A 144,179-nucleotide genomic window follows, 5' to 3' on the forward strand; every position below is an offset into this window, starting at 1 on the left:
TCTCATAGTAGGGAATGGCAGTTACGGAAGCAGCGTAGAATGCAAGTTACGCTGTTTCGTAACTACTATTCAGTTCTATGGGACTTATGGCAGTAGCGTAGCTCAGCAAACTACGCTGTTTTCTTCTTCATGGTCGAAAATCACAAGCTTCAGCCACAACACAAAGAGGTAGAATAGGGTTTAGGGGCCCCCGTTTTAGAGATAGATCTGGGACCTGCATCTATCTGACATTTATTACATATCCTGTGGATATATCATAAAGGGAGTGGACCAGTCCAGTCACCTGACCTCAGGATAGGTGATAAATGTATGAGCCCTGGAGGCTCCACCACTGGGACCCCCACTGATGAATAGAACTGGCAGCGTTCGGCTGTTCCAGTCAGCCCGAGACATTGAAGGAGCGGCAGAGCATATGTGTGACTGCCCCTCTTTTCAAAATCCTCATCACTGCAATCGTGCAGGCTCGGGATACTAATTTCAGAGATTGGTTGGGGTCTCAGTGGTTCCCTCAGTAATCATACATTTATTACCTATCCTCTGGATAAGTGTTAAAACTTCTTTGTGGGAAAATTCTTTTAAAGGCTAAAGAAACCTTTGATGAAATTTTTTTAATGTAATGTATATATTTTGCAATATTAACTATTTTTCTAATATAGTCTTTTCAAATTAGTATTTTGTTTTAGCGCTGCAGCTTCTAAGTAGTCACTGGACTGACAGCTGCTCCTCTGTGCATCTGACACACAATCTAACCAGAAGTCCATGTTCATACATAGACCAAACACCAGAATTACAGACCCGATTATCTGTGCGGAAATCCCAGTGTATCACAGTAGCAGCACAAAAAATCTCATCCACGCGATGCATATAAAAGCCACAGAAAAAAAACGTTTGTAAATTTAAATTCTAAACGGAATTCTACTCTGCAGAACGTCAATTGTTGTTGCAAAAACACAGCGGAATTTCCGCAGAAAGAACATGCAGTGTTAACGCAGCGTGTGAACATGGCCCAATACCGTGCAAACGTAGGTTAATTAACTTAGATTTGATCGGTATAAGGGTATGTTCACACGCAGTGGTTTCAGTCGGTTTACGCCTTGAATTACGCCTGAAAAAACGCCCTAATACGCCTACAAACATCTGCCCATTGCTTTCAATGGGAATTACGATGTTCTGTTTCCACGAGCCTTTATTTTACGGTTCGCTATCAAAATACGGCGCGTAAAATGACGGCTCGTCAAAAGAAGTGCAGGACACTTCTTGGGACGTTTTTCATTGACTCCATTGAAAAACAGCTCCAAAAACGTCCGTAAAAAACGCCTGAAAATAAGGAGCTGTTTTTGCCTGAAAACAGCTCTGTATTTTCAGACGTTTTTGCTCACTGCGTGTGAACATACCCTTCGGGTTATATTGTGTCAGAGACACATAGGAGCCGGTAAACTGAGCCTTCAGTTCAGCTGACGGATTCGGCTTACAGTGGCATTATGCAGGTTCTATGTGTAGTGGATACATAAAAGCTGCAGCGTGTCTGGAATGGCAAACCACCTACATTACATTAAAAAAAGGGTATCAAAAGGTTTTCATAGCCTTTAATGATGTTACTATATAAGGCCTTGTTTTATGGCGCTGGTTAGGGTTAAATATAAATGACTACATAATTTTTTTATGGTGAGAATATAGAAAAAAAAAAAGGAATTTTTACATTGAATAACCTAGTAAATTAATTCTACATAAGTCCATTTTTATTTTAATGTAATGTATGTGAAAGAAAATTTATACTAATCATGTTTTTTGCAACTTTGTATGAATTTTTTTTTCCTACATGTTTATTTTAAACTTCTAATGTATTAGCATACTTCTGTATACATAATGACCTGTGACACAGGCTGCGTTAGGGCAACACTCAGTGTTCCCTAATAGCAGGCCTGGTAAACATACAGCCATGGTGACCTTTCTCGTTCTCCATGCTTGACTGCACAAGCCTGGTGAACCCATCGAAGGGGGGAGCCCACTTTGTTCATGCCACGGTCACACTTAAAAGCAGCGATCACAGGTTTAAATGGCCAGGATCGGCGGTTCCTCCGAGCTCGCCCATTAGAGAAGATCTCGGCTAGGATCGGCGGTTCCTCTGAGCTCGGCCATTAGAGCAGGAAATCGGCTGTCAGAGGGCTGAAAACCTACTCTAGGACGGTACGAGATGCCACTGCATGGCTCTTTCTACAGCGATGTAAACATATGGTGCTGCAGAATCGTTAAGGGGTTAATAACCCTGCAGTGCTATGGGGAAATACAATTCAGATTAGCAGGAAGGGCTCTATTTTATAATGTGTGCATAGATCTAAATTGACTAGCTGTGCTCCCCAACCCCCCACACGCTGCTGCGGAGCTCCCAGAGATCACCATTGGGTCTTGAAATTTGACATTGAGTATATTAGAAAACTGAAGCAGATTTAACGCTGATCTATTTAAACGCGGGCACGTGCTATAGAGGCCGAAAAGAAAGAGGCTTTACTTAAAGAACAAAGGAAGGTAAGCTAAGATGGAGAAACAAAATCTACAATATTTCTATTAGAATAAAATAAAACAAGATTTTGGCCTGTGCAGAAGTTTGGATAGTGGTATGCTCTGGGAAATACCTTCATGGTCAATTTTTCTATAATCAGTGTAACGGGCAAAATTGCTGTCAGTGAAGCCGAAGACTACTCTATATTCAAGCTCTAGAAGCCGGGAAAGTGGTGATGATGTGAGTCCAGGTGAGAAGCGATGCTAATGGAAATATGAAATCTGCTCAACTGCAAGCTGTACTGAATCATAAACTAATGCCCAGCAGAGGTCCAGTGTCCACAGAAAACTGATCAGCGGCAGCAACAAACGTCCCAAAACAGATCAGCGGCAGATAAACACCTATTTGTCAAGTATACGGACAAGAGTGTGGTAGTTTACCTTTGTATATCAATGTGCGAATCTGGGCTTACACAGATACATCATAGCAAAAGTTAGAATGGCCCAACAAACTCTAGTAATCATGGAGGTCGTGGTGGCCAGACGTAGTGACTCTAATCATAAGGCTGCCATACCAACTACAAGAACAAGGGTTAGATAGTCACACCACCCTAACACAACAGGCACTCTAGAAGACAGACTGGTGTTATGCTTGGTCGCCCACACATCCAGTGGCATGCCATGAGCTTCTATAAATGAGAAAGGAAGCCAGTGAGCAGACAAGATTACAATAAAAGCGTAAGTGAGCATAAGTGTTGGCATGGATTCATGGACACAGTATCACATGAGCATCTGCACAGTACTTAAAAGAATGCCAGATATGTGTGATTTATAAAGAAAATTTAAAAAAAATAGTACAAAGGAAAAGTTGATTAGTTGCCCATAGCCGCTATCAGGTTGCTGTTGCATTTTCTTAAACTGAAATCACACATGCAGTTTTCAATGCAATTTTTGTTGAGCCAAACACGGAAGTGCATACAAAAGATAGAAGACATATCAGTATTTACTTTATTCTTTTCCTTCCTTTTGGATCCACATCTGTCTTAAGCTCAAAAAACAGAGCCAAAAACTGCATTAAAACGGTGTGTGTGATCCTGGCCTTAAAGGGTAACTAAACGTTCAACAAACTTCTGACAGGTCATAAGTTTTGATAGGTGGGGGTCCAAGCACTGAGACCCCCACCAATCGTTAAAAGAGGCAGAAGTGCTCGTGTGAGCGCTCAGCCACTTCGTTCCGGTTCGGCTTTTTCCGGAAAGTCGACGTAGCGGTGTACAAGCTCATAGACTTTCTATTGAGCCCATACTCCGATACATTGATTTGGGGAAAAAGCCGAACCTAAACGAAGCGGCTGAGAGCTCACACAAGCACTACTGCCGCTTCGTTTTAGGAATTGGTGGGGGGTCTCAGTGCTCGGACCCCCAAAATTCCAAACTTCTGACATGTCACTATGACATGTCAGAAGTTTGTTGAACGTTTAGAGACCCGCTTCAAGGCATGGTGTCGCCCCAAAAACATGTTTTTTTTTTAAAATTTAAACATTTAGTGTGTGGGTGATTAAACATTGTTCAAATTTTTTTTATTTTTTTCGCGAGTCAGGAAATATTATAAATTTTTTCAAATTTATAATACTACCCATTTTTGGTCACTAGATGGAGCTGTTTGGAGCTAGTTCCCAAAATTGCAGCATTGCAACATTGGGTTAAAAGCTATCGCTCTAGTGAGCTCTCAGCAATCCCCCCTCCTTTATCCTGGCTAGTGCCGGGATAAACGAGGGGTTTGAAAGGTTTAACCTCCTACACTGTGTGTCGCCATTTTTTGAGGTAACCCACAGTGTAGTAGGTTTACATGCAGTAGTAAACACACACAAACACTAACATACATTGAAATCGCTTACCTGCTCCTGCCGCCGCGGCCCGTCCGCTCCCTTTGCTGCCGCTGTTCCATGTGCACTTGTCCGGAAGCCGCGACCGGAAGTAGTAATATTACTGTCCAGCCGCGACTTCCGGTCCACAGGAAAATGGCGCCGGACGGCGCCAATTTCGAATAGGACTGTGTGGGAGCGGCGCATGCGCAGTTCCCACACAGACGCCGTACACGGCAGTCAATGGGACGGGAGCCGTTCGCAGTCCCTATGGGACTGTGGCTGCCGTATTCCATGTCTGTGTGTGTCGTTAATCGACACACACAGAAATGGAACAAAAAATGGCAGCCCCCATAGGGAAGAAAAAGTGTGAAAATAAGAAACAGTAAAACACAAACACACAAATGAAAATAAACGTTTATATTAAGGCACTAACATCTTTAACATATAAACAAATTATTTGTGATGACACTGTTCCTTTCAGCTCTCCTTCAGGTCTAAATCCAGAAGATCTCTATCCTCCCCAGGACAAGCCCTTATATCCACTCAGGGGGAGGAACATCTTGGCAGTTTCTAGTCACCATCATTATAATGACTTTAGTTTGTAATCATACACTGTCTGTAAGTGAGTTGTGGTCCTTTGTGCTATGATGTGTATTGCCACAGTCAGGATGAGAACACAATGGGGAAGATAATTGGATCACCCTTGTTTGCTGGTCTGCACCTGAGCTGAATATAACTGTGGTGCCTCCTGATGACCCCCTGTGGAGAGTGGACAATGACAACACTTTGTCTTGTGGACTTCACCTCTGACTCGTCCAATTGTCCATAGGCTGAAGACATGACCTGTGGTACTTGATTAGAGAGTCATCCCTCTCTGCTGAGGACTCACAATAAACCACATATAATGCACCATCACAACCTATAAGGTTCCTAAACGGATATCACTTATGGCAATTAAAATGGGTTTAAATATTTAACAATTCTGAATTAACACAAAGCTGGAACATGCAAAGCAATAACTACCCATGTATTCTTTTACGAATACGTAAACCAAAGACGGACCTAACATGGAAATAAATAGAAAACAACTGGATATATCAATGCACATTCTCTATTATCAATCATTTACCACTCGTCTGTCAAAACTTGTAATCCACTATTGCTTATATTTATTGAAGCGCCAACAGCATGCAAAGATGAGTCATAGAGAGGAGTCTTCCAACGACATAATGTAGGGTGGGTGGTCACCAAGACTTCATTTCACCTTAAAATATTCCTTATACCGAATATGTCTATATTAAAGAAAGGAAGCTAGAATATGAGAATACAGAATATGAAAGAGAAAATATGGTTGTGCTTCAGATATTGGAGGAACGCAGTAAAAACATGGTAACTACAGCGTAAGCAGATTTACTAGCAGTGGGTTTCTATCACCCAATCATTACTATAATGTTATTTTTTGTCCTGTGGCTCCATCTGCTGTTTGGAATTGTAAAGATAATGTAAAGGATACCTCCAACGCTTTATTCAGAACAGGGCACAAACTTTTTAACGGAGGTTTAAATTGTCAGATTAAGGGCTTATTCAGACGAACGGGATATACGTCCGTGCAACGCGCGTGATTTTCACGCGCGTCGCACGGACCTATATTAGTCTATGGATCAGTGCAGACAGGTGCGTGATTTTTACTCAGCGTGAGTCCGCTGCGAAAAACTCACATGTCCGTTCTTTGTGCGTATTTCGCGCATCACGCACCCATTGAAGTCAATGGGTGCGTGAAAATCACGCGCACCACACGGAAGCACTTCCGTAGGACGCGCGTGATTCGCGCAACAGCAGTGAAAGGATGAATGAAAACAGAAAATCACCACGTGCTTTTCTGTTTTCAAACATCCTAACGGAGTGTCATAATGATAGCGGCTGCGCGAAAAGCCCGCAGCCGCGCATCACATGGTGATGACACACGGAGCTGTTAAGTGCCTTTTGCGCACGCAAAACGCAGCGTTTTTTGCGTGCGCAAAACGCACACGCTCATGTGAATCCGGCCTAATAGTTAAAGGAGCTGCAATAAAATTTTCTCAATATGAGCATTATTCATTAAAGGGAACCGGTCATCAGCTTTGAGTTGAAGAGTCGTGTGTGACACTCTATTATGAAGTGTTATCCTTGAAACCAACCACAGTATTTTCAATAGGGCTGTAAAGCAGAACTACATAGTTCTCGATCATCCTCTAACTATTTTTATTCAAGAAAATTAGGTTAAAAAGCTAAATTTTTGTTTTTCCAAAAGCAAATTTTTTGCGGGATGAGATGTAGTTTTTAATGCACCATAAAATGTACTGGAAAACTGCAAAAAAAAAAAATCTTTGTGGTGTGGAATAGGAAAAAATCCTCCATTATTTTCTGGGTTTCGTTTAAACGGTGTTCAATGCGCAAAAATGTTAACTTTATTCTGCGGTTTTTTCACTGTTGATTGAGCGGTGTGAAGGCTTGTTTTTTACAGTACGACCTGTAGTTTTGATTGGTACCACTTTGGGGTACATGTGACTTTTTATTCCATTGTTTGGGGGAGATAAATTGACCAAAAAAACAGAAATTCTGCATCTTATTTTTTTTACAGTGTTCATTGTGCGGGATAAAAAAACTTTATATTAGAATAGTTTGGACGTTTACAGACGTGGAAATAGCAATTATGTTATTTTTTTATATATATAACTTTAGGGGAAAGGGACTTTTTCAAACTTTTTAGTATTTTTTTGTACATAAAAAAAACCTAAACTTTTTTTTATTGGTCCCCCTAAGGATTTATGTATGGCAGTGTGTTGTGTTTTTAAACGGCTCCTAAGTTCAGAACTTAATAGGAGCACAAAGATGGCAGATGGGAGGGGGAAGTATGGAGTGGGCCCATAAGCTAACTCCCCTCCATACAAAGTGGATGTCAGCTATAGATTACAGCTGACAGCTCGCTCGATCAGATGGGATCAGAGATCACTCCAATCCCTGCCATTAAACCACTTTGCCGCAGATAATAGCGACTTGCGGCGTCTAAGCCGTTAAACAGAAGGGGGCTCTCTGTGTCATCCCATCGGCCCGATGGGTTATCATGGCAACTGAGAATCTGATGAAGGCCACCAGGTCTGCTATCTTGGTTTTCCTATTAAGCACTGGAACATTTTTGTTCACATTGTCTCCCCAAAAAAAAATTGTATAAAAAAAAACCAAATCAAAAAGTTGCATTTATGAACAAAATGGTACCAATAAAAACTACAGCTTGCCCCACAAAAATCAAGCCCTCACACTGCACCATAGATGTAAACATTTAAAACGTTATAGGTCTCAGAATATGGCGACACAAAACAAATTTTTTTAACAAATTTATTTTATGTTGTAAAAGTAGTAAAACATTAAAAACCTATATAAAATTGAAATTGCCGTAATCGTATTCACCCGTAGAATGAAGTTAACATGTCATTTTTACCACACAGTGAACGCTGTAAAAACAAAATCCTAAAAAACAATGGAGGAATTGCTGATTTTTCCCATATCACCCCACAAAATAGTTTTTAAAAGTTTTTCAGTACATTAAAAACTACAACTTGTCCCACAAGCCATTACACAGCTATGTTGACAGAAAAATAGATAAAGTCATAGCTCTTGGAAGGCGGGGGATGAAAAAAATGAAACCTGGCCTGGTCCTGAAAGGGTTAAAATACTTGCTGGCTCACTGCATTTTCTAACATCACACAAGGTACCTTCAGATTCATTCTGTACGGTAAGGGCTAGTTCACACGGCAGATTTTGCGTGGCAGTTTCCGCCGCGGAACTATTCCGGACGTCGACGGGAAGATTCCTCCATCCCTTTGACATCAATGAGAGGTTCGGGTGGAATCCGCTCGAAGATCGAGCAGGACGCTTCTTTTTCCAGCTAGCGGGAAAAAGAAACGTCCGACGCTCATTGAAAGGAATGGGAGGTGGAATTTTGTGGGAGATCCGCCGAAAAATTTCCTCTGTTTGAACATACCCTTCGTATAACACGACTAGTGTAAATAATACAAACATTTTTTTCTTTTGTTTTTTTAAAACGTACAAACACAGGAACGAAATTTACATTTCATTACATTTTCAGCGGGAATTGCGAATTGTTGAAGTAGTTTTGATATAATAAAAAAAAACTTCTGCACGGTAGAAGGGCATATTGATTTAAAAGGGTTTTCAGAATTTTGGGTGAATAGCTCTCCTTCCACCTCTGCGGCCTGCTGCTTCCCCTACCGCTGGTCCTGTTTACGCAGGACGTGACATGAGAGACCATTATAGCCAATCTATGCCATGATCATCTGATGCAATGCCTCTATGGACGACAAGTCAAACCCCGATGCTTTCAACTGGTTGCGGTTCAAGCAGCGTGCTGCAGTGGTGGAAGCAGACTTTTTTTTTTTTTTAAGACTGTCGGTATGTGAAATATTTTTAATTTTCTAAAACAGGAAAGTTAGGGTGGTTTCATATGCAGCAAAAATACACTGCGACTAGATGTTAGCTGGAAGTCAATGTTGAAATACTGAACACACTAGAAACATTTTATTACGTGGCATTTTTTTATTTTGTCTTCTGTTTTTTTCAGTTCAGTAGCGTGTTTTTCAAAATTGTAGCAAGTGTTGGTATAGCTTTTTTCTCCCATAGACATCCATAAGCTTATTTTTAGTCTTCAAAAAAATGCATGTGTCAATGTCTTTAGCGTGTTTTTTTTTTTTAACAAATAATTTTTGCAAAGAGGACTCTTTTAATCACATGATTTGCAATGTATAAAATGCAGGTAGTAAATTACGCTACTTGGAAAAAACGCAACACCCCCCCCCAAAAAAAAATAAAAAAAAGGCCACACAAAAAGTGTGTGTGAGGGAAGCCTAAAGGGGTTTTCTGAAATTAATTCGAATCTTGGAAAATCCCTGTAAGGCTTTATTCAGACGAACGGGAATTACGTCCGTGCAACACGCGTGATTTTCACGCGCGTCGCACGGACCTATATTAGTCTATGGGGACATGCGGACATGTGCGTGATTTTTACTCAGCGTGAGTCCGCTGAAAAAGTCACGACATGTCCGTTCTTTCGCCGTTTTGCGCGAATCACGCACCCATTGTAGTCAATGGGTGCGTGAAAACCACGCATGCCGCATTTCCGTGCGAACTGCGTGATTCGTGCAACAGCTGTCAAAAGGATGAATGTAAACAGAAAAGCACCACGTACTTTTCTGTTTACAAACATCCAAATGGAGTGTCATAATTATGGCGGCTGCGCATCATACGCTGATGACACACGGAGCTGTCAAGTGGTTTTTGCGTGCGCAAAAACGCCACGCTCGTGTGAATCCAGCCTAAGACTAGTCTTCTTTTAGTAAGTGGTGCTTTTATGTTGATTGGGTAATTCCATTGAAAATACAACTCACCTGCACTAACCATTTACTATGAGCGGACGCGTCAGAGACAGACAGGGTCAACATTTGGCCTATCTTACCAGAGAACAACTACATGTGTTTAGAGCGTAGCCGGTACAGGTTCTGAGGAGTAGCATTAGCTTTCTGTACTTTTAATATGTTTATTTCATATATTCGCATAATATCTTCCACGATTTCTGAACTCTTTGTATGCCATATTTGCTTCAGTTGTGTTATGTGGAATGCGACCAAATGGTTCTCGGTCATTGAAACATGAATCAAACACTTCATCCACAGCCTTCTCTGCTGTCTCTTGACTAAATTTCCTTGCAGCCATAATGGAGCGAACTGCTCGGTCTCGCACACAAGTCTGTTAAAGAAATAAATACAAACAAAGCTTATTTTACTCAACTGTAGATAAATTATTAAAACATTTACAAACGCACCAATGGTGTCCAAAATCTGCAAAAGTAAAAAAAACACAGTATAGTTTCCTTCAACTGGTATAGAAACAGTAGAACAATATGTCCTAAGGCAGGACACCAAAGCAGGTGGTATCTATTGAGTCACATCGGTACTCACCAATGGACTACATCCAGTAGTCCAAAAATTAGGAATCTCCACTAACTGCAGGTGTTTTGAAATGTAACTTTTTTTTTATTCACTATTAAAAGTTTAGATAAGCGAATTCTTCTATTATGTTGTTATTTAAATACACAAATTATAAATGGGCCGTGTTATAGTTATATTTGCCATTTCTGTTAGAGATGCTAATTGCAGTTATGTTCTATTGTACACGATGCCTGTGGAGCGGTTAACTATTAAAAATCTTTTGCCATATCATAGTGACCTGTCAGAAGTTTTGATTGGTGGGGCTCCAAGGACTAAGACCCCCACCGATCCTTAAAACGAAACGTTAGAAGTGCTCGGGTGAGCGATGTGCCACTGACGGTCTTTCCTTGAAAAGCCGAGCGAGCGGTATATGGACTCCAAGGAAAGCCAATCAGAAACTAAACAGCTCAGCGCTCACCCAAACGATTCTGTCGCTTCGTTTTAGCAATCAGTGGGGTCTCAGTGCTCGGACCTCTACCGATCAAAACTTCTGACACGTCAAATGTTTTTTTAAAAGTTTAGTTACTCTTTTAGTGCAAACCCTCCATATACATATTATATTTTTTAATAATTTGCTACAACTTTGGTATGTTAGTATATAACCTATACATGCGGGTGTTTAAAAAGAAACACAGACACCATGGACTAAACCAACACATTTCGCCGATACAACTGCGTCCTCAGGGGCCTCTGCTCACAACAGAGTCTAGGTAATTTCCTTGAACCCATAATGTAGCAAACTGCTTGTTCTCATACTCAAGTCTAACATAGTTACATAGTTAGTACGGCTGAAAAAAGACACGTCCATCAAGTTCAACCAAGGGACAGGAAAAGGGAAGTAAAAAATTACTACACATAGGAGCGAATACTTTTTTGTTCTAAAGAAATAAGATTTTACTCAACTATGCATGAATTATTAAAAATGCACCAATGGTATGTAAAATCAAGTACACAATAGTTTCCTTCAACTGGTATCAATATTTTGAAGTTGTAATAGTCACAGATAAGCGAAGAATAGCTGATGTAAGCCACAACAGCAGGGACTGCAGTCTCTTATGATGGACATGATAAACAACATTGGTCATTTGTACTAACTCTGCTGACTTTAACCATGCATACGGAGCCAGTACAACGACTAATTTCTCCCACTGTGGCCCTTCATATATTAAGGCCCTATGTGAAACTTAAAGGGGTTATCCGGGCATGGGCTACTGAGGACCTATCCACAGGATAGCTCATCAGTATATGATTGGTGGGGGTTCGCCACACAGACCCCACACCGATCAGCTGCTTCGGCTGCCTCCGTCCGGCACCGGACGTCCATGTGGAAGCAGATGGCTCCGGTCACAGAATAGTGGCCGAGCTGCAGTACTACAGCTATGCTCCTATTCAAGTGAACAGGAGCAGAGTTGCAGATCTGTGGCACGGCCGCTATGCAGTGTACAGAGTCATCTGCTTCCGGCTGCAAACACTGCATACAGTGCTTAACATCCGATGCCTGGAGACAGCTGATCGGTGCAGGGTCTGGGTGTCAGACCTCCACCGGTCATATACTGATGACCTATCCACAGGATAGGTCATCGGTAATCCGTGCCCGGACAACACCTTTTTAACTTTTTCCAAAGAAATTTTTCTTTTTTAATTTGCCATTTATTGGTAGGAGTGATTCTAGTCACCTAAGGCCTCATTCACACGTCCGTGTCCAATTTTGCATCCAGAAAAAAACTGATGCAACAGACAGTTTTTCATTTCAGTATATCATATTTGCATCCGTGTGTCCGTTTTTCTCGTACGAACGAAAGGTCCATTATGCAACTTTTGTCACCACCTTACCCTACCAACATGCTGAAAACACCTAAGAAAGATATCATGATCGCACAGACACCTATCTTGCACCACAGTAAGGCTGGGTTCCCACAACCTATTTTCAGGCGTAAACGAGGCGTATTATGCCTCGATTTACGCCCGAAAATACGGCTCCAATACGTTGGCAAACATCTGCCCATTCATTTGAATGGGTTTGCCGACGTACTGTTCCGACGACCTGTCTTTTTACACGTCGCTGTCAAAAGACGGCGCGTAAAATGACTGCCTCGTCAAAGAAGTGCAGGACACTTCTTGGGACGTAATTTGAGCCGTTTTTCATTGAATCCAATGAAGAACAGCTCCAAATTACAGCCATCAAAGACGCCTCGCAAAATGCAAGTACGAGCAATTACGTCTGAAATTACGGAGCTGTTTTCTCTTGAAAACAGCTCCGTAATTTCAGACGTAATGGTCGTTGTCGTGTGCACATACCCTTAGGCTCGGTTCACATCTGCGTTTGGGCTTTCTGTTGTTCTACTCCATCAAAGGAGCAGAACCACGAAAAACAAGAGCTGCCGGACCCGTCGCATGACTGAAACCAACAGCCCCCGACAGAACCCATTGACTTTAATGAGTTCCGTCATTTTGTGGGTCAAAAATAGCGTATTGCTGATGCAGATGTGAACAGGGCCTTATAAAACTCTCAGCATAAAAAAAAAATTATGGCCTTATGTGGCAAGTGACTCAAGTAGCGATGTCAGTTGCTCTAGCCGTGTCTCCTAAGGGTATGTGCACACACACTAATTACGTCCGTATTTGACGGATGTATTTCGGCCGCAAGTACCGGACCGAACACAGTGCAGGGAGCCGGGCTACTAGCATCATACTTATGTACGATGCCAGGAGTCCCTGCCTCTCTGTGGAACTGCTGTCCCGTACTGAAAACATGATTACAGTACGGGACAGTTGTCCTGCAGCGAGGCAGGGACTCCTAGCATCGTACATAACTATGATGCTAGGAGCCCGGCTCCCTGCACTGTGTTCGGTCCGGGACTTGCGGCCGAAATACGTCCGTCAATTACGGACGTAATTAGTGTGTGTGCACATACCCTAATGATGCAGTCTTCTATACCACATTAGTAGAGACTTCCGGGTTTCACTTTCAATCGCACACGGATGGCTTTGTATGCAATCTGTCTTTTTCTCACTCATAAACTTAATGGTCTAGTCCGGATATGAAAAACTGACCAGAATAGGACATGCGCAGAGTCTCTCAAAATCGGTCATACGGATAAGTAAAGAAAAACAAAAAAATGCACACTGAAGAGAAAAACTGTGGTGTGAATAAGGCCTAAAGAGGTATTCTATTTGCTCATTTCTAGAATATGAAACCTTACAATTTTCTAATATACATGCTGTGAGACTTAGTACCCAGTGAAGACAATCAGATTAAGATGAATATGAATGGGTTAAGTAAAGGAGGAACTGGCAGGAGAAGAGGTGCTTCTATGTTGGGCATTTTCTTTACATACCTGATGATGTTGCTTAATGCCAAATTTAAACTGTAACATTTCATTGGTAAGGGAGCAATCTCCACTGAGACTGGCAGCTCGGATCTAAAGTATAGTTCAAAATAACATTTAAAAACATTAGAAATATTATTTTTATTTTATTTAAACATTAAGACAAGTAAAAGTCGTCAGTAATGTTGAAGGGTACCTGCCCTCAAAGATACATTTATTCTATCAAGTAAAGATCAACTAATCTTAACCTAGAAAAAACCCTTGTTCCAACTTTGGTGACAACTACCGTATTTTCATGACGGAACGCACCACATAGAAGTCACCACGAAGTTCCATAACCACATATATACACACAAGACCACCTCAAATGCTGCAGAACCTCTTTATTAAGAGTAAGGGGTGCTTCCTGTCTACCATTGAGTGACTGATATGAAAGGCCTTTTCTTTTTCACAAAGAATGCCTGCAGATTATGAGTTGCAACACAGGAGAAGGAACTTCCTGCAAAATGAATCGGTGACAGACTAATTTTGCTGGAAGAGCTAAAAGTGTCTAAGTAGCACCAATCCTCTGTGTACAACAGTCAGGTACGAACATCAGAATGTGATATTTATACAAATATTATTTAGACATATTGACTTGTATTATGCTCTTATGGTCTCTAACTTGATTTATACAAAATCACCCAAATGTCTCTAGCGGTTACTTGGAATTTTAAGTACTTGATATTTAAGCAATATACTAGTAAATACTGCCAGCAAAAGTAGAGAAACACTTTAAATGGGGCTGTATGTCCACTGAATATTAATTAAAACAACTCGCAATAGTGTACAAGCATGAAAAAACTCCATACTCCCCTCACCGATCCTCTGCCGCTACCGTTCCACCCCTGGTGCCGTCAATCAGTGGCGGCAGAGGTGATTCACCCGTCCCTATGTCGAGACATTATCGCTGCACTAGGAGGTAAAGACCAGCGGGGGTCCAGGCAGCGGCAGAGGATAGGTGATGGCAGTGTTTTTTTTTTTTATGTTTGTACACCATTATCAGCCGTTTTAAAACTCACTTTTATTCGCTGGATAACCCCTTTATGTTTGCTTTTATTCTGCTCTGAATACTTAGGTCACAAGTCCTCAGCTTGAACATAATAAGAACCATCCTAAAAAGTAATTAAAATACTTGAATATGAAAATGAACACATACCTCAGTGCAGGCTAAATGTCGAATATTGCTTAAAAAATCAACTTGTGCGCGGCAGTGATCATAAGCATGAATCAACTCATGTGTAAGCATTCTGTTCATATTTGTTTGATCATTAATATTATTCTGACATATTACAATCTACAAAACAAGAGGATAAGAAAAAAAACAGAGACTGTAAGACAAATAAATTCTCATATATTTAAAAAAAACTAAACATATAAAACAAAAAAAACAACAATTAAGAAGCCTACCATACTGCTATGTACACCCAGGGTCGGCCTTAGGGGTGTGCAACCTGTGCCATTGCACAGGGTGCATCTCTCCAGCAGGTGGAAGGAGGCGCTGTGCTGGCTCCCTTCCCCTGCTTGTTTCAGAAGCGCCTGGGCCGAGCAACTCAGCAGCCGCCTTTCCGCCCAGGCGCTTCTTTACTCAGTGACGACGCTATCACTGTAGCAGCCATCGCGGCTGGTAGTGGCGACACCGGGCATGAGGGCGCTACAACAGTGGTAGTGACGCCACTATAGCAGAGAAGGGAGGTATCTTCCTGCTCTGCTATCTACTAGCGCCACTGTAGCTCCCTGAAGGAGCGGAATCCCCATGTGGCCAGTGATTCCGTTCCTGGACGGAGCGCTTGATGTCTCTGTCCATATATGGTCAGTGACATCAGGGGCAACTGAAGCGGAATCCCCGTCCACAGCGTTGCCGACTCTGTGACCGGGGATTCCACTCCAGGAGGAGCCAGTGACGTCACTGTCCATAAATGGACAGACGACAGGGGCTTCTCCTGGACTGGAATCCGGGGTCAAAGCGTCGGCAACGCTGTGCACGGGGATTCCGCTTCAGGAGTTGCCCCTAATGTCACTGTCCTTATATTGACAGAGACATCAAGTGGAGCACTCCAGGAGGGGAATCCTCGGCCACAGGGGGATTCCGCTCCTTCAGGGAGCTACAGTGGCGCTATCTACAGGAAGGGGGAGGGTGCTGCATACGAGGGGGCAGTGTGGCGCTGCGTACGAGGGGGCAGTGTGGCACTACCCACGAGGGGGCAGTGTGGCACTACCCACGAGGGGGCAGTGTGGCACTACCCACGAGGGGGCAGTGTGGCACTACCCACAAGGGGGCAGTGTGGCACTACCCACAAGGGGGCAGTGTGGCACTACCCACAAGGGGGCAATGTGGCACTACCCACAAGGGAGAATCTGAGTGGCGGACTGAGGGTCATTTTACTGTGAGTGGCGGACTGAGGGTAATTTTACTGTGAGTGGCGTGCTGATGGTCATTTTACTGTGAGTGGGGGCTGCTTTTTTGCCTGAGTATTCTGCATTAGGTTCAACGGATTAAAAACAAATAAAAAAAAAAACACGCAAAAAAAAAAAAAAAGCTCTGAAGGAATCTTGACAGATTTTTTTTGCCTTACAAAAAACGCTGTGTGAACATACCCTACGAGTGTAGTGTTGTTTTTAGCGGTTTTCTGTCTTTGTCTAAACAATTTTTGGTAGAGGTGCCCTGAGGATATTTTGTTTTTCCACTTGTGCTTTGAGTCTGAAAAGGTTGGGAAACTCTGTACTAGACTACAGGATCACGCCGGCCTACGCAAGGATCCCGTCGTGGAGCAGCTCAGTTCGGCGATGAAACGGGGCCTAGGTGAGAACAATTGTGTTTTTGCTTGGGGGCACGGTCTACAAAGGGGAGATGGGGGGGGCTGTATGGCACGATCTACAAGGAGGAGGTGGGGGATTATGGCACTGGCTACAGGCAGGCTGTATGACACAATCTACAGGGGGACACTATCTACAAGGGGGGGCTGTGTGTGGCTGCCAGGGGAGGAGGGCATTAAGTGTGGGGGCCACTAAGCGGATATTATGCTGAGTAGGGGTTCTACAGGGGGCAATATACTATGTGTGGCACTTAGGGGGCATAACACTGTGTGGGCACAATTAGAAGACAAAATACTGTGTCCTTGAAGGGGTTATAACATATTATATTATTATGTAAGGAGAAAGAGGCAGCACTCCAAGGTTCAAAAAATAGAAAGTTTATTCACCCATCAGTGAAAAAGGTGCTCAATGCAGCCTTTGTCAAGCTTAAATATTATCATACTGTATAAGGGGCATTAAAGTGTGTGTGTGTCTGTGTGTCACTAAGGGGCATTATACTGTGTGGGGCATTATATAGGGCATTATACATATATTTTTTTATGGGGCATTCTTTTTATGATGGGGGTGGTGCGCCGTTAGATAATTTCGCAATGAAAGGGACAGATAAACTGCTGTTCAGTGCAACAAGTGATAAACTTCCTGGACCCCTGTGAAAGTGACTTCTTCAGGAGGGTTGGGTGGAGAGGAAGTTAAAGGTGAAGCAGAACTACAAGGTAAGGAGTGGAGTCAGTAAGACGGCCATAAATAATCATTAAAGAGGTTGTCCAAACTGGACAGCATCATCTCTTAAACCCACCCCATCCCTCACGTGAAACCCCTGGCGATCAACTGTTTTAGCTGGGCAAAGCTTCAGACAGTAACTGCCACATTATCACCCCCTTTCCTAGTAGACTGTAAGCTTGCAAGTGCAGCCCTCTCTCCTTATATTTATTATGTTTCTAATTGTAATTATATGTCACTTTACTCTGAAATGCATTGTACAGTGCTTTATGTTAGCGATTTATTACTAAACTTACTATCAAATGGGGGAAGGAATGTTGTATTATACGGTGCTTGTTTATATGAATATAGACATCCCGTCCTGGCTGGAGGTAATGTATATTCATTGTCAGGACCCTTCAGTAACGTTAGTGTGTGTGTGTGTATGTGGCTGCACATAGTGATATAACTATATCGCTATCTGCAGTGTAAATGAATGGAGAGAAGTGTATGACGCTGATTGGTCACTGATTGGTCAGCGTCATACACTCCTCTGTACAACGCCCTTTTGGCCATATAGTAAAACCCGCCCAGTTGTTCATTAAGAAACTCATTAGAATAAAGCTAAAATAGGTCATAACTAGGTCAAAAATGATCGTTTTTCTAAATAAGAAACACTGTTGTAATCTACATTACAGCGCCGATCAGATTATGTAGGAGATAGGCCACTTATAATGTGGTGACAGAGCCTCTTTAACTGCTCACTGGGAGAGAAAATAATAGAAAGGGATACAAAAAAACGGGAATTAAAAGAGCAAACTATATTATACACTACATACTTATTATTTTGGGTGTGCGCAATTTTGTACATGTGCCTTTTCCTCTCTCCTAGTATGCATATTTTTTGCATGTTACTGTAGCACCCCATATAGATTTCTTTCTTACATAGTGGTGCCCATACGTCCCCATCTTTTTCAACTTAACTGCTCAAGCACCACACACATTTCATATTTAGCTTATTGTTAGTTTATGCCACCCCTTAAGTATTGATGTTAAGAAGAAATGTATAGTGAACGCATCTGTGGGAACAAACGTAAACTGTCCAAAAACAGAGATCTGCAGAATCTGCCAACAACCTGGCGTCTAGTAAGACAGCCGGACTGTCCTCAATCTTCTACCGGGGTTGTTGTTTCTTAGCTTTTAATCTTTGTTGAATCCAAGATAAGCGAATTTCAGCTGCTTATCCCTCGACCCCTATAATAATAACAACAGTGCAGTTCTTGGTGCATTTCCTTATAATATGTTATGAAAATGATGAATATTTAAGCCATTTTTGGAGCAGATCGATCAGAAATCTATGCCTGAATTACCTCAGAGGTCGAAGAATCAAACCCTCCTCCGACCTGTCCATCACATTCTTCACATGAAAAATGTCTATCTCTGTAAGCTGTGCTGAAGAAAAAAAAAATGCAAAATCTCCATTCATTTCACGATATACATATTGAAAAACAAACACAAGACACCAATCAGGAGATTGTGATCTATCATTAAAACCTGACAAGAACTTGACAACACTATAAAAAATGACAATCAGTAAGGCATAAATCAGTACAAAAGACCACAGTGTTGATATCCAAAAGCAACAAGTACCGAACAGGAAACTCTCCTTGTCTGCACTGTTTTTAACGTACAGAATTAATTTCATAAATGAAGAAACTTACCAACCAGCCTGGTTCATGGCATAGAGAAGTAATTTGACGTGTGGATCTGTAAGGAAGACAAGATAAATATATCAATAATACAATCACACTGGAATTAAAGGGAGTCTGTCACCAGAAATTGACCTATGAAAGAAGCAGCACAGTAAGCTAGCGTAGCCTCACAGGAGTATAAGGCTGTTTTCCTTTTTCTGATGCGTGGTTTCACGGGTCGAACCGGCTCTACTGGACACGGGTTAAGTGTGACATAATCGGCGCATGCACAGTACAGCCGATTCGACCGGTGAAACTTCAGTGCTATACTGCGTATGCACCGATTCAGAAGCCAAGGCGCGCTCAGGAAAGTACAGGGCCAGGCATGATCACGGCTTCTGCACTGCCAGGCACTTTCAATCAGAGAAGGGAGGGACGGACTGGGTAGAGATGTTTGGAGCAACGGTTCCGCCCTCGTTGCTATCCCTGCCACGGAGCCACGCATCTGCAAATGGAAAACAGAATTATACTCATGTGAGGCTGCACTATCTTACGGTGCTGCTGCTTTCATAGGTCAATTTCTGGTGACAGACTCCCTTTAATTCCACAACCGATCATCTATGCTTTGTCAAAATATCTCCTGGTTTTATGTAAATAAAGATTGTTACGCAAATGTCTAATATCGTTCATGTGAACTTTCATTTTAAACGCTATTACTGTTGAATTTATTACTAGACACACTATTTTTATATATGGGATGATGTAACCACTGCTGTCAATTATAAGCCGTGATCAAGGATCTCCAGGACCATAAAAAATTACGAGGCGGCAGGCGGAGTCCATTTATACAGGTTATGGGACTCCGAGGCGACATCTCATGTTCTTTATAATTCTTAGTAGGGGGTGAACCATTCCTTATAAGACACCCCTCAAGTGCTGCAGAATCTCTTTTTGAAAAAGGGGGATTCCTGATCAGTCTTCAAAAAGAGGTTCTGCAGCAGCTGAATAATGTATTATAAAGGAATACTGATCACTCTTAAGAAGTAATAAGCACTCCACCAGAATCCAAAATATAAAATAAAAGACACCTAACACCCAAAGGACTAGTAAGTTCCTCATCTATCACACCTACTCGTTTCCATTGCGAACTTCAGCCTCGTCTTGCACCTTATCTTTAACCCGTACAGCTTGGATAAAAACGGTTCTTGCTTAGGATTTCGGGGATCCCTCTGAGGAAACAGATGATACCCGTGGTCATCTTTTGCTGATTTATCTTCCTCCATAGGGACTTATTATCGTCACCTATACCCGTCTAACCCTAGGCAATAAACAGCCATATGCCGCTGTCACAGCATGCAGCGCTGACCTTCAGGCGCAAGCATATGACGTCAAGCGCTCGGGACAGCCGGCGGCCATCTTTGATTAGGTCAAAAACCAGTACTGGTGAACGGTAAACGTTCACGCGAAACGAGAATGTAGTAGAATGACTGCGACATGATTGTATATCACAGTGTGTGCATGGCCCTGTATGTTCAAAACTTGGAAGGAGACCGTTATAAGTTTACCATGGACGGAACGGAGCTGCATATGTTGGTGTGTCACAGGTTGCCATGACAATCAGTTTCACTATAATAATGGGATTTTTCTTTATATATAACCCTACCTCCAATTTAAATCTAGGACCCCAGCGCTGCAAGGCAACAATTCTGCAAAGCCACATGCTGTCTATAATGACAAGCAGCATGATCTGTACTCAAGCGCTGCACCATTTTGTGGTAAAAAGTAAAACTCTGGAAGGTAGCAGTCTCCTTTGGTGGCCTCTTCTAAACTGTTACTAAAACAATACAAAAATAAATACTAGCGCAGTTGTACAATGGCCAGAAGACATGCTGGGAAAGGCCCATCAGCGTGGCACGCATCACCAGGATCACTACACTCAGGCTGCTTTCCCACCAGCGTATTATTTTTTTTATCATTATTACATCCGTTTTTTCTTTCGGTAATTCCAAACTAATGTTAAATTTATGAGTTTATTCACATAGGCAAAAAAAACAAATATGCACATATTTTAAAAACACAGCATACACTACTTTAATCCGTTCTGCTGATGAAAACGGACATTGAAGTCTACGACAGATGATTAGAATACGGGTGCATTGTATTAGTATTTCATGTATATTGCATCAGTTTCTTTCAAAGTGGCTTTCTCATGTGGCTCATTTTCCTGCCCAGAAGACAACCCATTGTGTTACTGATCAGTAATGACATACTGATGCACTCTTATCTTTATTACGTCCCTATAACGGACGTTTACAAATACGCTCGTGTGAAACCGGCCTTCGTGTAGTCAATTCGTAAATTCAAATCCACTCACATGTCAACTCCACCTGGTGCTTTTTCTAAAGTTTCCAACAATACACCGGATCAATGCACCGCAACAATAAAAGGGGTTGTCCCATCTGGACAACCGCTGTCCATATGCCCTATTACAGCATGTGAAAGTCTTAGGCTGGGTTCACACGACCTATTTTCAGACGTAAACGAGGTGTATTATGCCTTGTTTTACGCCTGAAAATACGGCTACAATACGTCGGCAAACATCTGCCCATTCATTTGAATGGGTTTGCCGACGTACTGTGCAGACGACCTGTCGTTTGACAGCTGTCAAATGACGACGCGTAAATTGACTGCAGGACACTTCTTTGCAACATAATTTGAGCCGTTCTTCATTGAAGTCAATGAAGAGCAGCTCAAGATTACAAACGTCAAAGATGCCTCGCATATTACGAGGAGCTTTTACGTCTGAAACGAGGCAGCTGTTTTCTCCTGAAAACAGTCTGTCTTTTCAGACGTAAAAGCCTCTCATCATGTGCACATACCCTTAAGAGGGGGCTCCTCCATAAATGTTCACACGCAAAGTTAAAAACAGCTGAAAATTATGGAGCGGTTTTCAGGGAATAGAGCCTCAGATTTTCAGCCGTTTTTGAAGCTGAAAATTAAGCTTCTTTTCATTTGAGGCATTTTTTCATAGTGTCAATGGAAAATCAGCTCCAAAAAACGCCTCAAGAAGTGACATGCTACTACTTTTTACTAGGCGTTTTTTTAATTCAGCAGTGTAAAAATAAGCCTAATGTGAACAGCACAGTGTATGTACCATTGAAATCAAAGGGGAAACTGTTTGGAGGGTTATTTCAAGTGTATTTTGGAGCGTAAAACTAGGCTTTTCTGCTCCAAAATCAGCCTGACAAACACAGTTAGGTCCAGAATTATTTGAACGACAAGTTTTGGCATTTTATCTGTTTACCAAAACATATTGAATATACAGTTATATAATCAATATGGGCTCAAAGAGCAGACTCTCCGCTTTAATTTGATGGTATTCACATCCTAATTTGAGGAAGAGTTTACGAATTACAGCTCTTTAATATGTAGCTGCCTCTTTTTCAAGGGACCAAAGGTAATTGGACAATTATCTCAAAAGCTATATAATGGGCTGCATGGGCTATTCCCTCGTTAATCCATCATCAATTAAGCAGGTGAAAGGTCTGGAGTTGATTCCAGGTGTGGCATTTGCATTTGGAAGCTGTTGCTGTGAATCCACAACATGGGGCCAAAGGAGCTCTCAATGCAAGTGAAACAGACCATCATTAGGCTGAAAAAAAATGAAGAAATCCATCAGAGAGACAGCACAAATGTTAGGAGTGGCCAAATCAACAGTTTGGTAATTTTTTGGGGAAAAAAAGAACCCACTGGTGATCTCGTGAACGCCAAAAGGCCTGGACGTCCACGGAAGACAACAGTGGTGGAAGATTGCAGAATCCTTTCCATGGTGAAGAAAAACCCCTTCACAACATCTACCCAAGCGAAGAACACTCTCCTGGAAGTAGGTGTATCAGTATCTAAGTCTACCATAAGGTTTTATTCACACAAACGTGTATTACGTCTGTGCTACGCGCGTGGGAATCACTTGCGTCGCATCGACTTCTGTAAGTCAATGGGGCCGTACTCACGACATGTCCTATACTTGCCCGTGTTTCGCACAGCACACACCCATTGAAGTCAAATGGTGCGTGCAAATCGCACACGGCACACGGAAGCACTTCCTGGGTGACGCGCGTGATTCACGCTACAGTAGGTAAAGAAGTGAAGGGGAACATAAAAGCCCCTCCTTTACTGTGTCATAACATCAAAACAGAGTGTCATAATGATGCCGGCTGCTTGAAAATCACGCAGCCACGCACCATATACAGATGCCACACTGAATGTTATGGCAGGAAGGAGGTGAAGGGAACAAGTGAGCCCTAATCTACCCACCGCCCTGTCCCTGCCTACTTGCAATGACCCGCCCTAGGCGACGGGGTACAACTTGGCGGCGGTCCCTACGCTGACTAAGTGCAAGGGGATACAAACAGGGAACAAGCAAGGGAAGGGGCAGTAGCCCACGGAACACCGTGAGGAAACGGAGTGGTGAACGAGCCAGTCAGGATCAGGATTTAGTGGAGTATACAAATGCAGAGCACGGATCAGGAAGCAAGCCAGGGGCAGAGCGAAGCAGGATAAGCGGGAACTGAAGCAAGGCAGAAGCAGGCTGGAGCAAGGCAGCAATGGGGCCAGGAATCCAAGAAGAATAACAAGCAATGAGGAAGAGAAAACGGCAGGTATAAATGGACAGGGGGCGGAGCTAACTCCGACTGACCAGGCCGCGATAGGCTCTCCCACTCCTGAGTATACCTATAAACAAAGGTCAATTAACACTCAGATGATTTATAGAAAAATTACAAAGCTTTATTAGGACATAAATACACACATAGTAAATGATAAAAATAGAACCATGCTATGCAGAGAGTGTCCTGCAGTTGGAAGCAATACAGAAAAATTGGGATCCAAAAAGTATCGTACGGTGCAGAGATTCGGCGTTTAGTAATAAACATAAATTTATAACAAGAGTCAAGTGACACATGTATTAACGCCCAGTGTTCCCTGCATGTACTATTGTAAAGTCTAAACATGGGCCAGATGTAAGGTCAAAAGAAGACTTACCCATGAGTGATTGCTCCTGCAACTGCAGAGACACCAACCCGACGCGCGTTTCGGCAGAAATGCCTTCGTCCGGGGGTGGTATCTCTCCAGCGGAACAAGGTATTTAAACAGCCAATATCCAATAAAAATGGTAGGGGCACATACGGAGAGATAATCAATGTGATTAGCCACTATAGAGCGACACGCGTGAGGTACAGAGCGAACCCGTGACGTACTTCCGGTACTGCGTCATCAGGGAGGACGGAACAGGAGCGCACCTGGCGCACATGCCACGCCCCTCCAGATGAAGACACATAGACGAAAGACGTCCGAGACACTCCCCCCTGACGTGAGCGCTGGGCTAGTCATCTATCAAAATATATAGTAAGTATGTGAACTCCGCCCTACATGGGATACACAGCTGTTAATGGAAAAGAAATAAGACAGAATAAAAGATGAGGCTACAAATAAGATATCAACACATATAGATGGAGCAGGTATTAGAGAAATAATACTGATCATAATGAGACATAATACAGCATATTATATATAGATCGAAGGTTAACAATAACAATGTGGTCTCAAAACTGTAGATACATAAAATAATAAAAAATGAGAATAGGCATAGAATATGCCACAAATATTCTATATATATATATGTGCTGTTTAAAAATAATAATAAATAATAATAATAAATTCCAAAACAATATATATACACGTACATACGCAAAACATATATATACATTATATACACCCACAAAAATATGGGGAAATTATGCATAGATCCATTAATAAATAATACATCAAAAATAAATAAAAAATGATGAAAACCAATGAAAAACTAAAAGATATACGTATAAGATATATGAAATGTGAATATGATACTAAAATACATAAAAAGTGTATATTATAGTGTATAAATATGAAATAATTGTTGTGTGAATGTAATAAACCAAAATTACATGATGTGATGCATTGTGACGTGAAAACAAAAAATGAAATGTTGAATATAAATATGACAAAGTGATATAATGAAATAGAAAATGCAACATATATGTATATATGAATAAGAATACATAAACATGCATATGTGTATAAGTGTGCGAAAATATACAGAAATATAGTATAAACAAACATGTTAATAAAAACAATTATTGTTGTATATAGTGAAAGTGAAACTGAAATAAAAGTGCCTACGAGAAATTTTTCCATTGGTTTCAAATAAGTCAACTATTAAATGTACTATGTGACAGATAATAATTGCATGAATAATAATATTTACATACATATTCCAAAGAAAATACATAAATAAATAAATAGGTATATGAGCTGATCCATGTCGTTCATCATCAACGGGTTGTGTTCCAATATGTCATCTCCATCTTTCCAGAAGAAATACAAATCTATGGTGCCTCGAACATTCATCTGTCTATATATAGGAAATACAAAAAGTATAATTAAAAACAGATTAAAAACAATTAAAAATGGGACCGCTGGGGATACCATAGGTCAAAGAAACGGTGCAAAGCTGAGAACTTCATTTAATCCTTGTGGAGAAAGGGTTTTGAGAGTCCAAATCCATTTCACCTCGCATTGAGCCAACTTTTGGCCAATGTCTCCCATTCGAATGCCCATCCTGATGCAATCAATGCCCTTAACTCTTAAACCTTTTGGATTGCACGCATGATGTGTTTTAAAATGACGGGCTATGGGTTTAAGTTTAAGTTGGTCCATAGAATCCATATTCTCTGCCCCAGCAATATCACGCATATGTTCCCTGACTCTCACTTTCAATTCTCTAGACGTTAGACCGATGTATATTTTTGGGCAGGGACATGTGGCGTAATATACGACAGCTTTTGTAGAGCAATTAATATGTTGCGTGATTTTGTATGTTTTTTCCCCTTTTGCGTCAACAAATGTGGTGGCCCGGTCAATGTTTGGACATGCCACACAATGTCCACATGGAGTGCAGCCCCATTTTGGTCCCTTGGTCCCAAAGGGGGATTTTAAATTTTTCGGTTGATAGTGGCTTCTCACTAAATGGTCTCGCAAATTGCGAGAACGACGAGCCGATACACATGGGAATTGTGTGACATGTCTTTCAATGTTAGGGTCTGCCAAGAGAATAGGCCAAAATTGTCTCAAAATAGCGTTCATCTGAGGCCATCTGGAGTGATAGTTTGTGGTGAACCTAACTCTGGAGTCAATTTGTTGTATTTTTTTGGAGAATAACAAATTCTCCCTTGGGGTTGTTTTTGCGCGATGATATGCTGTTTTAATACACCTTTTGCTATACCCACGACTCAAAAAACGTTCTGTTAGTGCAAACGCCTGTTTCTCAAAAATTTCCTCTGATGAACAAATTCTTTTAATTCTAAGAAATTGCCCAATAGGTACAGCTCTTATAATATGTGTCGGGTGGGAAGACGACGCATGGAGTAATGCGTTGACAGAAGTCGATTTTCTGAAAACGTCTGTCTGTAGAAACCCTTGTTGGTCCTTGAACAATTTAACATCCAAAAAGTCCATCTGATCTTTATGATACTGATAGGTAAGTTTGATGTTCAGATTGTTAGTATTTAAACTGTCCATAAAGTGCTTCAAAGAGTCTGGGGTACCCCTCCAGATGATCAGGATGTCGTCTATGTACCTGGCCCAAAATATGACCTGGTCCATAGAGACATCCCGACCCCCATCCAACAGGTTCCTCTCCCACAGCCCCAGGAACAGGTTAGCATATGAGGGTGCGCATGCAGCCCCCATTGCTGTGCCCTGAAGCTGTAGGAAGAAGGACCCGTTGAAGGTAAAAAAATTGTGCGTGAGAATATATTCAAGAAGACTCAATAGAAATTCTCTAAAAGATGTTTCCATATTCTCCATCGATAGAAAATAGGACACTGCTCGCAAGCCATCAGTGTGCCGAATGCTTGTGTAAAGCGACTCGACATCACAGGTTACGAGCAGCATATCATCCTCCATATTAATGCCATTGATCTTTTGTAGTAGATCTGTTGTATCGCGAGTGTAAGATGGTAAATTTTTAACAATGTCTTTCAAATGATGATCAATAAACAGACATATTTTTTCCGTGAGACTACCTTTGCCGGAAATAATAGGGCGACCAGGTGGAATTGTGGCATTCTTATGGATTTTAGGTAGCAAATATAAGGTTGGAATAGTCGGTTCAGAAATGGTAAGTGCTAAATGCACATCCTTTGATATGATATTCTTCTGTACCGCTGTGTTCAAAAGTTTCTGAAGGTCAAGTCTGTAAGCAGAGAGAGGGTTATAGGTCATTTTTTTGTAGCATTCTGCGTTATGTAACTGGCGATAGGCCTCTGCCTCATACATTTTGCAGGGCCACACAACTATGTTGCCGCCTTTGTCCGCCGCTTTGAATACTATGTCGTCCATTTTGGCAATTTGCCGAAGACTTTGACGTTCTATATTTGTGAGATTGTCACATCTCACACTCCTAGATATTTTTTCAAATTCTCTGCTTACAGACTTGACAAACATATCAACAGCCGGGCAAACAGCCAAAGAAGGAAATCGTTTGGACTTAATTTTCAGATGTGCAGGTATTTTACCTGTTGTATCCGTATCTTGTTCATTAAGGAGCTCTTCCAGGGCACGTAAGGCTAGTTGTTCTTCCATAGTAGTGAAGGTTTCCTCAGAAACGGGCCTATAGAAAAATTTCTTATATATCAAAGACCTGCCAAATATATGCAAGTCCTTGATAGCAGAAAAAACATCAAAGTTAGCAGAGGGGGAAAACGTTAACCCCTTCTTAAGAATCTCCAAGTCAGATGTGGAAAAAACATGAGAGGACAGGTTAATTACCTTTAAGCTGTTGGATGGTTCCTCCCTTACTGATTTTCTTTTATTAAAACCTTGTTTCTGTGTAATTTTTCTTTTTGATCTGGTGCTATATGATTGAAATGGACGTTGTCGGGGTATATCTTCAGATTCACTTTGAGAAGAAAATGATGCTGCCGAAGAGGAATGATAAACAGTGGTTGGATTGGGTGTTCTTCTCCATTTATATACTCTTTTTTGTGCAAAATCGGCCATATCCCTATTAAATTTTTTGGATTTAATATCACGAATTTCTTTTTCCCAATCTGCAAAATTCTCATCCAGGGTACGATAGAACGACGCCATCCCCTCTGTCGTCATTTTGGAGGACAGGCATAATTGTATCTGTTCAATTTCTTTATCCAATTCCCCCAGAAGTTTAGTGTCGAATCCCACGAGTAATTCCATAAATTTAAATGCACTAGTATCACAGACCTCTTCCCACCGAGCAACAAACTCATCATCAGCAATTGGGAATGAGGGAAAAATTTGGACTCTCAAACCCCTGGGAATTAATTTCCTTTGTATGTAGTTCTCAAGAAACACTTTGTTCCACCATACTTTCATTCTACGGTGAAGTAGATTTCTGTATTTATTTTGAGAATCACTTGTGTTTCCTTGACCATTAAAACCATGCATAGCCGATTCGTTGTTAAAAACCTGATCCATTTGGGAACGCCAGGTACGTTCCCTGGCCTTGTAGTCCATGGATCCTGAAGCACTAGGATCTGTGAGGAACACAGTATAATTTATAACAAATGACTCATTTGTACATTCAGGAATAAACCTACAGTTGTTAGCTGAAATACAGACAACAAAGGTTTGATGTGAAACCAAGTAAAACTTGGTGTATTGACCTTAAAATATCATAAGTATACCTATAAACAAAGGTCAATTAACACTCAGATGATTTATAGAAAAATTACAAAGCTTTATTAGGACATAAATACACACATAGTAAATGATAAAAATAGAACCATGCTATGCAGAGAGTGTCCTGCAGTTGGAAGCAATACAGAAAAATTGGGATCCAAAAAGTATCGTACGGTGCAGAGATTCGGCGTTTAGTAATAAACATAAATTTATAACAAGAGTCAAGTGACACATGTATTAACGCCCAGTGTTCCCTGCATGTACTATTGTAAAGTCTAAACATGGGCCAGATGTAAGGTCAAAAGAAGACTTACCCATGAGTGATTGCTCCTGCAACTGCAGAGACACCAACCCGACGCGCGTTTCGGCAGAAATGCCTTCGTCCGGGGGTGGTATCTCTCCAGCGGAACAAGGTATTTAAACAGCCAATATCCAATAAAAATGGTAGGGGCACATACGGAGAGATAATCAATGTGATTAGCCACTATAGAGCGACACGCGTGAGGTACAGAGCGAACCCGTGACGTACTTCCGGTACTGCGTCATCAGGGAGGACGGAACAGGAGCGCACCTGGCGCACATGCCACGCCCCTCCAGATGAAGACACATAGACGAAAGACGTCCGAGACACTCCCCCCTGACGTGAGCGCTGGGCTAGTCATCTATCAAAATATATAGTAAGTATGTGAACTCCGCCCTACATGGGATACACAGCTGTTAATGGAAAAGAAATAAGACAGAATAAAAGATGAGGCTACAAATAAGATATCAACACATATAGATGGAGCAGGTATTAGAGAAACTCCCACTCCTGAGCCTGCCACCCTGATTGGTGGGAGCCGGTGTCAGTCTAAGAGGTCTGGCCTCAGGTGTCCACTGATTAATCCTGGGAGTATCCACAGACGTAGTGCCTGGCAGATCCTTTACACTGAACTTCTGCGCGCGCAAAACGCAGCGTTTTTTGCGCACGCAGAACGAACACGTTCGTGTGGATAAGGCCTAAAGAGAAGACTTCATGTGGGCAAATACAGAGGGTTCACCACAAGGTGCAAACCATTAATCAGCGACAAAAATAGAAAGGCCAGATTAGACTTTGCCAAACAACATGTAAAGAAGCCAGCCCAGTTCTAGAACAGCATTCTTTGGGCAGATGAAATTAAGATCCACCTGTACCAGAATGAAGGGAGGAAGAAAGTATAGAGGAGGCTTGGAACAGCTCATGATCTAAAGCACACCACATCCTCTGTAAATCATGGTGGAGGCAGTGTGATGGCATGGGTATGCCATAACAGTTGTGTATCAAACATATATACCTGCCAGATTGAGGCTAATTGTCCCATACAAGTTGAAGACCAGTAAATTTAATTCACTTTAGACATTAATTTGTCCACAGTGTCAAGTGAGGGGTCATTGTCACTGTCAATTCAACATCTAACTTTGCCATTTTTAACCATTTATTAATAAAGTATTTATTATTTTTCAATTCAACACAATCATACTACTTTCCCCTCTATCCCTTTTCCCCCCTTTTTTCATATATACTATTTAATCGGTGGTGTACATCTAGTGTGATCTCATTACATTAATAATTTGTAAAATTATAAGAGGGTAACACCTTTACGTATTCTTGCTTCCCCATAGCTGGAGTCCCGAAACAGAGCGCTAGTATAGGCCCTACGCCGGGACTCCGGCTCTGGGGAAGCCTCTGACAACACTGTCCATATATGGGTAGTGATGCCAGGGGCAAACCCCGGGCCGGAGACCCGGGCAGAGCGCCATTAGTGCTCTGCCTGGGACTCCTGCTCTCCTCCTGGCATCACTGTCCATATATGGACAGTGGCGTCAGAGGCTTCTCCATAGCCGGAGCCCCGAAACAGATGCGCTACAAGCGCTCTTCCTGGGACTCAGAGAAGAGGGAGCTCCTCCGCTCTCCGAGGACTCTCTGGGCACAGCGCTGTGCACGGGGAAGCCCTTAACGTTACTCCCTGGTCAGTGTCGGCAACGGGGATTCTGCTCAAGGAGGAACCCCTGATGTCACTGTCCATATATGGACAGTACCGTCAAGGGCTTCCCCGAGCACAGCACTTAAAGTAGCGCTGTGCCCGCAGAGTACTCGGCGAGCGGAGGAGCTCCCTCTGCTCCTCCATTATGAACTAATTCTAAAGGAGGGAGCGGATGGTTCCCTGCTTCAGAATTAGTGGCTACTCCTTGAGCAGAATCCCCGTTGCCGATGATCTGGCTGGAGATTTTGCTCCTAGAGGGAGTCCCAAAAGCGCTATCTACAGGGGGGGGGTGCTATGTTTATGGGGGTGTGGCACTATCTACATGGACACTGTGGCACTATATAGGGGCACTATCTACAGGGGACTCTGTGGTGCTATGCACATGGGCACTATCTACAAGGGCACTGGCACTAGGGGCAGCTAAAGGGGCATTATATTGTATGGGGCAGCTATGGGGGAATTTGTTTGCATGGGGCATCTGTGTTGGCTTTATACTGTATGGTGGCAGCTATGGGGGCATTATACTGTGTGGGAGACTATGGGAGCATGATACAGTGGGCTGAATCGGGTGAGATTAGAGGCGTGGCTTAAAAGAAAAAATTGACGCGACGCACTGCATCGGTTGTCCCTTTTTGTGATACTTGAAAGTTGGGAGGCATGCTTTAAAGAGGCTCTGTCACCAGATTTTGCAACCCCTATCTCCTATTGCAGCAGATCGGCGCTGCAATGTAGATAAGAGTAACGTTTTTTTTTTTTTTTTTAAAACGAGCATTTTTGGCCAAGTTATGACCATTTTTATATTTATGCAAATGAGGCTTTCTAAAGTACAACTGGGCGTGTATTGTGTATGTACATCTGGGCGTTTTTACTTCTTTTACTAGCTGGGCTTTGTGAATAGAAGTGTATGATGCTGACGAATCAGCATCATCCACTTCTCTTCGTTACCACCCAGCTTCTGGCAGCGCACAGACACACAGCGTGTTCTCGAGAGATCACGCTGTGACGTCACTGCCTGCCCCAGGTCCTGCATCGTGTCGGACGAGCGAGGACACATCGGCACCAGAGGCTACAGTTGATTCTGCAGCAGCATCAGCGTTTGCAGGTAAGTAGCTACATCGACTCACCTGCAAACGCCAATGCTGCTGCAGAATCAAATGTAGCCTCTGGTGCCGATGTGTCCTCGCTCGTCCGACACGATGCAGGACCTGGGGCAGGAAGTGACGTCACAGCGTGATCTCTCGAGAACACGCTGTGTGTCTGTGCACTGCCAGAAGCTGGGTGGTAACGAAGAGAAGTGGATGATGCTGATTCGTCAGCATCATACACTTCTATTCACAATGCCCAGCTAGTAAAAGAAGTAAAAACGCCCAGATGTACATACACAATACACGCCCAGTTGTACTTTAGAAAGCCTTACTCTTATCTACATTGCAGCACCGATCTGCTGCAATAGGACATAGGGGTTGCAAAATCTGGTGACAGAGCCTCTTTAAGACAAAACTTAGAGAACCTTTCACCAGCCTATACATGTACAGCTGGGTGCCGTTATATTTGGCGCCCCATATTTAAGTTACACGCCCCATTGACAGTTCAGGATGTTATGGCAAGGGGGCGTTACTGTGGCTGTGACACTATCCAATCAGCTACGAACAGTGCCACAGCAAGAGCTGGAGATAGGGGAGCATGTGTACGCGCAGCTCGGAGATGTGCACATGCTCCCAATCACTCTTCAGCTCTCGGCAGACAAGGACAAGACTGTGTGACCTCTCGCGAGTCGCGCACACACTCTCCTCTCTCCAGCTCTTGCTGTGGCACTGTCCGTAGCTGATCGGAGAGTGTCACAGCCATAGTAACACACCCACTTGCCATTACATGCCCCACTGACAGTTCAGGGTGTTATTTAAATATCGGGCGCCAAATATAACCGCACCGATATCTAAACAGAGGAGGGTAGGGAAAAAAAAGTAAAGTGCCCCAGGGTTTGTGCAGCCCTCCCCATTACATGCTGCACATGTATGGGGAGGTGAAAGGTTCTCTTTAAGGCAGAAAGACCCAGAAACAAGCAACAACTGAAGACAGCTGAGGTAAAGGCCTGGCAAAGCAACACAAAGGAGGAAACCCAGCGTTTGGTGATGTCCATGGGTTCCAGACTTCAGGCAGTCACTGCCCGCAAAGGATTCTCTACAAAAGTATTTAAAAAAATTTTTTTATTTCTGGTAATGTTAATTTGTCCAATTACTTTTGAGCCCCTGAAATGAGGAGGCTGTGTAGAAAAATGGTTGCAATTCCTAAACGTTTCACAGGATATTTTTATTCAACCCCTTGAATTAAACCTGGAAGTCTACACTTCAATCGCATCTCAGTTGTTTCATTTCAAATCCAATGTGGTGGCATGCAGAGCCCAAATCATGAAGATTGTGTCACTGTCCAAATAATTCTGGACCTAACCGTAAGCGATGTCAATATACCCTCAGGCCTCAATCACATGGCAGTAAAGTTCTGGCCTGACCGTGGGTCTATTGAATCAGACTAACCGCAGAAAAGATCTATAGCTGCAAAATCTATAGATTAGTATCAGGGATCTACGATGCGGTTAGTCCGGGGATCAGACACACAGTAGGGTCGAGACTTGTGGCCGTAGTACAGAAGCTCAAATGCAGCTGGCTGAGTGGTGCCTAAAGGGGTTGTCTGTGCTGAGACAACCTCTTTAATGTGAACTTCTGTACCAGAGCATTTTATAGCAGTGTTGCCTGCACGTGGAATGTCAGAGGGAATACGTCTCGACTGTGGGTAACATACCTGGAAACCCGCCTTTAAAAAAAATAATAAAAAAAAATACAAAAATAAGTAAAACCCTGCACATGTGAACATTTCTTAAAAGTAGGCAAGTATGCTTTATAGTCTGTTGTGTTCAGAGGCGTAGTTAAAATTTCCTTTCGGTAGGTCTCTGGTTATGCTTGTGACGGGAATCAATATAAACATTTCCCATGTTTGCAAGTGTAGCTCCAGGTACTTACAACACTAGCCCCTTTTAAACTAATGTTGGAAGGACAGAAGATCCACCCAGTTCAGTCTGAGGCCTCGTTCACACTTTCATATTAGATCAGTCTTTTGTATGTTTTTTCAAAACCAGGAGTGGATCTTTAACAAATAAAACCTATAATGGATCCCACTTCAGGTTTTACTAATCTGGGCTTAAACACAAAAATAAAATACTGATCAAATACACTAGTGCAAATGTGTATTCATGCTCTATTTATTGTGACACTGAAGAGTACCTACAGCAGGTGGAGCTGGAGGGCGTGACGTGGTGGTGAAATTCCCAAACCTTCCTCTCATGCACCCTGTCCTGTTTCACCATGAGGTCACCCCTCTGCAAGTGTCACAGAGAATGTGCTATAAGAGCAAGTAATGCACAAAATTTTTTTTTGTATAGTCTGAACTTGAGTGCCTCCTATAGTCCCAAATTACAGCAATTTATAAAGCAGATATACCTTTGTCTATGCTAGGTTTTAGCCCCAGAATCAAGCCACCTCAATAGGGTTGTCTCACGACAGACACTTATCCACAGGATAGGTCATGAATGTCTGATAGATGCACTTCCACGTCTGGGACCCGAACCGGAGTCAGTGCAGCGGTGGCTGGGAATTAAGGAAAAAGCGGAGCTCACCGAGCTACACTGGTTCAGTCACTCCAAGGTGTCGGGGATACGTGCGTGTGCCAGATATTTATGGCATATCCGCAGGATATGCCATGTTTGTCGTGAGACAATCTTTTTAATTCTCGTGGGCATTTCAGGTTAAAGTAATAATTAATCTGAAACGAGAAAATGTATTGTAATGTGTACTGTAATTATTAGGTGGCGAGTGCAGATCTTGGCACTAGTGGCTTTGGGCACCACTATATTACTTTTAAATGAATTAATCCACAGACTAGGACGGACATGAAACCCTGTTTAGTTATTTCTAATCCTTTTGCATGATCCAGGCTAACAGATTCAAAAGTGCTCTCAGAAATTATAAATTTTATAAATCACGGAATTAAATATCAAATTTAAAAAGACATACAATAAAACACACAACCATGGTATGAGACATAGCTTATCAGATTTCATTATAAGCATTGAGGCTTTGCTGTGCTGCAAAAAAAATAAAAATAAAATATATATATATATATATATATATATATATATCTGCTTGAGGCGTGCAACTCTGGTTTAGGATTACTACATCATAACATGAATCCATTTGAAACCTGATTTATGTGTCATTATTTTTGTAGTTCAAAGGTTTGAATAATCTCTTCCTCGGTTTTTAAAATCTCTGTATGCCATGTTGGCATCACTTTTACAATGAGGAATTCGGCCAAATGGCTCATGGTCACTAAAACACGATTCAAACACGTCATCTACGGCCTTTTCTGCTGCCTCACGACTGATCTGTCTGACGGCCAATATAGAGCGAAGAGCGCGGTCTCTTACACATGCCTAGTAGGGAAATTAGGAAAGATTAGATCAGAAATCAGGGTCATATTTCTTGTATAAACAACATGTTTTATTGTCATGGAGCATCGAAACGGATACAAATAAGGATAATTGAGAATGCAGAATTCAAGGGACGTAATATGGGGTTGGTGTTATTATGGACTCCAGGACAACGCATAGGCAGCAGTCCATTCCTAGTGTCTTGTTATTTACTAAATATTCATTATTCTCAACATTTTCTGTTCAATAAATTTAATTTAGGTTTTGAAATAAAAGAAATAAGTGCATGAGAACATTCTAAGAATAAAATCGACAGAAAGAAACGAGCATCATATGATATAACAAAGAACCTGAACATTTTTCTCAACATTTTACTACAAATCACATTTGTTTGTTTTTTTTGTATCTAGGGGGAGTTCACACTGAGTTTGTGACGCGGAAACCGCGTCGGAAAACGCGCCAAGAAAAGGCCAAAAATGCCTCCAATTGATTTCAATGGAAGGTAGAGGCGTTCTTTTCCCGCGAGCGGAAAAACCGGCTCGCGGGAAAAAGTAGTGACATGTCCCATCTTCGGGCATACAGGCAGAGGAAAATCTGCCTTAGGCTATGTTCACACGGAGTATTTTGGGGGAGGAATATCTGCCTCAAAATTCCGTTTGGAACTTTGAGGCAGATATTCCTCTCCTTTGCCATGACTAAGAGCACAGGAGTTGCTCGAAACGCGTAGGCCAGGGCATAACCGCCTACTCACATTTTTCTTGGGACTGAGTCTCCCTACAATTTTAACCTACATCACCCCAATAAAGGTGGGAACATCGCTTCCTTTTTAACCAACAACTAGACTCAGCGCTGGATCATTTCTTCTGTTTCTTCCAATGCTTTGGTATACTAAATATATCAAAGCATTATATATGCGATCAGTTAAATAAAGTTTGTGGAAAAAAAAAAAATTACTGTCAAAATCAAATAAAACTACTTTTTTTGCCCAAAAAGTGGTTTTATTTAGTAAAAGTGTCAAAACAAAAGTAACACATGCACATATATGGTATCCCTGCGATCGTAACAACTTGACCAATAAAATGAACACAATAATTAAACCGCCGGATGAACGGCATCCAAAAAAAACGCAAAATTCTCTCTTTTCTCCCATTCCCCCCATAAAAAAATTTATTTATTTATTTTTATTGTGCAAACGTAGGAAAACATATAAAACCTTTACATATTTGGTATCCCCGTAATCGTGCCGACCCATAGAATAAAGTTAACATGTCATTTACGCTGCATAGTAAACGGCGTAAATTTATAACGTGAAAATCAATTCTGGAATAGCTGCTTATTTTCAATTCTCTCCTAAAATAAAGTTAATAAAAGTTAATCAATATATTATAAGCATCTAAAAATGGTACAATTACGAAATACAACTCGTCCCGCAAAAAACAAGCCCTTATACGGCGATGTCGACGGAATAAAAAAAAAAAAGTTACGACTCTTGGAATGCAACCGTGAAAAAACAAAAAATAATCCTTGGTCATTAACGCGCAAAATGTCCCGGTCATTAAGGGGTTAAGAAAGTGCATTCCTGCTGGGATTGTCTGTGAACAATTACATGGTTTTGGATTTTTTTTTTAGCTAAAAGTTTAGTATTCCTTGTTATGGAGAATATAGCTAAATATTCACACTTTTTTATTATGAGAAATGAGTCTGCCACCTGCGACCGTCTGGGAACACAGTTTGTTTACTGCAGCTGTGTGGTCGTGATGACGTTGCATGTCATGGGAAATTGTAGCCTTACGCATAGGGTCTTCCATGCTCGTGGATTGGCTCAGCATGACCAAATCCCCATTTGAGTGTTTGAGGCAGAGCCAACATCACATTGTAAACGAGTGGCTGACCTCAAGACTACTCCCCTTCTGAAAGATATTATTGTAATTGCATTTCAATCAATCAAGCAGAGAAGCATTTCTTTAGGTATACAAAGCATTGCCTCTGTGTGTCTTACTTCTCTCCGATATAACTAATGGATTTGGATCTGGATAAGTGCACTGACGGGTGTCAGTTGACACACCTAATATATTTTGGCCAGGATTGCGTCAACATCTACCTCCCCTGAGATCTTTACTTTTTAAGGGCTTATTCAGATGAATGTTGAAATAGTCCGTGTGACTTTTTTTTAATAGCGGTCGCACGACTGAATGTATTTCTATGGGAATATTCAAACGGCCGTTGTTTTAACAGACCGTTTGAACAGCCTGTGAAAAAACAGGACATGTCCTATTTTTGTCAGTTTTCACGGATCCCTCAATAGATTTAAGCTATAAGAGATCCGTAAAACCTGGCTTTGCACATGTGAAAATCGGCTGTGAAAAACTGCAGTTTTTCACAGCCGTTTTGACATACGTTCGTCTGAATAAACCTCAAGAAAGGAGCGGCTTAATTTTGCTTTTCCATAACACTTAAGGCTCTGCATCTACTGTTCTGCCGAACTACCAAAAACTACTTGCAAAAAACCTAATTTGCCTACACCTGCCACCAAGTAGTCCAATCTAGCTATCAGCAACCTTTTACAAAGAAACAAACATCTGATTTAGGCTAGGGCTACACGGTGACATGCGTCGCAAAACACTAACTCACATAAGTGCGGCGAGACAAAAAAAAGGTATGTGATTTGATGTTGCACAACTTCTATTGGGTGCTATTTGTGCGCGAGTAGCATGTGATTGAGATTTACGATTTTTTCTGTCATGTCCTTATAAAGATCTGTTGCACACGGTTTACAGTGCCGTCCTTGGAAAGCCATGTCGTGTGCGACTTGCGAAACAAAATCCAGCAAGTTCGAATTTTTGCAACAGTTGCAATAGGTTGATGGCGAAATGCGATGCAGTCACAGTATAGCGGCCGTGCTGTGGTTGTGCAGCTCTGCTCCTGTTCAAGTGAATAGGAGCAGAGCTGCAGTGCAGCCGCTATGCAGTGTACAGAGCCGGCTGTTTCAGTCACTGGCCACTGCATAACATCCGGTGCCCGGAGTCAGCTGATCAGTGCAAGTTCCGTGTGTGGGACCCCCATCGATCATATACGGATAACCTATCCCGTTTTGACCAATATTTAGCTTCAATATTTGTAACCCAAAACTATGAGTGGATCCAAAATTGGAAGACATTCAAGTCTTTCCATAATACCTTTTTCTCTGCTCAAGTTCCATTTCTGGCTTTGGCTTCCCAATACTGTTGCAATTGCGGTGATAGTGGACAAGACTTACAAAAAAATCCCCTCCAAAAAACCTGAACAAATGAAAAAAAGAGAAGCTCCACCTTTGCCTGCATGTACAAAAATAATAAACTTTGGATTTCAGTGAGAAGGCAGCTAAAACACTAAGGGCGGATTTACACAAACGTGTAATACGTCCGTGCAACGCGTGTCGCACGGACCTATGTTAGTCTATTGGGCAGTGCAGACTGTCAGTGATTTTTGCGCAGCGTGAGTCCACTGCGTAAAACTCACGACCGGTCCTATATTTCTGCGTTTTTCGCGCATCACGCACCCATTGAAGTCAATGGGTGCCTGAAAATCACGCGCACCACACGGAAGCACTTCCGTGGGACGTGCGTGATTCGCGCAATAGCAGTCAAAAGTATGAATGAAAACAATGTTTACAAACATCCAAACAGAGTGTCTTAATGATGGCGACTGTGCGAAAAGCACGCAGCCGCGCATCCTATGTGATGACACACGGAGCTGTTAAGTGCCTTTTGCACACGCAAAACGCCGAGGTTTTTCGCGTGCGCAAAAACGCACACGCTCGTGTAAATCCGCCCTAAAGGTCAGATTCACACGAACAAGTGCAAACTCAGACGTGAAAAACTGCTGTTTTTCACATCCGAGTTGCACCCGTGTGGGACCCATTTTCACAGATCAGTCATAGACTGGAGTCTATTGAGGGATCCGTGAAAACGGACTAAAAAAAAAAAAAAAAAAAAAAAAAAAAAGGACATGCCCTATATATCCTAAGGACCCTTCACACGGTCCGTTAAAACGGTGGCCGCGTGAACGGCCCAATTGAAATACATGCATTCGTGTGACGGCCTTTTTTTAATGCCCATCACACGAACATGTTAAACGCTAGTCTGAATAAGGCCTAACGGTGAGTTCTCATGTAGCGTAAATACTGCGGCATAATACAATAGCAGCAGAATGGATGAGATTTGAACAAATCTCATCCACATGCTGCGTAAATGCGGAGCGGAAAAAACGCTCAGAAATGTAGCTGCGGTGCAGTTTTTTAATCTGCAGTATGTCAATTGTACTTGCATAATTGCTGATTATTTGTTAAGGTTTTCCCCATTGAATAGAATGGGAAGGTAAAACTCGCAACAATCAGATGTTGCGTTTTTTTGCTACGGAAACAAAGCGATTCTGCTGCAAAAAACGCAACTCAAAAAAAAAAAAAATCATATACTTACCCAGAATTCTGCGTTTCTTCGTCCAGGCCGGCCTTCGGGGATGACGTTGCCTCCTATGTGACCACTGCAGCCAATCACAGGCTGCAGTGGTCACATGAGTTGAAACGTCATCCCAGGAGGAGGGACGCGTCGCCATGGCTGCGTAAGTATGAAACTTTTTTTGTTTTATGTGCAGTTTTCTGCAAGCGGACGTACCGGCCGAAAAACTGCACCACCGCACCTAGCTCCTTCAGCTAGGCAGAGATAACAGCTTCTGTCATGTTAGCCCCCTGAGCAGCAAGGCTTCTCCGCAGTTATACTATGTCAGTTGGAATGCCTCGCCGCTCAGAGGGTTAACACACCAGAAGGGGTTATCTCTGCCTAGCTGAATACTCCATCACCGGTTACACCTATGCAGACAAAAGCAGCCATAGAGGACGCCGGTAAAACCATTATTGGTGGTCAGGTGTAGACTAATGGCAGAACAGCTCCTTAATATAAACATTGGTATTTCAGGGTTAATATTACATACAGCAGCACTGAGCTGATCAGCAGCGGTCAGTCATCACACCGGCGGGCTAAGGACATGTCCCTCAGCAGACCTCTGAATGGAAGTTTGCAGAAGTTTTGTGAGGTCAGACAGTTATCTCTCCGTCAAAAATTACTTACAGAGCTGTTACTATATACTAGCTAATAAGCTTTTACAAGCATGTGCCCAGAGCTTCTCTTTAACCCCTTAACGACCAGGCCTTTTTCGGCCTTAATGACGAGGGATTATTTTTTGTTTTTTTACTGTCGCATTCCAAGAGTCGTGACTGTTTTATTTCGTCGACATAGCCCTATAAGGGCTTGTTTCTTGCGGGACGAGTTGTATTTTTCAATTGCACCATTTTTAGATGCATATAATATATTGATTAACTTTTATTAACTTTATTTTAGGAAGGAATTAAAAATAAACCGCTATTTCAGCATAGTTTATTTGCGTTATAAATTTTTGCCGTTCACTATGCGGTGTAAACAATAGGTTACCTAGATTACGGGGATGCCAAATATGTAAAGGTTTTATATTTTTTCCTACGTTTGCACAACAAAACCCCTTTAAAAATAAAAAATTACTTGTTTTTGCATCGCCGCATTCCAAGAGCCGTGACTTATTTTTCTGTTGAGGTCGCCATGTTTTTTTTTGCGGGACAAGGTGTGGTTTTAAATTGGTTCTATTTTGGGGTACATGGAACTGATTAACTTTATTTTATGTGGTGGGAATGGAAAAAGTAAAGTAATTTTGCGGTGGTTTTTTGCATTTTATTTGGACGCTGTTCACCCAGCGGTTTAATTAACGTGTTAACTTCATTGTTAGAGTCGTTACGATACCATATGTGTATGTGTTTTGTTTTTTTTACACTTTTACTAAATATAACCAATTTACATGAAAAAAGTGTTTTTTTTAATTTTACAGTATTCTTTAATTTTTTTCATAAACGGACGTTTTCAATTTTTTCATTTTTAGTCTCACTTCTTTGCAATCTTCTAAATCGCAAATATAATGCTTTGGTATACTTCGTATGCCAAAGCATTTTTGTATGTCAGTGTAAAGCTGACAGGCAATCTATTAGGCCATGCCTCTGGCATGGCATATTAGGCAGTTGCTGAAGGCAGACCTGACACCTTTGTTAGGCTCCTGGCTTCCATGGAAAAACATAGGTGCCCCATGATTGCGTTGCGGGGGTGCCGATGGGGAAACATCCCTAGGGAGCTCTGGAATTAAACCCAGCAATTTCTCCACGATTTCTTGGGCTTTGCTTTTAGGGCGTTCCCTGTGCAGTAAAAAAATGACATAACTTTATTCTGCAAGTCGATACGATGACACATACCAAATTTGTATAGTTTTTTTTGTCTTACAAAATAAAAGTTGTCAAATAAAAAAATAAAAAAAAATAATGGTTGCGTCACCATATTCTGAGATCCATAACTTTTATTTTTCCGTCGATGGAGCGGTCGAAGGCCTTGTTTTTTACTGGCCAATCTGTAGTTTTTAATAGTACCATTTTTGGGTGCATATGACATTTTGATTACTTTTGTCTGTTTTTGTTGGAGGTGAGGTGATCAATAAAACAGAAATTCTGCCAATGAATTAAACAGCAATTCCCCAGAAGAAGCCGAGCCAAGCAAAACTCGAGTTGGCCTGTTGGAGTTTTTGTTTGCCACGTGGATTTTAATATTGCCACATGCGGTTTTTAAACATTTACCTTGTGAGCATAAATAAATCAGACTAAGAACTCTAACGTAATTTGGACGTTATTACGCTATTTTCGTATGTTTGTGTCATTTGCGGATATAGAGATTGCACAGGATATAGGATCTTAATGGTGTGCATTTGTATCTTAAAAGGTGATAACGGTCATCTAATGCTGGAACAAGTGAGAACGCGATCAGCTGTAATCCTTTCCCTACTAGATACCGCCAGAGCGCAACAGTTAGGCCCCATGCACACGACGGTGCCCGTAACCACGGTCTGTGATTATAGGCACGGCCGATGGCGAAGTCATCCGCATTTGCGGGCTGTGCTTCCATTATAAATTATGGGAACACGGTCCGTAAAATAAAAAAATAGGACATGTCCTATTTTTTACGGAAACTTTGTAAGGCCCGGACACCTTCCCGTAAATATACCGGAAGGTGTCCGTCAGCCATAGAAATGAATGGGTCCGTAATCACGGATAAAATCTACGGTCGTGTGCATGGGCCTTCGTTTTTGTTTTATTTGTGACTTTAAGAAATTGGACCCTTTCTTATAACTTTTGCTGTACCGGAGTATTATAGTGTATTAGTGTGCAGATATTATATATTTTTATATCTCCAAATTGTGACAAACCGGTGTCTGGCTGTAAGACAACTAGCTACAGAAGGAGCCCCCCCCGCCCTGTCTGCAATAAGAGATGATGAATGTTAAACCCTGCTCCCACAGCCATCTGCCAACCAAAAAAATGGAAGAGATCAACAGGAAATGAACCCACGTTCTGTGTAAGATTTCTACCAAACTGTTCGTTTCTGGAACATGCAGAAGATCCTACAAATACAGTGGACAAGTTTATCTTCTATTAACTTTTACCATTCATTTCTAGATTGTGTTCCTTTAACTACAATATCTAGATGAGTCCATTTATACATTAGCAAAAAACGATAAAACGCCCAAAAAAATTTCTTGACATACCTGATGATGTTGTTTCAAGCCAAAATGAAAGCGGCTAATTTCATTACTAAGTGAGCAGTCTCCGCTGAGATTGGCAGCTCTAATCTACAGAGGACAAAATGGAAATTGCAAGAATATTGAACAGCAGTGGTTTTAGTACAAACATACTATTTAAAGAGGATCTGTCACTAGTTTATTAATGCCCTATCTCCTAACTAATCTAATAGGTGCTATGATTTGGATAACTACAGCATATTTTTTCAAAAATGATTCAAAAAGTTATGAGCATTATTCTAAATATGCTAATTTGGCTATACTTGCCAAATGGGAGGTTACTTTCCTTTCACTCTGGGTGGTGTAATGTTTTTTGTATGATGCTGTCCAATCATACTACAACTTTTCCCCCTTCCCTGCCCAGCAACACAGGGTGATCATATAGTATACAGCTTCCATCCCCGACTTTGTTTTTAACTGGCGATATCTCCGGTCGTGTCACACCTACAACTGCAATCCTGGCGCCATATGAAGGATTAGAATCTCCTCTTTCATATGCCACAGCCGGAGATATAGCTATTTGAAGTGATCCCCCTTCCCTCCAGCCTCAGTCTCCCACAGCGTGTGAAGCAGCTTCATGCGTCGGAGGCTGTGAGGTAGCGCCACTTCAGGAGAATCGCTGGTGGTGACACCCACTTGTCTAATAAATGCTCATTTACATAGAAAAAAACCTCATAACTTTTAAAACAATAAATGTTTTGGGACACAATTTTCACTTTAATTATCAGTGTGACAGCGCAAATTAGATTAGCTAGTGAATAGGGCATTACTAAACTAGTGACAGATCCTCTAACAAGCCTTGAGAAGAATCTCTAAACTGTCCCCAACTGCCATCTTTACTGGTCACCTCACTGCTGAAGTCACGAAAGTCTCCTAAGGGTTAGTTCACACTGAGTTTTTGACACTTATTTTGATGCGTAAAACGCGCAAAAAAAACGTCCGAAAATGCCTCCCATTGATTTCAATGGGAGGCAGAGGAGTTTTTTGCTGCAAACGGAGAAACAGTCTCGCGGGAACACGAAGAGACATGCCATATCTTCGGGCGTTTACATCTCTGACCTCCCATTTGACATCAATGGGAGGCAGAGAAAGCGTATTTCTCAGAGTTTTTGCCCGTGGCGCTCAATGGCCGCGGGCGAAAAACGCGGCAAACAGCGTGCAGGCAGATCAAAATCTGCCTCAAAATTCCAAGCGGAATTGAGGCAGAATTTCTACCTGCAAAAAACTCTGTGTGAACATAGCCTTAAGGGTCACTGCTCTACCATCCGAGGAGTCTCGTGCACGGTTCTATTCTAATTAATAGGACCAATGCATAAGAGTCCTCCAGCATTTTACTATTACCTCTGCAACTGTACCACCCTGCATGCAAGATTAGGAGGGAAAGCAAAATACCTTATATTATTTGTATGTTTTGTGTGGAAATCCTTTATAATACAGCAGATAGAGAAGATTTCCATTAAATGGAAGAGAGTGTATAATGCCATGACAATTACTGTTAAAAGGGTTTTCCAGTCCCTAAAAATGTACGGCCTATCCTCAGGATAGGCCATCGATAGATGATGGGTCGGGGTCCAACTCCCGGGACCTCCGCCGATCAGCTGTTTTGAAGGAGCCGCAGTGCTCGTACGAACACTGCTTTCCCTTCATTTCTTCTTGCAAACCATGAATCGTCGACATGCGTTTAGCGGCGATTCACAGGTATTGCAGCCTTCTTCTCATATAGGTGAATGTGTCACCTATATTATTTTTATACTAATTAAAACCACATACGGATACTTTTTTTTTTTTAAATCTGTTTTTATTCTATTTTCTGTGGATGATTATGGGGCAGCCATCTCTCCTGAGCTACTGTTAACAGAATTTAAATATGCTTTACATCAGTCACATGGTCCATAGGAACCTACTGTATTAACAGGAAGGGACCCATTGACTTCTATGGGAGAGCTTTCCAGACATGCTCTGTGACCTGTGCAGAAAGGGATAGGAGTGGAGCTGTGTCCATCCTCTATTGTCAGTGGTGGATCCTGTGTTATCTATATATATCGGCGTTACGTTTTATTGAATTCCTGCCTGTGATAATGAAAATGAGATCTACAGAAAGTGTTAGTCTATTATGAACAGTGGATCCTGTGTTAGTTATATAAAGGTGTCACCTGTAAGTGTGAACCTTTCTGTGATGATAATGAGAGGACTGCTGAGAAGTGACCTCTATGGGACAGTAAGTGACCAGAATGAAAACTGCAAGATTTTAGAATTGCTTTTATTTTTTTAATAGACTATAACATAGAAAATATTAAAAACATCACCAAAAAATCTTAAAAAAATAGGTTTAACATAAAAACTTTGCTTAACAATAGGCCATTTTCCCTTTAATAAACGACTTGCTCACTTAGAGACTGATCTGTTGACAATGGGCAGTGACCGGGATCAGTTCTGTCTGACCTCAATCATGCTTCCTGTAACTGCCTGATAACAAATGACAATCTATGCAACAGGACCCAATAAGTCCAGTAGACATTGCTAGACCCAGCTAAAAAGGTTGTCATCTGTTGTAACGCAGTCACAGGGACTGAAACTGAGGTCTAATAGGACTATCTCTAGTCACTTCTTCTAATGGCCGTCAGACGACTGCATGTATTCTAATTGGGCTGTGAACACGACCATTGTTTTAACAGACCGTTGGAAGGGTACGTGAAAAAACACGACATGTCCTATTTTCGTCCGTTTTCACGGATCCCTCAAGAGACTCAAGTCTATGAGGGATCCGTGAAAACAGGTCCCGCACGCGTGCAACTCAGATGTGAAAAACTGCAATTTTTCACGTCCGAGTTTACAATCCTTCATCTGAATAAGCTCTAAGGGTGTTTACTGTCCGCAAATAGGGATACAACGGCTACACAGCTGTAGCTGTCCGCAGTTACAGAAGTACCCATAGACTTCTATGGTCGAGTCTGTGACGTGGATAATTTCTACGGCATGAACACACATCCGTAAATAAACGGAAAGGTGTCTGTGGCCAATAGAAACTAATGGGTCCGCAATTTCATCTGTAATTACCTGATCTGTAATTATGGATGAAAACTACGGTCGTGTGCACGGGGCCTAAAAGCTGGCTGTACAGAAAATACCCAGGAAAAATACATTAAAACAAGAAAGTCAACTTAATATATAAATATAATTTATTTTTTTTATATGCATACCTCAGAGCACGCCAAATGCCGAATGTTGTTAAACCAATCAACATGTGCACGGCAGTGGTCAAACGCGTGAATCAGTTCATGTGTCACCACGCGGTTCATGTGCGACTGACTGTGGATGTTATTCTGACATAATACAATCTGAAAGGGGGGCAAAAAAAAAAAAAAAAAATAAAAAAAAAGTTATTTGGACATCTAAATTTACAATACCATTCTGTTATAGAAAACCCTAGTCGGCATATCTCTTACTTTGAAGTTTGTTATGAAGTCCTTGCAGAATATGAAACACATTTGACTTATTTATAAGCAGTTTACTTACTTCAGATGTATCCGCATCAAAGCCTCCACTTACTGATCCATCACAATCTTCACAAGAAAAATGGCGGTCTCTGGAAACCGTGCTGAAAAATACAATGCACTTCCAATGAATAAAGGTATTCCCGGTGAACTGGAATACGTCTTGTTTCACAGCACAGGACCTTATGCCCCAGCGGTTACATTTAGACCATTCAAGAGAGCAGAGAGGGGCACTCCAAGTAAGTTTATATCTATTGACATAAACTGGTCACCAAGACATTGGTACATATCTCACACGTTAAAATTATGTTGGCCATTCTGCCCTCCAAGTAGTACGCTATATACCCAGTCTCTGTGACCCTCATCATACAGTATAGAAGACAAGCTTCCCTGCGCCCCAGCTCCTGTGATATAAGACTTCCCCGGTTTCTAATGAGGAAAGTTTATTTTTCGACCAGAACAGGACCTACACTAGGTCATCATATAGACTCCCTCTAATAACAGGTTTTAACTAGGAGACACTTTTTCGCAAGAAAAAAAAAAACCTTGCCACTAAGTGTGTCTTATAGTTCGCAGCCAGGGAGGCCCAGTGGTGCCAGATCCTCTGACCGCTTCCTAATGATTAAGCAAATCGCTCATAAAGCACTCTACTCGATCTCCGAAAGAAACATGTGGCTGTTCCTAGCGGAGCTTTCCTTTTCCCTGCTTGGTACGAATCCATATGATCAGGGCAGGAACGGAATTCTGCTGAACACAATGTGCATGTCGCGGTCAGTTTCCGGTCAGAAAGAACACCGCTGGAACCAGGGGAAGGGAGAAAACCGCCAGACATCAAACTCTATTTTACCATAGACCACCAGGGAACAAAATATGAATCCCCTCATGTACCCTAGACCGCCAGGCACCAACCCCTACTTTTACCCTAGACCGCCAGGCACCAACCCCTACTTTTACCCAAGACCGCCAGGCACCAACCCCTACTTTTACCCTAGACCGCCAGAGAACAAAATATTAATCCCTTCATGTACCCTAGACCACAAGGCAACAACCCCTACTTTTTCCCTAGACCACCAGGGAAGTTTTCATTAGTAGGAAATATTTTTTCCTAATACCAGTTTTCTAAATCTGGGTGTATTTTTTTTATATGAAAAAACAACAACAAAAAAAACAAAACCCTGTAACTCCTGCCATGGAAAATGAAGGAATTATTGGGACACTTACCAACCAGACAGCTTCATGGCATCTAAAAGAAGCTTGGCATATGGACCTGACGAACAGTAAAAGGAACATGTAAAGGTTATAGTGACTATGCCGCTGTGGTCTTCACATAATCTTTATGATCCTTTTTTGTTTTTTATTTGTTCATAAAATGTTAATTATGTAAATTTTGACCAGAAAAATAAACAAATAGGAGGTCGGAAACCCTGCGAGTGCTATACACAGGGTAGAGAATTGGCCAGGCTGTAGGGTTGCTATTATAAGCTGAAGTGAATGCAGCCCCATCACACCTACTCGTTTCCATGGTCATCTGTAGCATCCTCTGACATTTATACTTCGCTCCGTTGGATTCAGACAAGAGCGGATCCTTTTTATTCTCCCAACTGTGTCTGTCCGGGAACAGAGGGTAACCATGGTCTCCATGCGCCGATCTATCTCCCTCCATGTGTTTCACCTTTACAACTACCTTACGAATCCATGTAAAAGTGCAGAGGAAGCTGCCATCTTGAAACCGCTGCACGTGACGCCGTGACGTTATTATCAAAGCCGAACACTCTCCGCCATTTTTATTGGGGGCAAAACAAAAATTCATATATTCCACTTATACATCGGACTTTTTTCTTTATTATTATTATTTATCGGTGTAGCTATTTGATAAGGGACAGTACACTCTACATATCGCTGGGGTGCGCTGTTTTGTAATTCGGAGACGTAAGCAAGGCGACGTTGGTTTCTATGACTACCGTGTAGCTGCAGAGCATGCCGGGAGACAGTGAATGGGAAGTGATAGTAGCGAAGCGGCTGAGTAAGGAGCTGGAGGTAGGTGACGACAACGTGTACTTATATTTACTACTTCCTCGTGGTCCTGGTTTACGGCTGTCCAGTGGCAGTAGATCTTCAGCGCCCAGTATGCCATGCCAATCTGTGTCGTGCCAGGTGAATCTAGAAAGAGACTGGGGCCTTGCCAAGCGCCTGATGCGGCTAAATATATATATATATATATATATATATATATATATATATATATATATATATATATATATATATACATACATATATATACACATACATACATACTTCGGGCTGCATCACACAAGCTACTGAAAGAAGTGTGAGCTATACATGGTGCAGATATTCTCCACAGAACATACCAATGGTTCACACTCTGCTTACATTCTTTATATTACATAACATTCCCTCAAAAGATACAATCGCCTCTAAACCCAGGTCCTGGCCTCGTCCTCTTATACTAGGTAGTTATTCATGATACTTGGGGTGTGAGGAAAGGAGAACACTTTCTATTATACATCTCGCCTTGTGACTATAGTGGCCAGTGTCGGGGTAACTTGTGCCCACCAGAGGGATTGATTGAGGACCCACTTTCCATCTATTGCACGTTAAGATGTAAGGTGACTTCTATAGAAGGTGTATGGCCACCTTTAGTCTTTGATGTTTCTTAAAGTGTTGTTTTCCTTATTCGCTGCTTATTTAAGGCCTTATTCACACAGTTCAGTTTCTGTTCACTTTTTTGAAGCCACAACCAGGTGTGGATTGTAAAGAGCGGGTACGTATATAGAAAAAAAAATCGACTTTTATTTTTAATCCACTTCAGGTTGTGGCTTCAAAAACTGCACCAAAATGGCATGGTGTGAATATGCCCTAATAACCGTAAAGCCCACACAATCCCTGAGTGAGAGCAGCATGCTGATGGCTAGATTGTATTTGATGGTCTGCTGTATTCTTTCTTATCAATATTTGTTTTGTGCTGAAACAATGAGACCCAAACATTGCAAAATGGATTAATAAAATTGATGAAAAAATAATCTAGTAGCATAACATTAATTTTATATACTCATCAAAGGTTATCTGTCAGCGTCCTCTAAACTGCTGGCTGCGTTCTATATACACAGGGTGGGCAATGTAGCGTGACTATACCCGTGGAGTCCATCATGCAAGTTGCATGACTGAGAAATCAACTTTTTAATGCCCCCAATGCTCGCAGGTCCCCTTAATGTTTACGTGCTCCAGGCTCTCTTCGTTGAACACTGCCAGCTGTTTATATTGGCCGTGACATCCAGGTGGAGAATGAATGGCGAGGTGGCTGCGCATGTGTGCCGCCCTCTTTATTCTGTTCTGTGTTAGTTACGGAATCAGTTGTAGTGGTCTGGGGTAGACATGGATCTGTATAACATACATTATGAAAGATTTTTCATTCCCTTTTTGTTTTCAAGGCACATCACGACCATGTCTTCTCCAAACAAAGCACTCGATTTACAGTTACAAATGAAGCAAAATGCAGAGGAGCTGCAGGACTTTATGAGAGAGCTGGAAAGCTGGGAAAAGGATATAAAACAGAAGGATGCCAAGCTGAGTAAAGAGACCGTGGCAGGTGAAGAGGTAAGCATATCTACAATACATGCAAGCATGCAGCACATCTGTGTCGTACAGAAAGCCCAATCCAGACCCATATTTTACAAGATCCTAAGTCATTTTCTACAACTGAACCCGGTTTTCAAATATCTAGTGCCAACCCAGAATCATAGGGGGGAAAAATCTCCAGTGATTGCAAAATAAATGTACACAGTGCTAGTGGCCCCCTTTTTAGAGGAGATTTGAGCCCCAAAATTGTTCCTGCTGCCTCTGCAAAGGGTGCTTCCAGGTTAAGTGGGGTCCTGCTTGTAAAATTTGCACTGGCAGCAGGAAAAATGTTAGGGTCATCCTCTAATACAGAGCAACACATTGAAAATGGTCCATAGATGAGAACATAATTCATCAGGTGAACATAAAAAGCAGCCTCTCGTGGGAGCATACATACGAGCTCTGGGCATGGTTCAAGAAAAAAACGACATACATTGACCGTAATATTGGTGGAGTAACTGCAATGCCAATGTCTACCCTTATACAGGTGTTATAAGAAACAAACGCTTTTAAAAAGGTTCACTAAGAACTTAAGAGGAACCTGTTACGTCGAAAGTCTAGACCTATCTGTGGGCATCATGTTGTAGAGCTGGAGTAGGTGAGCAGATTTATGTGTATTTATGTACTGAAATATTCAACATAACTTGTAATTTATTTATACCTCTGCTCTTTCTCAACTTGGGAGTCCAGGGGGCAGTCCTACTCAGTAAATGACAGCTCATTTTATGCACACTCATAGGGGGGAAGGCTGTCAATCCGTGATTAGAACCACCCACTGGACTCCTAATCTTAGAGCAGAGATTTTAATAAATAAATTCAAAGTTATAAAGAATTTTGTGTTACAAAACTATTTATCTATCTTATCTCCTCCTGCTCTACAACATACTGCCTGCAGATTGGACTGCAATTTCAGCATGACAGATTCCCTTTAAAGTCGTTTTCCAGCCAGTAAAAATTGATGGCCTATCCTCTATTTATTGAGTGATTTTTTATTTTTGCAGTGTTCACCATGTGGTAAAAACATGTTCACCTTATTCTGCGGGTCGATATGATTACGGTAAAGAAAAATTCTTAATAGGTGTACAAAGATGGCCCCCAGGCTGCCATGACAACCATCGGCGGCGATGGCATGTCAGGGGGGGCCGCCCCCCCCATTCTAACGGCTTAGATGCCGCAGTCGCTATTGGCCGCGGCATCTAAGGGGTTAAACGAGTGGGATCCTGCTTGCTACACTGAAGGGTCGGCTGTAAGATCCAGCCGACACGCACGTTCTGAGCCCGCTCCATACTCCCCCACCAGACCTAAAGAATAGTCTGAGAGTTCAAGCAATGAAACTAGCTGCAGGAAATGTTATAAAAAAAAAACATTACTCACCTGTTACATCCCCCCGCCACTCCAGCGCTAATGCTCTAGTGGTTCCCGCCGGTCTTTCTTTATCTTCCTAGAGTGATGAGGTGCTGAACCAGTCCGTGATTGCTGCAGCCAATCACTGACCTCTGCTGTCACGTGCAGTACATGATAACGTCACCGCTGAGTCCAGTGACTGGCTACAGAAGTCAGGTGCCAGTACATCATTGTTGTTGGGATCTCCTAACCCCACAGCATTAGGAGCTGTAAGATAAAGAAATCCACAATATGCTCTCTCTGTCCATAGATGTTTGGATACTGAGGGGAGAGTTTAACATATTCTGTTTTCTGTCCATTCTTCCCTGATAGCCTTTGTGTCCTGGAACCCTTTTATCGTCCCTCTGTGTCCTGCTAGGCAAACATAACCAGAGAGAATATGGCAGATAAAGCACAAGTTTTTACAGGGTTAAAAAGTGCCATTAAATAAATATGCATACCATATATACAGTGAACAGATCATCGCTGAATGAGTCTCCTATGGTGTGAATATTGATCGTAAACTATCAGCATTGTGAGAAACTAGACATGGACCGCACAATCCACAGTATATACGTTGATCTGAGCCGCTAGGCATAATTTAGAAACATGAACATGAGGTTCTTTGTAAACATTTTGATCAAACTGTATAAGCCCACTTGCCACTTCACGGCGAACTCTTTAAAGTGGGTCCCTACTCTATCGGCTGCAGCACCGCATGGCGGCCCCCGCCACCGCAGCACCGCTCCCGCAGAGGGAGCAACCCAGTGGTCCAAAAGCACCCATGCTAACAGACCGTGCCGAGCCTCCTTGGATCTGGGCCACGTCCCACCACAAGTGCAGCACTACAGCAACAGACACCACCATACAGCACCACAACATGTGAACAGATGGAATGAGCTCACCTTGCCATGAGCCCCCAGTGGCCAACTGAGAGCACAAGCAAGAGCAGGAACATTTCCTCATTTCTTTTGTTTTACTTGGCACCAGCACTCCACCCATTTGAAAAAATACCCAGCTGATTTTAATTCAGGAATGACCTCATAAGTGTTCCTGCTCTTGCTTGTGCTCTCAGTTGGCCACTGGGGGCGCATGGCAAGGTGAGCTCATTCCATCTGTTCACATGTTGTGGTGCTGTATAGTGGTGTCTGTTGCTGTAGAGCTGCACTTGTGGGGGGACGTGGCCCAGAGCCAAGGAGGCTCGGCACGGTCTGTTAGCATGGGTGCTTTTGGACCACTGGGTTGCTCCCTCTGCGGGAGCGGTGCTGCGGTGGCGGGGGCCGCCATGCGGTGCTGCAGCCGATAGAGTAGGGACCCACTTTAAAGAGGTCGCCGTGAAGTGGCAAGTGGGCTTATACAGTTTGATCAAAATGTTTACAAAGAACCTCGTGTTCATGTTTCTAAATTATGCCTAGCGGCTCAGATCAATGTATATACTGTGGATTGTGCGGTCCATGTCTAGTTTCTCACAATGCTGATATTGATCGTAAACTAAGTTCTTGTCTTAGAAGGGGCATGGCTTCTAGAGAACAAGGTGTCATTTTACCACGTTCTAAAGCACTGGTACAACCACATCTTGTATATGCAGTCTAGTTTTGCCCTCAGACTATAAAACAGATATTGGGGACCAAATTAAGGTGTAGGTAAATGTTTTTGAAATGAAATGTATATACACCAGAACAGGGGTCAGCAACTAGCGGTACTCCAGCTGTAAAACTACAACTCCCAGCATACTAGAGAAAAGAAGGTTGAGGGGGAATATGATATCTTTATAGAATAATGAAAACTTGTTTTTCAAGGTTAAAAAAGTGATTTAATCTTAGAATAAGAAGGTTTTACTTTACTGTCAGAACTGTAACGTTCTTCTACATGCTCCCACAGGTATTGGTAATGGGAGAAATTGTGGGTAGATGTGAGAAAGGGTTAGACACCTTAAGAAAACCAATATACAGGGTTACGTAGTGACAGTGGAGAATATCCATCTGGGATCTGTGATTGGCAATAGAGGGTTAGGAAGGAAGTAATCTATGCCCTTCAACTGTCTTTTTTCTCGAAGTTGAACCTGAAGGATTTGTGTATTTTCATCCCACTAACTGTGTGACTGTAAATGCCAATTCAATATAAAACTGCTATAAATCTTGAACGTTTAGTTTGTAATATGTATATTAATTATGTAAATACTTTTCATGTAGACATTACCACCAGTTAGAAACAAAGACTACAGAAAAAAGAAAAAGAGCAGGAGTAAAGTGTCCACCGAAACGAAGAAAAACGAAGAGAACAAAAACCCGAAGAGAAAATTGCATGACTACGACTACTGGGAAAAGCTGGATGTGGTAAGTGTAAGCCATAGTATTATACACAGCACCTTATGTTTGTTCTGCATAATGAAATCTATTATAAGAACATTATATCAAGTACTGAATGCTGATTTTTTTTTTTAATTGTGGCACATATTGAGGCTTATGTTTTTTTGATATTTTTGCCCATGAATACTCACTTAGTTGCCTTATTTTTGGGAAAATGTATACTACACGCACTTCTTTCTGATTTGGTCAGGAATATAATATATATACATTAACATTTGTTACCCTAGAATCTGTGACTTCAATACGCTATCAGTCTAGTGAGTGATCTGGATTACTGGACTCCCTTTATATATAATCATGTTCTACCTGGATGACCTCTTTAGGTTGTTCCCAGTTCCTCAAAACGTGTTTTCCCAACTTAAATAGGATATGCCATGAATGTCTGATAGATGCAGGTTTTAGCTCTGGTACTCGTACCTATATCCAAAACGGGGGTCACTCGACCCCGTCCGGAGTTATGGAAGAAGACAAACAAGAGGGCTCGGCTGTTTCGGAAACTACCATAATAATAAACGGAGATAGTGACCACTTAATGCTACATTTCCACTGCAGCGACCGTGAGTGGACAGACACTGCATCTCTAGCAACCCCCCCCCCCCCCCTTTCCCACCGTGCAGGCTTAATTTTAAGCGGGGATTGTCTCGGATAATGCCTTTAAACGTTCGCCAAAGAATTATTTGTGTACTTTAGGTTAATCAAGAGCCTTTTATGTATTGTTTTTGTAATGGACACATCCGTATTTGTCTTTCCATATATGCTAGGTTTTAAAATGTAACTGTATAATATATCTTCTGGTTTAGGACAAAGCCTTACAGGAGCTTGATAAAGAGGACAACACCAATGAATCAATGTCTGCTGAGTCTGATTCTGGAGACGAAGATGGCATTAGAATTAATACAGAAAAGGCTTTGGCAGAAAAAGAAAAAGTATATTGTGCATTTTTATGTGTTCCTTTGATACATTACTACACTTTGGGTACTACTTACCTGCTAATTATTTTTCTCATTTTGTTTTCTTGTCTGCTCAAATGTTGTTTAGCTAAGCTTTGTAAGGCTATGTTCACACGGGGTCTTTTGCCGAGTTTTTTGACGCGGAAACCGCGTCGCAAAACTCGGCAGAAACGGCCCGAGAACGCCTCCCATTGATTTCAATGGGAGGCGTCGGCGTCTTTTTCCCGCGAGCAGTAAAACTGCCTCGCGGGAAAAAGAAGCGACATGCCCTATCTTCGGGCGCTTCCGCCTCCGACCTCCCATTGACTTCAATGGGAGGCAGGAGAAAGCGTGTTTTCTGCCCGCGGCGCTCAATGGCCGCGGGCGAAAAACGGCGCGATCATTGCTATTCACACGGAGTATTTTGGGGGAGGAATATCTGCCTCAAAATTCCGTTTGGAGCTTTGAGGCAGATATTCCTCCCCCAAAATACTCCGTGTGAACATAGCCTTAGGGCAGGCTATGACCAGAGACAACAGTTTGTCTAATTTGTTTATTAAATAATTAAATCCACACACATTTTTTAGGAATTCAAATGCTTAAGGCCCTATCACACAAGCCAAGGATCGGGCAAACGAGCGTTCATATAAACGCTTGTTCCCAATCATTGCCCTGTGTAATAAGCGCAACGATCAGCTGATGAACAACCAAACACTCGTTCATCAGCTGATCTGCCCTTTTATGCAGCATTAAAAATCACGGTTGTCGGCAACACATCTCCCTGTGTAATCAGGGAGATATGCTGCCGACATGATGAAAATGTATAGGGATGAGCAATCGTAGTAACGTAGTAATCATTGCTTCGTGTGATAGGAGCAAACGATCGCAGATCAACGAGCTGTCTCATTGATTGGCTCTCGTTTAGTGCTGATCAGACCCTTGCCCATACTTTACACTGCAGCTCTGGTTGTTTGGTTCGCTTGCTGTTTATAGGCTCAAACTCACAAGGAACTGCAGGAAGCTATTACTTGTAATAATACAAGGATGGAAACATTAGCAAACTATGATAAACAAAACCAACCATGAGATAATTAGATGCACGTGGTAATGCAGATGAGCATCGTTGAATTTTTATGGAGTTCCCTTTGGGTTGGCTGCGACTCAAAAAGCGCCAGTGCCAGAGGCTGTATCACCAATTTCATAGAACAAAAGAAATGTCTAAGACTAAGTTCACACATTTTTGCCACGGATTGGCCAGTGGGTCTAATACAATGGAGTTAATCTGTGGATTTCCACAAGCTGCAGATTTTAAACTTCGCAGTGCGATCATTATTCCACACCGATCTACTTAAATGTGTGTGAATGGGGTATAAAATACTCCTTTCAAATGCATTGCCGGCTGAATGCTAGCGGATTCTGTCAGGATTTAAGCTCAGAATCCATGCCTAAATCCTGATCGAATCCTGATCGTGTAAACGTGGTCTTAGAGCTCTTGTGGTTAATTGAAACAGGGCTGTTTAATTCCATAGCAATCTATTTTCATTCCAAAAATCAGCGTTTTAATGGAGTCCGCTCTCGGCTACATTGGGGCAGGCGTGATGATGACTTGGTATCTATGGAAAGTAACTAATTCAGACAAAACTGAAAATAAGTTCAATAATTATGCAAATTGTCAATGTTTACTTCAGGGAAATAATTATTTTAAAGCTGGGAATTATGATGAAGCTGTGCAGTTCTACACAAGAGGCATGAATGCTGATCCATACAACGCGGTATTGCCTACAAATCGAGCATCTGCTTTCTTCAGGCTAAAAAAGTAAGTGTTTTGTCCTGATTTTTTTTTTTTTAAAGAACAAGTGTGTTTTTTCTATTTGTATGTTCCCTTAAAGCTGATAGCATTTTCTTTCCATATTTTTTATTTTTTTTAGGTATGCTGTGGCTGAATCAGACTGTGATCTGGCTATTGCTATAAACCGCAATTACTGGAAAGCCTATGCTCGGAGGGGAGCCTGTCGTCTGGCATTGAAGAATTTCCAAGGAGCAAAGGAAGGTTGTCTACGAGGCTGTTTTTTATTATCTCACATTTTGTACAAAAATTAAATGATTACCAGTACATATAAGTTTTTGAGTTCCAATCTTCTGTCAAACTGTTAAATATACTTCCTCCCTTAGTAAAATTTTAACCCCTTCAGGACCCAGCCATTTTTTTGGATTTCCGTTTTCATTTTTTCCTCCCTACCTTTAAAAAGCTATAACTTGTTTTTTTGTTTTTTTTTCTGTCATTATAGCCATATGAGGGTTTTGTTTTTTGGGGACGAGTTGTAGTTTTTAACGGTAGCATTTGTTGTGCCATATAATGAATGGGGAAACTAAAAAAAATTCTTTGTGGGGTGGAATAGGAAAAAAATAGATTCCTCAATTTTTTGAGGGGTTTTGTTTTTACGGCTTTTACCATACGGTAAAAACAGCATGTTTACTTTATTCTACCAGTCAATATGATTACGGTGATACCAAACTTATATTGTTTTATGTTATACTACTTTTACAAGGAAGAAACTGTTAAAAATAAAATTTGTGTTTTGTCGCCACATTCTGAGAGGCATAACTTTTTTTATTTTTCCATCGATTAAGCGGTAATCAGACGAGCTTTAGTTTCTATTGGTGCTATTTTGGGCTACATGAGACTTTTTGAACCCTTTTTATTAAATTTTTTTGTGACATGAAATTACCAAAAAAACAGCAATTCTGGTGTTTTATATATTTTTTTACTTTTATGGCGTTCATCGTGCACATTAAATATTGCTATATTGTAATAGTTCGGACTTTTACGGACGCAATGATCCCAGTTTTGTCGTTTTTTATTTTTATTTTTTACATTACTTCAGAGGAAAAAATGGGAAAAGGTTGTTTTTTTTAAACTTTTAATTTTTTAAGTTTTTTTTACACTACTGAAAACTTTATTAAACTTTTGTTTTGCACCTTTTATTAGACCCTCTAGGGCACTTGAACCAGAGATTGTTAGATCGCTGGTACAATACACTGCAATACTAATGTATTGGCGCCCCACTAATGTATTGCAGTATATAGCCATTTTTACAGGCTCCTGTTTAGCCGTGCCAGAGACACGGCTTAACAGGAGATGAAGAAAGGTAGCCCTGGGGGCCTTTATTAGGCCCCTGGGCTGCCATGACAACCATTGGCGCCCCCCGATCTCTTTGCGCAGGGGGGGGGGGGTGATGAGCTGTCAGAGGGGGGCGTCTCCCTGTTTGTAATGTGTTAGATGCTGCGATCGTGCTTAATCGCAGCATCTAAGAGATTAAACAGTCTAGAACAGCGTGATCGCTGTTCCTGGCAGTTATTCCTGGGTGTCACCTGTAAAACACAGCTGACACCCACTGCGTACGGAGTGGGCTGAGCCCGCTACGAACATTATCTCCCCCACCACAACGGAATAGTACGTTGTGGCGCATGAAGAGGGCATACCCTGGGAAGATATCCAGTATTAAGTGAACTAATATAATTGGCTTTCTTGAATCCTTCTAAGGGGGTTGCAATTAAAAATACTATTTATGTAATGTATTTATTTTATTCATGTTATTGTTTTGTTTTTTGCATAGATTATGAAAAGGTTTTGGAAATGGATCCAAACAATTTTGAAGCCACCAATGAGCTAAAGAAAATAGCCCTGGTAATTTTTTCTTTTAATTAAATCAGTTAATTTGCTTTTTAATGTAGTTTCATAATTTATAAGATTGAAAAAAGACACCGGTCCATCAAGTTCAACCTATAATCATACCGTGGTAATCCAGAGAAAGGCAAAACCCCCATGAGGTTGATGCCAATTGCCTCATTAGGGTAAAAATTCCTCCCTGTCTCCAAATATGGCATCACAATAAATCCCTGAATCAACGTCCCATCTCCAGAATCTAGTACCCATAACTTATAATATTACATTTTTCAAGAAAGGCATCAAGGCCCTTGAACTTGTTTAAAGAATCAACCATCACAACATCTTCTGGCAGAGAGTTCCATAGTCTCACAGTAAAGAATCCCCATCTGTGATGACGGTGAAACCTTTTCTCCTCTATACGAAGAGCATGGGCCCTTGTCATGGTTACAGGCCTAGTTAGAAAAAGATCATTAGAAAGTTCTCTGTACTGTCCAATTATATATTTGTACATTGGAATTAGATCGCCCCTAAGCTGTCTTTTTTTGAATACTGAATAGCCCCAAGTTTGATAACCTTTCTTAGTACTGCAATCCGCCCATTCCCTTAATTACCTTGGTCGTCCTTCTTTGCACCCGTTCTACTTCAACCATGTCCTCCTCATGCACAGGTGCCAAAAATTGTACACAATATTCCTTATGTGGTCTTACTAGTGATTTATATAGAGGCAAAACTATATTCTTGTTATGAGCATCTATGCGCCTCTTTTGATGCATCCCATGATTTTATTTGCCTTGACAGCAGCTGCCTGGCACTAATTTGTAAAGGTAAAATGTACTGTCCACCAATATCCCCAAATCTTTTTCAGTAGTCGTTTTACCCAGTGTTTTGGCATTTAATGTATAATTGTAAAATCTGTTTCCTCGGCCCAAGTGCAGAACCGTACATTTATCCACATTATACTTCATTTGCCATGTATTTATTTTTTGTTTCATATAACACTACACAATCCTGCTGTGCATATTTTGGTATTACCTGCTACTTATGATTGTACACAGAGTGTGCACACGCAGCAATTGCAATGAATGGGATTTCACACAGAGTCATAGCCTGTAATGCCCTTCTTAAATGAGTACAACTGACCTTCACAACCTCACCAACACATTCAAAGTACTTTGCAGAGGATTTGTCACCTCTCTTGACATGTCTGTTTCAGTTTATACTTAGTGCTCCCCATGAAATTACAATGCTGGGGCATTTTTTCTTTGTTCTCTGTTATTCCCCCTGGAAATGTATGAATAAATTGACAACTGGGAGTTACCATTCCCCTTGTCAAAAGGTCATGTCTCTACACATTTCGACACTGTCAGAACTGGTTGGACAGAGGACACATCCCTACTGGTAACACCTAGTTGTCAATTTATTCATAAATTTGTAGGAGGAATAACAGAGTAACGGGCCAACACAGAGCAAGCAAATATGTTTCCGAATTGTTATATTTTGGAGAATACAAGTGTTTACTAAAACAGACTTGTCAGGAGAGCTCTCCTCTCCTCTAAAATGTGTAAAGAATTCTGCAGTAGTGTAGACAGTCCACCTTTATAGAACATTCACTCAAGTAAACGTGTGACTCCAATAATAACATCTATGTTATGTTCTGTGTTCAATGAAGATTAATCAACTATTAATGTGTATGTTTTTAGGAAATGCAGTCATCCTCTAGTACATTACAGCAGAAAGAAGACATTAGTGAAAACATTAAGGAGAAAAGTTCAGAAATATGTGAAGAAGAAAAGAAACACATAGAAGCTCAACAGATGAAACAAAAAGCCATTGTACAGAAAGACCTGGTAGGTTTTCATTTCACCTTAAACTTTTCAAAATGTAATTGCATCTACTAAACAGCCCCCCAAAGCACCAAGTTGGGCATGCAAGGGAAGCACTGTCTGATCCTGTGCAGTCACATGGTGTATCACATGATCCCTCTCAGAGTCATATACCGTGTCACGTGGTCCTTTTCAGAGCCGCTAACTGAATGATAGGGATCAATTGCGCACTGGCCCTTTCGGCACTTTGCGGTGGTACCATTTGTACCCACTAGTATATATTTTTTTTAGGGTATATATTGATGTCCTAATTTTAATAGTTGTGACATAGTGACCGGTTCTCTTCATAAACTACGCTGTGTACATTATTAGGTACACTTGTGTATATTCGCTCGTTAATGCAAAAATCTAATCATTCAATCATAATGAATAAAATCATTCAGACATGGTCATCAGACATCGGTCCAGGTGTTTAACAAAAAAGCAACAACTGGACTTTAGCTTTTACATAGAATGGTTCAGAATACTAAGCATCCAGTAAGGATGATTTGTGTGGGTAAACATTGTGCTTCAAGCTCATCATAACCAATACAAATAATTATACATTATAGCAGCGGTTCACACAGGAATATGTCTAAATATTGTACATCAAAGTGGCCAGAGCAGCCGAAGACCACAGCAAACCCCACTCCTGTCATGCCCTGTGCCAGTGGTTTAGGCTGATGATGGTACTTAGAGACATTCCCTGCACTATTCCACCATCATAGAATGGGTTACTGTTTTTGCTGACCATGTGTATGCCTTTTATATTCAGAGACCACCAATCTTCATGGCTATGTCCGGCAGCATAACATTCAGTGTCACAAAGCACTCATCCTCTCAATCTAACTTCACCACCATGAGCGTGAGTTTATATTTAAATCACACTCACCTGATCTCAATCCAGAAAAGCACATTTGGGATGTACTTCAATGAGAGACCTGCATTATAAATGTATGCTACAATGTTAACATAGACCGATATCTCTAAGGAGTGCTTCCAGCACCTGAAAAATAATGAATAGAAAAGGTGGGGGAGTCTTACCCAGTACTGGAGAGACCTACCTGGCGCTTGAATGTGCATTTATTTTGCAGTGCTTTTGTTGCTAAATATTCTGGCCAAAATACGCCTTTGTTGTGTAGTCAATCGTAGGCATTTGTTTTCTCTTACACTATCCAGACTTATCTGCCCTATCAGAAAGTTACGCAAAAATGTATTTTAATTGTTACAGGGAAATGCTTACTTTAAAGAAGGAAAGTATGAACTTGCCATTGAGTCCTACACACATGGAATTGCCGCGGATAGTACAAACGCACTGTTACCGGCAAATCGAGCCATGGCCTACCTGAAAATTCAAAAGTAAGGATCCTTTTCCAACTGAATTTTGTATACACTTTGATTGAATTCTATCTTTCCAAATGTAGCGCAGGCTATTGTAAGGAGGGGAGAAGTGCTGGTGTCCAGGTCCCTTAGTAGCCAACAGCTGTATGAGCTCCTAAAGTCCAAGGCAGTCAAAATGTTAGAATTTAACTCAATTTAAACACGAACCTCACACAGGTGGCTTCTGTGTGCAGTCCGTTGTTTCACGGACCAAATCAAATGAAAAGGCCGAGACTGTTCTGTCAAAAACGCACAGGAGTAGGACCTGTCCTATTTTTGACGGAACGGCAGCACGGTTCAGTTAAAACAACGTAAGTGTGCATGGCCCCATTGAAATGAATGTGTCAGGGTGCTATCAGTTAAAAAAAATGGATAGCACCCTGACAAAAAAAACTGAAGTGGGCATGAGGCCTTATTATGAATAAGATATCCTAGGGCTTTCAAAATTAGTTGTAATGTATTCTATCGATGCTTTTGTGAGAATAATCCTGAATGTACGTGTTGTTTTAAGTGTGGACGTTTGATGCCCTCTTATTTGTTTTGTAAAGTCAAGGTCACTTTCTTCTATTAACTAGACCGTGTTCACCTGTCGCTGAGCCATCTTTATGTAATTCCTTTAGAGGCCTTTGTGCAAACAGAGTGACATATAAGAATGTGAATGTACTAGAAAAAGGTCAGAAGAAGGTTAATGGTTGTGAATCAATAGTCTTTTCATCTCGTGCTAAAAATAAGTATAAAAGAGAATATTGTTATTTCATTTATGAACCTTAAGTATTTCAATAGAAGACTGGACTCTAAATATAGACATTCAGAATGTGCAGAATGAATTTATTTGATTTTGTTTCTTTCAGATACATGGAAGCAGAAGAAGATTGCACACAAGCAATAGCTTTAGATACTTCTTATGGAAAAGCTTTTGCCAGACGAGGGACTGCAAAAGTAATGCTTGGAAAACTGGGGGAAGCAAAAGAAGGTGGAATTGTTTGCCCGCAGTGTTTAATACCCATTAGAATATGTGGTTATTCAGTAATAGTTACAGATATTATAAAATCGCCACATTCCCGATCACCCTTCACTGATAACAAAATGATTTTGACCAAATGACTGCATTACGTGAGGATCAAAGAAACACTTGAAAATCTCATAAAACCTACCAGAGTACAGTAAAATTATATATATATATATATATATATATATATATATATATATATATATATATATGGACAGAGACAACCCTGGGAAACAAAGGGCACTCGACTCAAGGGTTATAGTCAGTAGGGACCTCAGTATGTTTAATGAAAGAAACAGAATTACCATGGTTTCCAACAAGACATCCATAGTCCTAGAGAGATCAAGATCGGCTGCCTGATCACACTGAATATTGTTAGGGCACGTGTTACTACATCCTGGTGTTAGCCTAGATATCAGGCATATCTAAGCTAATCTTTAGGCATAAAGCGTAAAGTAAAAAGGAAAGAAATCCCTCAATACTTTAAAAAAAGAGAGAAAAGATAAATAAGAAAAGGAAAACAGTACAATAAAGTGAGCAAAAAAAATAAAAAATCGTGACAACCAATGTTGGTATTATGCTTTTTGTTTTTCACATTTTATTTTTCCGTTTTCCCTGTAATATAAATAAAAATACAATACCTATAAACATATATGTAGACATATTAATATACAAATCAAAAATATCAATTCTTTATTTGAAACAGCATAAAAACACATTGGCCATCAAGACCTACAAATGCACACAATTTAAAACGAATAATGTGGTGGTGGTTGGGGGACCACAGTACATGCAATCCTAAATCGCAGTAAAGATGAAGCATGGTAAAATAGTATGGTCAACAAAGTTATATCTTAAAATTTTTTTTTTTTAAAAAGACATGAGGTGCAAAGATCAAAAAAATGGTTCCAAAGTTAACTCCAGTGTTCATGTTCTTTTGTTTCTTTTATTTTATTTTTCTTGTAGATTTTGAGATGGTTTTAATACTCGAACCTGGAAATAAGCAGGCAGCATCAGAACTGGCCAAAATTGAGGTATGTACAGTGACATGCTACAACTTGGCGGGCTGTCGCTTTCTATAAATGATATAATGCATGTGAAATAAGCACTACCAGTGTACTGTGGGTGAAGTTACTGTATTTTGTACTGTGGGTGAAGTTACTGTATTTTGTACTGTGGGTGAAGTTACTGTATTTTGTACTGTGGGTGAAGTTACTGTATTCTGTACTGTGGGTGAAGTTACTGTATTCTGTACTGTGGGTGAAGTTACTGTACTCTGTACTGTGGGTGAAGATACTGTATTCTGTACTGTGGGTGAAGTTACTGTACTCTGTACTGTGGGTGAAGTTACTGTATTCTGTACTGTGGGTGAAGTTACTGTATTCTGTACTGTGGGTGAAGATACCATTTTTTCTACTGTGGGTGAAGTTACTGTATTTTCTACTATTGGTGAAGTTACTGTATTTTGAAACCTGTAAAAGTTACATTGCTTGACATACGGTTAGTGTGTGGAAATGAAGGAGACTTGCTAAAGAGATTTTTCTAAACTAAAATGACAAGGACATAAGTTAGGAGATAATAAGAATTGTTAGGACATGGCAGTAGTTTCAAAGATATTGCTTTTGTATCCCTTAAAAATCCACCAATAAATGTAGGCTACATATTTATATTCTTTTTTTATGTTTGTCTAGGAACTTAACGAAAAAGCTGCAAATGCAGATCAACATTCTTCAGATGAATGTAATGAACTCGATAAAAGGCGCATTATAAAGGCAATAGATAAACCTCCACATCTAAGGTCAACTGTAAGTGCATACTCCTTTATATTAAATATTTTATGTATACTATATTTATCACGTGCATTTTCACATGGTTTTTGTTTGCTATTAACCCCTTCCCGACATTTGTCGTATGGACACGTCATGGAAAGTTAGTGCTTCCCACATTTTGCTGTATCTATAAGACAAATGGTGGACAACGGCTCAGAAGCTGAGTCGGTGCCACCATCCCCGGGTGTCGGCTGCATGTTATAGGTGACACCCTGGGGTAATGGCGAGGACCGAAGTTTGCGCCAATCCCCGCCATTAACCCCTTAAGCGGTCAAAAGCGATTACTGCATTTAAGGTGTTTGCAGCTCATCGGCACCCCGGCAATGAAATTGCCGGGGTGCCGGTGGCTGCAGAGGCAACCGGATGCCTAACACTGGCCTCCCGGTATGCCTAGTGCAGAAGACATTCAGGCCCCCGACCGGAGGCGGGGCCTAAAAGGCTTCCGTAGCCACCGGCAAGATGGTGCCGGATCAGGAGCTGAGCCGGCGTCATCAGCAGTGGACATCCACCTGTAACGGCCGTATTTAGGTTGGTAGCAGATCGGCAGCCCTGCCATGCTATAGCAAACCTGCCGGCTGCTGCTGTGACAACAGGAGGCCTAACAATGGCCTCCTCCTCTGCCATTACTGAAGCCGATTAGGCCCCGCCTGGAGGCGAAGCCTAATCGGCCTGCTGTCTGTAAATGACTGACAGATGTAATATATTGCACTACATAGGTAGTGCAATGTGTTAGAAAAATAATCTGACAGTTGGACCTTCAAGTCCCCTAGTGGGACTAAAGAAAAGTGTAAAAAAAGTGAAAAAAAAAAAAAGTTGTAAAAAATATAATAAAAGTTTCAAGTAATAATATAAAACACAATTGCCCTTTTTCCCTTATCAAGTCCTTTATTATTGGAAAAAAATAAATAAACCATACATAGTTGGTATCGCCGCATCCGTAAAGGCCAGAACTATAAAAATGTTATTTATTCCATGTGGTGAACGGCGTAAAAAAAAACTTCATAAACAATGCCAGAATTTCATTTTTTTGGTCACTTTGCCCCACAAATATTGGAATAAAAAGTTGCATGTATCCAAAAATGGTACCTATAAAAACTATTGCTCGCCTTGCAAAAAAACAAGCCCCCATACAGCTCCGTCAACGAAAAAATTAAAAAGTTATGGCTCTCGCAACATGGCGACAGAAAACATACATTCTTTTAACAAAAGTTATTGTGCAAAAAAGTTGTTAAATATAAAAAAGTGCTATAAGTTTGGTATCGCCGGAATCGTACTTGCTCACAGAATAAAGTTAACGTAACTTATAACGCAAAAAAAACGTTGTCAGAATTGCTGGTTTTTGGTCACCTTGCCTCCCAAAAAATAGGCTAAAAAGTGATCAAAAAGTCGCATGTACCCCAAAATGGTTACAATAATAACTAAAGCCCTCATACCACTACGTCTATGAAAAAATAAAATTCGTTAAAGAGAACCTTTCACCTCCCCAAACGTGCAGCATTTTATAGGAAAGGCTTCACAAACACGGTCCCACGTTATTTACATATCGGTGCCGTTATATTTGGCGCCCAATATGTCAATGGGGCGATTCTAACTAACTAAAAGGCCAGGGGGCTTGATGTATTCTCTCTGACACTGTCCAATCAGCTGCGGACATCATCTGGGCGGCTTGCACTGTGTTCCCTCCCGCGGGAACACACACAGATTTGGTGGCTGTGCAGCAGATAGTGTGGGTGCGCCCGGACGCGCCCTTACGCATGCTCACACGACTGTTCGCTCGCACATCGACGTCACCACGGAATGAGAAGAGACGAGGAGAAGAAGCAGAGACGAGAAGGAGACAACATAGAGATCTACTTACATCCGCCGATGTGCGCGCGAGCGGCGGTGCGCGTCCACGCTATCTGCAGCACAACAACCAATTCTGCGTGTTCTCGTGGGAGAGAACACAGCGCAAGCCACCCTGACACTGTCCGCAGCTGGTTGGACAGTGTCAGAGCGAAGACATCACACCCCCTTGCCTTTTATTTAGTTAGAAACGCCCTATTGACAGTTCAGGGGCTTATATACATATCGGGCACCAAATATAACGGCACCGGTGTGTAATAACGGAGGGAGTTAGAAAAATAATTTTCCGTGAGACAATGTTTGTGAAGCCTTTCCTATAACATTCTGCACTCAGCTGCACATGTTTGGGGAGGTGAAAGGTTCTCTTTAAGGCTCCAATAAATCAGGAAAGAAAGAATATGCAGTTGTTCAGGTACGAGGGGAACATTTCTTCTGTTTCAATAGGCGATTTATCAAGGCCCTAAAATTAGGGAACAAGGAAGGGTAGGACCCAAACATATCTGCTGGAAGCGAGGGTGCCCGTATTATACCAGGAAAACACTTTCCCAGTAAAATTCCACAAACTGCAAAGGTGCAGCGTGTGGACCAAAAGGGGGATAAGAAAGGACATTTATCAGTGCGACACTGGCCTGTGCAGAAAGGATTGCTTCACAGCATAACACACATCTATGGATTATTTTTCCCCATTATTATACCACCTGACTATGCCCCTGATGTACTCTTCCCACTTGCATGTACCCCCACATTATAAACTGAAATACCAGTAAAACTCCAAAAAATCTTCTACCAAGCAAAATCCACGCTCCAGAAGCAAAATGGCGCTGCCTCCCTACTGAGCCCTACAGTGTGCCCAAACAGAGGTTTACTTCCACATATATGGCATCGCCATACCCGGGAGAAACCTTTTAACAATTTTTGGGATGTGTGTCTCCAGTGGCATAAGCTGGGCACGACATATTTGCCTCTAAAATGGCATATATAGGGAAAAATTTTTATTTTTACTTTGCACCATCTGCAGCGCGATCATTCCTGGAAAAGACCTGTGGGGTGAAAATGCTCTCTACACCCCTTAATAAATTCCTTGAGGGGTGTAGTTACCAAAATGGAGTCACTTATCAGGGGTTTCTTTTATTATTTCACATCAGAGCCTCTGCAATTGTGAACCAATTCTGTGTAAGTCGCCAAATTAGGCAACTGACTTCGCATGGTACGCTCTCACTCCTGAGCCCTGTCGATAGTCCAGGCAAAAGATTAGGGTCACATGTAGGGTGTTTCTAAAACCGGGAAACACAGCATAATAATTAGAGAGCTGTCTTATTATGGTGGCACATGCTGGGCACCACATATTGGCATATCTATGCAAAAAAATAATATTTTCACTCTGCAACATCGAGTGCACACTAATTTCTTCAAAGCACCCGTGGTGTTAACATGCTCACTACATCCCTAGGTGAATACCTTGAGAGGTATAGTTTCCAAAATGGGGTCACTTCTGGGGGGTTTCTACTGTTTTGGTCCCACAGGGGCTTTGCAAAATCCAGCAAAATCTGCACTCCAAAAGCCAAATGGGGCTCCTTCCCTTCTGAGCCCTACTGTGTGCCTAAAGAGCAGTTTATGACCTCACATGGGATATTTACATACTCTAGAGGATTTGCTTTACATATGTTGGGGTTCCTTTTTTCCTTTATTTGTTGAGAAAATGAAAAATTTTGAGCTAAAGCTACGTCTTATTGAAGAAAAAGGATTTTTTTTATTTTCACTGCCCAATCCTAATAAAATCTATGAAACACCTGTGGGGTCAAAATGCTCACTACACCCCAAGATGAATTCCTCAAGGGGTGTAGTTTCCTAAATGGAGTCAGTTTTTGGGCGTTTCCACGGTTTTGGGGCTTTGCAAATGCGACATGGCCTCCGCAAACCATTCCTGCTAAATTTGAGCTCCTAAAGCCAAATAGCGCTCTTTCTCTTCTGAGCCCTGCCGTGTTTCCAAACAGCCGTTTATGAGCACATGTGGGGTATTGTTTTACTCGGGAGAAATTGCTTTTCAAATGTTGTGGTGATTTTTCTCCTTTAGTTCTTATGGGAATTTAAAAAAAATAGCTAAACCTACGTTTTATTGGAAAAAATTTAGATTTTTATTTTCACGGCCTACTTCCAATAATTTCTGCAAAAAACCTGTGCGGTCAAAATGCTCACTATACCCCTAGATAATTTCCTCAAGGGGTGTAGTTTCCAAAATGGGGTCACTTGTGGGGGGGTGTCCACTGTTTTGGCATCACAAGAGCCCTTCAAATCTGACATGCCTAAAATATATTCTCATGAAAAGGAGGCCACAAAATCCACTAGGTGCTCCTTTGCTTCTGAGGCCGGTGCTTCAGTCCAGTAGCAAACTAGGGCCACATGTGGGATATTTCTAAAAACCTGGGCAATTAATATTGAGTTGCGTTTCTCTTGTAAAACCTTCTGTTACAAAAAAAATGGATAATAAAATGAATTTCTGCAAAAAAAAAAAAATGACATTTGTCAATTTCACCTCTACTTTGCTTTAATTCCTGTGAAAAGTCTAAATGGTTAAGAAACTTTCTAAATGCTGTTTTAAATACTTTGAGGGCGCAGTTTTTAAGATGGGGTGATTTATTGGGGGTTTCTAATATATAAGGCCCTCAAAGCCACTTCACAACTGAAATTTTCTTGAAAACGTGAGAAATTGCAGCTAAAGTTCTAAGCGTTGGAACGTCCTAGAAAAATAAAAGGATGTTAAAAAACAATGTCAATCTAAAGTAGACATATGGGGATTTTAATTGGCAACTATTTTGTGTGGTATAACTGCCTGCCTCATAAGCAGATACATAGAAATTTTAAAAAAAATTCACATTTTTGCAATTTTTCACAAAATTTTGGTTTTTTTCACAATTAAATACTGAATGCATCAAGCAAATTTTGCCAGTAACATAAAGTCCAATGTTTCACGAGAAAAAAAAGTCAGACTCGCTTGGATAAGTAAAAGCATTCCGAAGTTATTACCACATAAAGTGAAACACGTCAGATTTGAAAAATGAGGCTATGTCAGGAAGGTCAAAAGTGGCCAAAGAGGTTAACCCCTTCCCGCACCTTGACGTAACTACACGTCAAGATGAGCAGTAACTATGCGCACCTCATCGTGCAGTTACGTCTGTAATTTGACAGTTAACCGCCGCGAGGCGCTACACCGCAACGGCGGTTAACTGTGCAGGGTGTCTGCCCTGCATTCTCCGTTGCCGATCAGCAGCTCATAGCCGCTGATTTCGGCAGTTAACCCCTTCGATGCGGCGGTCGATTGTTATCGCCGCATTTAAGGAGTTTAGCGGTGATCAGCAGCCCCCACGTGAAATCACGGGGGCTGGCGATGGTACCCATGGCGACTGGACGCCAGACCATGGCGTCCGGGCTGCCATGTACAGAAGCCTACGAGGCTGGTCCTCCGAGGCTTCCTGTCAGAGTGACTGTCACGCCACAATGACAGTTGGAATGCATTACACTACGTAGGTAGTGTAATGTGTTACAGCAGCGATCAGAGCTGCAAGTCTCAGTGTCCAATAGTGGGACAAGTAAAAAAAGGAAAAAAGATAATAAAAATGTTTTTATAAGAGTTTAAAAATAAGTTATAAGTTACATCCACAAAAAATGCTTTTTTTCCCTATAATAAGTCTTTTATTATAGGAAAAAAATGAACACGTTAAAAGTACACATATTTGGTATCACCGCGTTCATATGACCCAAACTATAAAACTATAATGTTATTTTTCCCGCACGGTGAACACCGCAATAAAAAAAGGTAAAAAACAATGCCAGAATCACTATTTTTTGGTCACCACCCCTCCCAAAATATACAATAAAAAGTCATCAAAAAGTCGCATGTACGCCAAAATAGCAAAAAACAAGCCCTTACACAGCTTTTTTGACTGAAACAAAAAAGTTATGGCTCTCAGAATATGGTGACACAAAAAATAAATTATTTTATTTAAAAAAAAGTGATTTTATTGCGCAAACTCTGCAAAATGTAAAAAAACCTATATACATTTGGTATCGCCATAATCGTATCGATCCGCAGCATAAAGTAAAATTGTCATTCATAGCGGCATGGCGAACGCCATAAAAAAAAAGAGAATAAAAACCGTTGTCAGAATTGCTGTTTTTTCGTCACCTTGCTTGCCATAAAATGGAATGAAAAGTGATAAAAAAAAACACATGTACCCGAAAATGGTACCAATGAAAACTACAGATTGTCCCGCAACAAATAAGCCCTCACACAGCTCCGGTGAAGAAAAAATAAAAAAGTTCTGGCTCTCAGAATATGGCGATGCAAAATGTGCAGAGTGTTCCAAAAGCGGATAAGATTGGGCACCATTTATCAGCGCGAGAACCGGGCACATATCTGCGGATTATTATTTATTTACCCCATTATTATACCCTCTTATTATACCCCTGATGTATTCTGCCCAGTTTACATATGCCCCCACATTATAAACTGAAATACCAGCAAAACGCCAAACAGAACTAGTACCAAGCAAAATCTGCGCTCCAAATACCGCCCCCTCCCTTCTGAGCCCTGCAGCGTGCCCAAACAGCAGTTTACGCCCACAGATCTGGCATCGCCATACCCGGAAGAACCCGATTAATATTTTATGAGGTATTTCTCTTCAGTGACACAAACTGGGCACAACATATTGTGCACTCAAATGTCAGATCAGTGGAAAATTTTAATTTTTACTCCGCACCACCCATTGCGCATTAACCCCTTCGTGCACCACGACTTAATAGCATGTCGTGGTGTGCGGGGGGGAATGCATGGAGCGGGCTCACGCGCTGAGCCCGTGCCAAATACCGGGTGTCAGCTGTGTATTACAGCTGACACCCAGGACTAACTGACAGGAACAGCGATCGCGCTGTTACAGGAGCTTGTAAAAATGACAATATACTGCAATACATTAGTATTGCAGTGTATTGTACCAGTGATCTAATGATCACTGGTTCAAGTCCCCTAGGGGGACTAATAAAATGTGTGAAAAAAAAAAGGAAATAAAGTTATTCGTGAAAAAAATTAAATAAATATTCCAAAAGAAAACCCTTTCCCAATTCTTTCACTAAAGCAATGCAAAAAATACACAAAATTGGTATCGCTGCATCCGTAGAAGTCCGAAACAATTACAATATACTATTATTTCACTCACACTGTGAACGTTGTAAATAATAAGGAATTTAAAATGCCAAAATTGCTGTTTTTTGGTCACCTGAGCTCTAAATAAATGTTAATAAAAAGTGCTCAAAAGGTTGTACGTAACAAAAAATGGTACCAATAAAAACTACAGTAGGTCCCACAAGAAATGAGGCCTCACACCACGTTATTGACGGAAAAATATAAACTTTATGGCTCCTGGAATGCGGGGAGTGAAAAACGAAAATAAAAAAGCGAAAATTGTATCAGTCCAGAAAGGGTTAATTAATTTCTAATAAAAAAGCATTTATGACCACATGTGGGGTATAGTGGTACTCGGGAGAAATTGCTTTACAAATGTTGGGGTGCTTTTTCCTCCTTTTATTCTTTGGGAAAATTCAAAAATTCAACATTTTAGTGGGAATAATGTTGATATTAATTTTCACTGCCTAATTGTAATAAATTCTGAAAAAGACCTGTGGGGTCTAAATGCTCACTATACCCCTATATAGATTCCTTAAGTGGTGTAGTTTCCCAAATGGGGTCACTTTTGGGGTATTTTCACTGTTTTGGTCTCTCAGGGGCTTTGCAAATGCGACATGACACCCAAAAACTATTCCAGCTGAATCTTCGCTCCAAAAGCCAAATAGCGCTTTTGGGTGGTTTCCACGGTTTTCGTCCCTCCAGTTCATTGCAAACGTGTCACGACACTGAAAATGAATCCAGCAAAATCGGCGCTCCAGAATCCAAATGACGCTCCTTCCCTTCTGAGCCCTGGTGTGGGTCCAAACAGCAGTTTATTACAACATTTGGGGTATTGCCGTAATCAGGAGAAATTGCTTTACAAATGCTGGGGTGTTAATTCTCCTTTCTGCCTTGTGAAAATCAAAAATGTCTATATTTTTTTCAGAAAAAAGTGTAGATTTTAATCTTCACAGACTAATTCATATAAATTTAGCATAAAAACTGTGAGGTCAAAATTCTAACTATACCCCTAGATAAATTCATTGAGGGGTGTAGTTTCCAAAATGGGCTCAGTTTTATTTCTTTTTTTACTGTTTTGGCACCACAAGACCTTTTTAAACCTGACATGGTGTCTAAAATATATATTTTTTTAAAAAAGGCCCCAAAATCCTCTAGGTGCTCCTTTGCTTCTGAGGCCGGTGCTTCAGTCCATAAGCACACTAGGACCACATGTGGGATATTTCTACAAACTGCACAATCTGGGCAATATATATTTATTTACATTTCTCGTGTAAAACCTTCAGTGTTACAGGAAAAAATGTATTACAAATGAATTTTGACAAAAAGAAATTAAATTCGTAAATTTCACCTCTACATTGCTTTATTTCCTGAGAAACGCCTATGGGGTTAAAACACTTTCTGAATGCTGTTTTGGATACTTTGAGGGGTGAAGTTTTCAAAATGGGGTGAGTTATGGGATCTTTCTAATATATAAGGACCTCGAAGCCGCTTCAGAACTGAACTGGTTCCTGAAAAAATGGGCTTTTGAAATTTTCTTGAAAATATGAGAAATTGCTTCTAAAGTTCTAAGCCTTGTAACGTCCTAGAAAAATGAATGTTAAAAAAACTATATATAAAGTAGACATATGGAATATATGAAATAGTAACTATTTTGTGTGGTATTACTATCTGTCTTACAAGCAGATACATTTAATTTTAGAAAAATTAAAATTTTTGCAAAATGTAGAAAAAATTTTCACACATAATTGTAAAATGTATCGACCACATTTTTTTACTAACATGAAGTACAATATGTCACTAGAAAACAATCTCAGAATCACTTGGATAGGTAAAAGCATTCCCAAGTTATTTACTTTTTTACTAGTCCCACTAGGGGACTTCACTATGCGATTATAATACACTGCAATACCTCTGTAAAACGGCATGACCTAGCAGGCATTCACTACAGGCAGACCTGGGGGCCTTTATTAGGCCCCCGGCTGCCATCGAAGACACAGACACTCGGCGATCTTCTCGCCGGGTGTCGGTAGGATGAGAGGGAGCTCCCTCCCTCTCTCCAAAACAACTCGGATGCGGCGCTCGCTATTGAGCGCCGCATCTGAGGGGTTAAACGGGTGAGATCGATACTAATATCTATCTCACACGTTCAAGCAGGGATGCCCCCAGCCCTCACATACCTCTGGCAGCTGAGAGCAGAGAGATTCAACGGCTCCCTGCTCTGTTTTTTTATTCCGATGCAGCGCCGTAAAAAGGCTTATGCATCAGAATAAAGCCCATTAGTGGCCAACACTAATGGGGTGGTCACTAACGGGTTAAGCTGTCTGGGTAAATGCTGAAATCCCCTTTTCTATCAGGTTTTGTTTTTTTTTTTGTTTTTTTTTACTAGTAAGTGATTCCTTTCTTTATTAAATTTACGAATTTAATTTCTAGGAGTTTATTGTCTACTTAACCACCTCAGGAGATTTTTTTTCTGGTCCTTTGTGGGACAATCACTGTTTTCACCATTCATTCCGCATTTCCGCCGATGCTGTGCCTGGCTTTCTAATTTAGCCCCCCGCTTGTGTCTAGCTGCAGTTATTTCCTTTGTTTTTTGCTCTTCCCCAGTCTTTCAGGTGTCACTTTTCAGCCTATGGCCACCCTCCTCATATCATCTCTTGATTGGAGGGAGACCTTCTCGGGTGTTGTGCTTCGGGGGCAGGGCTTGTCCTTAGAACGCTGGTGTATTCTCCTGAGCCGGGACCATTTTCAAAAAGGACTTGAGGACTTCAGTTCGGCTGCAGATTATTTTCTGAAGCCATCCTTCTGTCCTCATCCAAAGGAGTACACGGCTCCAAAAGTTTGGTCGCCAGCCTTTTGGCTGTATTGTTTGTTCTTGTTACTTCCCCAGGAGTTTGTTTTCTTCTTCAGACATTGCTGCTAGTTTATTTTCCCTCTTCTGTCATGTTTTCTCCTCAGGTGGATGCTACCAAGCAGCTTATACAGACTGGCAAGGCTTATTTTCCTTTGAACAATACTTTGTTCTACCTCTCGCGATAGAGTCGGGGTGCCTTGGACAGGTCTTGTACCTCGTCAAGCTCTTTCCAGGAGGATCCCGTTGTAGTCTTCAATGATGTTGTTGCCTCCAATGTGAATCAATCTCTTGCCTCACATCTATCTTCTGACTCATATTCGGAGTCAGAGCAGGAATCGCAGTCGTCAGTTGCTATGCAGGTGTTAATACGTGCGGTCAGAGACATCTTTTATGTAAATGATGACCCCCATCTCCCCTTCTCAGGAAGAGGCACCCTTACAGCGCCAGCGCGCCACAGGCTATGTTTACAAAACCATATCGAATTGATACTTAGTTTCCTTTTCTGGAGGATTAGTCTCATTGTGGTCTGTTTCTTCCTCTGAATCCGCCTATATATAGGCGATCAAGGATTACTACTACTTCTCTGGCTGATGAGGCTTCATGCCAATGAGCACAGCAGAGTCCGGCAATCCAAGAAGTGACCTGCATTGTACGTGGTTTCTCGGATCCTGCTGTCGGTGGAGCAGCATATTCCAGCAATGTCGGCAGTCCACATACCATTGGGCCGCAGACTTTATAAGCCGAGAAAGATTAGATCTGGGAGAGTGGTTCCTTCATCTAAGCATATTTCATTAACTATGCCAGAGGTAAGTATATCCGGAGATGGATCGTTTTACATCCCATCTCAATCACAAGGTTCCAACCGACATGGCCAAGGCACGATATCCCAGGGCCATTTAGGTCGGCGCGCCCTTCACTCGAGTTTTCTCCCCTGTATCTCTCTCCTCCTTTTTCACTCTTGCCCAGAGTGCTCAAAAGAAGCCGTGCATGTGTTAATCTTTTTTTTTTTTTTTTTAAGGCACATTTTTCAACTTTACTAGTACTGATCGGAAAAAAAAAAAATGATGCACATCATGATAAAAGAAAAAAGGATCATGATGAATCCTGTAAAAGAACTGATTGAAACATACTCTTTCGCATCCCTTTGAGTGCTGAAATACTTAAAAGGATTTATCATTGAAAAATTATTTTTGTAAAAAAACAAAACGAAAAGCAACTTTAAAACAATATTTTTTTTTTAACTCGTTTTATTGAACTCAAAGCTTGCAATAAAGAATATATAATGTAACATTGTATCAGACATCAATGAATTTAGAATGATTACATATTAGTCAGGTCATCGTTCGTACAATACCGAGTACATTTCAGGCAGTATGTCCGACCCACACGTCGACAAAGTATTTATATGACATAAGTCGAGTTAAGTCCATATACAGACACGCATAAGAAAGGTGCAAAAATAATAAAGTACAATACGTAAACATTTCTATCACTCCCCACCCTCCCCTGTCAGTCTATGTAAGAAAGAGTGCATAGTATTTCCCGGGTCTAAGGTCGTAGAGGAGGAGAGCCAACCATCCCAAATTTTCCAAAACTTGTGGCAACATTTCCTATTACTGTAAGCTTTTCTCTCAAATGGGATGACATTAATTAACCAGAGATTTCCATTGTGTAAGCGTGGGAGGCCTATCCGCCATCCATCTCAAGGCTATAGCTTTCCTAGCCAGAAACAAAGTCTCCCTAATAAATATACGATTGTGAAATGGCCAACTCTCCTCCTGCATCAGTCCCAACAGACAAATTTCCGGGGTGTTTGGTATAGGCGCCGATACAATCCCATTCAAGACCTCAAGTACCCCGTCCCAGAAACTTTAAAACAATATTAAGAAAAATTATATTTACATTTCACAGTTTGCATATAATCTCCATAAAATGCTTATCACTGTAGAGTGTAGAGTTTAGGGTGCTGTATGCCATATCTGCAGTCTCTGACTTTCCTTCAGGAAATTGAAGACAGATTTTGACCTGCATGCACTTTTGCAGCGGTTTTCGCAGCGGTTTTAGCCCGCGGGCAAAAAACGCAGCAAACAACACTTTTTCTGCCTCTTATTGATTTCAATGGAAGGTCAGAGGTGGGACATGATGCTTTCTTTTTTTTTTTTTCCTTCGAGCCGCTAAAAGTTGCCCAGTGAAATCAATGGGAGTCGATTTTGGATATTTTTTGGCCCTGATTCAGACATGGTTTCCGCGTCAAATTCAGCACCAAAGAACTCTGTGTGAACTGGGCCTTCGTTTTCTAGTGGCACTGCTGATTGGAGGAGAGCTGCTTACTGACAAGTTTCCCCCTCAAATTCCTTCCACACGTCCTTCTCAAAGAGACTGAGGAAGCGGCAAATCGCACGGGAGGAGCTGAATAGTGAGCGCCTGTTGTCCTTACTTCTCATAGTCATCTTTTAGATGTATATATGTCATTTGACAGGGGCACTTTAAACCAGACATTATATAGTAAGCTGATGTAGGGTGAGCACTGCAGCACAGAGCATTAGAGCTCAACTAATCGGTTAGACACGTGTCTGTCAACAAATTTGTCCACTGTACCGAATAGCCTCTATCGGAAATTGTGAAAACGGCTCTGGGCTGTAATACAGGCTGTAACTCATGACTAAGTTTACGTGTGTATACCTCTGACGTACACTGCAAACACAGCGTGAGCATAGCATTAGCTCTTTAATTTGTCTATCTGTACAGATAAAATACATATGATATTATGCCATTTGGTTGATTTAGAAACCGTTGAGGAGAATGGAAATTGAAGAGATTGGAGGTGTATTCTTAACGCCAGTGGAAGTTTTAACTGAATCTTCTGATACTGGTAATGTGAATGTCTTGATCCAACCTGAGGACCCCACAAAAGGTAAAGAAGACTTGATTTCTAAAGAGCCAGTTTCTATTTACCCAGAAGCCCCCAGGGCAAAGATGTTGAAGATTGAGGAAATCTGTGACTTCCCAACAACTCCGTAAGTCCTCACATAAACTAGATTGTGCATTATACGAATGTTTCTTAGTAGTTAAGATGCATTTTTTTTTATCCCTTAATTAAAGCGTTAGTCCCTAACCAGTTTTCTTAGTCCAGTGTTAGCTAAAAAAAGAGCAGATATGAATGTGGTCGTTCAAACAATATATCCTAGGCTGGACACATCCCTTTGCTATGGTGACTCGCAAATTATTTGCTTTTGCTGTGACGTGTCATCCATAGTTGCATCCAGTCCTTGGCTTTGGCAGTCACATGATGCGGCACTGGGCAACGTATCACTGCCCAGTGGTGGCAAAAGAAAATGGTGAGATTCCAGTGAACGGCAGTGTGGAAACTTCGTATATTAGGACGTTTTTAAAAGATTTTGTATATAAAGTACTTTTTAGGGGTTTTTGGAAAATCCCCTTTAGCGTATGTTCACACGGCTTATTTTCGGCAGTTTTTTGGCCATAAACGGCCGAATAATCGGAAGCAGAACGCCTCCAAAAATCTGCCCATGATTTCAATGGGAACAACGGCATTCTGTTCCGTCGGCGCGTTTTTTTACGTGACCGTTTTGAAAAACGGCCGCATAAAAAAAGAACGCCGCGAAAAAGTAGTGCATGTCACTTCTTGAGCCGTTTTTGGATGTAAAAAACACAAGTTTGATTTTAAAAATGGCTGAAATTCAGGAGCTATTTTCCCTTGAAAACAACTCTGTTTTCAGATGTTTTTTAGTAAGCGTGTGAACATACCCTTAAAGTGTCTTCAGTCCAGCTCTTCACTAGAAGTTTTCTAGTTTTCTGCAAATAAAGGATAATACTAGGTTTCAACTTATTATTATCCTTTGCAACTTTATAATATAAATTGTGTCAATACCATTTTCAAAATCTCTGTTTGCTGCCAGCTATGGCTCTGTTCACATCTGTGTCAGATGCTCCATTAGGTGCCTCCGTCACAGATTAGGTAAAAAAAAAAAATCCCAAGAGCAGCCTGACAGACCATTAGATAGTATTAGGCTATTATAAGACATATTGGATAACCGTTGTTTTTTTCATGCATCATAGAGAGAATATTCCTATAATTTGTAATCGGATTTATTTTTTTTTTTAATTAAATGTGAATATTTTTAGAACACTATTTTTGGATTTGTAGTAGATTGTATAATTGCCACAATAGAACAACTTGAAAGTCATCCGCATGGATCATCCATTTAATTAAATCCAATTATGCTGCTGTGTAGTCTGGGATTTTGCTTTGATGTTCAGGAATGCCCCTTTTATAATGAAAATGACTGCGCTTTTATTAGACACAAAAGCTATAGAAATTGCAAGTCTGAGTTCTACATTTAGATTGTATCTGAGACGTGTGTATTATTATGATCTTACATAGAAGTTGTTATAAATGAATATATTATTATTGCGTTACGTACATTACCAGATGTAGCTCATGAAAAGCACAGCTTGTTTACCAGAATCTCCCATTATTCCGTGGCCACTGAATCTCCACTCTTGTAGTCTTTATACGTAGTTCAGACAAGCTACAGGTATTGTGAGGGATTTCTTTATTATAGCTCTACAGCTGTCACTCTTCTAATATATGTATATAATAGCTATTGTTGTTTTCCATTTACAATAACAATGCCATCAAAGAATAAAATAAGCAAACTCATTTTTTTTATTTTTGAAGTATTTTTGGCACCTGCACATTAAGTTGGCTGCACACAATAAATACTTGAACACAGAGGAGGACATTTACTAAGACTGGCGCACCGTCCATAAAAGGTCCCAGTTATTGAAAACATTGCAGCGTGCGCCATATCCGGTTACTTTGTACAGTGTAAAATGTTATGGTTTGCTCTGGCTTCCTTTAGGAACAACTCCGATTACAGCATTCCAACTCCGGCCAGACCGGAAAAAATACAAACAGATCAGCCTGCGTTCTCTGCATCAGCAGATGGTGACGTTCCAGGCGTTCCTGCAAATTCATTTCAACTTGAGGCCGATATAAGAAGGCTGAAAGGGAACCCAGACATGTTATATACATACCTAAAAGTAAGGACTGGCTAAATATGTCTGCTGTTTCTTCTACTAATTTCTTCCAAAGTATGAAGGCGTTGGAGATGTTGTTTCCTTGATATTAGGATCTTCTTGCTAGATACCTTTATCATGTATAATAAAGTCACGTTCCGTGTTCCTGGCATCGTCACTCAGTGAAAGGAGGCATGATGCCAGGAATATGGCATGTGACCACTGAGCCCACTGATTGGGCTGCAGTGATCGCACTCTTGTAAACAAACACAATGTGAACCGCGTCAGCGCTTCATCGCCGGGGGGGGGAGAGAGGTACTTTTTTTTGTTTTTTGTTTTTAAAAAAAAAATCTTCACAAGTCGTATAACAACTTTACAGTATATGTATTGTTAAAAAAAAAAGCCACTTTAGATGTATACTAGATGATCAGCCAGGAATGTAACATCCGCATATCTTGGTGGTTTTTTTTTCTCTCCTCCCTTCTGCTGGTTTCTGTGACTGTCTCTTTTTGCTCACCATCTTTGCTGAGTGGACAGGCTCTTTCTGGTCTGATGTAAGAGATGCGCTGTGTGCTTTCAGACAGTCAGGTGTCTTTCCACTTATCCCAACACCTTTCCCCCCAAAACATGAGTCTCATATACACAGTGGGAAAGATACTTCAGCTGCATTTCCTTCCATCCTGACTAAAACGCACTATATTACTCTAGCCAGAAGGGAATGAGGAGCTTTCTGAACATTTACAGAGCCTACAGACCGGGAAGGGAGAACTACAGCTTGCTGGGAGGTGAAACATTCCACTTGACCCAATGAGATCTATTACAAAAGTTTCATGCATTCACATGCACTAGTGATTTATGCAAAATAAATTATAATAATAGGTAGATTTAAAACCTTATTTATATGAATGGAATTGTATTTCTAATAATAGAACATCGTCTGGCCAAAAGTATCTGGTCACCTTCCATCTCACCTATATGAGCTTGTTGGACATCCCATTCCAGAAGCATGGGTGGTAATATGGAGTTGAGCCCTTTTGTGGCAATAACAGCCTCCATTCTTCTGGGAAGACTTTCCACAAGATTTTGGAGTGTGTCTGTGGGGATTTGTGCCCTATTAATCCCAATTGTTTTCAATGGGGCTGAGTTCAGGGCTCTGTGCACGACACTTGAGTTCTACCAAACCAAATTCGGCACACCATGTCTTTATGGACCTTGCTTTGTGCACAAGGGCACAGTCATTATGGAGCAGCCAAGGGCCTTCCCCAAACTATTCCCACAAAGTTGCAAGCATACATTTGTCCAAAATGTGTTTGTAGTCTGTATCATTAACATTACCCTTTACGCAAAATGAGGGGCCTAGGCCAAACTCTGAAAAACCTGCCCCAATCCACCACCACATTTGTATTTTATGTACCTGTTTGCAATGGGTGTGGCTAAAACAGCAGAACTTAGTAATATTGAGGGGTGTCCACATACTTTTGGCCATATAGAGTATGTCTCCAAATGTAATCATATGCTTTTGAACTTATTTTATGTTTGTTTTATGTCTGATTTTTAGCAAATTGAACCCTCGCTTTACATCAAACTGTTTCATAAAGCTTTAGATCCAGATGTCTTCAATGAAATAGTAAAAATTCTACGGCTTAAATACATCGAGTAAGTAACGGTCAAATCAATGGTTTATTCCCCGACAGGTGAGAATTTATGATTTTGGGAAAACCCCTTCAACCCTTTAATGGTGGCAGGTGTTTTGGGCCTTTATGACCTGAGCAAGTGAATGTTTGCTTCTTAGTCCACCCAAAATGTTTTGTTTCTTTTTTTTTTTGCAAGACACATAGGACTTTCTTATTATTTAAAATTGGCGCGGATTTCAATTCATTTTGTATGTCACAAACGGGGGGGAAAAAATACAGTTTTTGCATCTTTTTCATGCTCTGTTTGAAGATACTTTAATCATTGAATGATATTTACACCAAAAATGAATCCTAATTCTCCCATGCATAGCAATGCCAAATAGGTGTACATTGTGTAGCTAATCACGTCGCTATAGCGCAGAGAACAAAAACCCTATTATGTATCTACCTCCCTAAGCTTTATATGGAGCATCTGTAGTTGGATGATAATCAACCAAGTACAGTCATTTTTTAGTAAAGGCGCAAAAGCAAATAGGACTGGGGTAGAACAGACTAAAATTGGTGGCCAGGGGTAATTATTTTATGTTTTGTTTAGTGTGCATCCTGCCTGACAGAACCATTGCGCCCATGCGAAACACGTTCATGTCAAGCAGTCTAAAATTTGTGCATGTGGGTTCTTAAAGGTGTATGCACTTCTTTTGGGGAAGGGGATATTTCCATTTTTTTTTTTTAAAGGACAATTTTTCATGTTCTTTTTTTCCCTCCCAGTCTTCCAAGTGCCATAACTTATGTATTTTTTTTTTATTTTTTTTTAGCAGGAGAGATTATCGAAAAACTAAAAGTTTTCTGGCGTTTTTTTTGTTTGTTTTTTTAACGTGACTCCCTGGGTGGGATCAACAATGTTATTTTAAACGCTTCCCAACGTATGACGTATATTTAGGCCATAACCGGGTAGGAGAAGTATGGAGCAGGCTCAGTGGCTGAGCCCGCTCGATACAATGCGGCGGTCGGCTGTATGTTACAGCCAAACTTCATTGTAACGAGTGGGATCGCGTTCATTTAACCAAATTAATAGGAGCCGGTCAGAAACACTATATATTGCAATACATTAGTATTGCAGTATATAGTGCAAGTGATTCAAGTCCCCTAGGGGACTTGTAAAAAAAATTGTAAAATAAAGTTTTTGTTAAAGTACAAAATATATTACACGTTTAAAAAAAAAAACTATTTTCCCCCAAAAGCATTGTAAAAACAAACATAATTGGTATCTCGCTTCCCGTAAAAGTCTGAACTATTACAATATGACATTATTAAACACGCGCGGTGAATGCCGTAAAAAACAAACAAATAAAAAGCATTTTAAATTCCAGGATTGCTGTTTTTTTGGTCACCTCATCTTCCACAAAACGTGTTCAAAAGCTCATATTTACCCCAACATGGTACCGTTAAAAACTGCAGCTCGTTCCACAAAAATAACACCGCTCAATTGACAAAAAAAATAATTTAATTATGGCTCTCAGAATGTGACGATACAAAATAAATATAAATTTTTACAATTACTTGTTTCCTTGTAAAAGTTGTAAAATATAAAAAAAAATCGATGTAAATTTGGCATCGCTGTAATCGTATTTACCTGCAGAATACAGTTATCATGTTTTAATTGCACGGTGAACGCCTTAAAAACGATGCACCGTTTTTTTCATATTCCACCCTACAAAGAATTTTTTTTCCCATTTCCTAGTAGATTATATGGTACAATAAATGGTGCTATGAAAAACTACAACTCGTCCCGCAAAAGTGGACGGAAAAAAATAAATGTTATGGCTTTTGGAAGGTGGGGAGGAAAAAATGAAAAACCTTAAAATTGGCTGCGGCAGGAAGGGGTTAATAGTTCTGACTTTTACAGGTGTGGCAATACCAATTATGTTTATTTTTTTATTGTTTAAGATATGTGAAAAGGTGTTTTTTTTCTTTACTTATTAATTTTTTTGTTAAAAACTTTATTAAAGTTATTTTATTTTTTTAGTCCCTTTAGATGACTTCTACAAGTAATCATACCATTTCATGTTTAATACACTGCAATACTTATGTATTGCAGTATTGTTTCATTTTAAAGGGCGTTAGTCAGCGCATTTTAGGCTAACAAACTATAGCGATAGGGACTCTCCAACATAATAAGTATACCGTGCAAGGCAGAATTAAAGTTATTTTAAACCCTGGTGCAAGCTTTATGCTCCACCTCACTGGTATGTACATATTCCTTTACCCTATTGCTAACTAGCAGTGCCAGCCGTTTGTTAGGCTAAAATGTGCTGACAGACTCATTGTAACGGTCTTCCATTGAGCATCTCTAATAGGAAATGGCAGACCAGGTGAACTTTAATATTGCATCACAGGGGGGGGGGGCAAAGGGGATGACGGAGGGGGCCCTTCCTCTCTTTCTAATGGCTTAGATGCCGCAATATCTAAGTGGTTACATCCAATCCTGGCCTTCAGAGTGAGGTGACAGGTGTAATATATAGCAGACGCCAGCAGCGTATGGAGCGGACTCCGCACCTTAGCCCGCTCCATACTTCTGCCATGTACAGTTAAGTCATTGGTCATTAAGGTCTAAACCCCTTTCTGCCCACACAACATTAATTAATGAGCTAATGCACCGGTCCTTGTGCCAGAAGCCTGTTCATTTGCGTCCTGTGTTTGATAGCACTCGCGGGCAATTGGCAGGATTGGGCTGTCACACTGACAGCCTGATCCTGTACTGTGACAGGAAAGTGGAATAATCACTTCCCTGTCACAAAAACCTATGATCACAGCGCTCCTATTCAGTTTAAAAATGCAGCTTCTGCATTCAGCAGTTGCTAAGGAATACTGTAACATTAGCAATGATGTCATAGGGATTCCCTGTGCAGAAAGGGATTGCAATCATGCAGAGAGCTGTGATTTGTATCTTCTCTGCATGTTGGTGTATACAGATCACTGATAACACGTAACAGCCAATTAGATCATTGTTATCAGTGATCTGCAAATGGGGACGGCATAGATAATGGGGTTCTCTGCTAACTTTTTGCACCCCGTAGTTAAAAAAAATTTTTTATAATTAAATGAGAAGTGGTCAAGACTTATATCTGTATTTATATGTCCTATGCTTGTGTATTAACATAAACAGTTAAAGGAGGTGAAGTTTGACTGAGCTGATGATATGCACAGTACAGTGCTGTAGTGGTCATGGTTATTGATCCGCATAGCAGCACAGTCTCCATGTTCAGGCTAACACAAATAGGAACATGTGGATTGTCCATTAACTTTGAATGGATACCAATAACAAGCGTGACATACTAACCAGAAAGTTCTTTTGAAATACCAGCATGTATAGATATAGCATTGTAAATCTTGAAAACTGGTAACTGTCCTTTTTAATATAAAATAAATTAAAGGAGCTTTCCAAAGGGAATCCGCCTACAATGTGAATTTAAGATCCCCCTAATGTTTCTATTTAAGGTAAATAAAGTCTTATCATTGGGGAGGAAAGAAGAACCATTGACGTTTCTTACCCTGAATTCTCTGTTCATTTCTCTAGCGCTATAGTGAGGTGTGTTCAACTAGCGGCCATGTGACCTGCACAGCTAGTCTTATCTACTACCTTTCCCATAATTCCTCTCTACAGTCTCCTACATTGCTGGGCTGAGACAGAGTGAATTCGCATACCACACAAAGACAGGCCAATGCGCGCTCCCGTGGAGTAAATAGTAGTGAACAGGCTTGTATTGTGAACTACTGCGCATGCTCGGCCTGGCACATACAGGGCCTTTATAACAAACCAACAGTAAGGTGCATGTCTAAGGTACTTTTCTTTTCATACACAATGTAAAAATAGTGATCACATGCAATTGGTAATGTTTATAACCGTTATTATTGAATTTATTGAGACATGGTCGTTGTTTGCTGCAAATCTTAAAGGGTATTCCAGAAATGTATAATTCTTATATGATTTTTTTGTATTTTCTTTTTCCTAGGAATGAGGACACAGATGCAGTGTTGGAAATTTTACAAACATTTTCTGAGCTTCGGCGGTTTGATATGGCAGTAATGTTTTTGTCAGAATTGGAAAAAGAAGGTACGTTCATGTAGTGAAAATATATGCTAAAATTTGGAGCATAAAATGTTAAACTTATACTGATAATTCATTTTGCTCATAGATGACCTTATTGTTACTATACTTAAAGATAGTAATTCAGTTCTGTTTAGAGTTTGTTGCCCCCAGCATCCAGCTCTCAATGATTACCTATAGAATATTGCCGATGATTTTTTTTTCAAGGTTTTTTTTTTTTTTCCCTGAGTCTAATACATTTTAGTGTCGAATCACTTCTAATAAAAATCCTCAACATAAGCTGCAAGTTTAAAAATCCACAGCATGCCCTAAAATCCACGCAGATTGTTTTCCACTGTGTTTTGTAAACCACATTTACCATAACAGCTTTTCAGTTCAGAAATGAACACTTGCTGCCAGGTTCCCGCACAGATAACAGCTGATTGTAGGACCCCCTATGATCAGCTTATTGGGTGACCTTTTTTATCAAACACATGACCTGTTGGGGTTACTTTAGGACTGGAGCAGAGCAACACTGATCGCAACCCTGTATAAGCAATTACTGGGCGCTGTGTTTAGCTGGTGATGGACGGCAGAGGTGTTCGTAAGCAGGAGGCTCACTTATGGCGTCTTCCCTTGCTCTTGGATATTGTCACTCCAGATCCTTGAAGAATAAAATTAGGTTTTGGATTTGGCTCTTTGAAAGAATTCTTAAGTTAATGATGGAGTCACAAAATGTCTTTACCACCAAAGAACAAGATATTGCACAAACCATCAGCAGATTTGGCTTCCAGTACCATCTCTACGCTGATGACACCCAATTATATGCCTCTTCCCGTGACATCACCCCTGCTCTAATACAGAACACCAGTGATTGTCTGTCCGCTGTCGCTATCATCATGTCCTCTCTCTATCTGAAACTGAATTTTTCTAAAACTGAGCTCCTTGTGTTCCCACCATCTACTAACCTACCTAAACCTGATGTCTCCATCTCAGTGTGTGGCACTATCATAACTCCTAAGCAGCACGCCCGCTGTCCTGGGGTTATGTGTGACTCAGCTTTGTACTTTCCTCCCTATATTCAGTCACTTAAATGCTCATGTAACCTGCACCTCAAAAATTTCTTCAGAATCCGCCCTTATCTTACTGTAAAAACAGACAAAACTCTTATTGTCACTGATACACACTCATCTTGACTACTGTAACTCATTACTTTTCGCTATTCCCCTCTCCAGTCCATCCTGAATGCAGCAGTCAGGCTCATCTTTCTGTCTGATACTAATGCATCTACCCCATGCCAGTCTCTGAACTGGTTCCCCATTTACTTTAGAATTCAAAATAACTGGTCCACAAAGCTCTCCACAGTGCTGCACCTCTTTACATCTCTATCATAATTTCTGTCTCCCACCCTAACCATGCTCTACATTGTGCCAACGATCTAAGAATAACAAATTCCATAATCCAAACCTCTAACTCCCTTCTGTAGAATGTTTTTCATGCTGCACCACCTCTCTAGAATGCATTTCCCAGGACAGTCATATAAACTAAGCATGCCCTAAAAAAACAACAACATTGTTTTAGGGAGGCTTATCAAAAGTTTGCCGACTTTCCTTTTTACACCCCCTTCTTTATTCTCCTGATCCCTGAACCTGATCTCTCAGCAATATCTCTTACACTCCATGCACACTAATGCAGTTCGGCTGGGTGACTGGCTCATACAGTTTTATGTGTCTTCCCCAATTTTGTACAAAAGATGGCTGGACCATAGTACAAATCAAGCACTTTTATCTCTCCAATGACTTGTCACTCTGTAATGTCTGATATTGTTTGTGCATGTACCCTCTGAATTGTAATGTGCTGTGGAATATGTTGCCACTATATAGAGATTACTGGGCTCTGTTCACACAGCGCTTTATGCTGTGGAAACCGCAGTAAAAAACAGCTGAATTTGCCTCCCATTGATTACAATGGGAGGTGGATGCGTTTTTTCCCGCAAGCGGAAAGAAAAAACGCTTGTGAGAAAAAGAAGCGACATGCCCTATTTTGAGGCGTTTTCCGCCTCAAAAACCCCATTGAATTCAATGGGGGACGGAAAAAAAATGCTGCAAACAGCCGCACAGATTTTTGATGCATTTCATAGCAAAAAAACGTTCGCATTTTTTTTCCTTTGCCTATAAGAGGTAAAAAGAAAAAAAAGCCTCAAAAAATGCCTGTGGTGTAAAACCACTTAAAAAAACTGGAGCTAATTTTTCCATGCAGAATTTCCTGCCTGCAAAAAAACTCAGTGTGAACAGGGCCTTATGCTGCAGTACTTACTATAAGCTTCCAGTTTTCCATGTAGTCTTTCTCCTTTCTGAGCTCCGGCACACTCCTGTAACTGGTAGAAAAGCTCCATCCCTGTGCTTTGTGCAGCCCTGCAACATATGATTTTCCTTTTTTTAACTAGAGGTACACTTTAACAAATTGGAAAAATGTAGTGTTCTGTTATTAAAATAGTACTAGAGTTTTGTTGGTGTTTTTGCGTATAATATTAGTTCTTATGAGAAGCCATACAATTTTTCTCTATCCAGCTGTTAAAGTGTAGCTAAACGTTCGGCAAACTTCTGACATGTCGTAGTGACATGTCAGAAGTTTGGATTGGTGGGGGTCCAAGCACTGATACCTCCATCAATCGCTAGAACGAAGCAGCTGAAGCGTTTGTGTGAGCGCTCAGCCGATTCGTGTCTGTTCGGCTTTTTCCGGAAAAAAATGTATCGTGCACGGACTCTATAGAAAGTCTATTAGCCCGTACTCCGATACATCGGCATTCCGGAAAAAGCCGAACAGACACGAAGCGGCTGAGCGCTTACACGAGCACTTCAGCTGCTTCATTCTAGAGATTGGTGGAGGTCTGAATGCTCGGACTCCCGCCCCCCCACCCCCACCCCCACCCACTATGACATGTCAGAAGTTTGTCAAACGTTTAGCCACAGTAAACTTAATTGCCTTTAGAATGAAATTGTGATTTGCTTGTGTCTTGTACTATAAAATGATAGAAATATTGTATAGAAAACCTTTCCTATAAGGATTAGTTATATATAAAATGCAGTATAGTGAGCTGATGTTTTTAAGGGTTGCCTGGATTCTGGTAAAGAATTTGCAGGGTGACAGCGAGGCACCCCGAGTTTATTATTGGATTTATTCTGGTAGTAGGAGTGATTCTGGTAATAACCGACAAAAGTACTTTTTTAACCATCATGGAAAATTAGACAATTATGTGTTTTCATTTTTTTTTTTGCTGTGCTGAGATATGACTATAATAAATGTAAAGTGGCGCCCCCTGGTGTTGTGTCTGTGCACGTCCAGCTTGCTGCTTTAGATGGTGGACATGCTTGTGCAGTTTATATTTGGCATGGGCTGGATCCACATTCATTATACTGGCGCGTTAATCCCACAGGAGTTGGCAATGACACTGAGTAGCAGGATAAATCACATAGGGATTAATAAGAGGACCAGCATGGCAACCTGGGGACCTCGGCTGCCAATAAAACTCATCGACACCCCACAATACTGTCATGGGTGGGGTGACAGAGAGAGAGTTCCCTCGCCCTCTGCCTTACGTCTTCGATGTAGAGGTATCTATTGACCACGGTATCTTAGCAGTTAAACGTCCAAGATCATACTTATCTCCGAACCCTATCATTAGATCGTAGTGTCATCTGTTATATACACCCGCTCTATGTACAACCCCACCCGACTATAACGTACATGAAGGTAATTGAAAGGGGTTAAACACATCAAATTATGGAATTACTTAATTTTCCATGATCTATTGTTTAAAACCTCTTTTGTGGTGAAATACATTTAACTTTCCATGTTCTATTAAAATCGACTTATATTATGCTTTCATTTTATAGATTTTGTATTTAGACAATCATCTGTTAAAGTAACAATGAGCCTTAGGCCTGTTTCAGACGGCCACGTTCGGTCCGAGAAATACAGACCGTATGTCGGCTGTATTTCCTGGACTGAACACAGTTCAGGGAGCCGGGTTCCTAGCGTCATAGTTCTCTATGACGCTAGGAGTCCCTGCCTCTCCATGGGACTACTGTCCCGTACTGTAATCATGTTTTCAGTACGAGACAGTATTCTCGCGGGAAGGCAGGGACACCTAGCATCATAGATAACTTTAATGCTAGGAATTCGCCTCCCTGAACTGTGTTCGGTCCGGGAAATACGGCCAACATATGGTCTGTATCTCACAGGCCGAACATGGCTGTGTGGATAAGGGCGTACAAAAATAGTGTCACTATTGCCCAAACCAACCAACCAGAGTTTCGTTTTTTTTTTGTTTTTTTTAAGCTTTCAGAATTTTTCTTTGATACAGTTTTCATACCTGGACCAATGTGTGTATTTTACTTCAGAAATAGATGTGCCCTTCAAGAATAATTTAATTTGGCTTTTATTTTTCCTTTACAGACGTCCGCACCTTATTTGCTTACATAGAAAAGACTAAGAAGACTAATGATTCTTTTGCTGCTCTAAAGAAGAAATATCATATTTGAGTATAACAGGGTCAAACCTATACATATTACATGGACTTTCGAGACAATCCAGTGTTAACAGGCAATTGTAAGAAAGCTGTCTGGCAAGATTCACGGACATTGTGTACAAAATAAATTTTTCATTTGTATTTTTATTTTATTCTCTATCAATCCTAGTATTAACTGAAAAATTAAACTTTTCCACGACCTGGTGGGACAAAATTATTCTGTTTTATTTTATGAGAACATCTTTATTCACTAATATCAGACGCCCTGCTTTATTTTTTGTCAATACTGTTTAGCTTATATAGTGTTTTTTGGGGGTTTGTTTTTTTTTAGACAAATTTTGCTATTTAAATGTCTAATCCAGGAAAAACTAAATCATTCAATTTACAAAACAATGTGTTATTCGCAGAACAGAGCAAGAGGTGGTGGAGAATGACACTAAGAATTGCCAAAGAAGATTAACTCGTCCATACGTGTGTCATTCTGCCTTTAGATATATAATATTATTTAGCTTGCATTTCAATTCTGAGTTTGGGCTGTGCTCCCTCCAGCACTTATTCTCTATGTGATTGACCATGCTAGCTCTGCACAAAGGCATGCAGATCCAGTGTTGTCTCCCACAGTCTGTGTCTCCTGTTACTAAGCAATGGTCTGAACGTATTTGGCCTGTCTAGTAAATTGCACGGTCTGATGGACCCCCTAGAGAATCATTTCAATGGGATTTTTTTTTAATTTTTTTGCTGGAGTTCCCCTATGCTTCTTGTTCTACAGAGGTATCATTAAAAGTACTGTAACCATTAAAATATGTACTTTCAGAAAATGGTGAATTGTTGAAGGAAAATCTACATAGATTTGTGCCACAGTTTTATCAATTTAAAATTCTTCCAATAATAGAAATTGCACTGGCCACACAATTTTAGCCTGTTCTCCATTTACTGTACATTGTAACAATTTTTGATAACGATCATCTGCAAGTAAGAAATTCCAAAATATCAGATACATTGGCGGCCACCCACCCCCTACACTCAGGGGAAATCTGCTCCAACACAAAGCCTGAGCTCTCCCAATAGTAATCGTGCAGAGCTGTATAAAGCACACTGCCTGATCATAGAGCGAACTGTCCGGCTGTTTAATCACAACCACACTGTCCCCTCTATGCCTGATCTGATCTGTATGATCAATGCAATAAATGAACAGGAAGCAGAACGATCAGTGGTCAGCTTTCTCTTATAGGGACATTGCTGGATTCTGAAAATGTGTCTAGTAAAACACTAGACACTAGGTACGAAATATTTACTCTCTCTTCCCTAGACCACTAGGGATGTAGACATTAACCCTCTTCTCTGCCCTAGACCACCAGTGATGCTGATATTCACCCCCTGAACTGAGCTTGCCCACCGGGAATTTTACCATAAAACCCCTTTACCTACCCTAGTTGTTAGGTGTCCTAAACAGTGTCCTAAGCTACCAGGGATGTTGGCATAGCCACTATAAAAAAAAAACTATTTAACTGGACACTATTTGTATAGCTGTATCTGGCTGCTGTATACCTTGTTATTTGGGTGTCACATCAATATTTATTTAATACTGTTTTGGATTGCCCATCTTAGAGGGAATAGTACGCAGGACTCTGACTGCCCCACTTACTAAAGGTCCTTTTAGACGGCCCAACATGGGTCGTAGAATCGAGCGCTGATCGACGAGATATCCCGTTGATCGCTTCTCGTTTGCTCCTTTTACAAGGAGCTGTGATCCGTAATCCATGGGGACGAGCGATCATTACTATGATCGTTTGTCCCTATACATTTCCATCATGCCGGCAGCACGTCTCCCTGTCTACACAGTGAGATGTGCTGCCAACTAATGATTATATTATTGGCCCTATAAACTAACAGATCAGCCGATGAACGAGCGTTTTCGCGTTCATCGGCTGATCTTTGCCCTGTTGGTCAATGTAAAAGGGCCTTACAGGTTAACATGGTAATTTAAAAGAAAAAGATAACTTACCTACACAAATAGCATCAATAAGTGTGCTAATGAAACCACTTTTTCCCAAGTCGTACGAATATGTTGGAGAAAGTTGCACAGAGCACTTCTTTATGAACATTTTCTATCACTTTCCAGCCGTTGTTTTTAGCCTATGCCAGATTCATTAATCTGGCCCAGCGTTATGAATAAACTGCTCCATTGGGATAATTGACCAATGATCAGAGAAAAACTGTTGGAATGGTACATTTTCGACAATAATAATCTCAAGCTTATGGACAGTTTAGATCAGGGGTGCACGACCTGCAGCACGGGGTCAACAAGTGTCCTGCAATGCCATTCTGTGTGGCCTTAAATAATGGGACACAAATATGCTTTTGTCTGTGTCCTGAATGTTCAGAAAGACACGGCTGTCAAATGCAAAGTACAAATTGCAATCATTAGATGGATGTTCTGTCCTCTCTTCCCTTTACTGATCATAGGAATCCCTGCAGGACTTGGAAGATACATGTAAGCACTCCCCTAGGGAAATGTGAAACGCTCAGCTGGAGATGAGCACATTTTCTCCAGCGTGCTAAACAGGAGAGCAGGTGACCCCAATTCTCCCGACAGGGATGGAATCCTGGAAGTTAAACCATATACTGTCAATATGCTATACATATCTTAGGCCTCATGCACCCGACCGTAGGTTTTATCCACAATTACAGATCTGTAATTGTAGATAAAATACTGACGCGTTAATTTCTTTCGGCCACAGGCACCGTCCCATAATTTTACAGGTGTGTGCCCGCGCCATAGAAGTGAGCCGCAAAAAATAGGAGATCTCCTATTTTCCGCTTATGCTCCTATACTTATTACTGTGAGCACGGTCCGCAAATGCGGAGGACACTCCATGGCCCGTCCGTGCAGTATTTACTGACCGTAAATACTGCACAGTCGTGTGCATGAAGCCTTAGATGGAATACCCGTTTTATTTCAACCTTTGGGAGTGGTAGTCAGACAATGGAGCCCATGGACAAGAAAAGGTGCACCCCTCGTTTAGATCAATGTTATGGTATTGCAGTTCACTTGAATGGGGCTAAACCACAAGTCACATGTCAGACAAAGCCAATGGACAGAATTAGGGCTGCTTCTAGGAAAAAAGCAGATTGTTTTTCTCATCCTGGACGACCCCACTGCAGCTATGTTAGTCATTTGAAAAAAATTGCACATATTTGCGATCTTTCTACACAGTACAATAAGATTATTATTTTTTTCGGGGGGGGGGGGGGGCTATTTATTTGTTTAGACCAACTACATTACAGTACAAAGGTAAACAGCCAGTGTAATGACGGGGGTGGGGAGACAGACAAGTGAGCCCTAATCTACACGCCACTCAGTCCCTGCCTACTTGCAACGACCCGCCTTAGGCGACGGGGTACAACTGGGCGACGGTCCCTACGCTCAATAAGTGCACGACAGACAAACAGACAAGGGTACACAGAGCTAGGGGGAGAAAGGGGCAGTTGCCCACGGCAACACCGTGAGCAACAAGAGAAGGAACAAGCCGAGTCAAACCAGGAGAGTACGAGGTGCCAAACGCAGAGCAGAAGAGTAGTAAACAAGCAGAGTCAAACCAGGAGTGTACGAGGTACCAAATGCAGAGCAGGAGAGTAGTCAGCAAGCCGGGGTCAAAATGAAGCAAGGACAATAGTACAAGAAGCTGCAGAAGGGCCAGGAAACCAAACGAGTAGAATCACAAGCAAAGGAGGAACAGGAAAGGCAGGTATAAATAGACAGAGGGCGGGAGCTAGCTCCGTCTGGCCAGGCTGTGATAGGTTCTCCCACCCCTAAGCCTGCCACCCTGAGTGGTGGAAGATGGAGTCAGTCTCACAGACATAGAAGCAGGTGCAGACTGATTATCTATGGGCGTTAACCCCGAAGCTGTGCCTGGCAGATCCTTTACAGCCAGTGAAAATGTTATTTTTCCACTGTATGAGGCCCGCATTTTTACAATATTAGTATTATAAATAAGCAGACTAATTTAAAAAAAAAAAAAAAAAAAAAGAAAGAGGCCTTTAGTCTAGGGCTACAAGGGAATTTGGCCGGTACACAGGTCGTGCGGCTAAAGGTTGCAGTTATCGCAGTAACACGCTGGCTGCATTGCCATAATAAAAGTACCGTATTTTTCAGACTATAAGACTCACCTGACCAGAAGACGCACCCAGGTTTTAGACAACAGAAAATAGGGGAAAAATTATTTGTTCTGTTTCACCACATTCTGAGAGCAATAACTTTTTAAAAAAAAATTTCATCGATTGAGTGAGCTGTAGTTTTTATTGGCACCATTTTTTGGTACATCCAATTTTTTTGATCACTTTTGTTATTACATTTTTTTAAGCGCTAAGGTGACCAAAAAACGATTCTGATGTTTTCTATTTATTTTTTTTACGCCGTTCACCGTGCGAGTTAAATAATGGTATATTGTAAAATATCTGACTTTTATGTACGCAGCGATACCAAATTATTTTATTTTTTTACATTGTGCTTGGGGAAAAATGGGAAAACTTTTTTTTTTTTTTTTTACTTTTAATTTTTTTTACACTCCTGCAAATTTATCTAACGTTATTTTTGCTTTTTTTGACACATTTTATTAGTTCTCTAGGGGACTTGAACCAGCGGCCACTTGGTTACTGAAACAGCGTAACTCGCTGAGCTACGTAACGGTTTCCGTAACTTCCATAGTAGTGAATGGCCATTACGGAAGCAGCGTAGCATGCGAGCTACTTCATTTCCGTAACTACTATTCAGTTCTATGGGAGTTACGGAAACAGCGTAGCTGAGCGAGTTACGCTGTTTCAGTAACTCCACGTGTAATCAACTGGCCGGGAGAGCACAGAAAGCTAGAACAGAGTTTAGGGGGGCCCGTTCTAGAGATAGGTGCGGGGCCCAGAGGTGGGACCCGCATCTATCTGACATTTATGACAGATGGATATGTCATAAATGTCCTTCATGGAAAAACCTCTATAAATGCAGCAGTCACATTTAACTAGTTAAAGGGGTTATGCCATTTAACTAGTTAAAGGTGTTTGCCATAAAACACATGTATCCCCTATCGACAGGACAGGGGGCTACATGTGGGATCGCTAGGGGTCCAACCGCTGGGACCCCCAGTGATAAGGAGAACAGGGGACCGGAAGTCACCCAGAGCGCTACATGAGAAGCTTGGACTTCTGGGTTCTGTATTCGGCTTATTTGTTCCGCAGCTCCATAGAAATCAATGGAGAGCTGCTCATGCATGCGCATAAAAATCCCATTCATCTTTATGGAGTTGCCGAACACAGAACCCGGAAGTCACAGAACCCGGAAGTCCAAGCTTCTCATGTAGCGATCTTAGTGACTTTCGTTCCCCGTTCTCCTTCATGCTGGGGGTCGGACCCCCAGCGATCACACATATATCCCCTATCCTGTAGATTGGGGATACGTGTTTTATGGCACAACCCCTTTAAATGGCCAGGAACACTGAAATTGCTGTTCCTGGTCGTTAGAGCAGCGTGTCAGCTGTAAAACACAGCTGACACCTGCAGTGTATTGAGCGAGCTCAGCGCGTAAGCCCGCTCCATACATCATCCCCCCCTTAAGGGGTTAAGTAATAAAGCGTTCAGGGAGCCCTGCGAAGCCGGGTCCCTTGACTGCGGACTATAAGAAGCAGGGACTTTTTAGGAAGATTTATTCTTGCTAAATACTGCGTCTTATAGTCCGAAAAATATGGTAAATGTGGCTGCTCTGCCATCTGCAGGTTACCGCAACACTACAGTAGTCAAGAAATCCAGACTTGATGCATTTCTTGCGACTGTAGTGTTGTGTGTTTAATATGCGGGTCGCAGTGCAGCCATATTCACTTTCATTACTGCGATGCAGCCAGCACTATACTGCTATTACAAAGCGATCTATGGCTGTGTGATCTGTGTCACAGCCAAAGTCGCTAGGTGGTTCTAGCCTAAAGGGAGTTTTACACTGGGCGATTATCGGGCAGACAAGCATTCATATAACGCTCGTTGCCGATAATTGCCCTGTGTAACGGCAGCGATGAGCAGATGATCGAGCAAACGCTCGTTCATCTGCTGATCGTATAGTTTTAAAAAAGTTAAATATTATCATTGTCGGTAGCACAACTCTCTGTGTAAACAGGGAGACGCGCTGCCGACATGATAATAACAACCTATGAGGACGAGCGATTGGATTAACGACCCCTCGTCCCCATCCACAGCTCATTGTGACGGGTAACCGATCAACAAGCTAACTCGTTGATCGGCGCTCGCTGCACCGGCCAAAATCGACCGGTGTAATAGGGGCTTAAGAATGCAGCTTTAAGAAGGTGAAAGTTTTAAGCGATCGGTATCCACACGATGTGATCTTGAGGATGCCGATCGTAGCTATGGCAACCGGAGGCCTAACAATGGCCTCCTGGTCTGCAACGTACGATATTCGAATAGGCCCCGCCGAGACGGGACCTAATAGGCTTACTGACAGCTCTAATGCATTGCACTACGTGGGTAGTGCAATGGATTACAGTAAAGATCAGAGGTGCAAGCCTTTAAGTCTCCTAGTGGGACGAAAAAGCAAAGCGTAAAAATTTCAAGTTAATAAAAACAACAACCTCCTTTTTTTGCTATAATACGTCTTTTATTATAGGAAAAAAATTAAAACGTTAAAAAAAGTACACATATTTGGTATCACCGCGTCCGTAATGACCCAAACTATAAAACTTTAATGTTATTTTTCCCGCACGGTGAACACTGCAAAAAAAAAAAATAAAAAAAAAAAACAATGCCAGAAGTTATGGCTGTCCGAATATGTGCCAAAAAAAGAAATAATAATGTAAAAAAAGGGATTTTATTGTGCAAACGCTGCAAAACAAAAAAAAACTATACACATATGGTATCGCCGTAATCGTATTGACCCGCAGAGTAAAGCAAAAGTGTCATTTATAGCTTACGGTGAACGCTGTAAAAAAAAAAAAAAATGAAAACATTGTCAGAATTGCAAACAAATGTTGGGCGGCTTTTTCTCCTTTATCCCTTGTGAAAATGACAAATTGACAAAAATGACAAATTCAACTACTTAGTGGAGAAAACTTTTTGATATTCATTTTTACGGCCTAATTCCAATGAATTCTGCAAGAGACCAGTGGGGTCTAAATGTTCACTATACCCCTAGATAGATTTCTTAAGGGGTGTAGTTTCCCAAATGGGGTCAGTTTTGGGGGGTTCCTACTGTTTTCGCCCCACAGGCCCTTTGCAAATGTGACAAGGCACCCGAAAACCGTTCCAGCTAAATTTGAGCTCCAAATGGTGCTCCTTCTCTTCTGAGCCGTGCCGTCTGTCCAATCAGCAGTTTATGACCACTTATAGTGTATTACTGTAATAGGGCGAAATTGTTTTTCAAATTTTGGGGAGCTTTTTCTCCTTTATGCCTTGTAAAAATTTCTACTTTTATTGGGAAAAAAATTGATTTTCATTTTCATAGCCTCAGTCCACTAAATTCAGCAAAAAAAAACCGTGGGGTAAAAATGCCCACTATACCCCTTGATAAATTCCTTGAGGGGTGTAGTTTGCCAAATGATGTCTTTTTGGAGGATTTCCACTGTTTTGGCCCCACAAGACCTCTTCAAACCTGACATGGTGCCTAAAATATATTATAATAAAAAGAAGGCCCCAAAATCCTCTTCAGTCCATTAGCGCACTAGGGACACATGTGGGATATTTCTAAAAACGGCAGAATCTGGGCAATAAATATTGAGCTGCGTTTCTCTGGTAAAACCTTCTGTGTTACAGGAGAAAAGTACTGAAAAAGAATTTCTGCAAAACAAATAAAATGTGTAAATTTCACCCCTACTTTGCTTTAATTCTTGTGAAATGCCTAAAGGGATAATAAACTTCCTAAATGCTGTTTTGAATACTTTGAGGGTTCCGTTTTTAAAATGGGGTGATTTCTGGGGCTTTGTATTTACGGTATTGTATGGGCCCCTCAAAACCACTTCACAACTGAACAGGTCCCTGTAAAAATAGCCTTTTGAAATTTTCTTGAAAATGTCAGAAATTGCTGCTAAAGTTCTAAGCCTTGTAACGTCCTAGAAAAATAAAAGGATGTACAAAAACCTATGCCAACTTAAGGGTCTGTTCACATCACCGTTCGTTAACCTTTCAGCGGAAAGTCAAACGAAAACCTCAGCTTCCGTTTCCCTCACCGTTGAACTCAATGGTGATGGAAACCTAGCTAATGGTTTCCGTCTGTCACTGTTGTGACAGGGTTCCATTGTTTTGGACGGAATCAATAGCGCAGTCGACTACCATGGTGAGGGAAACGGAAGCTGAGGTTTCCGTTTGACTTTCTGCTGAGGGGTTAACCCGATGGAAACCTCCGACTGAACACCTCAGCGGAAACGAGCGGTGGAGTGAACACAGCCTAAAGTAAATATATTGGAAATGTTAGATATATGGGAAATGTTAATTTAGCCACTATTTTGTGTGGTAGAACTATCGGTCTTACAAGATGCATTTAAATTTTGAATTTTTTTACCTGTAACATAAAGTCCAATATGTAACAAGAAAATAATCTCAGAATCGCTTGAATAGGTAAAAGCATTCCAAAGTAATTACCACATCAAGTGACACGTCAGATTTGAAAAATGTGGCTGCGTCCTGCACGTGACAACTAGTCCATAAGAGGTTAAATGAGTCATCCGATATAACCCCTTTAATCTTTGCATAATGCACAATACATAGAATTGACTATGTCTTTCTTCACATTTATGTCATGTCCTCCATTTTTACAAGATCTATTACGGATAAGAAGAATTTGTTTTGATCAGCCATAATCCCTTGATTCCCCTATTGACTTATAATAGGTCCATCAGTCATTTTTCACTGGATAGAATGGTGCAGCATGTTACGCCATCCAAACAATAAAAAAAAATTACAAACACAGACAGAGATGAGGCGCAAATGCGTAGCCTAATACTCCTCCGTAGTACCAATATTGAGTATCAGTAAACCATGTGCATTCCCCAACACAGTGCACTGAAATAATTGCATTGATAAATCCCATTGCCCAAAACTAATGCATAAAACAGATTCTGACAAAAAGTGTCAGTGTTGCCCATAGCAGATCACTTATTTAAATGTGTAACCTGCTGTAAGAAAGTTTTTTCTGCAAGAGGGACAATGATAAAAAAAAACAAAAAACATTAAAAGCATTATGTAAAGCGGCTGTACTTGTGCAATCTTCTTTTCTTGGTAAATCATTCATTGGGGAACACAGCGCCATGGGGTCTATGTTCCTGCCACTAGGAGGCTGGCACTAGGAAAAAGACTAAAAAAAAAGTGTTGGCTCCGCCCAGTGGGCTATGTCCTCTCTTTTTACACCAAGCTACTCAGTTTTGGCCTATTGTCTGTAGGAGGCAGGCATGACCTGCACACAGGTGTTCTGCTTTTGATTTTATTTTTTCAGGTTCCAGGGGGCTCATCAGCGTATATGCCACATTAGTCCTACCTCCCTGTGAGTGCTGGGTGGAATTTTTGTGTTAACCCGCCCTTCAGGTCACCCAGGGGATGCGTCACCCAGTGGATGCAGCGGCGGTGGGCATGCTGGTGAACCCACAATTCAGTGTGAGACCACCGAAGGGGTGACCAGGCAAGCGCCCGAAGACACCAGATTGACTGTTTGCATGGCTGTGTTTTTTCTGCCCACCCTCAAGGACTGCTCTAGGACGTCCCATGGTGCGGTTTCCCCCAATTGACGATTTAAAGAGGTTTTCCAGCTTCTGAAAACTGATGACGTATCCACCGGATAGGTCATCAGTACATGATCTGCGGGGGTCCGACACCCGGCCCCCGCATAGATCAGCTGGTCTGGTACCTCTGTGCACCAGACGTACAAGCCAGAAGCAGTTAACCACCGGAGCGGCTTATCAGTGCGGGGTCCGGGTGTCAGACCCGCACCGATGACATACTGATGACCGGTGGATAGGTCATCAGTTGTCAGAAGGAGGACAACCCCTTTAATGAGAAAATATGATTTTTGTACTCCACGTAAAATCCCATTCTAGGGGTTCCCACCCTTCTTTGTGGATTGTTCATGTTTTTTCCAGGTGGTTCTGTTTTTTTTTCCTGGGTCCGGGACGTGTTGGTATTTTGGTTATTTTGTTTTAGGCTCTCCTACTGCTTTTGGTACAAAGTGAGTAGCTTGGTGTAACAAGAAGAGGCGATAGCCCACTGGGTGAGTCCAACACTTTTTTAGTTTTTCCCTAGTGTCAGCCTCCTAGTGGCAGAGGCATATACATCACGGTGCTATGTCCCCCAATGAATTCCACGAGAAAGGGATTTTATGGTGAGTAAGGCCCCACAGAGCTGCATTGACACAGACGTGCTGGCACCCTATTTTGTGCGGCTGTTAAAGTGCTCGTTAATGCTGGTGCGTTGTGGCGGATAAGACGGCTGTTTACCTGCAAAATCATGCAGCCATTAATCAATACACCCTCTATGGCCACACGGTTTTGCAGGTTAACAACCGTTTTACCTCCAGCAACGTGTGGCTATTTACAAGCAATTTGACAACTGGTGAACAGAGTGCCAGCGCGGCTGTCAGATGCATTGTGATTGCATCAATGTCGCTCCGTGGGACCTGACCCTAAAATTTAAACACTCTATATAGATACTTTAACCCCTTAAAGAGGCTCTGTCACCAGATTTTGCAACCCCTATCTGCTATTGCAGCAGATAGGCGCTGCAATGTAGATTACAGTAACGTTTTTATTTTTAAAAAACGAGCATTTTTGGCCAAGTTATGACCATTTTTGTATTTATGCAAATGAGGCTTGCAAAAGTACAACTGGGCGTGTTGAAAAGTAAAAGTCCAACTGGGCGTGTATTATGTGTGTACATCGGGGCGTGTTTACTACTTTTACTAGCTGGGCGTTCTGATGAGAAGTATCATCCACTTCTCTTCAGAACGCCCAGCTTCTGGCAGTGCAGATCTGTGACGTCACTCACAGGTCCTGCATCGTGTCGGCACCAGAGGCTACAGATGATTCTGCAGCAGCATCAGCATTTGCAGGTAAGTAGCTACATCGACTTACCTGCAAACGCCGATGCTGCTGCAGAATCATCTGTAGCCTCTGGTGCCGATGTGTCCTCGCTCGTCTGACATGATGCAGGACCTGTGAGTGACGACACAGAGTGATCTCTTGAGAACACGTCTGTGTCTGCACTGCCAGAAGCTGGGCGTTCTGAAGAGAAGTGGATGATACTTCTCGTCAGAACGCCCAGCTAGTAAAAGAAGTAAAAACGCCCCGATGTACGCACATAATACACGCCCAGTTGTACTTTTACTTTTCAACACGCCCAGTTGTACTTTTGCAAGCCTCATTTGCATAAATACGAAAATGGTCATAACTTGGCCAAAAATGCTCGTTTTTTAAAAATAAAAACGTTACTGTAATCTACATTGCAGCGCCGATCTGCTGCAATAGCAGATAGGGGTTGCAAAATCTGGTGACAGAGCCTCTTTAAGGACACGGCCAATTTTGGCCTTGAGGACAGAGCAATTTTTTTACATTTCCCCTCTTTGCATCCCGACGCTCATAACTTTTATTTTTTGTACGACGTAGTTGTATGAGACTTTGTTTTTTGCGGGACGAGTTGTACTTTATGTAGGTACCATTTTTTGGTACAAATACATTATCGTTTAATTTCTATACATTTTTATTTTGGAGAAAATGCAGAAAAAAAAGCATTGCGCAGCAGTTTTAATATTTTTTTTTTTACACCATACACCGATCATAAATAATGTTATATATTTGTTGTACAGGTTGTTACGGTCGTGGCGATACCAAATATGTCTATATTATTTCATGTTTTGGGACTTATATTTTAAAAAGTTTATTTATTATAAAAAAATGTGTGTTTCTGTGTATTTTATTTACTTTTTATTTATCATTCATTTTTTTTACATTCATTTAACTTTTTTTTTAAATCTCATAAAGGGATTTATCATTTTGATTTTGTAACTGTAATGTACTGGCATAGATCTATATGCCAATACATTAGCCTGTTACTGATCGTACACAGGCAGTTGTAACAACAGGAAATATGTTCAGACAGCCCTGGGGTCCTTCAATGGACCCTGGGCTGTCTGGCCATATGAGTTGTGGGCTTTGATCGCGTCACAGTTATATTCTGTGACGCGATCAATGTGCAGTCCCCTCTCCTTGAACACCGCAATCAGCTTTCATCGCGGCGTTCAAAGGGTTAACGGCGGAGAGAAGATGTTTATCTTCTCTCCGCTGTCAGAGCGGGGCCGTGGCTGTGGATTACAGCCGTTTCCCCGCTCTCGATCGCGCGCAGACGCGCGCAGGGACAGCTGTCACACAGGACGAGTATGCTCGTCCTAATGCGCGAAGTGCTCGCCGCTCAGGACGAGCATACTCATCCTGTGTCGGCAACCAGTTAAAGAGGCTCTGTCACCAGATTTTGCAACCCCTATCTGCTATTGCAGCAGATAGGCGCTGCAATGTAGATTACAGTAACGTTTTTATTTTTAAAAAACGAGCATTTTTGGCCAAGTTATGGCCATTTTTGTATTTATGCAAATGAGGCTTGCAAAAGTCCAAGTGGGTGTGTTTAAAGTAAAAGTCCAACTGGGCGTGTATTATGTGCGTACATCGGGGCGTGTTTACTACTTTTACTAGCTGGGCGTTCTGATGAGAAGTATCATCCACTTCTCTTCAGAACGCCCAGCTTCTGGCAGTGCAGATCTGTGACGTCACTCACAGGTCCTGCATCGTGTCGGCCACATCGGCACCAGAGGCTACAGTTGATTCTGCAGCAGCATCAGCGTTTGCAGGTAAGTAGCTACATCGATTTACCTGCAAACGCCGATGCTGCTGCAGAATCATCTGTAGCCTCTGGTGCCGATGTGTCCTCGCTCGTCTGACACGATGCAGGACCTGGGGAAGTGACGTCACAGCGTGATCTCTCGAGAACACGGCTGTGTCTGCACTGCCAGAAGCTGGGCGTTCTGAAGAGAAGTGGATGATACTTCTCGTCAGAAAGCCCAGCTAGTAAAAGTAGTAAACACGCCCTGATGTACGCACATAATACACGCCCAGTTGTACTTTTACTTTTCAACACGCCCAGTTGTACTTTTGCAAGCCTCATTTGCATAAATACAAAAATGGTCATAACTTGGCCAAAAATGCTCGTTTTTTTTAAAAATAAAAACGTTACTGTAATCTACATTGCAGCGCCTATCTGCTGCAATAGCAGATAGGGGTTGCAAAATCCGGTGACAGAGCCTCTTTAAGCTGAATTTTACAGTAACATTACCATTAGAAAACATTTTCCAACACAGGCTATGTTCACACGCTTAACAGAAAACGGCCGAAAATATGGAGCGGTTTTCAAGCAACTTAAAAAAAGGTTTTTTTGCAGCGTTTTTGGAGCTGTTTTTCTATTGAGTCAATGAAAAACAGCTCCAAAAACGGCTCAAGAAGTGACATGCACTTCTCTTTAGGAGGCTTTTTTTACATGGCCGTTTTTAAAAACGGCCGCGTAAAAAACGCTCTGTGAGTACAGAATGCCTTTTTTCCCATAAAAATCAATGGGCAGATGTTAGGAGGCGTTCACCCCCCTGCATTTTTAGCCATTTTTCGGGGCGTTTACGGCCTGAAAAACGGCTGAAAATAGGTTGTGTGAACATACCCTTATATTGACTTGCAAGAACAAGTTTAAATGCATTTCCTTAAGATGAAAATATCCAGTAGAGATATGAGTGTAACGCTCTTATATGATAATAAACACATTTTTAAATGTAAACTTTATTAATGTTTGTATATAAAAATCTAATTAATATTGCAGAAAAAGATAAACAAAATAATGGTTAGGCTATGTTCACATCTGCGTCAGGGCTCCATTCCGACGTTCCGTCTGAGCTTTCCGTAGTCGACTACGGTATTCATCCCGTCAAAACTACAGAACCCTTGCACAACGGAGACAAACTGAAACCATTGGCACCAGATCTGTCACCATTGAAATCAATGGTGATAAAATGGGAAATCTTTGGTTTTAGTTTGTGTCAGTCAGGGCTCCGTTCCGACGGAAAGCTCAGACGGAACGTCGGAAAAGAGCCCCGACGCAGATGTGAACGAAGCCTAAGAGTACTGACAAGTTCTCTGCCAATTTGACCTTGAGCTGCAGAGTTGAGTACTGTCATTGGGACTTGTTACTAGAGACATGCTGTCTGACAAACCCATAGGGAAGACTGCGCTTCTAAGGTAGTTTATTCCAACCAGTGTGCTAAATGACCCAGCCGTTGAGCTCAAAACAGGATTGGCACTGACAGCAGAGTAGGGGAAAGCAGCTTGGCATCTATTATTAATCACATTTTTAAAAAAAATACATTTAGGAGGAGAAAATTGTTACGGTTTAATGAATATTAAGGAAATTAAAAAAAAAATGGTGATTAAAAATAGCAGTGATATTGGTAATGATTAGGATTTCAGTAATGTGTCTTCTGTGAATAAAGCTTCAATATATTCTCTGAGTGATTGGACGTATTTTTACATTATCTTACAGATGCGTTTTTTACCCTCCCCAATACTAGTCATCAATGCTAAATGTGTGAACCCCGTGCTTGCCATATATCCACCCTGGTAAAAAGCAATTCTGGACCAGAACCACATTTCCAGCTCACTGAAATACATTTTGTGTTGCATTTTTTTATTGCTATTTTGTGCTTAGTATCTGTTCAGAGCATGCAAAAGAGTATCACTGCCCATATGCATTATATTAACAATTATGCAAAAGTTTGGCAAGTTAAACCCTAACATATACAATGTCATTATACTGAATTTCTGGGTTTGGAAATGATACTTTATTTCCCATCAAACATATCTAGAGCAAAACTTCACTGCAGATATTCCTATGGCTGCGTCCATGACTGGAAGTGGCATATGCTGCCAACTGTCCTTAATTCCTATAAAAAGTGCTTGTGCCTTTACAGTAAACATTTAAAACTCAATTTGAACTCTGTAATCATCTCAATAATACTATTTTTTCCTAAACAGGTTACAAAAAAACCAAAACAAGATCATTAAAATATTTTATAATATGTAGGGCTGGTGCCAGGTAATGACCTACCAGGAGGAATAGTCACTTAGCTGTCCCTATACTGTTTCCCTGTCTAGGACACATCTGGATACTCTTAAAGCCTTCACTTGAGTCATGTTCCAGCAACTCTGGGGTTTCTTCCAGAATTTGCCCGGGGACTCTGAAACTCAAATTACTTTGGTTGACAAGCAGCCGAGAAGCAGAACAAGTAGGGAAACTGTTTCTCCTCTCCACCACACAGCTAGTTCTTTGGAGAAACTGGAGGAAGTTCTCCTCTACCGATCCCTCCTGGCTGGAGAGGCCTAGCTGCTCATCCAATGACTGTTTTAGGAAACATTTTGGGATCCTGACGAGCTCGGTTCTTATTTGTCTGTTCAGACAGCCATAAAAGAATGGGTTCACTGTAAATGATGTGTAGGCCAGCCATTTCACTATGTTCTCCCACTTGCTACCCAAACCTTTATAGGAACTACTTCCTAAAGCATTGTGGACATGATACACAAAATAGGGGAACCAGCACATAACAAACTGTCCACCTATGATCATGAGGGTGAAGGCTGCTTTTGCTCCTCCTAATGTCCTGTCTGGTGATCCCCGATGAGACCTGTTCCTTGGCACAATATTGGTTTGGCTACCAGTAGAGTTGGACCTCTGGCGAGGACTCGCTGCCCAGGAGGGTATGGGTCCATGCTGCATGGCAGCTATTCTGGCCACTTTAAATACATTACAATATACTGTCAGTATAATCACAAGAGGCAACACAAAATAGACCAAGACAAAGAACGTCACAAACACTTTCTTGTGCCCTCCTGCATTTCTCTGCAGTGAGCAGCGAGTGGCATTCACCAGGCTGCCATTGCTGGTCTCTGTACTGTCTGCATGGTGGGTCAGGAATGGCAAAGTTGATGTTAACGATGCCTGGAACCAGATGAAAACCAGTACTGAGATGGCCAAGCCCAAGGTCATCTTCACTTCATATCTCATGGGGTGTACAATGTAGTAGTAGCGCTCTATGTTGATTGCAGACACGGTGAGGATGGACGCGCTGCTCAGGCACACCTCCAGGGAGATGTAGGCTTGACACAGGGACTCACCGAATGCCACTCGTCCCCAGCTGGCCACCATGCCCAGCGGCATCACGGTGATGGCAGCCAGGGTGTCTATAATACACAGGTGCACCACGAAGAGGAATTTCCGGAGCCTGGGCGTCTTCAGGATGACCGCCGCTACTGCCACATTCCCGGCCACGGCCACCACGTCCAGCAGCAGCATGAGCAGGAGTCCGAGGTACCGGGGGATGCCCTCTGCAGGGGACGACGAGCCTGACGAGCAGTTACTGCCGCCGTTCACACACGGCTCCTCCATCCCTGGCCCTGTTACCGGGGGAGCGATCCAATGCAGCAGAGATCTGGGATCGGTCATCTCTCCCTCACTCCCCCGCAGCATGCCTCACCTGAAGGAGGACGCATCCCCTCATCACCCGGCTACCAATGCCGTACCTGTAACGATCCGCTATCTGCAGCCTCCCCCCCGCAGGCGTGGACGGGGGTAGTGCACCGGCTCTGCCAGAGGAGGAGGAATCCATCTCATCACATTTCACGTCAGGTGACAGGATCGGACCCGGGCTGCTTACATTCATCATATGGAATGTGCCCCTGGTGTTGCCAGTCTAGGAGAATCATGTGGTCGTAACTGCCAGTGTTCTTACATTGTGCCAGATCAGCTAAGCCCTCCATTTACATGGCTGGGGTTACACGATGAAGCGATTTTTACAACGATCCGACCGATGTTGCTTAATTGCACCAACGCTATCTATATATAAGAAGTCAAAATTATAAGGTCCATTGGAGGCAATCATTATGTCAAGCCAAAAATCTGATCCCATCACTGTGATCGCCACATTTAGGCTTTCCTAAGGTCAGGATCACACACAGAGTTTTGATGCAGTTTTTTGGCTCAGTTTGTGCCAAAGTCTGAAGCGGATCCAAAAGGAAGGAAAGGTATAAAGAAAAGACTGATGCATCTCCTTTCCTTTGTGTCCACTTCTAAGTTTGGCAAAAAAAAATAATTAGCCAAAACCTGCAACAAAACTGTGTGTGTGATCCTGACCTTAGACACACACATTGTGTTGTGTTTTGTTATTTTTTGCCAAATTTTTTAGGTGGCGTTTTTCACATTGCGATTCAAAGATCATGTCATGCAGAGATTCCTCTGCAACATATGATTTATTCTGAAAAAGGTCTAAAAAAAAAACATAAAGAAATGCAATACACATATTGACACATACATTTTTTTTTTTTTTTTTAAGGGGGAAAAAACCTATGGAGAACTATGGGAGAAAACACCACTAACTGCTGGAAAGAACGCCAAACCAACCCTTGCTGTGATTTAAAAATTGCCACTGAGCCGAAAAACACAAGACAAAAAACAAAAGAAAAAATATACCACCTGAAAAATGCAGCGTTTCTAATGCGTTTATGTTTGAGCATTGACTTCCAGCTAACATTGGCACCCCAAAATTCCCAGAAAAACGCCACAATAAAGTGCTGTTTTTCTTAAAAAAAAAAAAAACCCGCTGTGTGTGAAGCAACCTTTATGAGAAATGGCACAGTTTAATTTCACCTTAGGCTACATTCACACGAGCGTATCAGATTCACGCATGTGGTAAAACGCATGTGAATCTGATCCGTTATGCATCAGTGTGCTTTGCGAGTGGTATGCAGTATTTACGCACTCACAAAGCACATCTTTTTTTTATTTTATTATTTTCAATTGAATTGATGCGCAAAACATGCACCGCACACGGATGTGCATCTGTGTTCTGTGCGGGATTTTCACGCCCCCATGACTTCAATGGGCGATAGGCGCGTGAAATACACACCAACATAGGACATGCAGTGAGTTTTACGCAACGGACTCTCGCTGCGTGAAAACTCCTTCATGTGTGAATAGCCCCATTGAAATCAATGGGTCCGTTTGCTGTGCGTGATCTTCGATCTTCGATCTTCACGCACAGCACACGGACGAGTTTTACGCTCGTCTGAATGAGCCCTTAGTGCAAATACATTTTCCTGTAAAATTGCTTCCATCCTAGTGAGAATTTGCCAAGTTTTCATGGTCTCAGTTTTAGTAATTGGTATGAAATATGTAAATATAAGACAACTCCAGGATTGTCTAAAATGAATCCATAGATGACATCATTTGGCCAATTTGCTCCTGATCTGAGAAGCGTTCTGATTGAAATTCCCCACACCCCTGCAGGTTAGAATTGCAATGGTCCCAGGTCTAAAATGAACAATCCCAGTGATATTATATCAGACGATTGCCATTTGTGCAGTACCCAAACATATTCACTATATTGGCTCCAAATAGGCTATTTTAGCATTGAAAGGGTGTTCTGACCAAAGGAATTTGTGGCATGTCCACAGGACACTCACTCCATAAATGTCTGATAGGTGAGGGTCCCACCTCTGGGACTTTCACCTGTTGGGAAATTGTGGGTCCTGTAAGCTCCATTTTGCAATGCAAGGTGGCCGATAGGAGAAGCCATGATCGCCTGTTTCTGTAGCTCTCCTCCAGCGTCTACTTGAATTTGCGTGGAGGACCAGTTCTGTATTGCACACTCCCCTAGAAGCTACCGCAACTTATAAGACATTTACTGCTTATCCTGTGGATATACCGTATACTGCATGTCATTGGTCATTACACCTCTTTAAAGTGTATGTCATTCTTTTAACACACTGCGGCAGATTTACTAATGCGGTGTTCGATTTAGACAGTGTAAACTTAGACCAGGCAGTCAGAAGGTGCGCTAAATTGGTCAAAGTGGTGTATGTTGTAAGATAAATTTGGCGCATATAGCTAGACATGTTAGAAACTTTTCTCTTCCTTATACCACCTTAGTTGACTTAGTTATGCCAGTTTTTTGCACCAAAATTTTCGTTTACGGTGTCACATCTTAAAGAGGCTCTGTCACCAGATTTTGCAACCCCTGTCTGCTATTGCAGCAGATAGGCGCTGCAATGTAGATTACAGTAACGTTTTTATTTTTAAAAAACGAGCATTTTTGGCCAAGTTATAACCATTTTTGTAGTTATGCAAATGAGGCTTGCAAAAGTCCAAGTGGGTGTGTTTAAAAGTAAAAGTCCAAGTGGGCGTGTATTATGTGTGTACATCGGGGCGTTTTTAATACTTTTACTAGCTGGGCGCTCTGACAAGAAGTATCATCCACTTCTCTTCAGAACGCCCAGCTTCTGCCAGATCACGCTGTGACGTCACTCACAGGTCCTGCATCGTGTCAGACGAGCGAAGACACATCGGCACCAGAGGCTTGAGTTGATTCTGCAGCAGCATCGGCGTTAGCAGGTAAGTCGATGTAGCTACTTACCTGCAAACGCTTATGCTGCTGCAGAATCAACTGGTGCCGATGTGTCCTCGCTCGTCTGACACGATGCAGGACCTGTGAGTGACGTCACAGCGTGATCTGGCAGAAGCTGGGCGTTCTGAAGAGAAGTGGATGATACTTCTCATCAGAACGCCCAGCTAGTAAAAGTATTAAAAACGCCCCGATGTACGCACATAATACACGCCCACTTGGACTTTTACTTTTAAACACACCCACTTGTACTTTTGCAAGCCTCATTTGCATAACTACAAAAATGGTCATAACTTGGCCAAAAATGCTCGTTTTTTAAAAATAAAAACGTTACTGTAATCTACATTGCAGCGCCTATCTGCTGCAATAGCAGATAGGGGTTGCAAAATCTGGTGACAGAGCCTCTTTAAGTCGCTCCCCTTTCAGCCACATCACACCCCTTTCCTGTAAAGCCACATCCCCTTGTATGCTAGAATTCTGGTTCAATTCAATAGTAGATCTGCCCCAATATTGTTCTTAGGTTCAAAATTCTGCACGGATTCATTTCTTATATCTTTATATCAGTCAAGAATCCATTTTTATGATACAGAGCTCCGAATCCCCAGCATAGCCATAGATTTAAATTATATACTCCTGGCTGCCAGCAGACACCACTAGAGGGAGCTTAAGAACCTAATGCAAACTGCCTAATTATTGAGTTCAATGTATAACAGTATGCAGTATGTTCTAGTGCAGGGGCATAGCAAAAGGCTCATGAGCCCCAGTGCAAAAGCCCTTCTTGGACCCCCCTCCAAAATTTCTTCTCATGGCCGACGGCCCACAGCTGCATCACTGGGCCTCCTAAGGGACTCAACGATGCAGCACTAGCAGCCAGGGACGTGCCTAAGGTATTAAACCGTCAGGGGAAGTGTGTGTGTGTGTGTGTTTGTGTGTGTGCGTGTGCGTGTGCGTGTGTAAATAAATAAAAGAGACTGCATATCCATAGCACTCTGACCCTTTAGCTATGGATAGGATTAGATACAGTGCCTCAGCAGACAATATCACATAAGACAGGCTTAGCTATAGGGCCCAGCTCGCTGACATTGCCGGACCCTGGAAACATAAGTATAATAATTGCTTTGCTTTTTTTATGTGTTACTAATTTTTTTGTGTGTTTCTATTTTTTTACAAGTTCGGTTGTTGGACTACTTCGGATTCGAGGACTACTGCAATGATGGCGTGCTTTTTTATTATCAATAAAATGATTAATGAGGTTTGTGTGGGGGTTTTTAATTTCAATAAAATATTTTTTCTACGTCCTTGTGTTTTTTTTGGTTTATTACTACCGACTTATTAATGGCCCCTGGCTGATTGACAGCATCCATTACTAAGGCAGGGCTTAAAGGGGTTGTCCGAGATTTAATGATTTTGTGTTAATGCTTGTAATTTATAAATGTAAATACATTTGTAGTATACTTACATTTTACAAAGTGGCCCCGTTTCCAGATCCTGCCATGGGGTACTTGACGGGTGACGTCACTCTCTGCACTGGCTCTGGCCGCTGTGTTGATCTTCAATTCTTTGCCGGGTATACGACACATCACTTGTGACATACCGTGTATGGGCTGTTCTGCTGCACAGCCTGTAAAGCGCATGCGCTGTCTCTGCTGTTCCTGCGGTCCCTGCTGTTCTCAATATAAAAGCAGGGGCCGCGCATGCGCGTTACAACAGAACAGCCCATACACGGCACGTCACAAGTGACGTGTCATATACCCGGAAAAAACTGAAGATCAACACAGCGGCCAGTGCAGAGAATGACGTCAACCGTCAAGTACCCCACGGCAGGATCTGGAAACGGGGCCACTTTGGAAAATGTAAGTATATTACAAATGTATTTACATTTATAAATTACAAGCATTAACACAAAGTCATTTAATCTCGGAGAAGCCCTTTAATGTTAGCCGGTGAAAAGGCTAGTACTAACCCCCATTATTACCCCGGTACCCACGGCCACCAGATACAACATAGCAGCAGCAGGCTAACATTACCAGTGTGGGAAGGCCCACTGTTTTGGGGCTTTCCCAGCCTAATAATATTGGCCTGCAGCTGCCCCAGTGCCCGACCATCACTACAGATGGCCAGGTACTGGATCCCACCCGTTTCTTCCGGGGGGCACTGGGGTAATAATGGGGGTTAGTGTTAGCCTCTGCACTGGCTAACACTTACACCCGCCTTAGTAAAGCACACTGTCAATCAGCCAGCGGCCATTACTAAGACGGCAGTAATAAAGTTTAAAAAAAATACAAAGATATTGAAAAAATATTTTATTGAAATAAAAAAAACCACAGCCCCCGTTAACCATTTTATTGAAAATTTAAAAAGCCATCATCTAAGTAGTCCTCGAATCCAATGTATACAACTGAATCTTTAAAATAAGCACAAACACAAAAAATAACCCAGTAGTAACACATGAGGTAGGCTTAGATACAGGGCCCATGTGTGATACTGTGATACATGGTAGGCTTAGATACAGGGCACAGCAGACAGTAATCTTATACAGTAAAAGATTACTGTATGCTGGAACCTTGTATCTAAGCCTACCATGTAGTAGGCTTAGATACAGGGCCCATCAGACAGGATCACATATGGGCTTGGTATATAAGCCTACCAAGTGGTATGCTTAGACACAGGGCCCAGCAGACAGGATCACACCACACACACTTGCCCTCCTCTTCGCCACTGGTAGAGGTCCTGATGCCATCCAGTCTCGCAATGTTGTGCGCCCCACACAGCGTCATGCGCGGTGCACAGCGTCGTGACATCATGATGCAAGGAGACGTCAGGACCTCTGCTACGCTCGTGAGTGAGGAAGGTAAATATACTGTATGTTAGTATAGTAACAGGGGCCCGTGTAGTTTATTACTAGGGCCCCAGTTACTATAGTAACTTTGAATAGGCAGGGGGCCATGAGCCCTCTGGCATCAGGGCCCGGTTGCGACCGCTGCAACCCCTATAGCTATGCCACTGGTCTAGTGGTAGCTTCAGGCAGCTAGCATGCTATATTTTAAAAGGAACCTGTCAGCTCCATTATATTGCCCCCACTGAGGGCAGAAAAAAAAGTAGCTTCAGACAAGCTATTAGTGTGCATAAGGAGAAACGTGTCAATCAGTGGCTTAAGGGCGGTGGGTAAAGGCTGGGGGAAACTTGAACATATGAATATACTTCGAATCATAGCGCAACAAGTTCTATATACTCAATAACTACTTAACATTAACTAATAGGTGACAGCATGCTGAAATCATCGTGTCTGTCACTTCAGACAAGGCAGCATGAATATCTGACCCAATCTGATTTAAAGGTAAGTTCTCCAAAATGGCTTAACATTAGCACATAAGTGACAATCCACTGAAATCAGCATTACTGCCGCTCTATGAAGGCAACATAATGGAGGTGAGAGGTTCCCTTTAAATCTACATCTGCAGGGTATTTGGAGCTCTGTATTAGAAAAAAACAAAAACGAAATGGTGTGAACATTCACTTTTAGCTTCATACAGTACAACTTTGCTGCATGCATTGTTTTATAGCCCACATTAGGTTTGAATCCAAACAAGAGGAGACATCAAAGTCTTTCCTTTGTGAACACAGCCTAATGGAGAGCTGGGTTTTCTTCCACACATGTATTAAATGTATTCTAAGCTTTAGCATTTTTCACCTATTCACTGGATAGTTAAAAAATGCTAGATCCGTGGGGGTCCAACCACTGAGAACTGCACCGACCGCCAGACCGGAGGCCGAGCAAGTGCAGTGCCATTCCATTCAAAGTCGATGGAGCTGATGAAAACAGCCCCTCACCTCCGCTCCATTCAAACTCCCCCTAACCGCCAACTTGCGGCTGAAAGGAACAGGGGACCGGGGTCCCCTGTTCTGCCGAACGGTGACGGTCCCAGCGATCAGTCCCCCACCGATCTAGCATTTTTTACATATCCAGTGAAAATGCTAAAGGATGGAATACTGCTCTTTAATTCATAAAAACAGTATAGCTTTAAATGACAGTGTTTTCCAGATCAGTCTTATCAGCTTTGAGAGTGATAAAAGTAACACATGCCAAGAGGATCAATAAAAAGAAGAATGTCTGTTCCATAATATGTAAGTTTCTGATATGGTTTTAAAAATAGATGAACAAAGTAAAAGATAAAGGTAATAGCATTGCAGGGGATATTTTATGTGAGACACAGCGTACTTCAAGGGTAACTAAACAATCAGAAAACTTCTGACATGTCATAGTGACATCTCAAAAGTTTTGATCGGTGGGGGTCTGAGCACTGAGACCCCCACCGATCGGATGAGCGCTGAGCCGCTTGTTTTTTTTTTATCGGAAAGCCGATGTAACGGTTGTCAAGACTCAATAGAAGTCTATGGGCCCATATACCAACTGCTCGGCTTTCCGAAAAAAGCAGATCAGAAACTAAGCGACTTCTGCCACTTCGTTTTAGCGATCGGTGGGGTCTCAGTGTTCAGACCCCCACTGATCAAAACTTGTGACATGTCACTATGGCATGTCAGAAGTTTTCTGAAAGTTTAGTAATTCTCAACAAATCTATAGAAGTGTAAAAGTAACTTCTTATTCTTTAGTTGCAAGACCAAGATTCATGTAGCTGTACAGATGTATTCTCCCCTAGAATAATCCGCTAAAGTGAGCAAGGTGAAATTGGGTGGGAAAGTTCCTTTTCAGTCTTCAGCTGCAGAGATAACACAATGGCATAGTCAGATTCAGCTGTCATCACTGAAGATAAGTAATTGAATGTTAACCAATTATCCATCAGTAATGTCACCTTTTTTGATCTAATCATCTACGTAATCCACTACAGTAGATTCAAATATATTTCAAGGTGTGCCCCTATTGTATTTGAATGTAGTAAGCGATCACTTATCCTAAAATACGAGTTATTTTATATAAAAGATCTGCAAGAGACATTCTTGTACGGTAGCTTCATTGAAGAACCAGTCTAAAATATCTAATAAACATAAAGGTAACACTTGACCATCTAAGACAGCTGAAAATTAGGTTGTTCCCTCTGTATATAAGCAGTGGTAGGAGCAGGGTCACCGGTGCTCCACATTTAAAGCTAGCATTAAAGTCTATCAGCGTTCTCCTCATCTGATAAATTCTGTCCCCTGATGCTATATTTTGTGTAAGATATAAATAGTTCCACCCATGGCTAAATTTCCATTGCCAGAGTTGTTTTTAAGCACCTTAATTCTGAGACTCAGTGAAGACCAGTTTGGACTGTCAGTTTGTCAGTGTAAGGCCCTGTTCACACTTCTGTCATGACTTCCGTTTATACCAGAAACCACAACACAGTGGTAAATCCATTGTACAATGCATTCTACCAACGCCCAACAAATCCCGCTGACTAACTTTGGGATCGGTCGAGGTTCCATCGTGGTGTGCGTCATTTTGACTGGAAAAATAGCGCTGTATACAGTGCTGTTCCTCCCGTCAAATCTGACAGAATTTACAAATGCACAAATGCGAACAGAGCCTTATTTTTTTGGCATGTCATCAATATTTTTCATTGCGTTACTATTTGTTTTGATCAGTGGCATAGCAGCTGTAGCTAATCGAGTGCCAACAGCTTGAACGACCATAGTCCACTTAACTAACTGTGGAGTCAGAATTATAGGCAGTTAATGCAATGAGGACTACTACTATAATATAGTACAGTCTGCCTACAGCACTATGCATGAAGCATGTAACAGCAATAACTAGGAGACAGAAATATATTTTTTTAATTATTCCAATTGAAAAATGTTTGTTTTGAATGATCTAACAGAGAAATGTGATATTAATACTGCGTTTATGAACTATGTTTATCTTGTATGTCAGGAAGGCTCCATTAGCCCGATATAGCCCAAAAAAGTGTATACCTTCTTTTGAAGGATGAAATAGCATTGTAGACTATGCTATTCCATCCTGAGGGGTCCTGCAAAAAAACGTATATAATGCGCGGTATATGTTTTTTTTAACATTGGAGCCTATATTGTAGGATATGGCGTCATATATGGACACTGACGTCAGTAGTTTTCACAGCGCTGGTGTCCCCGGGGCTGAGCGCTAGCAGATGATTTGTCCGGGGTCTCCAGCTCAGGGTAAGCTCCAGTGGTCACTGTCCATATATGGACAGTGACTTCAGGAGTTTCCCCAGGGTCAGGCCCCAGGCGACGTATCCCACTATATGCCATATAGTGAGATTTTGTCATTTTTTTTTTTTAAAACATCATTTTTTATTGACAATTTTTCAAATTTTGTTGTTAACAGACAAAATGATCACATAGAAAATGCTCCAAAGTTGAGCAACATGTAAATTGCTAAATAAAATAAAATCATGGCATATAACCAGGTTCGCATAGTATATGAAAAAAACAGTACTTCCCCCTACCCCAGATCACAACAAATACAAGTAAACAATGCATAGAATTAATCAGAGCGAATGATGATCCCCCAACAATCTCCTATCAAGACATGAGTTGTAACTTCCCCAAAGTACCTTTCAGAAGTTCCTTTCAGAAGTTCCTTATGGTACCAGGCGAGATTTGTCTTTGATGCGTACCACCTACCTAAACATTGTTACAGACCAAGAACACCCCTTCATGGAAACAGTATACTCTATTGGCAGTGGCCTCTTTCAGCAGGATCCTACGCCCTGCCAAACTGTTCAGGAATGGTTTGTGGAAGATGACAAAGAGTTTAAGGTGTTGACTTGCTCTCCAAATTCCTCGGGTCTCAATCCTTGAGCATTTTTAGAAAACAAGTCCGATCCATGGAGGCTCCACCTAGCAACTTACAGGATTTATGGATCTGCTGCTAACATCTCAATGCCACATACCACAGGACAACTTCAGAGGTCTTGAAGAATCCATACCTTGACAGGTCAGAACTGTTTTTAGCGGCACATGGGGTCCTACACAATATTGGGCAGGTACTTTTACTTTTATGGCCGTTTGGTGTATATGCCCCTTTTCTTGGCACTGGTTACTACAATTTACAATAATCTACAAATATCTCGGTTGTTATGCATAAAAACGGTTTTCTTTATTTAATTTTCAAATTATTATTATTTTTATACATTTTTATTTTTACACACGAGTCATCAGTGAGGAGGCTATGGTGGGAGCTGTAACTCACAGCATGTGGCTCTCAGGGCCGAATTAGGCTACATTCACACGAGCGAATCAGATTCACATGTGTGAAAAATGCATGTGAATCTGGTCCGTTATTCATCAGTGTGCTTTGCGAGGGGCATGCGTTATTCACGCACTCGCAAAGCACATCTTTATTTTTATTATTTTCAATTGTATTGAAGCGTAAATCACGCACAAAACACGGATGTGCATCCATGTGCTGTGCGTAATTTTTACGCACCCATTGACTTCAATGGGCGATAGGTGAGTGAAAAACGCACATGCAGTGGGTCTTACGCAACGGACACACGCTGCGTGAAAACTCCTGCATGTGTGAATGGTCCCATTGAAATCAATGGGTCAGTGTGCTGTGCATGATTTTCACGTGCAGCACACGGACGAGTTTTACGCTCGCCAGAATGAGCCCTTAAGGTTAATGGAACATTGTCATATACAGAGGCATATTTAGGTTCTGCTGCACCCAGGGTAAAGAGTCAGTTTGGCGACCCCCAACTTCTTTCCCGACATCTCCTTCTCCCTCGCCTTATTTGCTTTCTCTACCAATCAATGAGGTGTCATTTTTTTAGATTTTACAAGCAATATAGTTTTATTAGGTAGTTAACATAACATTCATTTAAAAGAAATCTGGCTAAGATTGTATAACTGAGGCTAATGAGACTATATGGTGACATAATGAACAGCCTCCTATTGTAAATGAGCAGAGGGGGCTATGGGAGCTGTAATTAAATATATGTCTCTCTGCCCATAATATCAACTGTGACCTCTAGAACAATTTGCCCAAGATTTATGTAAGTCTATTTTATCTCCCACCCAAGGTGCAGGGAGAATCCACTGCTGCTAATAAGCAGATTCTCCTTCGCTCATAAAGCTCAGACTAAGGCCTCATGCACACGACCGTAAAAACTCCCGTTATTACGGGTCGTAATTACGACCCCTAATAACGGGCTCATAGACTTCTATTGGCGACGGGTGCCTTCCCGTTTTCTTACGGGAAGGTGCCCGTGCCGTTGAAAAAGATAGAACATGTCCTATTTCAGGCCGTAATAACGGCACGGACAGTCCATAGAAGTCTATGGAGCTCTCGTAATGACGGGTGGCTACATGTGTGCACCCGTCATTACGGCAGCGTTGCTAAGCGACGTCAGTAAATAGTCACTGTCCAGGGAGCTGAAAGAGTTAACTGATCGGCAGTAACTCTTTCAGCACCCTGGACAGTGACTACCGATCAGTATAAACCTGTAAAAAATAAAAATAAAAGACGTTCATACTTACCGACAACTTCCTGCTTCCTCCAGTCCGGTCTCCCGCCCGTTGCCTTGGTGAAGCGTCCCTCTCGACATCCGGCCCGACGTCCTGGATGACGTTTCAGGCCATGTGACCGCTGCAGCCAATCACAAGTCAATCACAGGCTGCAGCGGTCACATGGACTGCCGCGTCATCCAGGGATGTCGGGCTGGATGTGAAGAGAGGGACGCGTCACCAAGACAACGGCCGGGTAAGTATGAATTTCTTTAACTTTTATTACAGAAAAGGCTGTCCCTTCTCTCTATCCTGCACTGATAGAGAGAAGGGGCTGCCGATTAGTGCAGTGCTATTTTGCCGCCAAAAACGTGTTCGTAAATACGGGTGGAATACGGGTGACACCGGACCCATATTTACGGGCACGGGTTCGTAAATACTGGTGCAAAACGGGTGGAATACGTGTGACACCGGACCCGTATTTACGCCAGTATTTAGGGGTGGGAAAAAATACGGTCGTGTGCATGAGGCCTTACTGTAACAGACTTTTCCTCTTAACTGGGCATTGTGATAAAAGGGGTAGGAATTCAACGTTTTTTTTAATGTAAATAAAGATTAATCATTGTATTGTAAAAATGTATGAAACTTTCTATTATACTTTGTTTAGATACATTTTAGGATCATTATTTTTTTTGTCAGTGAATTACATCCAGAGGCAGAAAACTGTACAGACCTAATACTTCTAGCCAATAGGGGATATAATTGTATCCAGTGAATGCAAACTTCTGTGAACTAAACAGCTTGGACTTCAGTCTGATAGGTTCACTTTAATGTATTATAAGTACTTTCAAATGTTGTTGTTTTTTTTTTACTTCTGTACAACACAACAATTTATAAAAGGCATATTAGACATATAATAGTTGTCTTTTCTGTTGGTAATCTCCTCTTTCTGAAATACTTCTCGAAAGATCGCAATAATAAATTATTTTGAGCATGACCGATAAAAACAATGCATTTTCTAGAATCACAGTTTGCTTAACTCTCTTTACTAGAAAGTTATGCATTTTTTCACTAATGGATGTGCAGCACTGAACAGTGTATTGGCCTACAGCTTAGACATTAACTTTATCGTTTGTTTGCATTCTATTATTGTTAATACTTAACTTTGGTAACATTAATCATTTAGTTTAATGGAGTGTTAAGCTATATTTTCTATATAGAACATAAACCGAGCAGAATCCTGTGAGTATAATGCATTCCTAGCATGTCAAAGTACAACCTTAAAAATCTTGAATAAAACATTAAGGATTAAAGAGAGTGACTAAATCAATCTAAACTTTTCTTAGATAATACATAAGAGCATATTCTCTAATGCAAATTAACATATACATTTTTTTTATGATGTGAGTCAATGGCAGACGTATTCAATTCAGTCGGCCCCCCCCCCCCACCCCCGCTTATCGGACATTTTTGGCACATCCTAGAGATATGCCACCAATGTCTTTGCTGAAATAAACCCTTTTAATCCTTTCCCTGATACCAAGGACATATCTCATATGTTCTAGCAGGGAAGCATTTCAGTCACTAAGGACGTATCTGAAATGTCTTTGCTACAAGTGCTAGTGCTAGACTCGAGTGTTGGTTTAAAACAAGGTACCAAGGTAGAGCTAGCATGGAGCGTGCTGACAGCATGCAGGGTGAGAAGGAGGATCACAGATCATTCTCTTGTCCTTGTATTGCTTTAGATATCCCCCTGTAGTTAACATTAACTTTTGTTTATATTATCACCCCTTATCAATTAAAGAGCGTAATTGATAATAGGGGTTTTGTTTTTTTTTTTTACCAGAGAAGGAGTAATGGGGGTTTTATACAGGACGATTATCGGGCAGACGAGCGTTAATATAACGCTTGTTGCCGATAATTGCCTTGTGTAAACAGGGGAACGATTAGCAGATGAACGAGCAAACGCTAGATCGTATCGTTTTAAAAAAGTAAAAGATTATCGTTGCCGGCGGCACATTTCCCTGCCAACATGATAATAATGTATGGGGACGAGCGATCGGAATAACGACCACTCGTCCCCATCCATAGCTCCATGTGACAGGAGCAAGCGAGCGCCGATCAACAACGTCTCGTTGATCGGTGCTCGCTGCACTGGCCGAGCGTCGGCCGGTGTAAAAGGGCCTTTAGAAGATGAGCTGTTGCTCATCTAATCTTTTTTCTGTGCCTAATTAGTTTATTTATTGTCGCATCAAAGTTTATACATTTTACACTGTCCCTATCCTGTCCATACCAGATCTCTAATGTAAAATTCTTTGTTATACACTACAGCCATAGTGATAGTGATTATCACTGGAGAGGAATGTCTAATTATTTTCTGATTGATGGAAAAGATTTCTGTCCGTCAGAGATAACATTTACAGCCACATACTGTCACCATAAATGATTGTTAATTAATTAACACATTAGATTAGGTTTATGGATTTGCAATTATTAATTAGGGTTAGAGTTCATATAGGGCATGGGGCTCAAACTCGGCCGGGTAAATGGGCAGCGTTTGGCAGAGACAAGAATGTCAACATTGGTCAGCCCCTTCTTAGATAGTGCCACAATGCCCTCTGTAGCTAGTGCCACAGTGCCCTCTATAGATAGTGCCACTGTGCCCTTTGTAGATAGTGCAACAGTGCCCTCTGAATAGTGCCTCAGTGCCCTTTGTATATAATGCCACACACACCCCCTTGTAGGTAGTGCCACACAACCCCCATAGATAATGCCACATATACAAACCCCCTACAGATAGTGACACACACACACACACACACACACACACACACCCTGTCGATAGCTCCATTGGGGCTCCCTCTAGGAGTGGAATCCCCAGCCAGAGCGTTGCCGACGCTTTGGCCGGAGATTCCTCTGTTGGAGGAACCCCTGACGTCACTGTCTATAGACAGTGACATCAGGGGATCCTCCTGGGCTGGAATGGGATGTCAGGGGCAACCCCAGAGCAGGAGTCCCGGGCAGAGTGCTACTAGTACTCTGCTTGGGACTCCGGCCCTGCTCCTGACATCACTGTCCATATATGGACAGTGATGTCAGGGGAAACCACAGAGCCAGAGTCCTAGAGCAGAGCGCTAGTATTGGCTCTGCTCCGGATCTGTGGGAAAACCCCTGACATCACTGTCCCTATATGGACAGTGATGTCAGGGGCGACCCCAGAGCCGAACAAGTAGCGCTCTGCCCGGGATTCCAGCTCTGATCCGGACATCACTGTCCACATATAGACAGTGATGTCAGGGGTTTCCCCAGTGCCGGAGCCGCTTCTAGCACTCTGACTGGGACTGCAGCTCTGCTCCTGACATTACGGTCCATATATGGACAGTGATGTGAGGGGTTTCACCAGAGCAGGAGTCCCGGAACAGAGTGCTAGTATAGGCTCTGCTTTTGAACTCTGGGGAAGCCCCTGACATCACTGTCTATATATGGACAGTGATGTCAGGGGCTTCCCCAGCCAAAGTCCCGAAGCAGAGCCGCTTCTAGCACTCTGACTGGGACTGCAGCTCTGCTCCTGACATTACGGTCCATATATGGACAGTGATGTGAGGGGTTTCCCCAGAGCAGGAGTCTCAGAGCAGAGCGCTAGTATAGTCTCTGCTCCGGGACTCCTTCTCTGGGGAAGCCCCTGACATCACTGTCCATATATGGACAATGACTTCAGGGGCTCCTCCAGCAGAGGAATCCCCGGCTAAAGTGTCGGCAATGCTCTGGCTGGGGATTCCCCACCTACAGCGAGCCCCAATAGAGCAGTCTACAGGGAGTTCGGGTATAGCGCTGTCAAACCCAATGGGGGGGGCGTGCACTACCTACAGGATGCTGTGTGACAGCATGCAGATATTCCGGCGCGCTCCCGCTTTAGACTGCTCTCTCCTCTCCCGAGGGAGCTACGGGGCCCCGCGGGCCACAGATGACAATCTCAGGGGCCGCATGCGGCCTGTAGGCCACGTGTTTGAGACTCCTCATATAGGGGATGGGAAATTATATACATATATCATTCTAAATTTCATTTGCATGCATAAATCGGTTGTTGCATGCTTGTGGCTAGTCAACCTAACCATTTGTTGTATGTATGAACTCGTTACATCTTATAGTATTTTGCAGAGTACATTTTGTTTGCATAAGGGGACTGCATGAATAGGTGTTTTAGTTGCAAAGTTGAATTTCAGTGAAGTTTTTGCTTATGATCACTGATGCAAAGTTGCGTGATGGTGGTTGTGCATATAAATTATTAAGTTGTTAGTTTTTACACACAGCATGTCTTTTCTGGAAGCATTATACTAAAAAAATTATATATTTTTGGGATATGTTGTATGTCAAATTTTCTGCTCGGGTCAGACTTTTAGCCATAAACATGAATTTTTATGCAATATTTAATGGAAAATTACACTTTGATGCAAAATTGCATACAGACCAGCTGTATCTAGTGCTGAATCCTGTATCTGTCAGGTCAGCGTGTTCAGTGACAGCGGGTCCTGCGATCGAGCTGTTACCGATCACATCTAAGTTCATAACTTAGATGTGATTGATAACAGATGGATTCTGTGTGTCAGAGACACGCAGGACCCGCCGATACTGAACCAGTCATTGCCGCTGATGGTCCTTGGCCGGGACTCCATCTGGTGTCTTTCATCTTCCTCTTCACAATATCCCATAGATTCTCTATGGGGTTTAGGTCAGGCGAGTTTGCTGGCCAATCAAGCACAGTGATACTGTGGTCATTAAACCAGGTATTTGGTACTTTTGGCAGTATGGGCAGGTGCCAAGTCCTCCTGTAAAATGAAATCAGCATCTCCATAAAGCTTGTCAGCAGAGGGAAGCATGAAGTGCTCTAAAATTTCCTGGTAGACGGCTGCGTTGACTCTGGACTTGATATAACAAAGTGGACCAACACAAGCAGATGACATGGCTCCCCAAACCATCACTGACTGTGGAAACTTCACACTGGACCGCAAGCAACTAGGATTGAGTGCCTCTCCACTCTTCCTCCAGACTCTGGGACCTTGATTTCCAAATAAAATGAAAAATTTACTTTCATCTGAAAACAGGACTTTGGACCACTGAGCAACAGACCAGTCCTTTTTCTTCTTAGCCTAGGTAAGACGCTTCTGATGTTGTCTCTGGGTCATGAGTGGCATGACACAAGGAATGCGACAGTTGTAGCCCATGTCCTGGATATGTCTGTGTGATCGCTCTTGAAGCACTGACTACAGCCACAGTCCATTCCTTGTGAATCTCCCCCAGATTATTGAATGGCCTTTTCTTGACAATCCTTTCAAGACTGTGGCTATCCCTTTTTCTACCACACTTTATCCTTCCTCTCAACTTTCCATTAATATGCTTGGATACAGCACTCTGTGAACAGCCAGCTTCTTTAGCAATGTCCTTCTGTCACGGCACGGGGTGTGGACCCACTGGGCCGTACCGCGTAGCGGGATAGCAGCTGGCCAACAGGTACAAAGCAATGTCAATAGTTCAGAGAGGGTACCTGATGCAATGTAGACAGTAGCAGTAGATTCAGGCTAAGACTGGTGCCAGAACGAGCTTGTTCTCTGAGGAGAGAGGAGTGTTTTGGGTGTGGTGCACTGTGCTTGGAGCAAACACCGTCCCAGGGACTCTGCTTTATCACCTGCCCAGGTTTACTACACCTGCCTGGGCTAGCAGAGTGCCCCGAGGGGGGCTCCATCTGGAGATGGAGTCCCGGTCCTCCAACCTCCGGAGAAGGCCGGTGGGGGGTGGAGGGACATCCCAGCCAGCTGGGAAAGTGGAGCCAGCCCTGGGGGAGAGAAGGACATCTCGAGGCAGTAACAGCATGGCCTCGTCCTCTCCCAGGGTTGAGGCATCGCAGCATGCCGCAAATAGAGGAGGAGAAGGACAACTGGGAATGGATCAACAAGGCTGCAGGGACCCGTCCGAGTGGGGGTCACTGAGGCCAGGAGAAGACGCTGCAACGTTTGGCTCCCGCCTGGTGGCCCACATGGAGGAGTACAAAGATCTGGGGAGGTCACTGCAGCGAATCCGCGGTGACCTGAACATGGCCCGGCAGCAGCAGTCATCACGCAGCAGGCGGGCGAAGTTCGCTGCACAGGTCCGTGCCCTGCTAAGGGAAGTGAAAGAGGTGGAGGAGCGGAGGGGAACGATAATGGCCGGAGGGGGAGTCTTCGCCGAAAAGCTGAGGAATGAAGACAGATTCCAGGCAATGGCTGACGCAAGCCAGAGAGGGGGGAAGCAGCAGGAGGAGGCAGCTGAGACCAGCATGGAGACCATTATGGAGACCAGCATGGAGAGCACCGTGGGAGAAACCCTTGACGTCCCTGACAGTGAGTCAGACTCTGAGGCACCGCGCGAGTCAGGGGAGCTCACGGTGAGGGAGAAGATCTCTCCCAACATGGCACGCCTGCCAGAGTCCAGTTCCGGGTCGGAGGGAGAGCATCCCCCAGGGATTCTAACACAGATCCGGGATCAGGAGTCCCCCGTGTCTTTGGAGAACTTCAGCTTTGGCTCGGATCTGCCCCCAGAGGAGGAAGTGCGAGGTGCGGCAGCAGAGAAGCGGAGGAGGAAGAAGCTGAGACAGAACCAGAGGGAGGAGAGACGACTAAAACAAGAGGTGAGGCTCGTATATGTTCATGGGTCTCCCCTGCACTCTGGGTCAGAAGAGATTCTGGTCCAGAGTGCAGGTCCTGCAAACCCCCCAGCCCCAGCTTCTGCAGTGGAGTCGTGGTGGGAGAGCGGGAAGATTGAAGTGAGGACGGGCAAAATGGCGCCGGACGCCGCTCACTGTGAAGTGGGCGGCGCTGGCAGCCGGAGCGCAGCAGGGGGCGTGGTCCCAGACTCGGCGGACGGCGAGCCCCGGAGACCGGTGAGCGGTGTGAGCCGTGCATCGGAGGAGGGGGCGGAGAGGAAGTCGGCTGCAGTGTGGTCCCGTGGGTCGGGTGTCTGTAACGTGGCCGGTCCTGTCACACCGGGACCGGCCAGCGTGATAGGTCTGCAGGCACCCGATGCCTCTGATAAGGGCGGAGTCAGAGCCTCTGCGAGGGGCGGAGCCAGCCACTCTGGAACGGAGGAGGGGAGTGGCCTGAGAAGAATAAGTGCAGAACGGCCGCTGCAAAGCAGCCCTGCAAAAGAAAAAGTAAAAGAAATTGCAGATAAAGTTAATGAAGAAAGTAAAAGTAAAAATAAAGATATGGGAAAAAATGTTTTTGCAAATGGAGTGTCTTTTCGTGCCCTGGCAAGCGATATGGACACCGATGACGCAGAGGGTCGCGTGGAGGTGCCGCTTATGTCAGCTGGCGGCCCCTCCATAGCTGCACCTGATGATGCAGAGGTGGGGGTTGGGGTCAGGGCAGGAAAGGTAATGGAAAAACAAAAAAATAAAGAACCTGGCTTGGCCAAGAGAATGGTAGGATCGCGGGTGAATGTTTCAGCCGGTGATGTGGGGGGGCCGGGAGCTCCTCTTCCCAGTGCCCCAAGCAGGACTTATGCTGGGGTAGTGGGGGGGGACGACAACCACCAGCCCACCCATCCTCGTCCTCTGGCCCTGGGGAAGGTCACTTGCAACAGCGCCTCCTGCAGGCCTTAAGGGAAGGGAAGCAGTCCCTAACTGTAGGGGGTGTGCAGAGGGACCTATCTTTCTGGATAGATAGGTACGGGTTAGAGGCCTTCCGAGAGAAAAGAGGGGATCAGTGGTCACTCCCGACAACCGGGCAGGCTGTGGTCAGAAAGAATGTGGTCCGTCTCCGGTGGCGTGGCAATGAGATCTGTCCCCCCAGAAAAACGGTGGTGGAGCTGATGCTGGGGATGGGCTTAAGGGCACGTGACATCTTTGCCCTGATACACCCTCATGGCTCAGCTGAGTTTGACATCAGCTTTGTTCAACCAGGAGGCCTGGAGGTCTTCTGGGGGAGCTATGAGCTGGTGAAGGACGAGCCCGCCTGGCGGGATTTTGCTGCACAAGCAATATCCCGCCAGAATGGTGTCAAGAAGGTGAACATTCTCACCCATAACAAGTTACTTCTTGTGTTGACATCATGACCTGGTTAAGTCGGTTTGGAGAGGTAGCGGAGATGCCCAGGAAAAATCTGGATGAGTTTGGCATCTGGTCGGGGGCCTGGACGTTTATGGTGAAACTTAAGCGACTGGGGTAAACTGTGTCCCACATTCCATCCTCTGCTTTCCTTGGGAGGGATCGCATCCTGGTCTTCTACAAGGGACAGCCGAGGCTGTGTCACCGGTGTGGCGACCCCTAACACTTGAGCGCGGCCTGCACGGTGCAGAAATGCGCTCATTGTGGGGGGGGGTAGGTCATCTAGCTACATCGTGTGGCCAGATTAGGTGTCACCTGTGTGGTGACTTAGGTCACCCATTCAGTAGGTGTCCTCGCTCCGTGGTCAATGCTGTCGCCAAGCCTGCAGGAGAAGAGAGTGGGGTGGCTCCTGTGGGTGAGGAAGCATGCAGAGATGGCGGGGCAAAAGGGCAAGTGAAGACATCAAGGAAAGGGCTCCAGCCTTCCTACCATAGAAGGCTGGAGAAGAGGCAAAAGGAGAGGGAGCTGAGGGAAGCCCAGGTAACTGCGGGGACCTCTGGCCTGAACCCGAAGCCTGCCCTGGAGACGGATGCCCTTGGGGACGCTGAACTGGATGAGGAGGTCAGGAGGATCCAGAGGGAGCAAGCGGCTGAGGACTGTCAATCCTCCCAATATGAAAGTGTTGGTGAGGAAGAGAGGGTACAGCCTAAAAAGCCTGGGGACACAGGATAAGATCTTGAGGGGGCCAAAGTCATCTGGCCAAGCCCCGGCCACGGAAGGTAAAATCTGCCCCCCTCTGGTGCTCTCCCCCAACTGCTACCAAGCCCTCATGGATCTTCCAGCTCCTCAGCAAAGTGAGGAGGAGGGTGAGGAAGGGGTCTCAGGGGGTGCTGGGCCCCTTCCCCCGAGAGGTGCAAAGGCCTCTGGGGCAGGGGTCAACCTGGGACAAGGGGACGAGGATTGGAGTGTGAGTGAGGGGGGGAGGTCCGCCAGGAGGAGATGGACTCCACTACCTCCAAAAAAAGAACTAAAGAGAAAGGGTCTGAAGGGTCCTCTTCAGATCACGACAGGGGAGGGAAGAAGAAAGCCGTCTAATTTTATCATCCAGGATCGCGGTACCCACACCGTTGACGCTGGCTTCCATTAATGTCGCCAGCATTAAATCAGATATGGCTAAATTTGCAGCCTTTGATTTTCTCAGCCGAGTTGAAGCTGACGATTTGTTTTTGCAAGAGACCAGACTGTCACTTTTGGGAGATGTCGTAAAAGCCAGGAGGGATTGGCGACGTGGACCCTCCTACTGGTCTCTTGCGGCTGAGCCATATAGCGGTGTGGCGGTTCTTTTCACCGCACCGGTAAAATGCCGACAGATGATAGAATTAGAAATGGGGAGGTGCCTGATTTTAGATGTTCTCATGAAGGGACAAGAATTAAGGCTAATTAACATCTATGGTCCCCAAACAAAGTGGGACCGAAAAAGTCTCTTTACGAGGATTAAGCCTTTCCTTTTTTCTAGTCGACAGGTCATCTTTGGAGGGGATTTTAACACTGTCGTTAGACCCCGTGATAGAGGAGGTTCCAAAGATAGACTGGGCTATGATAGCGTGGCCTTAAATAGCATAGCTAGCGAGGCTCGCCTGGTGGATACCCACATTAGGCATACCCCAGGTCACCCCGGGTTCACCTATCAAAGAGGTAGTTGTAGGTCTAGGATAGACAGGTTTTTTTTGAAGGAGGAAGCCATCTCTTTACCAGTGTCCGTTGTTGAGGTGGAATTCTCCGACCACTGTATGATTTTGTTTTCACTGGACATTGCAGAATCCCTCCGGATGGGACGAGGTATATGGAGGCTGAATTCCACTCTCCTGGATTTTCTTCAGGACCAGGTACCTTTGTTGGATCTAGGTGGCACTAAGTCAGAGTGGCGGGAGTTGTTCAAATATCGGGTGGCAGGATTTTTCCGCCGCCTTTCAGGCCTCAGGTCCATGAGCAGGTACCGCCTGTATCAGGAACTGAGGAGGAAACTCGAACGTCTGGTCTCGGCCGGAGGTAGCCAGGTGGAGATCTCCGGGGTGAAAGCATTGCTCAAGAGGTGTCAGTATGAAAGGCACGCATCTTTGGTTCTTGAGAGGGATTTCGGGAGGTACCGCTCGCCCGACCTCTAGAGGAACTGTAAGATGTCAGTGAGTCGTAAAATAGCGACTGGACTAATAGACAGTACAGGGTCCCTGAGGAGATCCAAGTCAGGGATTCTGGAGATCGTTAGATCCTTCTACTCTCACCTTTTGGGTAAGGATCCAGACCGAGAAGAGATGTCGGCTTTCCTGGCTGAAACTGTTCCCGAGCCAGGAGAGGATTCCTCTCTTAATGTTTTGATAGATCCAATCAAAGAAGAGGAAGTAATGCTGGCGATTGACGGGCTAGGTCTGAAAGAATCGCCAGGGCCGGATGGCTTAACATCCGAATTCTATAAGACCTTTAAAGGAACCCTAGTTCCCCTCTTGACATCGGTGTTTAATGAGTGTCTATCCTCGGGCACTCTGCCGAGGTCAATGAGGAGGTCAGCTTTGATTGTTCTATCAAAGGGTAAGGATTCGACTCGTATTGAGTATTGGCGTCCCATAGCGCTCCTCAATACGGACAGAAAGGTTCTCGCCAAGGTGCTGTTTAATCGGTTGGTGAAATTTGCACCCCGGCTCCTTTCACCTGTCCAGCATTGTTCCGTTCCAGGCCGCAGCACATTTAGTGCTGTCCTCAGTGTCAGAGAGGCAGTGGAGCGGGGAAATTCTGGCCAGTGGAAGGGGTACGTCCTGTCCTTGGACCAGGCCAAAGCGTTTGACCGGGTGAATCAAGAGTATCTATGGTCGGTCCTTCTGAGGTATGGCCTGCCGGGTGGGTTTGTCAATTGGCTCCAGACCTTATACGCTGGGGCAGAGACTTTTGCACTGGTTAACGGTTGGGTTGGAACCCCCTTTGAAGTTGGGTCTGGTGTCCGCCAGGGCTGTCCTCTGAGTCCCTTGCTATATGTGTTTGCGATTGACCCTTTTCTTTGAAGGGTTGACCGTGGACCATTGGCGGGGATCGGGATCGGCTAGGAAGGGCCAGAAGCCACTCAGAGGGTGGTTGCATATGCGGATGACATCTTCGTCTCCTCGCAAGGGGAGGCGGAGTGGGTGATGTCAGAAGTGGAATGTTACTCACGGGCATCTGGGTCCAAGATTAACCGTGACAAGTGTGAGAGTCTCTGGCTGGGAGGAGGAGATCCTAGTTTTGGTCTCCTGGACACCCTTCCTGAGCCTCAGGGGTCTGCAAAGATCTTAGGAGTGGAATTTGGCCCGGGTGATTATCCCAAGAAAAACTGGGATGGCAGGCTAAACTTAGTTGCCCAGAAGGTCAGCCAATGGCAGGGTTGGTCCTTAACCCTTAGAGAAAGGGTTCATTTGGCCAAGGCTTACCTGATGCCCATGTTGCTCTACCTTGGCAGTGTGTGCATCTTGCCAGAACCTCTCTGGGCTCGGGTCTATAGCCTGTTCTTCCAACTGTTGTGGGGGAGCAGGCTTAACCTAATTAAGAGAGAAGTCACGTATCTACCAAGGAGACTAGGAGGGTTAGGTATGGTTAACCCAGTGGTGTTCCTAGTGAACACTTTTATTAAGATTAATCTAGCAAACCTCGGACAAGAGAGGGCTCCTTGGTGGATTCTGTCCTGCAGGGAGTGGTTTTAGCCCTTCTTCCAGGAATGGGAGAGAGGAGGCTAAGTGAAAGACCTGCGTACACCCCACGGGCAACTCCCGGCTTATGCCGCCCTGGTTTTGAAGATGGTGCACCGGTGGGGTCTGAAGGTGTGGGAGATCGGGACCATGCCGAGAAAATTTCTCGACAGAAGGGTTCTGATGACCCACTTCCAGAAGCCCCTGGCACTCAAAGACTGCCCAAGTACTGACCTCGGGGAGGGATTAAATCTTTTAAATTCAGTGAGTATTCCCCAGAAGTTTTGGGATCTGGCTTGGCGCTGCTTCCACGGGAGACTGTACGTAAGGGGCAATCTGAAGTACAGAAACACTGGTGACAGAGGATGTCCTCGGGAGGAGTGTAGCAATACACTGGAGAGTATGGAGCATTTCCTGCTTCATTGCCCCTTTAATGCAGAGGTATATAAAAGGGTGGGTACCTCCATCGGCTGGCCCGGCTTAGCCAACCTCTCCTATGCCGGGTGGGCTTATGGGATGTTAGAGACCTAGGTGGTAGGGACCGTAACACTTCCTTTTTAGTTAGCATAGTGGTTAGGCACTTTACTTGGAATGCACAGTGTTTAGTATCTACGCAGAGCAAAATTCTCCGGGTTGATGAGGTCATAGGAAATATCATCGGTGACCTGGTGAAGGTGCGTTCTTTGGAGGTCGATAGACTGGGAGCACCCAAAGCCTCTTGCTTATGGAGGGGCTTTTCATTTAGGTGCCTTAGGGTATTGACCTTCAGGGGGGGGGCTCATCCAGCTCGTCTGGGGGGGGGGGGGTTCGCCCTAGTTTCGGCACATAAAATGAAGCGATAGGGAGAGTAATAGTGGAAGGAGGGTAAGTTTAGGGCTAGATTAAATGTAGGGTAAGAGAAGGGAAAGCAATAATGGAAAGCGATAGGGGAAGCGATAGGGAAGGTGTCGGTGTGGGTGGACCCTGGCCTTGGGGGGGGGTTGGGTGGGTCTCTTTTCTCCTTCCTTCTGGTGGTAGGCTGGATTAGTGCACTTCAGGTTTTTGTTTTTAGATACGTAAAGGCAAAATAAAGGCTTACAGGAACCGAACTTGGTGCTTTCGGGTTTTGGTGTTTCGTTGCTATGAATACGTGAGGGATAGTGAAAGGGGTTTAGAAAGGTTGGGTGGGGGAATTGAGGGGAGTGGGGAGGGGGGTTGGTTTTTCTTTTCCTACTCAGGCCCGGACTATGCAGAACATGAGAGGACATGGGGCGAGGGTCTGAGTGGGACGTTTAGGGAGAGGTGGTGGAGGCCAACACCAGGACTAAGCGGACATGAGAGGACATGGGGCGGGGTGTTGGCCTGGTGTGGTGATTACTTTAGTTTAGATAGAGTTAGGGTTAGTATATTATAAAAAAAAAAGTGTGGTTTGTTATGTATATAGAGATAGGGACAAAAAAAATAAATAAAAAAAAATGTTTGGGTGTATAAAATGTGTGCGGTGTATGGTGTTTCACCATGTATATAGGTATGTATGCCGGGGGTTTGACACATTTCCGGTTGATTGTTTCGAATGAGTACGGAAGGGAGTGAGTGGGGGTGAGAGGATACTGGTGGGAGGAGGGGGGAATATGATAAAGGCTGCATCTGGATGAGTGCAAATGGATGAGGAAATTGGCCAAGACCAGGGATGGGAAAAAAATACAGTAATGTATTTTGTGTATATATTATATATGTTGTTGTGATTTATGTTATGTATTAATTACGTTGTTATGTATTTCTATTTTTCTAATAAAACAAAGAGTTTCAGGCTAAGATGAGGCTCCAACATTAGACGGACACCCGGCAGGGTGCGACACAATGTATGCAGCGGAGGACACAACACGACTCCAACTCTTGAATGCACAGAGGCACGGTAGCACGGGATTACAGGGTACAGGCAGCAGGAACGGGTAACACTGGGAACTGGAAAACACTAGGAGGCCATTTGCAATGACAAACTAAAGGTAACACAACAACATTCAGGCAAGGATCGAGAGAGCAGAGCCTCTTTTATAGTCCATAAGCATTCTGGGCTAATTGCAGTGTTCTTCAACTGCGTTTATACTGGCCATTTAAGGCCGTGCACGCGCGGGCGTGTGAGCCCTGTGGGAGACCGAGTCCAGACCAGGAAGTGAGATGCCATCGGGAACTCGCTCGTCCATGGCCGAGGCCGTCAGAGGGTAAGTCAGAACGACGGTTCGTGGCCATAGACGTTTCAGTATCCTGCTCTTACGCCCCCTCTTCTTGGGACCAGAGCGGGAGAGAAACATCTTCACAAAGACAGGTGCATTGATGTTCTCCTCTGGCTCCCAAGACCTCTCCTCTGGACCAAATCCCCTCCAATCCACCAAATAAAATGTTCCTCCTACTTTCTTGGTGTCCGAGATCGCCTTCACCTCGAATGTCCCTGACGAGCCGCCAGGAGCCACTGCGGAACTAGGAGTCGTGGAGTAGCGGTTTAGGACCACAGGCTTCAGCAGGGAGACATGAGAGGAGTTTGGAATCTTGAGGATGGGAGGTAGCCGAAGTTTGTAAGAGACAGGATTTATCTGCAGCAGAATCTCGAAGGGTCCGAGGAACCTGGGGGAAAACTTGCAGGATGGCACCCTTAGCTGGATATTCTTGGAAGACAGCCAGACCTTAGTACCTGGAAGAAACTGGGAGGTTCTCGTCTTCTAGTGTCTGCCTTTTTCTTCATGCGGTCGACCGCCAGCAGAATAGAAGATTGCGTCTGCTGCCATATCTGCAGAAAGTCACTGAATGTAGAGTCAGCTGCAGGCAGCTGGGACATAGTGGAAACAGGAAGAGGTATTAATGGATGTTGGTCGAAGACAATGAAGAACGGGCTGGAGGTGGTGGAATCACAAGTATGGTTGTTATAAGAGAACTCAGCCCAAGGAAGCAGCTGCATCCAGTCATCATGCTGCCTAGAAATAAAGTGCCGCAGATAGTTGACCATTTCTCGACAGAAGGGTTCTGATGACCCACTTCCAGAAGCCCCTGGCACTCAAAGACTGCACAAGTACTGACCTCGGGGAGGGATTAAAACTTTTACATTCAGTGAGGATTCCCCAGAAGTTTTGGGATCTGGCTTGGTGCTGCTTCCACGGTAGACTGTACGTAAGGGGCAATCTGAAGTACAGAAACACTGGTGACAGAGGATGTCCTCGGGAGGAGTGTAGCAATACACTGGAGAGTATGGAGCATTTCCTGCTTCATTGCCCCTTTAATGCAGAGGTATATAAAAGGGTGGGTACCTCCATCGGCTGGCCCGGCTTAGCCAACCTCTCCTATGCCATGTGGGCTTATGGGATGTTAGAGACCTAGGTGGTAGGGACCGTAACACTTCCTTTTTAGTTAGCATAGTGGTTAGGCACTTTACTTGGAATGCACGGTGTTTAGTATCTACGCAGAGCAAAATCCTCCGGGTTGATGAGGTCGTAGGGAATATCATCGGTGACCTGGTGAAGGTGCGTTCTTTGGAGGTCGATAGACTGGGAGCACCCAAAGCCTCTCGCTTATGGAGGAGCTTTTCATTTAGGGTGCCTTAGGGTATCGGCCTTCAGGGGGAGGGGTCATCCAGCTCGTCTGGGGGGGGGTTCGCCCTCATTCCGGTACATAAAACGAAGCGATAGGGAGAATAATAGGGAAGGGAGGGTAAGTTTAGGGCTAGATTAAACATAGGGTAAGAGAAGGGACAGCAATAGGGGAAAGCGATAGGGGAAGCGATAGGGAAAGTGTCGGCGTGGGTGGGACCTGGCCTTGGGGGGGTCGGGTGGGTCTCTTTTCTCCTTCCTTCTGGTGGTAGGCTCGTTTAGTGCACTTCAGGTTTTTTTTTTTTTGATACGTAAAGGCAGTATAAAGGCTTACAGGAACCGAACTTGGTGCTTTCGGGTTGTGGTTTTGTTGTTTCGTTGCTATGAATATGTGGGGGATAGTGAAAGGGGTTTAGATAGGTTGGGTGGGGGAATTGGGGTGAGTGGGGAGGGGTGTGGTTAAAGTTTATTTTCCCGCTCAGGCCCAGACTATGCAGAACATGAGAAGACATGGGGCAAGGGTCTGAGTCGGAGGTTTAGGGTGAGGTGGTGGAGGCCAATGCCAGGACTAAGCGGACATGAGAGGACATGGGGCGGGGTGTTCGCCTGGTGTGGTGATGGGTTAGTTTAGATAGAGTTAGGGTCAGTATATTAATATAAAATAAAAATATAAAAAATATAAAATAAAAAAAAATAGAAAATAATAAAATAAAAATGTTAGGGTGTATATAAGGTGTGCGGTGTATGGTGTTTCACCATGTATATAGGCATGTATGCCGGGGGTTTGACACATTTCCGGCTGATTGTTTCGAATGAGTACGGAAGGGAGTGAGTGGGGGTGAGTGGATTCTGGTGGGAGGAGGGGGAATATGATTAAGGTTGAATGTGGATGAGTGCAAATGGATGAGGAAATTGGCCAAGACCAGGGATGGGAAAAAAAATGCAGTAATGTATTTTGTGTATATATTGTATATATTGTTGTGATTTATGTTATGTATTAGTTATGTTGTTATGTTTTTCTATTTTTCTAATAAAACAAAGAGTTTCAGGCTAAGATGAGGCTCCAACATTAGACGGACACCCGGCGGGGTGCGACACAATGGATGCAGCGGAGGACAGAACACGACTCCAACTCTTGAATATACAGAGGCACGGTAGCACGGGATACAGGGTACAGTCAGCAGGAACCGGTAACACTGGGTACTGGAAAACACTAGGATACCATTTCCAATGACAAACTAAAGGTAACACAACAACGCTCAGGCAAGGATTGAGAGGGCAGAGACCCTTTTATAGTCCAGAAGCATTCTGGGCTAATTGCAGTATTCTGCAACTGTGCACGTACTGGCCCTTTAAGGCCGTGCACGCCCTGCGGGAGACAGAGTCTGGGCCAGGAAGTGAGTGGCGGTGTCTCCCAGGAGGGAGATGCCACCGTGAACTCGCTCGTCCATGGCCGCGGCCGTCAGAGGGTGTCAAGACGACGGTCCTTGTGGAGGGTGTCAATGACGGTCTTCTGGACAACTGTCAATTCAGCAATCTTCCCAATGATTGTGTACCCTACTGAACCAGACTGTTGGACCATTTAAAGGCTAAGGAAACCTTCACAGGTGTTTTGTGTTGATTAGCTGATTAGAGTGGGGCACCATGAGTCTACTACATTTTGGGTTTTCAGTAACAGACATAATCTTCAACATTAAAATAAAAAAATGCTGGAAATAGATCACTATGTGTGTAATTAATCTATATAATATATGAGTTTCACTTTTTGAATTGAGTTACTAAAATAAATGAACTTTATGATGATATTCTAATTCATTGAGAAGGAGTAGAAGGAGTAGTATATACAGCCCCAGAATCAAGCTCAGTACATATATACAGCCCCAGAATCAAGCTCAGTACATATATACAGCTCCAGAATCAAGTTCAGTACATATGTACAGCACCAGAACCAAGCTCAGTACATATATACAGTACTAGAACAAAGCTCATACATATTTACAGCACCAGAACCAATCTCATAGATATATACAGCACCAGAACGAAGGTCTGATATATACAGCACCTGAACCAAGCTCAACACATATATATATATATATATATATATATAGCACCATAACAAATATCAGTACATATATACAGCACATACATATAGCAACAGAAGCAAGCTCAGTACATATATACAGCACAAGCACGTATACAGCTCAATTTAGTGCAACCCCTGCCGTATAGGTTTGTGCGGCGTAAATGTACAGCTCCCAGCATGGGCCGAACAATGGTAAGGATGGAAGATGTGTTTTCACCCAAAAAAAATAATATCATAATCAAACCACCCATCATCTTGCTGCAGATCATATAGTGACTACAGTGCTGATTAGAGGCAGAAAAAAACATTTACATTAAGTGACTCACCGGTGACATCTCAGATTCTAGTTATTTTTCTCTTTTCTTCTCCATCCAGTCTAGACCTCTATGATGACTTCTCCAGGCCACAGCCCATTTCTCCAGTTTACCGCTTAGATGTCTTCAGCTTCTCACTTTTAAAACATTTCTGCACCTACAAATGAAGATAAAATTCTCAACGCCCCTAAATATAATCGCGCCATACACTGCACCTTTAATTATAATAGCTCCATACACTGTCCCTGATTATAATAGTACCATACACTGTGCCCCCCCCCACACACACACACACCGTGCCCCCTGTATATATTGCCCCCATAGCCCACTATAGATAGTGCCAACATATGGACTCCAGCGCTACAAGACAATAGTGTTAACCACTGAGCCACTGTGCTGCCCTACATATAGCTCCCCCTATAGATAAAGCTCCACATATAGCCCACCTCTGTAGATATTGCCTCACATATAGCTCCCCTTGTTTATAGTGTCCCGCATATAACCCACCCCTGTAGATAGTGTCTCACATATAGCTCCCCCTGTATATAGTGTCCCACACATAGCCCACCCCTGTACATAGTGTCCTAGATTTACAGATGTAGCCATCTTTTTAACGGCCGCGGACCGTTCCTACTCACCCACGGACGGCTGCGGCCATGAACTTGTGGGTGCTGGCCGGCATCTCCTTCCTAGGAGACGCCAGCACTCCCTTTTGCTCCGCTCTGCAGTGTCTCGTAGGGTGGGCGTGCGCGCACGCACGCACGTGCCCATCCTTAAAGGGCCAGCACGTGCACATATAAAATGTTGTTAATTAGCCCTAATCACTATGGACTATAAAAAGTGCTCTGCCTTTTACTCTTTGCCTAAGCATTGTTTGTATTCCTATGTTAGTCTTGCAAATAGTCGTACCCTGTCCCAGTATTCCCATGCCCTGCTACCTGTATCCCGTGCTGTATTTGTTCCGGTGCCCTCTCTAGTGTTGGAGTCGTGTTGTGCCATCTGCTATGCCTGCTGTCATACACCACATCTGGTGTCACCTGCCACACCTGGTACCTCCTGCCACGATTTACATCACCTGCCGTCCAAGTACCATCTGTGCCTAAGCCTTGCTACTGTCTGGACTATTACAGGTACCCTTGTGCTTGGACTTTGTATAGACTTGGTACACTGTTGTTTGGCCAGCTGCTACTCCTCTACGGCGGTGCGGCCTAGTGGGTCCACATACCCACAGATCGTGATAGTATGCTCAGGCCAAGGACTCTGCTGGCCAACCCAAGCCCTTGACGACATCACAAGTCATGCAGGCTGATATGCGAGACCTTCGGTCATGACAGGACCAACTCCTCCTGGCGGTGAACGCTATTGCACATCGGCTGGATACGCAAGCTGCAGCCTTCACGGCACTTGCTCCTATTGCTCCTGCTGTCCCTACTATTACACCTCCTGGCAGTTCCGATTCTCGATTATCCCTGCCACTACCTCCTCGCAACGATGGAGACGCAAGGACCTGCAGGGGATTTCTGAACCACATGTCAGATCCACTTCAGTCTACATGCCAGAGCATTTCCTTCTGATGACACTTGGATCGCCTTCATAGTCTCTCTTCTTACTGGCAAGGCCCTAGCATGGCCGAACCCCATCTGGGAATTTCAGGAACCAGAGACTCGTGACCTACTGCGTTTCCTACGGACCTTCCGCACAGTATTTGAGGAATCTGGATGAGTCTCTTCTGCAGCTGCATCCCTCCTGACCCTGCGCCAGGGAGACTCTTCCGTGCGCGAGTATGCCATTCAATTCCGTACTCTGGCAGCAGAGCTGACCTGGAATAACGAGGCCTTGGTGGCTACATTCTGGCAGTGTCTATCCTCTGATATAAAAGACGAGCTTGCTGCTTGAGATCTGCCTTCTACCCTAGATTACCTCATTCTTCTACCCACCCAGATTGACATGAGGATACAGGAATGGTCACAAGAGGTTCGCCGGTCAGATTTCCTAGGCTGGCTCCTATATTCCAGCAACCCCGGCTGCCCTCATCAGCTGGGCCACCAGAATAGCCTATGCAAGTCGACCGCCTCAAGTTGTATGTCCAGGGGAAACATCACAGATGCACTTCGGGACTGTATTGCGGCCTCGGAGGCCATTTTGTGCGTCTGTGTCCCCAAAAGCCAAAAAACTCCAGTGCCTCGGATCGGTTAGAAAGGCATCCCTAGGTGGAAAAGGACTAAATAGTACACTCTCTTCCAAATTGTCCATTCCCTTGACCATAGTGTCCAGTGAAAAGACCGGGTCTCTGCCTACCTGGACTCCGGGTCTGCGACAAACTTTATCTAACAGGACCTCGTGGATCAGCTCCAGTTGTCGACGGTTACCCTGGAGACACCCCTGGCTGTTGTCTCGGTGAATGGACTTTGTTTGCCTGATCCTATTGTGTCTGAGACCTTGCCACTGAAGCTCCAAGTTGGAGCTCTTGACATAAGCAAATTGTATTCCTCATCTTGCCCAAAGCCGTCAATCCTGTGTTGCTGGGTCTGCCTTGGCTCCGGCTTTATGCCCCAGTCCTGGACTGGAATTCCGGAGAAGTTCTCCAATGGGGCTCCAAATGTCCCCACCACTGCCTGTTACAGATCCATCCTGTCCTGCCTCCTATGTCTCAGTCGTTAATGGGATTACCCACTCATTATGCACAGTTTGCAGACGTCTTCAGCAAGAAGGAGGCTGTAATGCTTCCCCCACACCGGGCATATGACTGTTAGATTGAACTGGTTCCTAATGCTTCACCTCTCCATGGACGGGTATACCCCCTCACCTTGCCAGAGACTCAGTCCATGTCTGCCTTTATCGAGGAGAATCTGCGGAAGCGTTTCATGTGAAAATCCTCCTCCCTTCATAAAGAAAAAGTTGGATCTCTTCGACCCTGCATTGACTACTTTGGTCTCAACCAGATCACGGTCAAAAATAAATACCCTTTGCCATTGATCTCTGAATTATTTGATCATATACGAGGAACAAGGATCTTCTCTAAACTAGACTTGCGTGGGGCCTTTAACTTGATCTGAATCCGTCAAGGTGACAAGTGGAAGACGGCATTTAACACATGAGAAGGGCACTATGAATACTTGGTGATGCCCTTCGGCCTGTGTAACTGTCGCGTTGGGTTCGTGAACCCACTGGGCCATACGCCTTGGTGGTATGGCAGCTGGCCAACAGGGAACAGGTCAGAGTCCACAGTTCGTATAGGGTACCTGTGGCAGCTCGGAAAGTAGCAAGGCAGGCTCGGCTGGGACTAGGCAGCGGGTAGACGTCAGGCGTGGAGCAGCAGGACAGGCATAGATACAGCACAGCATGACTACAGCACAGCACTTGACCAGGATAGCACAGGATACATAACACAGGAACAGGGAACACTGGAACTGGAAAACACTAGGAGACCATTTGCTTAGACAAACCAGGATATGACAAACAACGCTCAGGCAAGGATCAGAAGGGCAGAGGCCTTCTTATAGTCAAGGAAATCATGTGAGTTGATGATGATGATTGTTTTCATGTGTGCGCGCTGGCCCTTTAAGAGCGGGCACAAGCGTGCGCACGCACCCTACGGGACACAGCAGACCGGAGCGGAAGTGAGCGCTGGCATCTCCTAGGAAGGAGATGGGTACCAGCGCTCACAGATCCATGGATGCGGGCATCGGGAGGTAAGTAAACCGGACGGCCCGCGGCCATGGACGCTACAGTATCCCCCCTCTTCTTGGGACCAGAGCGAGAGAGGAATTTTTTCAGAAGGGTAGGAGCATTGAGGTTCTCCTCTGGCTCCCAGGACCTCTCTTCAGGACCAAACCCCTTACAATCCAGCAAATAAAAAGTCTTTCCTCTCACTTTAATTGTGTCCAAGATCTCCTTAACCTCGAAGGTGTCTGAAGGTCCGCTGGAGGCAACCGCAGAGCTAGGAGTCTTGGTAAAGCGGTTCAGAACCACCGGTTTCAGGAGAGAGACATGGAAGGAGTTGGGGATCTTGGGGGTAGGAGGCAGCCAAAGCTTGTAGGTGACAGGGTTGATCTGCTGCAGGATCTCGAAGGGTCCGAGAAACCTGGGAGCAAATTTGTAAGATGGCACCCTCAAACAAATATTCCTGGAGGACAGCCAGACCTTTGTGCTAGGACGAAACGGAGTAGGTTCCCTTCTCCTTGTGTCCACCTTCCGTTTCATGCGGTCGACTGCCAGCAGGATGGAGGATCGAGTCTGCTGCCAGATCTGCAGAAGGTCCCTAAAAGCAGTGTCAGCAGCTGGTACCTTGGACGTATCAGGCACCGGGAGAGGAATTCGGGGGTGTTGGCCATAGACAATAAAGAACGGTGTCTTCTGTGTGGACTCGCTGGTGTGATTATTGTAGAAGAATTTAGCCCACGGGAACAACTACACCCAATCATCATGCTGCTTGGAGATGAAGTGGCGTAAGTAGTTCTCCAAGATCTGATTGATCCTCTCGACCTGACCATTGGACTGAGGATGGTAGGCCGTGGAAAAGTCCAACTTTACACCTAGGAGTCCGCAGAGGGCTCTCCAGAACTTTGAAGTGAACTGAACCCCCTGATCAGACACAATATGCAGCAGAAAGCCGTGCAGGCGGAAGATGTGTTTTTATGAAAAGCTTGGCCAATTGAGGAGCAGAAGAAAGAGCGGTCAGAGGAACGAAGTGGGCCACCTTCGAAAATCGATCCACCACCACCCAGACAGCACTGCATCCAGCAGAGAGAGGCAGGTCAGTAATAAAGTCCATAGCTATATGCTGCCAGGGAGCATCGGGCACAGGCAATGGCTGGAGCAGGCCAGCAGGTCTGGAGTGAGTGACATTGTTAGCTGCACACACTGAGCAGGAGGAAACAAAGTCCATAATGTCCTTGAGCAGCGTGGGCCACCAGAAATGACGGGCAATTAGATCCCGGGTCTTACGAGTACCCGTGTGACCTGCCAGTCTAGAGGAGTGTCCCCAGCGGAGGATTCTCCCTCTGTCAGCCAGGCACACAAAAGTCATCCCTGGAGGAATGTCCCCAACTTGCAGGGGATTGACAGAGACAATGCAAGATGGATCAATAATGTTCTGTGGAATCTCTATGGTGTCTTCTGTCTCGAAAGACCTGAACAAGGCATCGGCCATCACATTCTTGTCGGCCGGGCGATGATGGAGCACAAACTGGAACCTGGTAAAGAACGGTGACCACCTGGCCTGACGAGGGTTCAGCCGTTGGGCCGTGTGAAGATAGGTTAGGTTTTTGTGGAATGTAAAAATCAGGATGGGATGAGCTGTGCCCTCCAGTAGATGTCTCCACTCCTCCAGGGCCAATTTGATGGCCAGTAACTCCCGATCCCCATTCGAGTAGTAGCGTTCTGCGGAAGAGAAGAGCTTAGAGAAGTATCCACATACCATTGACTTGCCCTTGGAACCTCTCTGGAACAGGAGTGCACCAGCACTGAGAGAAGATGCATCCACCTCCAACGAGAAATGTAGGGAAACATCTGGATGATGGAGGATAGAGGCTGACGTGAAGGCGCTCTTCAGGCTATGGAATGCGAACTCTGCCTCAGGAGTCCACAGCTTGGCATTCATGCCCTTCTTAGTGAGGTTAGAGATAGGAGATGTCAGTGAGGAGAAGTTTGGAATAAACGGTCTATAAAAATTGGCGAATCCCAGAAAGAGCTGTATGGCCATTCCAGGACAGAATTTACCTTTTCATGATCCATCTTGTGACCTCTATTCGAGACAATGTAGCCCAGAAAGGGTAGAGCATCTTTTTCAAACACGCACTTCTCCAAATTGGCGTACAGACGATTCTCCCTTAAGCGCAGCAAAACTTGATGGACATGTCTCTGATGCGTCATAGGATCTGGAGAAAAATAGAGGAGGTCCCTGAAAATGTGATTAACGAACTACTGGAAGACCGCAGGAGCATTACACAGGCCAAAGGGAATTACTAGATATTCATAGTGTCCGTCACGGGTGTTAAATGCAGTCTTCCATTCATCACCCCGGCGAATCCGGATTAGGTTGTAAGCCCCACGCAGGTCTAGTTTGGAAAAAATCTTGGCACCACGTATACGATCGAACAATTCAGAGATCAGTGGCAACGGATACTTATTTTTCACCGTGATGTGGTTGAGACCCCGGTAGTCAATACAAGGACGCAGGGAGCCATCCTTCTTTTTGACGAAGAAGAACCCGGCTCCTGCCGGGGAGGAAGACTTCCGTATGAAGCCCCTCTCCAAGTTCTCTTTAACATAGCCGACATGGAAAGAGTCTCTGGCAAGGAGAGAGGATATATCCTACCATGGGGAAGGGATGGACCAGAAATCAGCTCGATAGGACAGTCATACACCCAGTGTGGGAGGAGTGTCTCCGCCTCCCCTTTGCTGAAGACATCCGAAAATGCAGCATAATGACCAGGCAATCCTGCCAATGACCGAGGCAGAGTAGGCTGAGCCGAACGAATCTGCACCAGGCAGCCGCTGTGACACTAGGGGCACCACTGGATAACTTCTCCAGAGTTCCATTCCAGGACTGGGGTATGTAGTCGGAGCCAAGGCAGGCCCAGCAGCCCCTACTTGGAGCCTCAGTGGCTTGGTCACAGCTATAACTGGGTCTGGCAGAGGTAGCCCATTTACTGATGCAACCATCAACGGTCTCTCTAGAGGGGTAGTGCGTAATTGAAGAAGGTCCACCAGGTCTCTACAAATGAAATTAGCAGTGGATCCAGAGTACAGATACACAAAGACCTGATGTGTTTTCTCACCGGACACTATGGTCACGGGTATGGACAATTTAGACAGGAGTCCTTCTTTGCCCAAGGTTGTCTCTCCTACCAACCCTAGTCTTTGGGGCTTTTGGGGACACAGACGCACAAGATGGCCTCCGAGGCCGCAAAAAAGACAGAGTCCCGAAGTGCGTCTGTGTTGTCTCTCCTGGGTAGATAGCTTACATTGGTCCATCCTCACAGACTCCTTAGGAGGATCGGCATCTGAGGAAGGCAGGGGTTGCTGCAAATTAGGGACCGGACTAGGAAGACCTCCCTCCCGACGAACCTCTTCTCGGAGCCTTCTATCAATCTGGGGAGCCAGAAGGATGAGGTCATCCAGGGTAGATGGCAGGTCTCAAGCGGAAAATTCGTGCTTAATCTTAGGAGACAGTCCATGCCAGAATGTAGCCACCAGGGCCTCATTGTTCCATAACAGTTCTCCCGCCAGGGTGCGGAAGTGGATGGCGTACTCGCCAACAGAGATGTCTCCTTGGTGTAGGTTAAGCAAGGAAGCCGCTGCAGAGGAGACTCATCCAGGCTCCTCAAACACCGTACGAAATGTCCGGAGGAACCCCTGGAAGTCACAGGTCTCTGGTCCTTGTCTCTACCAGATAGGGTTCGCCCATGCAAGAGCCTTGCCAGTAAGAAGAGAGATGATGAAAGCGACCCTGGCACCATCAGACGAAAATGCCCTTGAATAGAGGCTGAAGTGGATCTAGCACTAGTTAAAAAATCCACGACAGGTACTTGCGTCTCCATCATAGCAGTCAGGAAGTGGCAAAGAAAAACGAGGATCAACACTGCCAGGAGGTGTAGTCTGAAAAACAGTACTGCCAGGAGGTGTAGTAGGAGGAACACAGGATACAGGAACAGGGAACACTGGAACTGGAAAACACTAGGAGACTATTTGCGTACGCCGTGTTCCAAATTATTATGCACATTGGATTTAAGTGTCATAAACATTTAATGGATGGTATTGTGTCTTAGGGCTCTTTGGATCATTGTAATCAATCTCAGACACCTGTGATAATTAGTTTGCCAGGTCTGCCCAATCAAAGGAAAACTACTTGAGGCTGGGTTCACACGGAAGTTTTCTTAAAATATCCAATGTTTTCATACCTTGTCCAAGGTATTGCACTATTTAACGCTTTTCGGCAGCAGAGAGATCCTTTTTCTTTCCCATATTGCTTGAAACCTGTGGCCTGCTTAATAATGTGGAATGTCCTTCTTAGGCTGGGTTCACACGACCATGTTACGTCCGTAATGTACGGAACGTATTTCGGCCGGAAGACCCGGACCGAACACAGTGCAGGGAGCCGGGCTCCTAGCATCATAGTTATGTACGACGCTAGGAGTCCCTGCCTCTGCGTGGAACTACTGTCCCGTACTGTAATCATGATTACAGTACGGGACAGTTGTCCTGCAGTGAGGCAGGGACTCCTAGCATCGTACATCACTATGATGCTAGGAGCCCGGCTCCCTGCACTGTGTTCGGTCCGGGTCTTCCGGCCGAAATACGTTCCGTACATTACGGACGTAACATGGTCGTGTGAACCCAGCCTAAGAAGGACATTCCACATTATTAAGCAGGCCACAGGTTTCAAGCAATATGGGAAAGAAAAAGGATCTCTCTGCTGCCGAAAAGCGTTAAATAGTGCAATACCTTGGACAAGGTATGAAAACATTGGATATTTCAAGAAAACTTAAGCGTGATCATCGTACTGTGAAAAGATTTGTGGCTGATTCAGAGCACAGACGGGTTCGTTCAGATAAAGGCATAATGAGGAAGGTTTCTGCCAGACAAATTAATAGGATTAGGAGAGCAGCTGCTAAAATGCCATTGCAAAGCAGCAAACAGGTATTTGAAGCCGCTGGTGCCTCTGGAGTCCCGTGAACCTCAAGGTTTAGGATCCTCCAGAGGTTTGCAAGTGTGCATAAAGCTATTATTCGGCCACCCCTAAACAATGCTCACAAGCAGAGACGGTTGCAGTGGGCTCAAAAATACATGTAGACTATTTTTCAAACCGTGTTGTTTACTGATGAGTGCCGTGCAACCCTGGATGGTCCAGATGGATGGAGTAGTGGATGGTTGGTGA

The 144,179-nt window shown here is 43.0% G+C and overlaps 4 protein-coding genes across 8 annotated transcripts; 1 reads left to right on the top strand and 3 right to left on the bottom strand.

Moving 5' to 3' along the window:
* Window positions 1-9,933: 9,933 nt before the first annotated feature.
* On the bottom strand, window positions 9,934-20,394 carry LOC142749246 (mitochondrial inner membrane protease ATP23 homolog). The gene is made up of 6 exons (XM_075857013.1): window positions 20,112-20,394; window positions 19,010-19,055; window positions 18,659-18,740; window positions 14,932-15,069; window positions 13,743-13,826; window positions 9,934-10,162 (listed from the first exon to the last, which is right to left on the bottom strand). The coding sequence occupies exons 1-6, from the start codon at window positions 20,260-20,262 to the stop codon at window positions 9,959-9,961; spliced, it is 705 nt and encodes a 234-aa protein (XP_075713128.1). The 5' UTR covers window positions 20,263-20,394; the 3' UTR covers window positions 9,934-9,958.
* A 13,322-nt stretch (window positions 20,395-33,716) lies between these two features.
* Window positions 33,717-48,506, bottom strand: LOC142749248 (mitochondrial inner membrane protease ATP23 homolog). 3 transcript variants are annotated; one of them, XM_075857018.1, is made up of 6 exons: window positions 47,905-48,506; window positions 47,614-47,659; window positions 46,415-46,496; window positions 46,099-46,236; window positions 42,866-42,949; window positions 33,717-35,221 (listed from the first exon to the last, which is right to left on the bottom strand). In XM_075857018.1, the coding sequence occupies exons 1-6, from the start codon at window positions 48,200-48,202 to the stop codon at window positions 35,018-35,020; spliced, it is 852 nt and encodes a 283-aa protein (XP_075713133.1). In that variant the 5' UTR covers window positions 48,203-48,506; the 3' UTR covers window positions 33,717-35,017. The 3 variants fall into 3 exon arrangements, with proteins under 3 accessions (XP_075713133.1, XP_075713134.1, XP_075713135.1); XM_075857019.1 differs by having other exon boundaries at window positions 48,077-48,145; XM_075857020.1 differs by having other exon boundaries at window positions 47,901-47,953.
* Window positions 48,277-89,846, top strand: RPAP3 (RNA polymerase II associated protein 3). 3 transcript variants are annotated; one of them, XM_075857017.1, is made up of 18 exons: window positions 48,277-48,429; window positions 49,842-50,007; window positions 53,604-53,747; window positions 54,581-54,706; window positions 56,398-56,525; window positions 56,638-56,759; window positions 58,327-58,397; window positions 60,080-60,226; window positions 61,473-61,600; window positions 62,473-62,594; window positions 63,597-63,664; window positions 64,322-64,435; window positions 77,122-77,206; window positions 77,294-77,351; window positions 79,221-79,401; window positions 80,936-81,033; window positions 85,025-85,125; window positions 89,557-89,846. In XM_075857017.1, the coding sequence occupies exons 2-18, from the start codon at window positions 49,855-49,857 to the stop codon at window positions 89,640-89,642; spliced, it is 1,932 nt and encodes a 643-aa protein (XP_075713132.1). In that variant the 5' UTR covers window positions 48,277-48,429; window positions 49,842-49,854; the 3' UTR covers window positions 89,643-89,846. The 3 variants fall into 3 exon arrangements, with proteins under 3 accessions (XP_075713132.1, XP_075713130.1, XP_075713131.1); XM_075857015.1 differs by having other exon boundaries at window positions 48,282-48,429; window positions 77,122-77,351; XM_075857016.1 differs by lacking the exon at window positions 48,277-48,429 and adding an exon at window positions 48,460-48,546 and having other exon boundaries at window positions 77,122-77,351.
* Window positions 89,847-103,483: 13,637 nt separating this feature from the next.
* Window positions 103,484-106,571, bottom strand: LOC142747912 (G-protein coupled receptor 61-like). The gene has a single exon (XM_075855027.1). It carries the CDS (start codon window positions 106,205-106,207, stop codon window positions 104,804-104,806), a length of 1,404 nt encoding a protein of 467 aa, XP_075711142.1. The 5' UTR covers window positions 106,208-106,571; the 3' UTR covers window positions 103,484-104,803.
* Between the last annotated feature and the right edge of the window lie 37,608 nt (window positions 106,572-144,179).

This window comes from Rhinoderma darwinii, chromosome 3 (genome assembly GCF_050947455.1).
Source record: "Rhinoderma darwinii isolate aRhiDar2 chromosome 3, aRhiDar2.hap1, whole genome shotgun sequence".
Lineage (NCBI taxonomy): Eukaryota > Metazoa > Chordata > Amphibia > Anura > Rhinodermatidae > Rhinoderma > Rhinoderma darwinii.

Excerpts from the sequence above, each read along its gene's own strand:
- LOC142747912 (XM_075855027.1), bottom strand. The coding sequence starts at position 106,207 with ATGCTGCGGGGGAGTGAGGGAGAGATGACCGATCCCAGATCTCTGCTG.
- LOC142749246 (XM_075857013.1), bottom strand. The coding sequence starts at position 20,262 with ATGGAGGAAGATAAATCAGCAAAAGATGACCACGGGTATCATCTGTTT. Across the intron at positions 19,056-20,111 it reads GAAGTTCGCAATGGAAACGA|ATCCACACGTCAAATTACTT; the intron begins GTAGGTGTGATA and ends TCTTCCTTACAG. Across the intron at positions 15,070-18,658 it reads TTGATTCTTCGACCTCTGAG|ATTGTAATATGTCAGAATAA; the intron begins GTAATTCAGGCA and ends CTTGTTTTGTAG.
- RPAP3 (XM_075857015.1), top strand. The coding sequence starts at position 49,855 with ATGTCTTCTCCAAACAAAGCACTCGATTTACAGTTACAAATGAAGCAA. Across the intron at positions 61,601-62,472 it reads GCCTACCTGAAAATTCAAAA|ATACATGGAAGCAGAAGAAG; the intron begins GTAAGGATCCTT and ends TGTTTCTTTCAG. Across the intron at positions 81,034-85,024 it reads CTACGGCTTAAATACATCGA|GAATGAGGACACAGATGCAG; the intron begins GTAAGTAACGGT and ends TCTTTTTCCTAG.
- LOC142749248 (XM_075857018.1), bottom strand. The coding sequence starts at position 48,202 with ATGAATTTTTGTTTTGCCCCCAATAAAAATGGCGGAGAGTGTTCGGCT. Across the intron at positions 46,497-47,613 it reads GCCATGAAGCTGTCTGGTTG|CACGGTTTCCAGAGACCGCC; the intron begins GTAAGTGTCCCA and ends TGTATTTTTCAG. Across the intron at positions 35,222-42,865 it reads GCTTGAAACAACATCATCAG|GCATGTGTAAGAGACCGCGC; the intron begins GTATGTCAAGAA and ends TTTCCCTACTAG.